Source organism: Podarcis filfolensis (assembly GCF_964270895.1).
Source record: "Podarcis filfolensis genome assembly, chromosome: 8".
NCBI lineage: Eukaryota > Metazoa > Chordata > Lepidosauria > Squamata > Lacertidae > Podarcis > Podarcis filfolensis.
This window is the reverse complement of record NC_139611.1, coordinates 8,864,869-9,007,755: the sequence shown is the minus strand read 5'-3', so window position 1 is coordinate 9,007,755 and position 142,887 is coordinate 8,864,869. Positions and strand designations below refer to the sequence as shown.

Sequence of the window (142,887 nt, the reverse complement as noted above, 5' to 3'; positions counted from 1 at the left end):
GAGGGCGGGATATAAATAAAATTTATTATTATTATTATTATTATTATTATTATTATTATTATTATTATTTGCACTTAAAGACAAACCTATCTAATTTTCTCTTTCCAAAACCAGGTGCCAACAAAAGCAAAGGCATCCTTGCAATTCGTCCGCCTCTGAATTTTGCAATGCCACTCCAGCCAAGTCATGGGGCGCGAAAATGCACATGCTAGGGCAAATCATGGATTAAATTGCATATAATAAAGTATGCTAATGTGTGGCATTGGGAAAACTGCTTTGCAAAAGGGTGGGTTTTAGAGAAAATTGCACGCGAAAATGTGCATACTGGTAGCCCACATCTTTTTTTGGGGTTACATTCCAGGGATAGCATGTAAATAATAATAATAATATATTTTTTTAATTGTTTGTACCTTGCCCATCTGACTGGGTTGCCCCAGCCACTCTGGGCGGCTTCCAGCATATTCAAAAACACAATGAAACATTAAACGTTAAAAATTTCCTGATACCGGGCTGCCTTCAGAGGTCTTCTAAAGGTTGTCTAGTTACTTATCTCCTTGACATCTGATTGTGGGGGCGCGTTCCACAGGGAGGACATCACTACCAAGAAGGCGCTCAGCCAAAATAGTATATAGCCAAAACAACCATTTAAAAACAGGGGAAATAGCTCACAAGAAACACAGTTCAGCAATTAACCAGTCCAGCGAGCAAGGCGGAGGACTTAAAAGCTCTTTTCGTGTTGCGAAAACGTACCTCAAAACGAGCTTTTAAGCTACTCCCCTTTAGCACGTTTAATAACCACGTAAAGTTGAAACCACACATGTTCAATACACGAAAGCGGAGGTCTACCTACATTGGGGGAAGCTGGCACTAAAAGGCGGAAGAGATTTTAAAAACAAACAAACCACAATGGAAATGGGAAGGACTGGGCTTAAGATTGGAGAGGTTTAGAAGATCGGAGAGGAGTGGAAGTTGATTCAGATCTGCCCATCTCACTCGTTGCCTGAGCATGTTTGTCACTGAAGAGGGAGAAACCTCCTTTCAGTCGCCCCTGCAGGGACCAGGTAGACTGAGCAAAGATTTGTCCCCCTTTCACCTGCAGACAGAAGGAAGATCCAAGCTTGGCTGCTGCTCCCTTGTGGAATTAAACGCTTGCTGCCAAAGCAAAGGATTTGCAGAGATGCTGGCATCAAACTTTGCTGAAAGAGAGAGCTGTTGTTCTTGTTGTTGATGCTGCTGTTGTGTGTGTTTTATAAATCAGAGTCCCTGTTGATTGGTTTTCTTGTTGTCCTTTGGCATAACTTTTTTAAAAATTTGAAATAAAATTATTTTTGAACAGCTGGAGAACTGAGTGTTTTGAAGGAAACAGGGACGACATCACACAGGTGTTCCAGAACCACAGACCTGACTTTGGGAACATAGTTGCTCAGAAAGTGACTGAGAGATGCTGTGTCCTTTTCTTGTGAGAACCCACGGCCCCCGCTTCATCAAGCCAGCACAACGGCTGACCAGATTATTACTATAATTACAGTATTATATTATATATTTCTAATATCCTTCCTGCTACCTTGATGGGGACTCAGAGACGTACAGATAAAATGGGAACAGCTAAAAATGGGGGGGGGGTTCCCATTTAAAACGATTTAACATTAATGAATTGAAACTATCACCTAACTAGCTACCTATAAGATTTATTAAAAACGTACCAGATAATTACAATAAAAGCAGCACAGTGCCAGCCCTTTTATTAAAAACAGTCAGTTCCCAAAAGCCTATTGGAAGAAGAAAACCTCCACCTTTTAAAAAAAATAATAATTTTTTATTGGTTTTTACACATATTTCCCAGCATATCATCCTTTTAAACATCATTTCAAAATCTTTGGCTATCACAGCCTAAGACTTCCTTCAACCTCAACTGATGGTTTTCTAAAATCCTTTCTAATTATGCATTTTGTTACTACAGTTATTGCTATAAATTCAAATCTTAATACCTATTCTTAATTCTTTTCACAATAATTTATATATTACTCCTTACAAAACTTATTTCAACCCTACAAGCGATGTCAATTGGTTACAGTTGCTTTCCAAATACGTCGAAAGCTTCTTCCATTCCTTTAGCAAAGTCTGGTGCTGCTGGTTCCGAATTTTCCCAGTTAATCTCCCCATCTCAGCATAGTTCATCAGTTTCTCTTGCCACTCTCTCACATTTCATCTTGCTTCCATCTTTGGGCTAACAATATCCTTGCTGCAGTTATCGCATATAAAAACAATTTTTTATCATTCCTATAAATTTCTGTACACACAATACCCAACAGAAGGGCTTCTGGTTTTTTAACAAATGTACCGGTATATTTCAACATTTTTTTCAATTCATTATAAATCATTTCCCAGAAGTCCTTCACTTTCTTACATTCCCACCACATATGGTAAAAAGTACCCTCCTTTTCTTTACATTTCCAACATTTGTTATCTGTTTTGTACATTTTAGCTAACTTCACTGGTGTTATATACTATCCTGCACATCATTTCGTCATTTCTTTCAATGCATTGCAAGCAGTAAAATTTATTCCTTCTTTCCATAATTTTTCCCAGTCTTCTATTTGTATATTATTACCAATATTGGTGGAAAGGACAGCAAGGAAGGAGCCAGTTATAGAATTGCAGATTTGTAGAGTTGGAAAGGGACCCCAAGACTCATCTAGTCCAACCCTCTGCAATGTGCAAATCTCAGCTGAAGCATCCATGACAGATAGCCATCCAACCTCTGCTTAAAAACCTCCAAGGAAGGAGAGTCCACCACCTCCTGAGGGAGAGTCTGGCTCCTCTAGGCAGGGAGTTCCAAAGATGCCTTCTTCTTCTTTGGCAATCACTTGTAGCCGAGTAAGATTGTCTTCCATAAACACGGTTTTAACAGCGAGTCCTTAAGTGACTGTGGAGGCCAATTCTGGATCCACACGTCCTTCCACAGTGGGGACATAGGTTTCCGGGCGGGAGTTGATCACGGCGAGAGTTTGCCAAGCGCACCTTCCTCTTCGCACATTTCTCCCTTTCGTCCTGAGTTTGAGCGTCTTCAAAGCCCACAACACCTTTGGTAAAGGCTGTTCTCCAATTGGAGCGCTTGCAGGCCAGTGTTCCCCAGTTGTCGGTGTCTATCCTACATTTTTAAAGATTTGCCTTGAGGGAGTCTTTAAACCTCTTTTGTTGACCACCAGCATTACGCTTTCCATTTTTAAGTTTGGAATAGAGCAGTTGCTTTGGAAGACGATCATCAGGCATCTGCACAACATGGCCAGTCCAACAAAGTTGAAGAATCATTGCAATGATTCCAAAGCAATGATTCCAAAGATGTATGGGAGAAGCCACTGAGAAGGCTCTCTCCCATGTCCCCACCAAGTGCTCCTGTGGAGCAGGGAGACCAAAGATCTCAGAGCTCATGAAGCCCTCGGCCCTCGGGCCATTTCCAGCAATTGGCATTCAGAAGCATTTCTGTCTCTGACTGTAGAGGCAGATCACAGCCACAATGGCTGGTAGCCCCTTGAAAGCCACTTCCACAAAATTGCCTAATCCTCTTTTAAAGGTAAAGGTAAAGGAACCCCTGACCATTAGGTCCAGCCATGACCGACTCTGAGGTTGTGGCGCTCATCTCGCTTTATTGGCCGAGGGAGCCAGTGTACAGCTTCCGGGTCATGTGGCCAGCATGACTAAGCCGCTTCTGGCGAACCAGAGCAGCGCACGGAAACGCCGTTTACCTTCCCGCCGGAGCGGTACCTATTTATCTACTTGCACTTTGACGTGCTTTCGAACTGCTAGGTTGGCAGGAGCAGGGACCGAGCAACGGGAGCTCACCCCGTCACGGGGATTTGAACCGCCAACCTTCTGATCGGCAAGTCCTAGGTTCTGTGGTTTAACCCACAGCGCCACCCGCGTCCCTATAATCCTCTTTTAAAGCCACCCAATTTGGTGGCCGTCACTGTCTCCTGTGGGAGGGAGTTCCATAGATTAACAACATGCCAATTAAAGAAGCCCTTCCTTTTGAGCCTTCTGAATCTTCCAGCATTCAGAAGAGGGACTCTTGCAACGGAAAGCTGTAAGAGAAACGCACAAAGTCCGGTTCCCTCGAAAGAGCACGCAGCTGTTCTAGGTCATTTCATCCAGAGTTCATCCTTCAGGCTTAAGCGCTTTGATTTTTAATTAGGAGACTGGGAAATAAATGTACCAGCAAATTGCTGAAGGGTTTTCAGATGTTCTTGCCTGTCTCTTCAACTGCTGATCCCCGCCCCCCCCCCCGGCCCACATTTCCCCAGGAGTAGCAGCTTCAGACATTTTGCCTGCTCACCATGTGAGTCTATTAATTTTGTGCCAGTCAATATAATCAATCTGGCCCATCAGCCGGGCGCCTTAGGGAGAGGGGGGTGGGACAGGAAGCAAACGTGTCTGGTGGCACATCACAGCGCCTGCTACTCAAATCAATCTCCTCCTTTGGCTGGAGAAAGCCTGATTGATTGAGACGAAGCCTCTGCGGTACGCCAGCGGCAGAGACGGCGTCCGTATCCGTCCACGCATGAGCTGCAGCAAAGCATACAAAAATGTTTGCCAGGTATTCTGGGAGCTCTGTGGCACGCAGGCTGAATCGGTGGCAGCAGAATGCTTATGCCTCGGGTCTACTGGGAGGTCAAGAGCAGAGATCATTCAAGTTTGTAACTCAAGGGTTAAGTCAGCTGGACAAGATGGGGGCGGGCAGGGGGAGGGGTTGCTTAGCAACCAGCCAGAGTGGCATGAGAGGGTAACACTGTGCCCTGGATGGCTGTTCAGTTCTGAGGGAGTTTTCTTCTGCATATTTGGCTGGGGGCCTCCCTGCTATGTACAAGGCCTGAATTTTTTTTTATTTATGTTTTAAAGCTGAAACCTCTCTGTTCCTGTCATCCCAGTTTAAGGGGGGGGGCTTTTCTCTCTGGGCTGGATTTGCTAACAAGGTCATGACTTCAAGATCTGTGGTGGGCTCGACTCTGGGAGCGGTGGGCAGTGTTCCTTCACTTATACAGGGGAGGGGGCCAACTCTCTGGAGCAGAGCGTGTGCTTTGCATTTAGAAAGAGTATTTTCCCGGGTCAGCCCCAGATTTACAGAAGCCCTCCCGGTTTCTGATTTGCTCCCAGAATGCCCCGCTTTTCCTTAGGACGTCCCTGTTTTCATCAGAGAAATGTTGATGTTATTATTGCCAGTTTCTTATCCAGCCTTCACCCTAAGATCGCAGGGCAGGTTGGCACCAACTGATACGCAACACTACGCAGTATTTAAAAACCATTTAAAGTGACTTTTAAAACTACAAAAATATGGTGGGTCCTATTCAGTGCTTTTTTCTGGGGGGGGGGGGTGCAGGGGTATGCATACCCCTAAACATTTTAGAAATAATAATAATTTAAAATAATAATAATTGTCCAGTAGCACCTTAGAGACCAAATAAGTTTGTTCTGGGTACAGTGGTACCTCGGGTTACATACGCTTCAGGTTACATACACTTCAGGTTACAGACTCTGCTAGCCCAGAAATAGTACCTCGGGTTAAGAACTTTGCTTCAGGATAAGAACAGAAATTGTGCTGCGGGAGGCCCCATTAGCTAAAGGGGAGCTTCAGGTTAAGAACAGTTTCAGGTTCGAATTATGTTCTTAACCTGAGGTACCACTGTATAAGCTTTTGTGTGCACGCACACTTCTTCAGAACATGCACATGAAAGCTTATACCCAGAACAAACTTTGTTGGTCTCTAAGGTGCTACTGGACAATTTTTTAATTTTTTTTATTTATTTCAACTGCGTCAGACCAACACAACTACCTACCTGGCCCTAAACATTTCGTGGATCTAAGTTTGGCCTCATTGGAGGGGGCAGTATTTCAATATGAGTAGGAAAACGAGAGTACCCTTAAACGTTTTTTAAGAGGGAAAAAAGCACTGGTTCTATTAATGTTGGAGGGTATGTGGTTCCTTTCATGTTCCCTTTAATACATCTGGAGGTACAAAGGGAGTTACCGTAATTTAAAACAGCAACCGCAACAGCAGAACTGCACGAGGTCCAGTTGTTAAAGTCCGTCCCTTCCTTTCCTGCTTCCTCGGTTTCAGAAATGACTTCCACAGATCTCTCCGGTGAGCCAGCCCTGTGCAGCTAGGAAGCAAGTCTCTGGGGACACCTTCTCCTCCTCCTGGCCAGCTTGCTGTCGACTCCAGCGGCCCATTACCCAGAGGCCCCCCCTTCTCTCCGCCATGCCACAGGCCACCCTGAACGACGGGTCTTCCCGGCGGCTGAGCTATCTTTGAAACAGCCTGGCCTACTGGAATGTCTTGTGGCTCTTGCGGTTTCCCAGCGAGGGTTCCAGCCCGGCCGGGCAGGCAGCAGGACATGAAGCGGCTTTCTGTTTGGGGGGAGTGGCAGAGAGAGTGGAGGGGGGGACACGATACTAGGAATACATTGAGAATAAACATGGGAAGCCACAGAGGAGAACGCCAAGCACCTAGGGAGCCAGAGGCGGCCGGCGGCCAGCAGGAGCCTTCAGCCCTCGCTTTATTTATGCAGCCCGGCTTTTAAAAATACCGAACTCTACTGACATGAACTCACTTGAAGTATCTTCTCAGCAAACATCCTGCCATATTTAGCCCAAAGCTCGGAGTCACAGTCTCTCTCTCCCCCCCCCCAGTTTCTTTAAGGTAAAGGTAAAGGGACCCCTGACCATTAGGTCCAGTCGTGGCCGACTCTGGGGTTGCGGCGCTCATCTCGCTTTACTGGCTGAGGGAGCCGGCGTGCAGCTTCTGGGTCATGTGGCCAGCAGGACTAAGCCGCTTCTGGCGAACCAGAGCAGCACACGGAAACGCTGTTTACCTTCCCGCCAGAACGGTACCTATTTATCTACTTGCACTTTTGTGCTTTCGAACTGCTGCGTTGGCAGGAGCAGGGACCGAGCAACGGGAGCTCACCCCGTTGCAGGGATTCAAACCGCCGACCTTCTGATCGGCAAGTCCTAGGCTCTGTGGTTTAACCCACAGCGCCACTCGCATCCCCTAGTTTCTTTAGCAGGGCATAAAATTTCAGCTTGGGGTCCCCGTTAGTAGGGTTAAGCTTCTGTATGGCATTGAGAGCTGCAATGGAGCAGTCAATTGCTTGGGGATGTCAGCCACCCTCTCAGGTGGCCGGCATTCATCACCAAGGTGAAAGGGACCCTTTCCACAAACACCCTCCTCTCTTTAAGAACCTAGGAATAGCCTGGTGGATCAGCCCGATGGGATTTCTAGTCCAGCATCCTCGACTCAAAGTGGCTGAACAACTTCACACTGGGCCTCTTTATGTTCTCTGTGTAGTGGTTGCTTTTACAATATGTGGCGGGGGGTGGAATAAAGGGAGAATTGGAATAAATAATTAGAGATCTCAATTCCGCCCACACAGTGGAAAACTGTTTTAACTGCTATAACAAGGGTGTCTCTGGACCTTAAATTGAGGCTCATACATAAAAAAATAATACAGTGGTACCTTGGGTTACATACGCTTCAGGTTACAGACTCCGCTAACCCAGAAATAGTACCTCGGGTTAAGAACTTTGCTTCAGATGAGAACAGAAATCGTGCGGCGGCAGCGGGAGGCCCCATTAGCTAAAGTGGTACCTCAGGTTAAGAACAGTTTCAGGTTAAGAACGGACCTCCAGAATGAATTAAGTTCTTAACCCGAGGTACCACTGTACTTAGAATATACTGGACCCCATTATGTTTGTTTAAAAAAGGGCTATCTAAGGCAAGGGTCAGCAAGGTTTATCTTGTCTGGGCCAGATCGGTTCTGTGGAGATCGTGCGCCTGTGATTTTCAGTGTCTGCGTCTGCGCAGATGTGATTTTTGGCACTGCAGAAGCGAGTCCCCGTGCTGCGCCAGTTTAGCACAATGGGCGAGCGGGTGGCTCAGTTCGGGAGCAGCTTGTGGGCCAGTCAAACGACCGTCGTGGGTCGCTTCTGTCCCATGGGCCTTAGGTTGCGGACCCCTGATCTAAGGTATCTAACTATTGGAGATGCAATAGGGATAATGCTTCTCTAAAACATTTCTTTTCATTGTCCTATATTGGAAGATTTTTGGCGGAAGGTAACTGAAACTATCAACAGAACTGTACGGAACAACCTTACATTTACAGAGCAAAATATCCTCTTGAATTATATAGCCAGCACATGGAACCTTACAAAAGGACAATATGAATGGATTCTCTGTGCCCTTACCCATAGCTGTCAAGTGTCCCTTATTTGAAGGGACAGTCCCTTATTCCAGTGCCATGTCCCGTTGCTGTCCCTTATGGATGGATGTCCCTTAAATGTCCCTTAAATGATGTCCCTTAAATTTCAAAGGAAGCAGCTCCTCTCCCTCCCTCCCTGCCGGCCAGGGCGGAGGGAGGCTCCAACTGTGTTGCTTGGCTGTGTTGCTCACCCAATAAGAAGTCTAAGAACGACTGAGGGGTGGAGCTTGCATGCCTTGTGTGTGGCTAGTTAATGCAAGCTGAGGGGGTTTTTGAATGCTGGACACCATTTTGTTGCACGTGCTGCTGCAAACTTTGCAGTGCAAAGCCAGGCCGGGGAGCCATCTTAAGTTGAGGCTGCATAGGCCTTGTGGTGCATGTGATTCAGATTCTATTCAGTTGAGCCTCTGGTTACAAAGTTGGTTGGACAGTGTTCTCGAAGCTACCAGCATGAGTTTGACCAGACTGCAGGAGGACAGGAAGACTGGAGTGCCTGGAACAGGTGAGGCTGCAGGTCCCTTATTTTGGCTGCTGGTCCCTTATTTTCAAGGCTGCTGGTCCCTTATTTTCAAATCTGTAAGTTGACAGCTATGCCCTTACCACAGCAAAAAGACTGATTCTGATGAATTGGAAAAATAAAAATATGTCTCCCTTCTATGGTTGGACTGAAGACTTATATAAACTCGCAACATATGAACAACTTGCATATAAGCGCAGACTTCCATGGAGAAATTCAGTGATATTTAGAATCTGTTCTTACAAATACTGTAATAGGTTAAGATCTGGTGAAGTACAATAACAACCTTGTAAAGTATACAGTTTGGGGTCCCTCCCCTTAATTTTCCCTTTTACACGTGTTCTGTTTCTCTTTTTCTTCTCTGTCTCTTTTATTTACATCTCACCATGTTTAGCGCACATATAATTATGTTAATTTGAACTTTCAATAAATATGTTTATAAAAAAATCAAAACAAAACCAATATGTGGCGGGGGGCTGCGTACACCAGCAGTTCCCAATTTTTTGGGGGGGACACACACTGCCCAGTGCCCCCTAGCCTACAAAAAGCATAATTCAGAATAGTGGCTTGCATGACCTACTAACGAAGATAATAACACCACCAAACAGTAATGATTAATTGTGCATTTGTTCAAAATCCAGTTAAAGCTATGTAGTTTAATGAATCCGGCAAAACGAATGAACTTGATCCAGCTTTTCAAAGTCTGATTATACCTCCAGTACTCACTTGGGGAACCAGCGGGTTCCACGCTACGCATTCAAAGCACATTTTTAAAAAAGCAAAGTTTCTCACAAAGAGTTCTGGGAGCTGTAGTTTACTCCCCATGGAGATACTGTCCCCAGCACCCTTAGCAAACTACAGTACCCAGGATTCTTTGGGGGAGGCTATGTGCTTTAAACGTGTGGCTTGTACACAGCCGGTAACAGCTGAGTATTTGAGGGGGACAATTCTCCAAACTTGTGTGTACATTAGCGAGCAGGGGAGGGCAGAGAAAAAAGCAAGATTAGGCATATAAGCCCAGATCTATCATCATCACTGTCTGTTATGTACTGAGTTGAATGGGATCCAAAAGGCAGCAGTCTGGTCCTAGAACAATAGGATTCAGAATGCGGCAGTCTGATTGGTTCACAGGAGCCACCCAATCCAGCTCCAGGTGGAAGGGAATCCGCAACCTGATTGGCCTACAGGTGAATCCCAGAATTAGCCAATCACGTGGGGCCCATTGTGTAAATAATGTATATAAAGCAGACATTCTGGGGAACTTCCATTCCTCTTCACCACTATGAGCTGAATAAAGAGCATGAAATCCACCCTCGATTCCGAGTATATTTCACTGTCCAAGTTCTGTTCTTTTTGCATGTGGAAGTCCCAGGCAGTGGCATAGTGGGGGGTGGGGCAACACAGGGGTAGTTCCCCTGGGTGCAAAATTCTTATGGGCACAATGCAACCTCACCAGACAACAGAACAACTCTTCTTTTCTTATCTCTGCAGCTGTGATCTCCTGGATGACATGGATACCATTAGGGAGTTGAATGTGCATGCGTACTCCACCTGTTTGCGCTAGCAACCCACGCTACGCCACGGGTCCCAGGTTCAATCCCTGGTCCCGCCCTTCCCTAAAAACTTCTAAAAACCTGCAGGTGGAAGCTGGGATAAAGGTCTCTATGTACAAGGCTTGTTGGAAGAAGGTCTTCAGGAGGTGCCCAAAAGGCAACAGAAGTGGGGCCTGTCTGGTATTTAACAGGAGAGAATTCCAAGGCGTCGGTGCCACCACACTGAAGGCCCTGTCCCTGCAATGTGTGGAATGAACCTCCTGGCAAGGTGGCATCTGCAGGAGGCCCTCACCTGTCGAGTGCAGTGATTGATTTGGTACATAAATGGCGGACCTCGAGGTCTCAAATTTCAGCAGTGTGATGCCAAAATTCGGTGTGCCGAATTTTTGCACTTTATGCACCACAACCAGCACTTTGAGCTTAGCCTGGTAACTAATTGGCAGCCAGTGCAAATTTTCTTTTTCTCCCCCACCCCTTTTTATTATTATTTTGCAGCACAAACACACATAACACTAATAAAAAGAAAGAAAAAGAAAAAAGAAATGAAAACTTCAAAAGAAAATACAAAAACCAATACGAAACAAATAATGAACAATGAACATGTAACCATATTTCAGTTCTTCTTTTCTTCTAGTTGACTTCCTTCGTCCTCAGTGCGGTTCTGTTTTCATATTTTGTAAACTGTTTCCTTCTCACTACGTTCTCCCCCTTTTCTTTCTATTTTTAGCTTTTACACCATAATTTGTTTTGCAAAAGCCCCCCCCCCCCAATTTTTTAAATTCATTTTATAACACAAAAGACAAACAATGCAAACAAATTCTTGTCTTATCCTTATTTTTTCTAAACATTGTTGGGTGAGCTTCCCCAAGTCCCCCCTATCTGATTTTCATTTTAACTCATCTTTAGCAGATTACGTATATCATAATTTTAAACCATTTTTTTATCAGACTTAAAAATCTTTACATTTTATCTCTTACAAATAATACTGTTTTAAAATACATTATCTTCTACTTCTAACCCTACAGCCTATATCCACTTCCAAAGCTATTCTAAGATTTAACTATTATTGTTTTGCAAAAGTTAATCAAAGCAAGTCCAGGTATTAATTTGAGGGCACTGCTTTTTAAGGTAATCTCTGTATTTCCCCCCATTCTTTTTGAAATTTTTATTTAGACCTACCCCTAATTGCATCTAGCCAATTCAATATCATCAAATAATTTTTCTTGCCATTTTTTTTCTGTTGGTGTTGTCAGTGCAAATTTTCTTCTAGCAGCAGGTAATGCGGGGGCAATATCCTGTCCCATAGCGAGCAATTGAGCCGCCACTTTTTTGCAGTAGCTTACAGACAAACTTCGAGGGCGGCCTCATATATAGAGCACATTGCAGCAGTTCAATTTAGAGGTTAAACAGACGGATTTGGATTAACATTTCTTTGCAGAGGAGCATGTGCGATAGTTGTGGTTTGTTGAAAGCCAACAGAGATGAGAGAGGGGTAGAGAAACAGGAATTTTTTGGTGGTGACTCGGTTGAGAGTTCCTGTGATTTGTAAGTCTCCTTATGCATCGTAAACGCAGGGTGATGAAATGTGCGGAGCAGACTAAGGAAATATAGCCACACCTCGTTGCTCTGCATAATTTCGTCAAGCTGGTAGAATCCAGTGTTTCTTGATCAAAGGACACATGCGTTTTAAAACGGACAACGCTGAGAAAAGCTGTGTAGCTATTAGGTGGTGATAAGGGTAAGGGAGAGATCTGGCCCGGTTTGAATTTAAAGGCGAACTTAACTTGCGATTCCTCAAACAATAGGAGAACCAAAAACACAGCCACACTTCTCCAAATGTTGCAGTTCTCCAGCCAAGTATTGCACGCACACGCGCACACACACACACACACACACACGGTTTACATAAGAATGCATGCATTGGTGAAGATAACACACAAAAATACAATATGTTGTTGTTGTTTAGTCATTTAGTCATGTCTGACTCTTCGTGACCCCATGGACCAGAGCATGCCAGGCACTCCTGTCTTCCACTGCCTCCCGCAGTTTGGTCAAACTCATGCTGGTAGCTTCAAGAACACTGTCCAACCATCTCGTCCTCTGTCGTCCCCTTCTCCTTGTGCCCTCCATCTTTCCCAACATCAGGGTCTTTTCTAGGGAGTCTTCTCTTCTCATGAGGTGGCCAAAGTACTGGAGCCTCAGCTTCAGGATCTGTCCTTCCAGGGAGCACTCAGGGCTGATTTCCTTCAGAATGGATAGGTTTGATCTTCTTGCAATCTGTCTTATTTATTTTATAGTGCAGTACATGGATTATTGCTTTCATTTTATGGGTCAATGGTCTCGTTAGATAGTAAAATCCATGTTAAAAGAGGTTGTTTTTAAAAGTCTGGAATGGATTAATCCGTTTTGCATTACTTTCTCTGGGAAAGCGCACCTTGGTTTTGGAACGCTTTGGTTTTGGAATGGACTTCCGGAATGGATTAAGTTTGAGAACCAAGGTACCACTGTATTGTTATCTAGCCAGTGGACCAGAGCCAGAGGGGAAAACTGCTGCTTCTTCCAAAAAAAGAGATCTGTATAGAGAGGGGTTTGTATGCAGCACCTTTTCCTCTCTGCTTTGGAGTTTTGGCAGGAGCCTGTCCACAGGAAGGATCTGTGAGGTGGACGTCTTCTCTTCCCTCAGCGACTGTCCTGAGGCAGCTCTGTGTGCTAAGAATAGCAACCCGAGGCAGGAGATGGGAAAGATTTTACAAAACACTTCAGTTCCTTCTCTGCACTCCTCTGAGCCAAATGTGAGCCCTGTCTTAATTCTTGCTCTGGTGTGTGGAGCACACACAGTCGTGAGCACCAGGGCTCAGCTGGGTGGTTTTTTATTCCCCTTCCCCCTTTCCTTCTTGGTCTTTTTTCCACCCCTGGCAGCACAGCAAGACGTATTGATCTCACTTCGGGTGACCTAACCTTGTCCGAGGATGCAAAAAAACAGAGAGCAGGCTTGTTTTCTTTCATCCCATAATAACCGAGCAAACAGCTAAAAAAACCACAACGCACACCACTTGCTAGATCGTGGTCCGGTAGCAAATTAAAGTCTCTCCTTTAACATGGTGGAGAACGGGATGGGAGGGAGCAACAGGGCGGCCCATTGGGCGGGGAGGCGTTAAGGATTTAATGGAGCTTATATCCCTTTATTTAGTGGGAATGAGTTTCAAGTTGGAGAGCCTTGTGCGAAACCTTGATACCTCCAAGGTACCATGCTTTTCCCGTCTTCTTTGGTAATGACTCACAAACTTGGAGCAGGGCAGAAGGAATTTCCCAGAAGTGCCATTATCCCGAAAGAAAAGAAAACAGAATTTGGCTGTATTAAAACCAGAATTTCCAACCAGCACTCCCAGAGGATTGAGAAATCAGTCCTCCCTAAGGCCAAGTCAGGATGGCCTCTTTGCCAGTGGAAAGAGATGTGGTGCTCATTAATGCAGACAATATCCAAAATATGTAAGAAGAGCCTGCTGGTCCAGGCCAGTGGTCCATCTGGTCCAACATCCTGTTCTCACAGTGGCTAAACAGATGTTTGTGGGAAACCTTCCTGTGTTTTTCAGCCACTGGATTCAGGATTTTAAAATAAGATTCAATAAATTCATGGAGGAGAGGTCTGTGTTAAGTATAATTGATATAATTGACACTGAAAGGAAAATGCCTGTGTATTGATGGAGGTTTAAAATGGAAAATCGCTAAATGTGTATCACTAACACTGGTGTGTGTGTGTGTTTCCACAGCAGTTTTCTAAGTGGACTCTGAGCTCTTGCTGAGTTGATAATTAACTCATTGTTGTTTTTGGCTAGCTAACATGAGTGAGTGTTGTAACCTTAGATCAGGTGACAAAGGTATTGAGTTACAAATTCGCCATCTCGAAAGGGTGGTGGCTGTTAGTCTTTCTCTGAATGAGACAGAGAACAAAAGCATGTGGTCATGGCTCTCTGAGAACTGCAGGCAGGCTGGCTGGGATGGGGGCGAGAGGGACACATTTTTGGAGTTATCTTTTATTTCTAAGATGCTGAGCCTTGCTGGACAGCACAAGCCATTGTATTGATGTTTTGGATGTATCTTTGATGTTTTAATTCTGTTTTTGAAGAGTTCTGCAAGTAAAAGTTTGAAGAATATTTTCATGGGTCTGGGCGATGATTTCTTCCCAAAAGGAGTCAGTTCTTATGCTTCTAGTCGCTTGCTGTACACTTTACACCAACCAGAAAAAAAAAGAATTAACTCAAAAACATTCAGATTAAGTTTCAAAGTGCTTAGCCAGACAGAGCAGGACCAAGGCAAGGCGATGATGCTGTGAGCCACTCACCATTGAACCAGAAAATTGACATTCTAAAAGCAGGTCTCTGGCTGGGGAACAGCAACTTTGGGTGGTCCCTGGCTGTCGTTCTCCAGACGTCACCCACCACAGATCGGTCACAAAATTCAAGTCAGCAAAAAAGATAATGATAGTAATAATAATTCTAGGAATCAAAACAAGGCCTCTCCATATCTTGGAGGGCTAGAGAAGTCCCTCCCAGTTCTGTGGATAACTAAGACAGCCACAATATTTACTGGAAACATTTGTAATCCACTCTTCATTCAAAGGTCTCAGGATGGAATTAATGCACGGTCTGAACCAAAATTAACAATAAAATTAACTCAGCGCAAAAGGCAGACATCCCATTACAAATAAAGCCAGCAGCAGCAGAAATTCAAAAACCTCAGCACTCCTCCCCAAAAGCATTTCCCCACCAGATATAATCCCACCAGATGAATTTTCTCTTTGCAGCCTGAGAGTCGAAGGCTGTTCTGCATCCATGCATCCCTCTCTGCCGCCTGAGATTGTTTTGACTGACTTCGGATGGATCAAGTTTGCAACTAATGGGTACTTTGGCTGCAGATTATCAAAGCATGTGGACATGTAATTCACCAGGAGACACAACAGCTGCCACCGCAGAAACCCTTTTGTTTCCTTAAGCGCTGTCCTCTTCCTTCACATCCTCTCTTCCGCCTGCCCCTTATCTGATAATAACAGACTTGGGGTGGGAAAAGGATTGGATAACTCCTCTGTCAGAAGCTGTGGAACAACATGCCTGTTTATCCCCAGCCCTGCGGCAGCTTTTAAACCAACGCCACCCCCCCCTCCAAAGTCTGATCGCCCTGCCACACTGAGTTGCCCTGTGGTTCCCAAGGCAGGGATGCAGATAGCCTCTTTTCATCCAACCTTCTGAGGACCATATGTTGGGCCAGAGGCAAATGTCGGCCAATTTTACCTTTATACAACAGGCTGGTTTCTTTTCTTTTTTAAAAAATCTTTTTTATTTTACATTTTACATTTCAAATTTAAATTCAAACAATAAACATCATCATCATCATCATCATTCCCTGAATCCTTTTACTCCCCTCCACCCTTCCATGGTTACCATTTTCAATCCTTTTCCACTGCTTCACTTATTTTCTCTATTTTTCTTATATAATCCAATTTTACCTTAGTTTTCAGTACATTACAAATGTTACTCGAATCCTGCCAAAGTTTTTAGTTGTTCGCAGTGTTCTCTTAAGTACAATGTAAGTTTTCCCCATTCCTTCTTAAAGTTCTTCTCTTCCTGGTTTCTGATTTTCCCGGTCAATTTCGCCATTTTGGCATAGTCTATCATCTTCATCAGCCATTCATCTCTGGTCGGGGCTTTATCTTCTGGGCCAGTAGTATCCACCACTGCTGTCGTCGCGTACATAAATAATAGTCTCTGCTCCTTTGGTATCTCCACACCTAAAATTCCTAGTAAAAAAGCCTCTGTTTTTTTCACAAACGTTGTTTTAAATGTTTTTTTTCAACTCATTATGTATCATCTCCCAGAATGCTTTTGTTATCTTGCACGTCCACCACATGTGACAGAATGTGCCTTCCTTCTCCTTACATTTCCAACATACATTTGAAGCAGTTCTTATACATCTTAGCTAATTTTGTAGGTGTTAAATACCACTGATACAGTGGTACCTCAGGTTAAGTACTTAATTCGTTTCGGAGGTCTGTTCTTAACCTGAAGCTGTTCTTAACCTGAAGCACCACTTTAGCTAATGGGGCCTCCTGCTGCCGCCATGCCGCCGGAGCACGATTTCTGTTCTCATCCTGAAGCAAAGTTCTTAACCCGAGGTACTATTTCTGGGTTAGCGGAGTCTGTAACCTGAAGCATATGTAACCCGAGGTACCACTGTAGTTATCCTTCAGCACGCGGCATGCCGTAAACAGCAGGCTGATTTCTACATCCCCTCTCACACCCTCTCTCTGATTCTTCATCCAGGGAAGTGTGAATTGCAAAAACATAGAATTGTAGAGTTCTTGCCCACAGCACTGAGGGCCAAGCGAGGAATGACGCTTGGGGAGAGTCCCAAGGGCCAGATAGAGAGACTTGGAGGGCCGCATTCAGCATCCATGGTACAGGTTCTCCAGCCCTGTTCAAAAGCCTTCTCAAATCTTAAAATAATAATCAACAGTCCTATCACAGTCAGATCTGGGCATTTCCCGTGTCCGGATCTTCCTTCTGACCTCGATTAGGAACATTGCTTGTTACTGGGAGTTGAGTGAGCAGAGAGAGGCATGAGGCTAGCCTCTCTTTACCCCGCAAAGGAAACACAAGAGACATCTTAAGGACACCGAGATTCGGGCCTAGAGCAAGGTCGTGCCAGGGGCTCTGCCAGCCCTTCCTCCTGCCAGATCATCCTCTAAAAACGAATGAACAAGAAACCCTCTTTTCCTCTCTTCACACTCCCCACCGCTTCTTCGCTCCTTTTCAGCTGCTCTGGTAACAAAGTTGATGTCACATTTCAGAGACCTAGGTGGGAGCTGAATAGTTCCTAGCCGTTTTTTGGCTGACGGGCTCAGCAGTTGTTGAATCTGGATGATGCACAAAACCAGCTATTATTGTTGTTGTTATTTGTCCAGGCGATCTTTTTGCCCAAACCGGTTAAGTGTCTGCCCCTGTTCGAGCCAATTCTGAATAGCTGCAAGTGAGTAAATAAAACCCCACGGTGGAGTTTCACCCACCCAGTTGCAGATTTGGGAGCAGCTGAACAGGAGTCCTCTGCAGCCGAGAGGTGGAATGGAGAACAGATGCGGCGAGGAAGTGGACTTTTCTTGTTGTTGCTGCTGGTTTGGAACCGCAACTCAGATAGAAAAAAGTAAAATAAATGTTAGAACTGGAAGGGGGTTATTGTCTCAGGAAGAAAAGGAACTCCAGCCTGTGCAGCCCAAACAAAGGTTACCAGATTTTTTTCAAAGAATCCGGGGACACTTTTTTTTTTTGAAAAGAGAAAAAAAGTTATTAAAAAAGTTAAAAATAATAATAAAGACATAGTATCTTCTCTTCTAAGGGACGCGGGTGGCGCTGTGGGTTAAACCACAGAGCCTAGGACTTGCCGATCAGAAGGTCGGTGGTTCGAATCCCAGCAACGGGGTGAGCTGCTGTTGCTCGGTCCCTGCTCCTGCCAACCTAGCAGTTCGAAAGCATGTCAGAGTGCAAGTAGATAAATGGGTACTGCTCCAGCGGGAAGGTAAACAGCGTTTCTGTGTGCTGCTCTGGTTCGCCAGAAGTGGCTTAGTCATGCTGGCCACATGACCCGGAAACTTACAGAATATGCAGAAATGGTGAAACTTACTGGAAGAATAAGAAATCACAGTAACATTTTTAAAATAAAAGAATGGAAATGTTTTATTGAATATTTACAGATAAATTATAAACAGATAAAAACATTGGCAGGATTATTGTAACAACCTGCAGTTTTTATAAGAGTATATATTTAAAGGAGATGGATAAATGAGCAAATTAAGTTAATTTGAATATGCAGAAGATACTAAAAACAAATTCAAGGAATCGCAGAAAGAGAGGGAACGAAGTCAAGTTTTGAAATGTCAAAATGATTGTCGAATTAGTGAAATGTATAAAATGAGTGAAATGTATAAACTTGAAAAGTACAAAATAAAAATACATGAAAACCGACAAAAAATAGAGAGAGAGAATGTGCTATTCATGTAGCAGAAACACCACGTTTCCCGTTTTTCTTCCTAGCATCCCATACAACAAAATGAGCAAAACAACTGCCACTGGGCAAATAAATCATCCGGAAAAGGGTGCAGGAGGAGGATTAAGCTGGATTGAAGGGTTATTGGTGCTCAATGGCTAGGCTATCATTGGGTACCAACCATCGTGGCTCTGCTCCACCTCCATGGTTGGAGATGGTGATGCCATTGAAGACCACGGCTGGAGACCTCAGGCGGGGAGAGAGCTCTTTTGCTCAAGTCCCACTCGTGGGCTCCCTGCAGGCATCTGATTGGCTGCTGTGAGGACTGCTGCATGAGATGGGCCTTTGGCCTGCCCCAGCAACCTCTTCTTAGGTTCTCTGGGGTGGATAGCAAGAAGAACGCTGAGCATCGATTCCAAAAGTTGTTTTCAACTCTCCCGAGTCTATTTTATCCATTTGCACACAGAACTTGCAAATAGTGGGCAAAGCTGAGGTATCTCCCCCCCCCCACTTCAAAGCGCAGGAGCAAAGCTCTTTATGTGCTTCAGAAGCCACAGATCAACCACAATGGGCTTGGTCTATAAACCACTTGCCTGTCCCAAGCTGACCTATGAAGTCACCCTGAGCGAGAAGGCCCAGCCTCCCAAGCCAGCTGCTTTCTATTTAATATTTGTTTTTTTTTTAAAAAACAAAACCTACTTTATCCCAATAAATATATGGTTCTCGGACAGTGCAATATGCCTGGGATTTGCCAAAAGCAATTGGGTTCTTCTTCCACACTAAAACTGAAATGTGCTTTCTCGCTGCTCTCCTACACCAGGGAAAGAGAATGTTCTGCACACGCCCCGATAATAAAACGACAGAAAATAAGGAGATCAGTTTCTCCATAGAGGACGCAAACTGTTCCAAAGCCGCATTTAAAATGTGCTTGCACGAAAACTTTCTTTGTTTTTCATTAAGGAGAAAAAAGCAGAGATGAATTTATGGCTTCCCTGAATGTTTTCCAAAACGGAGTGGGATTTAAACCCTGTACGTGTTTTGTGCGTATTGGTGGGTGTTTGCAAGGTGTAAGAGTGGAACTGGATGACTGGTGTTGAATGAGTAGTACTAAGTATTGTATGATTTGTGTACATGCAATGGAAAAAATTGGGTGTGATGTTTATGTGTTTGTGGCGGTGAGTCAGGATATCCCTTGGCAAGAGGGAAGCTGGTTCATCTTTTGGAATTTTCTCGCTTTCTTGCATTGCAGTCCAGCTTTGCTTTAATATGCAGTTTCTTAGTTTCATTGTATGTTACGGATCTGTATTGTATTTGTTATTTTGCAAACGGCTTAGAAACTCTCTCTAAGTACTGAGCTGTATATCCATGTATACAAAAAATCATAAGCAGAGCAGGATTTAGGTCTGATGAGGCCGTAGGCTATTGAAGGTAATGGGGCCCTTTATATGTCCAGCTGTCCTTGGTCAACAACCAATTGTCGCTGTTTTTTGTGTTGAATATATACTATATGGTAATTGATGGACCTAATAGGTATCTAAAGCCATTTGCACATGCTGAATGTAGGCACCCTATATATAGAAATGAGCAAACCAGTGATATTTTAGGGAGCAGGTTAGCAGGCAGGGCCCTTCCATCATAAGAGCCTACAGAACAACAAAACACTGTTGCCATATGTAGGTTTTATTTTAGTTCTTTTTTATCTTATACAGTGGTACCTCGGGTTAAGTACTTAATTCGTTCCGGAGGTCCATTCTTAACCTGAAACTGTTCTTAAACTGAAGCACCACTTTAGCTAATGGGGCCTCCTGCTGCCACCGGAGCACGATTTCTGTTCTCATCCTGAAGCAAAGTTCTTAACCTGAAGCACTATTTCTGGGTTAGCAGAGTCTGTAACCTGAAGCGTATGTAAGCTGAAACATATGTAACCCGAGATACCACTGTATTTTGGAAGTGTACATCCAGTTTTTTTCCCTTTTTTGGGGGGCCCCCAGGAGAGTGGGGCGCTAAGCTATAGCTTGTTTAGTTTATACGTAAATAGGGCACTGATCATAATAAATAAACGGCAGCGGCAACAATACACAGGCACCTAAAAGCAATGAGACCAAAGAAGCAAGCAGCTGCAAAAGTCTACAGTCCAGAACTCTGTCACAGCACAGAGCCCAACACTTTTCTGCTCCCCAGTTTACAGGGATTTTAGATTAATGCATGGCTGAATCAAGGTCCACTCTCTGCTCTCTCACACAGAATGAACCACCACCAGCTCTCCATTTCAGATTTATAAATTGTTTCAGCAGCATGGTCTTGTCCCCAACATTTGCCCAAACTCAGGATGATAGTGATGCAGGTGGCGCTGTGGTCTAAACCACTGAGCCTCTTGGGCTTGCTGATCAGAAGGTTGGCGGTTTGAATCCCCGCGATGGGGTGAGCTCCCGTTGCTCTGCCCCAGCTCCTGCCAACCTAGCAGTTCAAAAGCACGTCAAAAAGTGCAAGTAGATAAATAGGTACCACTCCTTTGGGAAGGTAAACGGAGTTTCCGTGCGCTGCTCTGGTTCGCCAGAAGCGGCTTAGTCATGCTGGCCACATGACCCGGAAGCTGTATGCTGGCTCCCTCGGCCAATAAAGCGAGATGAGCGCCGCAACCCCAGAGTCGGCCACGACTGGACCTAATGGTCAGGGGTCCCTTTACCTTTTTTTATTCCATCATCATCATTTTACTAGTTATACCCCACCTATCCGACTGGGTTGTCCCAGTCACTCTGGGCAGCTTCCAAAATATACAAAAACACAATAAAACATTAAACATTTTAAAAAAACTTCCCTATACAGTGGTACCTCGGGTTACATACACTTCAGGTTACATACGCTTCAGGTTACAGACTCCGCTAACCCAGAAATAGTGCTTCAGGTTAAGAACTTTGCTTCAGGATGAGAACAGAAATCATGCTCCGGCGGTGCGGCGGCAGCTGGAAACCCCATTAGCTAAAGTGGTGCTTCAGGTTAAGTACTTAACCTGAGGTACCACTGTACAGGGCTGCCTTCAGATGGCTCAGGGGTTGGATAACTCCATACTCTCCAACATTTCTCTGATGAAAATAGGGGAAAGCGGGACATTCCGGGATCAAATCAGAAACTGGGTCAGCTTCTGTAAATCCGGGACTGTCCCTGGAAATGAGGGACATCTGGAGGGTCTGGTGGTGTAGTGGTTAGAGTGTCAGACTAGGACCTGGGAGACGCGGGTTCAAAATGCTATTTTGCTGCAAGGCTTAGTTGGGTGGCCTGAGGCACCAATCACATTTTAAAACAGCATTAAAATGCAGTTTGCCCTGACAGCAATCCCATGGCCAGCATTTTCCGCACCTTAGTTTTCAGAGGCCTGGCAGTGCGGTGTAGTGGTTAGAGAGTTAGACTAGCACCTAGGAGACCAGGGTTGCGCCAGTCACTGCCTCTCCTTCTGTTGTTGAGAGAATTAACTGAGGATGGGGAAGAACCACATAATGACACTTCGAGCTCCTGGGAGAAAAAGGTGAGATATAGATGCAACAAAATAAATAAGAAATAAACGGTGCACAGCGTTATGATGGCAGGTTAAATTGCCTCATCAAATACTCAGATTGTGGTGGAGAAAGGAGGGGCAAAAGCAAATCCAGTGCTCCCTCAGCTGCTATCCGACATCGCCCCATGCAGTGTTACAGATTTTAATTTTAAAGTCCCTGTATCAGGATTGCAAAACGCCCACATCATCATGTCAAGGTGATAACGCAGCTTTTCGTTTCCTGCCCTCCCAACTGTGTCTTGTGAAAGAAGAATTGCAATTCATTTGTCATGAGAGAGTCGAGTGTTATCTATGTGGAATGGCCTTGGAAGCGTGGACATTGTGTTGGAGCCAAAAAGAGAGATTAAGAGATGCTTTGGCCAGCTTCACAGCAACATCTATGAACCTCCAGCTGCACTGAATGATCAGAGGGCATAAGGCTAGGAATTTTGAGCTTCCAAGCATACGTTCCATTTGCATGAATAATATATTCAGAAAATCTAAAAGCCCCGAAGGATGGAAGGTGGAAAAGGAAACATATAGAATATCAAAGCCACAGTCCCTGAGGAAGTCACAGATCCCTTTTGGTTTATGATTCTGCCTGCGCAGTGCGCTTGGAATGCATGTTTTCACTGATCATTAGTAAAAAGGATGGGGGGGGGAATCTGCACCAGAATTTAGACCGTTGCCAATGCACTTTGGAACTCTAGGATATAAACTCTGTAAAAATAAAATATCATCTGGAGCTGTAGAGTTGATGTTCTGGAAAAACTGACAAAACTCTTCTAAAACATTCAGTACATTTTAAGGTTCTAGAATAAAGGCCCCTGACAACTCAATGATGGTAGCCTCATTCGAACGGATGTGAGACAGCTTTGAAGATTTGGTGGAAAGAAAACTCTTTGGTTTTCCCCGTGGCCGGTGGGCTTAATCAGAACATGAGCAAAATAACTAGATTAAAGGAAGGAAAATCTTGGAGCGGTGGGTGGGCAGGAAGAGCCTTCAAGAGATGGGATAACACTCTCTCTCTCTCTCTCTCTCTCTCTCTCTCTCTCTCTCTCGCTCTCTCTCTCGCTCTCTCTCTCTCTCCTGGATTCGGCTCCTTTGGAATTTTTTGCTTCAGGGAATTAGCAATTGTGGTTAGGAGAAAATGCTGCTTCCACATTTTCTCCAGTCCATGTGCCCGGAAAAGGCTGCTTTCTGCCCAGTGTGTTTTGCTCATGTAGCTGGGAGGAATTTCCACAAGACAATTGATGAATCTGGAAGTCAGAGGGCAAGGAGCCCTGCGCTTCAGAGAGACTTAAACCTTGGGAAGAGATTAAATGTAACATTAAAAAAAAATTCTTCTTCAGTTCAGCTTGCAGCTGTTGCTGATTCTGGCCAGGAATCTAGAAACCTTGTTCAATTTCTATGCTGTTCCAGTTAAATCTTAAGACTTGCAGCCAACCCCCGTGAAGCGCACATGAGACAAGAGTATATAGAATCTCAGGGGCTCCCCATCCCCGTTGGTTACTGTCAGGGGCTCGGGAGCAGGAGCACAGGGGAGAGAGGAAATGGAGAGCGAAGGGGAAGAATCCGAGGGCAGCGTAGGGGAGTATGACAGTGACCCGAGAGATTCCATGAGCTTCTCCAGCGAATCAGAAGATTCCCAGAAGGGGGCGCCGATGGTCAGGGCAAGGGGGGTCCCAGGGGGGACGCACCAGAAACAAGGAGCCAGCGGGGAACCCCAAAGCAGCAGCGGGGGATCAGGACCAGTTTCCCCACCAGAGCGTAGTGGGGGGGAAGAGTCACATGTGTCAGGACCAGTGTCTCCTCCAGCGGGGAGAAAAGATGAGTCAGGGCTGACCACGCCTCCATCGGAGAGTGGGGGAACGGAGGGGAGGTCAGTTGCAGCTAGCCTCCCCGAAGGGGGAAGCAGTGACAGCAGCAGTGAAACGGTCAGGAGGAAAGTTGCTGGCTGGGCGCGCGCGCCAAGTTCAAATGTACAGGCGCGGGGAACAGCAGGAGACCCGGATTGGGAACCAGCTCCTAAAGCCCGCCGGAGGGAGGGGGAAGGCTCAGGGGATTCAGCGTCAGAAGAGTCTAGAAAGGGCGAGACCCCGACGGACAGGCGGAACCAGAGGCGGAAAGAACAGAGGAAGAGGTGGAGCAAGGCTAGAGTCTTAAACTGGTGTCTGGGGGGAGGAGATTCAGACGGAGCATCAGCGATCTAGAGTTTGAGACGTAGAGCTGCACGCTGCGGCTCTGGAAGTGGAACTGAACTTCAATAAAGACTTTCGTACTTAACAACGAAGCGGCGTTGATCCTTTGTGAGCTGGGACCTCGGGCAGCTCTGACAGTTACCCTCTTTTCTGGGGAAAGATTACAATTCTGTCAGAAAGCCACTTATCTCACAGAAAAGCATCCCAAGCCTAATGCTGAGCACCAATACAGTGGTATCTTGGTTCTCAAACGCCTTGGTACTCAAACAACCTAGAACCTAAACGCTGAACACCCAAAAGTGTGTGTTCCGGTTTGCAAACTTTTTTTCGGAAGCCGAACATGCTATGTTTTGTGTGTTACACTTCTGTTTTGAGTACCACACTTCTGTTTAAAGTGTTACGCTGAGGTCTGCCTGTTTTTGCTAGTTATTTTGTGTTTTTGTTTTTGCGGCTGATATAAGTAAAAAAATTTCTTATAACATGGCTTTTTTGTTTTGTTTCTGTGACAGTGTGGAACCCAGTTTAGCTACTGATTGATTGACTGTGTGACTGCAGTACATTGATTGTTGCTTTCATTTTATGGATCAATGGTCTCATTAGATAGTAAAATTCATGTTAAATGGCTATTTTAGGGGTGGTTTTTAAAAGTCTGGAACGGATGAATCCATTTTGCATTACTTTCTATGGGAGAGCACGCGTAGGTTTGGTTTTGGAATGGACTTCCGGAATGCATTAAGTTTGAGAACCAAGGTACCACTGTACTGAAGTGACTGATGCAGACCATCGGTCTATCTAGCTCAGATGACAGGAATTGAACTTGGGACCTTTCACATGCAAAGTGGATGCTCTGACTCAGAGTTACCGCCTTCCACTAAAAATAAAGGAAGATTCGAGGCCTCATGGCACTGAGAAAGCGCTGCTTTGAATAGGAGGAAAGCAAGCTGCCTTGTATTGGTCCAGCTAGCTCAGTAGTGTCTGCACTGACTGGAAGCAGTTTCTCCAGTGTTTCAGTCAAGAAGTCTTTTCCGAGCCCTACCTGGAGATGTTGCTGGGGATTAAACCTGAGGCCTTCTGCATGCCAAGCAGGTGTTCCAGCACTAAACCACGTGTCTTCCCAAAATCCCCGTCTTTTCTTTATTGTCACTGATTTGCCTGGCAAATACCATAGAAGACAGACTTTATTCGTGATTTATTTGTAGAGTTCAGAGTTCAGAGAGAGAGAGAAAAACTTTCTCATGTCTTCCAGCCCATTCCCTGCAACTTTTACTTGCATTTTGAAAACTGAGCAAAAGGTTGTTTCAGCCTGTCCTCTACAACATCTCAAACCCACACTTTATCAGCCTCTTTTCACTCCCCTCAGGCTAAGCTGGGATGGAGTTGAAAGTCTGAGGAGAAATCATTACCAGAGCTTCTACGCTTTAGTCAGGAAAGTTTTCCCCCTCAAGCATATTTATTTATTTTCTGAATTTATAGTCCACACCTTTCAGGATTCCAAACCCGCCCCCCGCAAGCTGGCTCCCAATATGTCAAAAACAATCTATAACATTACTTCTGGATGAAAATATATTCTCAGAACAAGGTTTAAGTGCTAAAAATGCATAAAATTTGAATAGTGAGAGAGCCTCATTACCACATGCCGAAAACTAGTCCCAGCTGTGTCCAAAACCACGGCGTTGCTTGTGTGTCAAACAGCAAATTTTGTGTGCCCAAAATGTGTGTGTGTGGACTTTTATTTATTTTGGTATTTTTTATGCTGCCTTTTTGAGAATGCCTCAAAGCAACTCACATAAAGTATGTGTGTGAGAGAAACAGCAAGTATGAATTTTGTGTGCCCAAAATCCAAAGTATTTATTCATTTCAGTATTTTTACCTCACATTTTTGGAGCAGGGAAAGAGCCCTCTCAAGGTAGCTCACAAAATAATGTGCCACTGTGCCCATGGAAATAAATAAAACTAAAAGAGCAGCATAATGTATTTTAAATAGTCGTGTCACCTACACTGGGACTTTATGGCAAAAGGCAAGTATTAAGTATTGTTATTTTCTCAAACCCAGTCCAGCAACGCCCAGAAAACCTAGAATAAAACAATAAGTAATAACGGTTTAAAAATCATGCCCTGTTTAGATATAGATATAGCAATAGATAGATAATAATTCTACTAGTTTAATTTTTTAAAAATTGCTTTTTTAAAAATAGGGGTTAGCTGTTTCTGTTTGGTCCCAACACCTTTATAAACAAATGGGATGAAGGAATTGAGGGGATGCTTATCAAATTTGCAGATGAGACAAAACTGGGATGTTTTGGGGAACAAATGCTACAGAAGCCCCTAGATCCTGAGGTGGAGGGAGACTACAGACGACAGAAAAACGCCTATACAGTGGTACCTCTGGTTACATATGCTTCAGGTTACATACGCTTCAGGTTACAGACTCTGCTAACCCAGAAATAGTGCTTCAGGTTAAGAACTTTGCTTCAGGATGAGAACAGAAATCGTGCAGCGGCGGCGCAGCGGCGGCAGCAGGAGGCCCTATTAGCTAAAGTGGTGCTTCAGGTTAAGAACAGTTTCAGGTTAAGAATGGACCTCCGGAACGAATTAAGTACTTAACCCGAGGTACCACTGTACGGGAATTATAGCTTCACTGGTGCACAGGAAACGGCCGCAGGGTTGTGCCCTGGGCCTGTTGTTGTTCAACCTCTTTATCAATAAGTCAGATGAAGGAATTGAGGGGATGCTCATCAAATTTGCAGATGCCACTAGGGCTGGGCAATATATTTTTTTAGCATTGTGATATTATCAGGAGCTAAATACCGTGACTCACTGATATATGTAAAGGTAAAGGTAAAGGACCCCTGACAGTTAAGTCCAGTCATGACTGGACTGCCAGAGGGGGGCTTTCTTAAACCACTCAGCTGAGGGACAGGAAGCCTCACACAAGCCAGGAGAGTGGGAGGAAGATGGAGGCAGCCATGCGGGCAGCCTTTCGTAATTCCAGGACAGTCCCTGGCAAATAGGGGCACTTGGAGGGTATGTATAATGTTAGTGCTTTTAAAAAACAAAAACCTTGCACACTATAGCTTTAATAGGGTAGTCAAATACAGTGGTACCTCGCAAGACGAATGCCTCGTAAGATGCAAAAACTCGCAAGACGAAAGAGTTTTTCGTTTTTTGAGTTGCTTCGCAAGACGAATTTCCCTATGGGCTTGCTTCGCAAGATGAAAATGTCTTGCGAGTTTGTTTCCTTTTTCTTAAAACCGTTAATACCCAGGGAATCCGTGCTTCGCAAGACAAAAAATTCGCAAGACGGAAAAAACTCGCAGAACGAATTAATTTCGTCTTGCGAGGCACCACTGTACTTTACAGAGGACAGTCCTGTTTGAGAGAATGTCAGAGGAGAGTCTTATTTGATGCATCTTCCATTTGAAGGCACCTGCCCAGGGTAAGTCCCTAAGAGAGAGACCAGTCACGAGAGAGACCAACCAACCACCAGACATTAGCACCTGGATCACAAATCACTCAACAGACATTTAGCTCACCTGGTAGATTTGTTCCCTGCTTGGAGGGGGGGGGGGAGATATGTACGTGCTTTTATTTAAACGGCAGCAATAATTATAAATTTGAATTACACAGAGATTAGCACTTGCAAATGTTATGGAAATCCATGCCCCACCCCTCTTTCGAAACAACGCCTAAAAGGCCCCCCAAATTCCCAGTACCAGCTCTGGAAAGGTTTGCAAGGAAGAGCTTTCTTTCTACAGCTGATGATGGGGCAGTCTTGGTTTGCAGATCAGTTTGCTACATTAAAAGAAAACACCACGACTGCCTCTTATTTACATCCAGTGCTAGGTTTCTTGACTAACTGAAGAGCCAGTCAACCAACTTATTACTGTATTTTTCTGTGTATAAGATGAGCTTTTTTTATCCCAAAATGAGGTTCAAAATTTAGGCTCGTCTTATACACGGGTAGTGCTGAGGGGGGGATGCTCAAATGGTTTTTTGGCGTGAGCCCAAGATTGTAAGAGGCCCCCAAAATAGGGGGCGTCTTATAGATGGAAAAATATGGGTATTAAATGTTTCTACCAGTAACATATGATTCCAGCATTGCAGGGAGTGGGACGGTGACTTTTGGGGCTCCTTCCAATTCTACAGTTCTGTGATCCGATTAATCGGGGCTTTTTCCCCCTTTCTCCCAGCTGGAGCTCACCAGAGCTCACCTCCGGCACCTCTCAGGTGGATGCCATTGCCATTCTAAGAGAACAAGGGAGAAGTTTGCAGTGAGCCTGTCCGGGACGTCCTTTTCTAGAAAAATAGCACTGCTATTATTTTATGCACGCCAAAGTTTTTGCCAAGTGCTCTGTGCACCCACTCCCAGGGAGAATCTTGTGCCAAAATGTTTAACCTGGAAAATAGCAGAGGAAGAACAGGGGCAGAAGTCATCAGAGGAAAGAACACCACGTCCCACCGCCCTATCTATGTTTCTTCCTCTTTCTATTGTTTACTGTTATCATAAATTGTTAAGAATTTCCAGAGCAGCAGAAGTGTTGCCTCCTGCAGCAAAAACCACAAAACTCCCAATGCCAGCATTTAGTTTAGGGGTCAGCAAACTTTTTCAGCAGGGGGCTGGTCTACTGTCCCTCAGACCATGTGGGGGGCCAGACTATATATATATATATATATATGGGGGGAATGAATGAATTCTATCTATCTATATCTATATCTATATCTAATCTATATCATCTATATCTATATAGATATATATAGATATATAGATATAGATCTATATCATATATATATATATATATATATATATATATATATATATATGGGGGGAATGAATGAATTCCTATGCCCCACAAATAACCCAGAGATGCATTTTAAATAAAAGGACACTTTCTACTCATGCAAAAACACTGATTCCTTGACTGTCCGTGGGCCGGATTGAGAAGGTGATTGGGCCGCATCCGGCCCCCGGGCCTTAGTTTGCCTACCCGTGATTTAGTTCATCTGATCACAAAAGCTTCCCACGCCCACGATTTCGCCGCAACAGGTTAAACACACATTTAACTTCTTGGAAATGGTCACATGATCCTTTTGCGATCTTATGAAACGGCAAGCCCCTGGAGGTCCGGCCTGACTTCATCTTGGTTACAGAAGCTCAGGGGCTCCTGTGCATGTCTGAGTAAAGGCAGTGGGAGTGGAGGGTGGCTGAAATTCCAGCTGAAATTTATTTATTCATGAGTTCATAAAAGTTATACTGCAGGAAAAAAACCTCAAAGCTGTTTACGAAAGAGATAAAAGAATAAAATCACCGCTAAGGGGAAAAAAACGCAACAGTAGTTTAAAAGGTACAAAAAGTTGAAATACTAAACAAGTTAAAATTCATTTAAAAATTTTAAATGAACTTTTAAAAATTACTATGATTCTACAATTTTTTAAAAAAATTACTGACTTTTAAAAATTACTATGATTCTACAAAACTCACATCAACTCTCTAAGCATCTAGGGAGGCTCGTCTAACCAAGAATTTTTACAGCATCCACAGAAGGCGCTTGCTTAATCTTAATATTCATGGAGTTCCAAAGTTGAGGAGGGGACCCTAAGGTGTTGGGGGTAAAGGGTCAAATGCACTCCCCAAGCCCAGGCCTTTGGGGACTTTCCATATGCCTCCCTAGTCATAGCCTCAAGTATTTATTATTTATCTTATTTATTAAGGGCTGAATTCAACTAAATAGTTGCATTATCAGGAGCCAGCAATTCCAATAGTCCAGCAGGGCTCCCTCCGCAACCAACAGAGGGTAATCTCTGTGTTGACAGACTGATCCCCTTAACTTTGAATTCAACTCCGAATTTACATCCCACCCAAGGGAGCCCAAGCACAGGAAACGACAAGAGGGAAAACCATTCAAAATCATCTATAAAGCAACTCGTTTAGAATGAGTTTCAGGGTTTCAAACCATCGCAAGAGCTGTTGGAATTTAGGGAGGTTGGATAGTTACAATGGAATGGAATGGTCTTCGGGGGCAGGGTGCACATTTTTTATTTTTGTTTATTTGTGATTATTACTTTGTCAAAATAAAAATAATTAAAAGGAAAAAGGGGAAAAAACTGAGCACCTTCAGTTCTGTGCAGAATTCATAAATCAGTACTGATGGAATGTTTTGAAAATAAACTAAAATTCAAATAAAATAAAATGATTTTTGCCTGAGCGAGGCATGTCCCTGAACTCTGATCATGCCCCTTCCTTGGAGGTTAGAGAGGGATGGATGTCTGTATAAACTAGCCTGTTTTGCACAGGTAAAATCTCACTCACTTTTGCCTAGCTCCACCGCTGGGCTCATTGCTTACCTGAGTGACGCCTTTCGATTGCTTGCTTCGTTGTCAAGGTTTAAAAGTTTCGGCAGGCTCCTTCTGCTTTTTTGCACCTTGGCTGGTTGAGATTCAGTCCTGGGGGTGGCCAAAGGTGTCTGTCCCCACCTCCTGCTGCCTTGAGGCTAACTGGTCTCTCCCAAACCAGCCTTTGCCATCCAGATGTTTGGGGACTACAATTTGCACCTTCAGCCCAGATGAATACAACCGCCCCAGCTAGGGCTGGCAGTATCATGGAAGGGACACAAAGGACCATTGGAACCCCTGATGGTGCATACTGTAATGTCTTACCTATGAATGCGTAATAAATACATAAATATATACTAAAGATGTGTGTGGTTATCAAATGCAGTGGAAAGTTGCACACTTCATAAGCTCAGAGGCACTCTTTCTACCTGCCCGCAGACTGTCTCGCCAGAGTGCGGCATGCTTTAGTTATCTCCCGCTTGGACTACTGCAATGCGCTCTATGTGGGGCTACCTTCGAAGGAGACCCGGAAACTGCAACTAATCCAGAATGCAGCAGCTAGACTGGTAACTGGGAGTGGCCGCCGGGACCACATAACAGCGGTCTTGAAAGACCTACATTGGCTCCCAGTATGTTTCCAAGCACAATACAAAGTGTTGGCGCTGACCTTTAAAGCCCTAAATTGCCTCAGCCCAGTATACCTGAAGGAGCGTCTCCACTCCCATCGTCCAGCCCGGACACTGTGGTCAAGCTCCGAGGGCCTTCTGGCAGTTCCCTCCCTGTGAGAAAAAAAGTGACGTTACAGGGAACCAGGCAGAGGGCCTTCTCGGTAGTGGCGCCTGCCCTGTGGAATGCCCTCCCATCAGATGTCAAGGAAATAAACAACTATCTGACTTTTAGAAGACATCTGAAGGCAGCCCTGGTTAGGGAAGTTTTTAATGTTTGGTGTTTTATTCTGTTTTTAATATTCTGTTGGGAGCCGCCTAGAGTGGGGTATTAATCATCATCAACCCCAAAAGCTAAACCACGGGGGATGGTGATCACCCCCCCAGCTTCCCCCTTGGACTTCTAGAGGTGGCTGCTTGCCTAAGCGGGGCTTTTGGTTTGTAGCGACAAAGCTCTCTTTGTGGCAACCCAGCAAAACCCTTTGGAAGTCAGAACAAGCACTGTTAACAGTTGCCATGAAATGCCCATTCTGCCTTGGTAAGGAACCAAACTTTTAGCATGGCAGCAGCCTCACTTTGGAACTCCCCGCCTATTGACATTAGGCAAGTGCCTTCACTGTGATTTTAGGGTCGGCTAAAAACAATTTTGCTTAGGCAAACACACTGTAGAATGTTGGCATGTGTTTTAATATTTTTCTTAGCTTATCGGTGATTTCAATTCTACTTTTAAATCCTTGTCTTTAACTGATAATTTCATAGTTTTTATTCTTTTTTTGTTAACCACTTTGAGGACTTTAAAAAAAATTTTTTACTAACAAGCGGCACATTATTTTTTTGTGTGGAATAAAATAAATAAGTAGGTTTCCCTCCCCACACCTGCCCTCTCCCCACAAACACACACTAAGCACAAGGCCCCACCAGCTCTGTCAGCGATTGAAATGCATGGATTTCTTGTTTTATTTTACAGCCTGTATATCTTAAAAAGCATTTTACAAATAGAGTCTTCTTACAATAGCGATAAATAGATTTCTCATTTTTGTCTTTTTTTTTTATACATATGTCACTGGAAACACCAACACAACCTCGGAGCTTAAAAATTAAGAGAGAGAGAGAGAAGGAAATCTTAGTTCCTGAACATTAATTCATGGATTTTTGTGCATCTTTAAAAAATAAAGTAACAAAAACAGAGGACGGCAGGATGGGAGGGAGGGGGACACACACACACACACACACACACACACGTGACACAGATGGCAAATGGGCCCAGACGTTCACAGGATTTATCTAGTCACAAGAAGGCGGGTTGAAATTAAGTACTTTGGGATCTGGGCAGATGTTCTTCTCTGGTCCTGCACATTGGCAGATTCAGGAGAAGAGAGCCAGGAAAGGGGGTTGCAAGGGAACGATGCATCCCCACTCCCACCCCGAAAAACTGTACAGCATGGATGCAGACTGGCTGTAGTTTGGAGGGAACAATAAACTCCCGTTAGGGAATATGGCGATGCAACCCCTATCCCGTATCCCGACTTCCCCCCCTTTCTTTAGGGCAATCTCTGTCTGGCTCTATCTGGTTTTTCTTGATGAAGAGACCACACGCAGCATGCAAAGAGGAGGGTGTTATTGTGGAACGGGCTGCTGCTCCCCCACCAAAAAGAGAGATAAATGGGACAGAAGCAGTTCACTGGCTGTTCTTCTAAGTGTCTTGGACGTCAGCTGTCCCACGGCAACAAAAAATAAATAAAGAGTCAATTGTCAATTATTCTTTGGGATAAACTTCGAGAAAAAACGAGAGAGAAAGAGAGAGAGTCACGCGTTGCCTGGGAGGTTGAGGGTTCCCCCAAACCCTAATCCACCCCGTCTTGGGGGTTCGTATATTTGGGAACCCTTCTGCAAAGTTACCCAGAAGCCGCCTCCGATTCTGCCCTGGCTCCCGTTATTGCCAGATGTGCCACTAGGAAAGAAAGGATTTCGGACTGTGTGGATGAGCACAGCAGCAAGGCTCAGCTGTAGGGGGGGGGGGGCGGGATTCACAGTGCCACTTCTGATGGAGAGCAGCTGATGGGCTTGGCAGCTGATGGCAGGATATATACACAGGAACAGGGAGCATGGCTGTTATACAAACGGAGAAAGGAGTGGTTGATCTGTCCCAGCCTCTAGCGAACCACAAAACGGCTTAGACTCCACAGCCGCACCGCTTCCGGGACAGGGTCTCCGGTTCCGCTCCCCCGGTGTGCAGAAATGCTGGAGAATCTTCCCAAGGTTTCGTTTTTCTCTCCAAGCTCCCGATCTGGAGCTCTCCCCTCTCTCAGGTGCCCTCGAAGCACCCAGACTGCTGAGCTCTTGGTTCGTTTTCTACGCTGGGTTCCCTCTCCCAAGGTAGTCTGATGGCGATGCGAGAGCCGCAGAGCCACCTTGCTTCTAGAGACAAGGGAAACAGACATCTCCGCCGCAGAAAAGGGCCGGGGAGATCTGGATGTGGTTGGGTGATTGTCCATGTTTTGATTCAAAGGGCGCCATGTCCTCATCTTGGCTTCACAGTTGGGCCTGGCAGTCATCACTGCTGGCTGCGAGACGTCGTCCACAGAGGGCCAGAGCTAATAATGGGGTGAGACAGGGGGGTGTTGAGCACAGCTCATGGAGTGGACGGGGATTAGGCAGGGACCTCGAGAGCCTCTTCTCAAGGCCTGGCCAGTCCCAGCATGCCTTGCTGCCCTGCCAAAAGAGACCGGAAGGAGAGATGGGGGAGGCAGCTGCTTGCTTAAGACGGTGGCTTGGGCAGGTCAGCTGTGCTGGCCGGGCAGTAGTCTTGTGCCGTGACGAAGATGGGGGCCTTCCGCAATTCCCTCAGCTTATGCTTCTTCGCCGTGTGCTGTAGGGGAAGGGCGGATGAGGAAGAGGAGGAAGTCAGTTTGGGAAAGATGGGAAATGCAGTACAGTCATACCTCGGGTTACAGCCGCTTCAGGTTGCCTTTTTTTTGGGTTGCGGATGCACCGAAACCTGGAAGTACCGGAACGGGTTACTTCCGGGTTTCGGTAGTCGTGCATGCACAGAAGTGCTAAATCGCACTTTGCGCATGCGCAGAAGCGCCAAATCGCAACCTGCGCGTGCTCAGACACGGGTTGCGAACGCTGCGGGTTGCGAATGTGCATCCCACACAGATCATGTTCGCAACCCAAGCGTCCACTGTACTTGTCCCCCTAAAGGCATCCTCACCCTTTCAGGATGGGGAACGGGATTGGAAGATTGGGGGTTAATCGTGGAGAAGGGAGCGGAGGGGTGGAGACCACAAGGAATAGGGTAATAGAATCCCTGGGCTGTAGAACTGGAAGAGGCTCCAAGGGACATCTAGTCTGACCCCCCGCCATGCAGTGATCACAGCTAAAAATCCCTGGCAGGTGGCCGTCCGACCTCTGCTTAAAAACCAATGAGCTATTTGGAGTTATTTTGGGGGGTGGGGTGGGGGGCAGGAAACATGAAGGAGGAAAAGGGTTAAGTTCGAGAACATGCCTTACGTGCGCATGGTCATCACAAGAGGGTGGCACAAAGGAAGGGCCTGGGTGTTTATGGGGTGCCCCTGGGGAGGGGCAGGGTTCTTTGGGGCAGGAAATGCCAGCCCCACCAAGGCAAGAAGTGGAAGGGAGGAAGCAGCCCTCCTTCCCCTTTGACGACTTGGAGCAATATAGGTCTTGCTCTGAGAGGGGCCGGGAAGACATGCCCAAAGCCTGCTGGCTTGCTCAATGCACTGGGAGCCAGGGTGAACCCCGAGACGCAAAAGAGGGTCTGACCTTGTGGGGAGGCATCCATGGAGGCTGGGCAGGGAGGGCTAGCAGCTCTGCGGGGGACACACAGAAAGGAAGAGAACATTAAGGCCGCGTGCAAGGGGAGTCGAGGGAAACCACAGAACGGATCAGCTCGTGCAAGGGGGAAACCTCGGTGGCAGAGCCCCACGACCTCCTCCCAGACTGCCCTGATCCTCGTGCCTTCTGCCCAATGACACACTTTTCCATGGGTACAAGCGGCTGTATCAATTCTTGCTTAAGAACATATGAACTGTCCTGCTGGATCAGGCCAACGGTCCATTTGGTCCGGCATCCTGTTGCCACAGTGGCCAAATACCCCTAAGAAGCTAGAAATCTAGACAGACTGCCTCTGAACCCGGAGGTTCCATAAGGACGTAGAAAAGCCCGGCTGCTGTATCAGGCTAATAGTCCAACTAGTCCAGCATCCTGTTCCTACAGTGGTTGAACATTTGCCCGTTATGCAATACCAGCAAGCGGGGTTCAGGTGCAAGAGCAACACTCTCCCCTCCTGTGGTTTTCAGCAACCAGGATCCAGAAGCACTGCTGCCGCCGACAGTGGAGGCAGAGCCATTGCGGCTGGTAGCCATCGATAGCTCTTGAATTTGTCTGACCCTGTTTTAAAGCTATCCAGGTTGGTGGCCAGCACTGCATGCAGTGGGAGAGAGTTCCGTAGTTTAACTTTGTGTTGGTTGATTGTATGTGTCAGCCACCGCTTTCATCTGCAAGATCAGCCCCTGTCCCACAGACACCAGAAGGGTGTCCTTTTCCTAATGCACCCACAGGAAAATAATCCGCATCCCCACCTTATGCCACTGCCTCCTATTCGCCTTCTCCCATATCCCAGCTTCAGACACTCGCAGGCCTCTGCCCTGCAACTGGAAGACTGGGTTTGTGGAATACCCGGCCCTCTCACACACTCACCAGGTGGGGAGGTTGCCGCTCGGACTGTTCCAGCTGGATTTTTATTTCTGGACAAGAGGGGTCCGTAGATTTCCTGGGGTCTGGCTGCGGAGAGCGAGAAGGGCCTGGAAAGATGGAGAATGGGACAGGGGAGGAAATAACAACTTAAGTATAGCCTTTACCAGGAAGAGACTAAATGGGGACCCACCATGCTCTCACAGTGGCCAACTGGATTCCCCTACGGCAGTGATTTTTAACCAGTGTGCCATGTTGCTTGCCTTGAATGATGGTCAGGGATACCATGGGCAACACTGGCCTCTGTCCCTCTTTCCTTCCCTCCCTCCCCATGCCTTCTTGCATCTCTGCCTCCCAAAGGCTTTCACGGCTGCTTGTTGCAGCAGCCTCGGCTTCAAGCTCCGCAGGCAAATGGTCCCTCTGGGGCTGGCCAGGGGTCGAAGCAATAATTCTTCAGCATCAACTTCGTTGGACTGGTCATGTTGTGTGGATGCCTGATTATCGTCTTCCAAAGCAACTGCTCTATTCCGAACTTAAAAATGGAAAGCGTAATGCTGGTGGTCAACAAAAGAGGTTTAAAGATTCTCCCAAGAAGAATCTTTTAAAAATGTAGGATAAACACCGACAACTGGGAAACACTGGCCTGTGAGCGCTTCAATTGGAAAACAGCCTTTACCAAAGGTGTCATGGGCTTTGAAAACCAGTGGCGTAGCGTGGGGGTGCAGGGGGGGCCGGCCGCACCGGGTGCAACATCTGGGGGAGGGCGCTCGCACTCACAGCTCTCTGCCCCTACTAAAATCCATGGGTTAGGGGGCGCAAATTACTTGCCTTGCCCCGGGTGCTGACAACCCACGCTACGCCACTGTTGAAAACGCTTGAACTCAGGATGAAAGGGAGAAACGTGCTAAGAGGAAGGCACACTTGGCAAACCCTCGCCGTGATCAACTCCCGCCTGGAAACCCATGTCCCCACTGTGGAAGGACGTGTGGATCCAGAACTGGCCTCCAAAGTCACTTACGCACTCACTGTTAAAACAGTGTTTATGGAAGACAATCTTACTCGACTACGAGGGATCGCCAAAGAGAGAGAAGAGCTGGCTGGCAGGAGCTGAGGTGGCTCAGAGACCTGGGGTGGCTGCGGCTGCCGCCTGGAGGACTCCCAAGGAGAGGGGAGAGGAGAGGAGGCCTAGGGAACACTCCACAAGGGAAGGTGTTTGAAAAAAGGGCAAGAGGCTGGCAGCTCGGGAGGCAAGGTGTGACCTAACTGGGCTCCTGAGCCCCACTGGGGTGCCACAGAAAGGATGTAGTTGGTCAAGGGAGCTGTGGACTAAAAAAGGTTGAAGACTTCTGTCCTACCGGAAGTCCGCACAGAGGACCCGAGTGCAAGAGCAACTCTCTCCTCCTGCGGTTTCCAGCTATAGGTATTCAGAAGCATCGCTGCCTTAAAGTGTTACAGCAGAACAAAACCAGCATGGTCAGTTGATATTGATCCTCCAGAATAAGATATGGTGACCAGATGTCCCTGTTTCCCGGGAACAGTCCCCGGATTTACAAATCTGTCCCCGGACAAAATCCGTCCCCGGATTTCATTTAATGTCCCCGGATTTATATTTTAAGTGTTGCAGATTTATTAGTAGGGAATGAATGTTGTGTGATTGGTTCAACGGCGCAAGACACATCATATGGGGACTTCCAGCGAGGCAAAATGGCGGGCACCACGGCAGCGGGCAGCTCCTGAAGCCAGCCAGAGCCAACCGCGCTACCAGGCTGGCTCCAGGCTGCTGAGACTGCCACTGCCGCTACCAATGAGGAACCGGGGACATCTGGTGCGTCAACTGGGGGAACCGCTGACCCCCTCCCGCAACCCAAATCGAGCTGGGAGCGAGAGTGCCTGGCCACCTGCCCAGCGGTGCTCCAGGGCCACTAAAACCCCTGGAACTGATGCAGGGAGAAGAAGGAGAGGAGGAGGAGGAGAAGAAAGAGAGAGAAAGAGGAAGGAGGAAAAAGAGGGGAGCCCTGACATTGCCGCACTGCTGCCGCTGAGAAGGAGAGGCAGTAGAGCACCAGGAGGGCAAGGACACGTGGCTGAGCCCAGGCCCAACCAGAGCCTACTCCATGACGGCTAGAGCTTCAAGAGAACAGGCTGAGGCCCAGAGGAAGTCCATGCGACAGAGGAGACCACAGAAGAGAAGATAATACTTATTTTTTTAAATGTTTTTTTAAAAAATATTTTCCCCCCTCTTTTTTTTAAAAAAAAAAGTGTCCCTGGATTCTTTGAAAAAAATCTGGCAACCTTAGAATAAGAGGCAAAGAGGAGAGCAAGAGGCAGGCAAAAGATGCTTTGATTCGTGAGCAGAACATCTTCCCCCATCCCTGGGAAAGGAAGCACAATGAAGCAGGCCAATGAGCTCCGTGCCTTAGGGGAGAGGAAGAACAGATGGGAAGAAGGGAGAGGCAAGCACAGCAGCATCAGGACCTGCTAACATCTGGTTGTAACATATGACACACAGAGAGACCTGTAGGCTTCCTTTTCGTTAGCCTTGATTAATTAAACCCGGATGGGAGCAGTGGAGAAATTCGGTCTGGTTTTCATTTTAAGAACGGGCCTACCTAATTCAGCAATGCGTGAAAGTAAAACACAGCTATTCTCTGGGTTTGGCTCTTCTCCAAATTCAGCTCTCCAGCCAGACGATGTGTCTAAAGAGCCAGAGTAATGAAGGACCTGGGAGACCAGGGTTCAAATTGTCCACACAGCCATGAAGCTCACTCAGTGACCTTGGGGGCCAGCCACGGCCTCTCAGCCTAACCTACAGGGTCATTGTAGGGATTAAATAAAGAGCTCCTTTGTCGGGGGGTGGGGGGAGGGAAAGGTGAGACTTGAATGCAAAGAATAAATCAAGATATATTGGGGGAAATGGGCATCAATATACAGACATTAATGAATGTATCATATGGAAGTTCATTCAAATTAAGTCCTACTCGGTGCAGACACCCTGAAATTAATGAATCAAAGTCAGCCACATCCATCACTTTCAGTGGGTCTCCTTTGAGTACGACTAGCATCGAACGTAAATTTCATTTATTTGCTTTATTTATCCCACCTTGGAGAAAAAGCTCAGTTAATCCGCACAGTAATCCTGTGAGGTAGGCTAGGCTGAGAGGAAGGGTTGGGCCAAAAATTTAGCTTGCCAAAAATGTGTATATTAGGAGATATGAGCACTAAGGACTTCCGGGGAGGCAACATGGCTGGTTAGTCGTCTCTGTCGAGACTCTGTCGACAGAGATAATTAAGTGGTGATTAACGCTGATTGACACATGCAAAATGGGGGTCGGATGGCCCACCTCGCAGGGGTGTTGCAGTGGACAAGGCAAGGACTGCACAGGGCAGAACGGAGAGGGGTGTTAAAGTGGAATCAGGTACCTGGTGAGCTGCCCCCGCTGGTGTTGCTGAGGCTGTCATCCAGCCAGGTACTGTAGATAAAGGAGTCCCGCTTGTGGGGGGTGCCTGATGAGGACTGGCTCTCCTGGGGGGGGGGGTGGACACAAAAAGGAAGACAGTGTTGGTGGGTGGGGGAGAAGGGGTCGGGTAGCTAATGTCGGCCTTTTCCTTGGCACGTGAGAGACAGAGGGAAGCATTGTCAAACTGATCATTTTATCACCTGTAATCAATGGCATTTATTCTGCAAACATCCTTGACGTAACAGAACTCTCACTACTTGTGTGTTCTCCAGTCCATTTCCCTGCGATCTCAGTTCTTACTTTTTTATTCATTTATTACGAACGTTTAAAACAATTACCCATCGCAAAGTGTTGTCTTCCAGGACCAATGTATGAACAGATGTTAAGCCTTGTCTGCGGTTATCCACATGGCAGCAAAACAGACTTGAAAAATGTTATTAATTTCCCATCCACAGGGTATACCTCACTCTAGAGTGTTAAGATAATTTCTTCATAGTGGCTGCTTTGACTGGAGACAGAAGGGAAATTACTGCACTATTCTTAATAAACAATATACCGTATTGGTCCAAATATAAGCCGCACTCGCAAATAAGCCGCACCTTTAGAATTCAAGGGTGGGGGGAGACAATACCCGAATATAAGCCTCTCCCTTAAAATTGGGTTACAGGCTGAAAATTGCTGCAGTTGGTAGAATTGTACCTCCGAGTCAATTTAAGCCTTTGATCTCACAAGGCCGCAAAAGTTACCCTACAATCGCTAAAATCGCAAATCGCTATTCAGGTGCTACAATTCCACAGGCACTCACACCCGTAAATGGCAAATGAACAGTCTCAAGCTCACAAATCGGCAATAAAACAATTTTTTTTGTTCCGTTTTACCGCTTGTCTGTTTCAGAAGCGATATCATAAAAGCCAATTTTCGTAAGGTCGCGGATTTAAGCCGCCCTTTTGTAATGGTTCTAGGGGTTGCTCGTGCGTAAACCAACGCCACACCTGGCTGGGTTGCCTGAGTGAACCTTTTCTGTCCGGACAGCCACTCGCCCGTGGCTGTCTCAATCGCTGGCAGAATCCGTCAGTGGGCGTTTCTTGAACTTCTTCCAGCAAAGAAGCTCTTTGACGCCTAGTCTCCGCCTACTCTCCCTGCGCGGAAGCCTTCTGCGCAAGGAGGGTGTGGGCAGCGGAGGATCCGTGCTCTCCCCACTGGTCTCCAGCGAGGAGTCATGGAGCCACCTCGCCGATTCCCCCATCTGCCCCCCTTCTCCACTGGTGCTACGCTGATTCCCTTCCCCAGAAGATGGGCTGCCTCTTCCCATCCCGGGGCGCTCTCTGGAGTCCCTCTGGAGTCCGCTCTCTCCCTCCGGCCCTGATGGCAGTTCCCTGACACCTTTTAACTTTTCACGGTTGGAATTTGGAAAAAAAGAGTGGCTTGTATTCTGACAAATACAGTAAATCAAGTGCTTACTGACAACCTTACAAACACACAGAACTTAAAACCAAGCAACTCTGCATTTATGCATTATGCAATGGTGTGCATCTGGTGCCGGGAACCCAGAAGTGGAACCTGGAGCTGGGGAGCCCCCTGGAGAGTCCTAGTGGCTTGCGAGGAGACCCACCCCAGAATCTGAAGAGGACATCCTCTTCGGGCTCCAAGGAGGGTCTCCTCGTGAGCCGGAGGGGCAGCGGGGCTTTGTTGAGCCTTAACAGCTGGGAGCGCCATCGCAGCTTCCCCGCATGTACTGAGCTCTGGCCTGTCGAGACCCTCTTACCATGCCAGTGTCTTCGTCGTGGCCCCCCTCCTGCTCTTCTGCCACACTGCCGAAGCTGCTAGCGCTGGAGGAGGAACGCGAGAAATCGCGCAGGGCATCTGGTTTGGGGGCTACAGGATCTGGTCTGCAAGGAGAGAGAGAAAGAAGGCCCATCGAGAACTAAGACAGTGATCTGTCATGATCTGCCAAGGCAATCTGGTTCAGGAGTTGACTGTGCAAAATCCCCCCCCCCCCAGTGGTACCACTGCATTACTATGAGGTTGTCCACAGACAGCTTTCCGGGTCATGTGGCCAGCAGGACTAAACCGCTTCAGAAACGCACAGAAACGCCGTTTACCTTCCCGCCACAGTGGTACCAATTTACCGTATTTTTCGCTCTATAAGACGAACCAGACCATAAGAAGCACCTAGTTTTTGGAAGAGGAAAACAAGGGGGGGGGGATTCTGAATCCCATAAGCCAGGACAGCAAGCGGGATCGCTGCGCAGCGATCCCGCTTGCTGTCCTGGCTTATGGGATAGCTGCGTGTAGCCTCTTCCGGGGGGCGCCTTCATCCCGCTGCCTGGGAGAGGCTGCACGCGGCTAAGGCTCCCCCAAGAGCCGTGCTCCCTTTAAAGAGAGTGCAGAGTGTGTGTGCGGCTCTTGGGGGCTCTTCCCCGAGGGAGAAGGGCAGCCCTTCTCCCTCCTTGGGGAAAAGCCCCCAAGAGCCGCACACATGCTCCACGCGGCTCTTTAAAGGGAGCACTGAGCAGAGCCTCCCGCCTGCATTCGCTCCATAAGACGCACACACATTTCCCCTTACTTTTTAGGAGGGGAAAAGTGCATCTTATAGAGTGAAAAATACGGTATCTCCTTGCACTAGCGTGCTTTTGAACTGCTAGGTTGGCAGGAGCTGGGATAGAGCAATGGGAGCTCACCCCGTCACGGGGATTCGAACCGCCAACCTTCCGATTGGCAAGTCCAAGAGGCTCAGTGGTTTAGACCACAGAACCACCTGCATCCCGCTGCATGAAGAACCTAAGAACAGCAGAAGAGCCTTCTGTCTGGACCAGGCCAATGGCCCACCTAGTCCAGCATCCTGTTCTCGCAGTAGCCAACCAGATGCCCCGACTAGAAGCCCGCAAGCAAGACCCAAGCACAGGAGAAACGCTCCCCTTCCTGTCGCCAACAAGCCAACCTTATGCCAAGAGACATGTGCCAACCTGTTCTTGGTGGTGGGCATCTCTGGAGAGCTCTGATTGGATGAGTTCTCAGACTTGGGTTCCTGAGATACATGGCCGCTGTCCAGAGTCTTCTGGGTCCCGGTGGGGCTTTCCCTGTGGGGCACATACAGCTGGCTTTGCTGGTCAAGTCAAAAGAATTTGGGAGTGGGGAGGAGGGCTTGGTTGCCACGATCATGTGAGGCTGGGGAGGGGGGCACTGGTGGGAGCATGGCTGGAGTTAGCAGTAGGCAAACAAAAAAATTTTTTCCCTTCCAGTAGCACCTTAAAGACCAACTAAGTTAGTTCTTGGTATGAGCTTTCGTGTGCATGCACACTTCTTCAGATACACTGAAACAGAAGTTGCCAGATCCTTCTATATAGTGAGAAGGTGGGGAGGGGTATTACTCAGAAGGGTGGTGGGAATGGGTGATTGGCAGATAGCTGTGATGAGCCTGTTGACGACTCTTAACGACTGCAATAGGTCTTACAGGAAAAAGCAAGGGGTGAGAAGGTGACCAACACGGCTATCTATCTGTAGACCAACACAGCTACCTATCTGTAGTAGGCAAACAGTCACTGTCAATTTTGGGACCCCTCCTCGATTTCTCATTTTTTTCACTCTTAAACTCAGTTCTCCACATTTGGGAATTTTTATTATTTCGAAAAGTTGTGGGGTTTTAAAAAATAAAAAAATATTTATATACAACTACGTCATTAAAAAGCATCGTAGCAAATTACAGCAGTAAATCGCAAAACTGTGCAATAAAAAAAGTATTAAAAAGGTTTAAATTTAAATATTGCGGAAGGATGTACAGTGGAACCTCGGTTTTCAGGAGTCTTGGAAGCTGAATATTTCAGAAGCTGGAAAACCCAGAAATAATTGCTTCCATTTTCGAACGCGCCTCGGAAGTCGAACAGCATCCGCTGCGTGTTTTTCCATTTTTTTCTATTGAATTTGCAGACTTCCCTTTGTGCCTCGGTTTTCAAACATTTCGGAACTAACTCAGAACAGTCTTCTGGAATGGATTACGTTCGAAAACCGAGGTTCCACGGTATTCTTAATTGCCTGTATACAATAGGAAAGCTTTCACCGGGCATTTAAAAGTTGGCACAGCAGTTAGTGTGAATTTCTCCTAAAATACACACATTTGTACACAATTGTGCCCAATATACACATTTTTGCAAAGGGAAGTCTCCTAACGCAATGATATGCAGAATATATATGTACACATTACGTGGCTGGAGAACTGCCCTGCGAAATGTGGAATAGATTTGCAGAGCTGGAAGGGACTTGGAGGGTCATCTAGTCCAACCCCCTTCAATGCAGGAATCTCAACTAAATTTTAAAAGTTGGTTTTGTGTTGCGGTTCTCGTATTGCTTCGGAAAGTGCAACCTGGATGAACTTTAGGACAAAAAAATAAATAAATCTCAAGGTTTAGATTGAAAAACAGTTAAGAAAATGACAAGACGAGAAGAACCTGTTAGTAAAATAGAAGCAGCAGCAAAACTGCCCACCTCCATCCCTTCCACCTCACTTGGCCCCCCCCCGCGCCCCACCTTTTCTCCTGCACCTCCTGGATGTTCTCAATCCCGATGGCGCTGCTCCGCCGGGAGCTGAAGGGCCCCGATTTCTTCCGCGTCGGGCTCTTTCCAGGGACTATCAGGGACTGGAAGAGAGGCAAACCCATCAGGCAGACAGAAAGAGAAACTTGGCAATGCGCTCGTAAAAGGAGGGAAGCAGGGCGCTGGCAGAGAAGGGTGCAAAAAGGGCAAGCGACTGGGACCGAGTTGGCCACCACAAAATGGCTGCCGTAGAAACGAAGGTACGGTAGGAGCTTGTGGGCAAGAGGGTGCCACCATCACAGGCCTTTGCAGGTGTTTCTACGCTAGAGTCATAGGTAGGGATAACTACCACCATGTTTTCCAGCAGGGATCCCAAAATGGTATTCTCCCAGAACTACAGTTCCCATGGCTCCCTGGCGTGGGAGCCACGGGAACTACAGTGGTACCTTGGTTCTCAAACACCGAAAACCTGGAAGTAAGTGTTCCGGTTTTTGAACATTTTTCGGAAGCCGAATGTCTGACGCGGCTGTCAGCTATTGTTTCCGGGGTGCCTGCACCAATCAGAAGCTGCGCCTTGGTTTTCAAACATTTCGGAAGTCAAACGGACTTCCGGAACGGATTAAGTTTGGCGCTTTTGTTCTTGCTATTTTTTTTTATAAGATATTTATTAAGATTTTTTAAAGTATTACAATAAAATGAAAAAAAATAACAATAACAAAAATACAAAATAAAAATAATTAAAAACACACAAATTTTCCATTGCTTATTTTCCTTTAGCCTGTTTCCCAGACCTCCTCATACCTCCCTTTTTTGTATTCCACCTCAAATTGTTGGTTCAGCAAATCCTTACCATTATGTTTTTACCTATTTATAACCCTTTTTTCATATTCTCTTAAAGCATTACAGCTGGAAACCACTTAATTTTTATCCAACATCATTCTAACATTCGTTAATTTTACAATATTTCTGTAGATAATCTTTAAATTTCTTCCAATCTTCTTCCACCGACTCTTCTCCCTGGTCTCGGAGTCTGCCAGTCATTTCTGCCAATCCCATATAGTCCATCACCTTCATCTGCCATTCTTCCAAAGTGGGTAAATCTTGTTGTTCTTGCTATTTATTTTGTATTTTCGTTTCTGAGGCTTTTTCGGTTCATTTGTTTTTGTGACTGTGTGGAACCCAGTTCAGCTACTGATCGATTGATTGTGTGACTGTGGAAATGGATAAAAGCCCCCCATCCAAACAATGACTATCATCAGTGCAGGTAAAAAAAAAAATTTAATTTTTTTTAATCATCTACAATACTGTCTTATTTATTTTATAGTACAGTACAGTGGTACCTCGGATTAAGAACTTAATTTGTTCTGGAGGTCCGTTCTTAACCTGAAACTGTTCTTAACCTGAGGTACAACTTTAGCTAATGGGGCCTCCTGCTGCTGCCGCACTGCCACCGTGCGATTTATGTTCTCATCCTGAAGCAAAGTTCTTAACCCGAAGTACTATTTCTTACTATTTCTGGGTTAGCAGAGTCTGTAACCTGAAGCGTCTGTAACCTGAGGTACCACTGTACATTGATTAGTGCTTTCATTTTATGGATCAATGGTCTCGTTAGATAGTAAAATTCATGTTAAATGGCTGCTTTAGGGATTGTTTTTAAAAGTCTGGAATGGATTAACCCATTTTGCATTACTTTCTATGGGAAAGCGTGCCTTGGTTTTGGAACGCTTTGGTTTTGGAACGGACTTCCGGGACGGATGAAGTTTGAGAACCAAGGTAATTTTAGCCTGTTTAAGGCTGCAATGTAGATGGCTGTCTATGTCTGCTTCAGCCAGTCCGGGGCCAATGAAGGTTAGTCCCTGCAACCCAACAGCCTTGAGTAAAGGCATATGGGTAAAGCTTGGCGCAGAATATACAGAGAAGGATCTGCAAAGGCACCTACAAATTTTTTAGCACCCTCCGTGACACTTTTGAGGTGGGGAAACAGGGAGTCATGCAAGACGGATCTAGACTTTGACGGTGTGCAGCGGAGTGCCTCCATTTACAACGGGGAACTCCCTAGTTGCGGGAAAAAGGAAGGGTCAGGGTCAGGCAGGATGTGGCTCGAGTGAATGGAAAAGCATGGCAAGGTGGGCACAAATGTGCTCTGTGGGGCTGGCATCCTCCTCATGCCACCATCAGCTCACACAATCCTTTTATTCAGTTATTTATTTTTAACAAGAAAAACTTGGGAGACTGGGTTCCTACACAGCAGGCGGGGAGAACCTTTGGTCCACCCTGATGTTGCTGAACTACAGCTCCCTTCATTGCTAGCAGAGGGTGGGCAATCCCTATGGGAACTGTAGTTCAGCAACAACCAATAATAATAATAATAATAATAATAATAATAATAATAATAATATTTTTATACCACTCTGGGTGACCTACAGCACATAAAAAATGGCAAAACATTAAAAATTTCCCGATACAGGGTTGCCTACAGATGTCTTCTAAAAGTCTGATAGCTGTTTATTTCCTTGACATCTGGTGGGAGGGCGTTCCACAGGGCGGGTGCCACTACCGAGAAGGCCCTCCTGAGAAGGTTCCCCTTATCTGATTCAATAACAATAACAATACAACCTTAGTACTGTCATCCTGTTTTGAGAAATTGTCGTTAATTACTCCCCCCCAAAAAAGCTGATTAAAACATAAGTAAACTCAAAACAGCAGCAGTAGCACTGCTCCTTTATTAGGACCGACTGAAATGCTACCCAGTAGTGAGCAAGCTTTCGATTTCACCAAAATACTTTTGCAGGAGGGAGCGAGAATTATTAACCTGGGTGTTCCCTCCTGCACCCTAGCCCCCCACCGGAGGTCTAGAGGGACGATGCGGAGGACCAGGGGTGGGGTGTGCCCCTCCAACATGCAGGGGGGGTAGGGGGCAGCCACAGGGCAAGAGGCAGTGAGAGAGACACCAAGAGAGAGAGAGAGAAAAAAACTAGCCACCTCTTCTATGGTTCCTATGCCTATGGCGCTGCCTCGTCGTCCGTACCTAGTTGGCGTTTTTCCGGGGACAAGCAATGACTGTGGTAAGCGGGCAGAGAGAGCGCAGAAAAAAAAGGACAGGGAGAGGAAAGGGAGGGGGAACAAAGGAATGAGAGAGAAAGAGAAAGAAAGAAAGAGAGAGGTCATGCAAAACAAAATGGTGCCAGGTCATCATAACAATGGCTAAAGCTAAAAGGCGGGCCGGGGCCCATAGCTGTCAACTTTCCCCTTTTTTTTAAGGGAAATTCCCTTATTCCGAATAGGATTCCTCGCATGAAAAGGGAAAAGTTGACAGCTATGCCGGGGTCCCCGGATGGAGGGGGTGGGCATGGAATCGGCCATGGCATGGGTAGAAAGCAGGGAGCAAAATGCTGCAATTTGGGGGGACCCCGTGTTGGGTCACAGCAGGTCAGTTTGGGGTATGAATAGCAATTTGGGGGGGTTGCGTTGGCTGGATTTTGCCCGCGGTCTGCAATGGGGAGCAGCTGCGGGTATTGTCTGGAATAGGGCAGCAGGGACTCCTTTTCTCCGCCCCATACGCCAAGCTCCTCGTCCTGATCTGTGCCCAGCCAGCCTTCCGCCTGATCCTAGCGCCCTTGCTCGTGGTGCCTCCGTGGGACTCCGGTTCGCTGGTAAGCTGGGCTACCTACCCACCCCAACCACTAGGAAAAAATGGCCGGGAATCTCAGGCCCCCCAGAGGCTGCTGAACTACCGGTACCGTATTTTTCGCTCTATAGGACGCACCGGACCATAGGAGAGGGAGAACAGGGGAAAAAAATTATCCTCCTCTCTGCTCAGCGCCCCTTCAGTGAAGTGGCAGGAGAAACGGAGAGGGAAAACTGTGCAGCGCCTCTCCAGCGAAGCGAAGCCTGGAGAGCAAGAGTGATTGGTGTGCACCGGCCCCTCTCGCTCTCCAGGCTTCAGGAGGCTAGCTGCAAGCCTTCGGAGCGCAGCGGGAACTCCTGCTGCGCTCCCAAGGCTTGCGTATAGCTGCCTGAAGCCCCCGGAGCGCCGCAGGAACTCCTGCAGTGCTCCGGGGGCTTCAGCGAAAGCAACGCGAAGCCTCCGGAGCGCGGGGGGAGCTCTCCTTCTGCGCTTCAGAGTCTTCGCGTTGCTATCGCTGAAGCCAAGGAGCCTGCATTCGCTCCATAATACACACACACATTTCCCCTTAATTTTTGAAGGGGGAAAAGTGCGTCTTATAGAGTGAAAAATACGGTACATCTCGCATCAGCCCCTGCCACCAGCTGGGGAGTCAAAGCTCAGCTGAAAAGCCAGAGATTCTCCATCTCTACATTAGAGGAAGGCAGAGCTGTGATGGAAATTGGTCTGGGCAGTGAAGGCAAGTAACAGTCTAGTCGACGGATGGGGAAAATTTGGCCCTCCAGGTTGGACTCCCAACTCCCATGAGCTCCAATCAACATGGCCCCTGGCCAGAGGTCATAAATCATAAGATTGTAGAGTTGAGGTGTTTAAAGACTCTCTCAAGGCAAATCTAAAAAACATGTAGTATAAACACTGACAACTGGGAAAACACTGGCCTGCGAGCGCTCCAATGAGAGAGCAGCCTTTACCAAAGGTGTCATGGGCTTTGAAGACACTCGAACTCAGGACGCAAAGGAGAAACGTGCTAAGAGAAAGGCACGCTTGGCAAACCCTCACCGTGATCAACTCCTGCCCGGAAACCTATGTTCGCACTGTGGAAGGACGTGTGGATCCAGAATTGGCCTCCACAGTCACTTATGGACTCGTTGTTAAAACCGTTTTATAGAAGACAATCTTACCCAGCTATGAGGGATCGCCAAAGAAGAATAAGAATAAGAGTCCAGGTAAAGGTAAAGGGACCCCTGACCATTAAGTTCAGTGACGGACGACTCTGGGGTTGCATCACTCATCTCGCTTTATTGGCCGAGGAAGCCGGCTTACAGCTTCTGGGTCATGTGGCCAGCATGACTAAGCCGCTTCTGGCGAACCAGAGCTGCGCACGGAAATGCTGTTTACCTTCCCACCGGAGCGGTACCTATTTATCTACTTGCACTTTGACGTGCTTTCGAACTGCTAGGTTGGCAGGAGCAGCGACCGAGCAATGGAAGCTCACCCCATTGTGGGGATTCGAACCACCGACCTTCTGATCGGCAAGCCCTAGGCTCTGTGGTTTAGACCACAGCGCCACCCGCTGCAATGTGACGGAGCCACTGTAAGACCCACACTTTACTAAAAGAGGAGCCATCGCAAGGGATGATGGGAGTTGGAGCTCTGTAGCATCTGGAGGGTCAAAGCTCCCCCCCCTTCTGTTCCTAACCAAGGCACTGTAGGATGACAGTGCCAAGCGTCTTCCCCCTGTACCCATCTCTTCTGCTGCTAGGGCAGGAAAGTGGCGGTGACCACATTGCTCCAGGCCCACCCCCCACTCCGCAGCTTGCCATACTTGCAGCCCAGACGGGAGGTGGAATAATTGGACTTTTGCACCCTTTCGGAGGTACACGCACTTGAGTTAGCGATTGCAAGTACATGAAAGGGAGGCGGGGGGCGCGTGTGACTAAGGTTATCTTGTGCCGATCGGCTCAGAGCAACGGAACGTGCAAGCCTTAGGTCTCTGGATCTAAAATAAGAACCAAACAGGCCGCCCCCACCTGCTCATTTTTATTTTATTTTTGTTGGTGGTGGGGCGCATGGAAATACCATGGTCTTGCTTGGAGACTCCCAGCTGTTTTCATTTCTTAACTTTGCCCCAGCTCTGGAGTGCGGGTGCCACCTACTGGCCACTCGCAAGCACTGCACCCAAAGTGTGCCTGCTCTTGGCCATGACTTTGCCGCCAGCCACAATGAGAACCGGCTGCTTGGGAGGGCCAAATGGATTTATGGAAATCTCACTGCAAGGGTGGCTTGGAGGAAAAGCACATTTAATCTGCTCCTTCCCCTTCCCCTTCCTTCTTAATGGCTGCTCTTTGCGTAGGAAACTGCCTTGTACTAAGCCAGGCTTTTGGGGTCCACCTCGCTCAGTACTGTCTGCTCTGACTGGCAGCAGCTTTCTAGGGTTTGAGATTCCCAGCCCTACCTGAAGATGCTTGCAGGGGATTGAACCTGGGGGCCTTCTGCACACAAAGCAGGTAGCTCAGTTGGCAGAGCACAAGGCTCTTAATCTGGGGTCATGGGTTCGAGTCCCACGCTGGGCAAAAAAATCCTGCATTGCAGGGGGTTGAACTAGATGACCCTCATGGTCCTGTCCAACTCTACATTCTATGATTCTATGACTCCGGGATAGCATTACTACCGAGCCAAGGCCATTACAGAAGTCCATAATGGTCAAATAAGGGTGTAAAGGGTAAAGGGACCCCTGACCGTTAGGTCCAGTCACGGACGACTCTGGGGTTGCGGCGCCCATCTTGCTTTACTGGCTGAGGGAGCTGGCATACAGCTTCTGGGTCATGTGGCCAGCATGACTAAGCCGCTTCTGGCGAACCAGAGCAGCACACGGAAACGCCGTTTACCTTCCCGCCAGAGCGGTACCTATTTATCTACTTGCACTTTGACGTGCTTTCGAACTGCTAGGTTGGCAGGAGCAGGGACCGAGCAACGGGAGCTCACCCCGTCGCGGGGATTCGAACCGCCGACCTTCTGATGGGCAAGTCCTAGGCTCTGTGGTTTAACCACAGCGCCACCCGCGTCCCCAAATAAGGGTGTACACATGTGAAATTGACTGGACCACATCATAAGCAACTCCTCCCTGCCCTCCCGCTTCAAGAATGAAATTGACTGGACCGGGTAACCAGGTGTTCCTGGTCCAGTCAATTTCACTTCCGGGTGGGGAGAAAACCCTGTTTGCAATCTGGTCCAGTCAATTTCACTCCCCCAAGTGGTGACGCATTGCTGAATGAGTGAGAGGAGCTGGCAAACTTTGCCGGTTATTCATGAACTCGTTTCGAGGGAGCTCAGCGCAGGAAGCAAGGGGACGGAAAGGTCAGCCCGGGAAATGACTTTTAATTGGGGGGGGCGCAGATAAGGAGGGGGAGGAATGAGGCGTTCAGAGCGGCTAGGTCAAGAAGGGGCAGGAGTTACTAGGGAGGAGATGTGGCGGGAGGGGGGAATGGTGGGGAATACAGGGACATGGGAGGAAACCAGGGGATTTGGGGAGGGGGTTACTCACTATGCCTGCGGCTTTGGCGATGTCGGGGTTGTTGTGGCCGAAACTCCCGCTGTGGCTGGTGGAGACGGTGTTCTGCCTCTTGCCGCTGAGCCCCATGGCATCCATCGACTGGCTGCGGCTGCGGATCACCCGCTGCAAAGGGGGGAGACGGATGTCGTGTCACCGGAGCCCTCCCTCTTTACCTTCGCAGCCAGGCTCCCGGCCCTACAGCCCTTGGGCAATGGGGCAGGGAATTGAGAGGGGTCAGACTGGGGGAGTGGGAGGCCTTTGCCCAGACGCGGATATTCCCGCCCACCCGCCAAAACTTCGTAATTCTTTAGCTGCAATGCTATGATCCTATGATAAAATTCAATGCGACGCAGGTAGGCTGCTTTATAGGGAGAGCCCATGTAGCTCAGCGATTGTCTACACTGATCAGCAGCAACGGATAATAATAATAATAATCTGGCTGGGCTTCCCCCACTCTGGGCAGCTTCCAAAAAAATATTAAAATACTTTGATACATCAAACATTAAAAACTTCCCTAAACAGGGCTGCCTTCAGATGTCTTCTAAAAGTCTGGTAGTTGTTGTTCTCTTTGACATCTGGTGGGAGGGCGTTCCACAGGGCGGGTGCCACTACCGAGAAGGCCCTCTGCCTGGTTCACTGTAACTTAGCTTCTCGCAATGAGGGAACCGCCAGAAGGCCCTCGGCGCTGGACCTCAGTGTCCGGGCAGAACGATGGGGGTGGAGACGCTCCTTCAGGTATACTGGACCGAGGCCGTTTAGGGCTTTAAAGGTCAGCACCAACACTTTGCATTGTGCTCGGAAATGTACTGGGAGCCAATGTAGGCCTTTCAAGACCGGTGTTATGTGGTCTCGGCGGCCGCTCCCAGTTTTTAGAGGCAACCCTACTTGGAGATGCTACCTTTGAGGATTGTTAACCTGGGGCCTTCTGCATGCAAAGCAGGTGCTCTGACACTGAGCTGCGGCCCTTCCCCCCTCCCCCTACAAAAAAGGCGACAAGTTCCTAGTCCTCATGGTTGTGAACAAAAAAGGCAGCTATAAAGAGGACGCTGCCTCGTATGGTGCCAACCTCCTTGGATCTACCTAGTTCAGGATTATAAGGACTCCCCGCCAGAGTTTCAGGTAGGGGACATCCCTGGCTTTAACTAAAGATTCTGTTACGGATTCAGAGGGTTGAGAAGACTGGTAACAGCTATTGATTTTATTGCAAAGTAGTTGCCATACATCTGTGGCAGGGGAAAGCTTCTACAGCTTATTTAGAAATAATTTCATGCCATGAATTTCTCTCGCCCTTTTGTTTGGGTTAACTAGAACACGGAAAAATAATTCTTGTGCAATATCTAGTATGACAGGAACCACGTGATCGGTTGCATTGAATTAATAAAATCAAATAGTTGGATTAGGAATACACATGCAATCACCCATCACTGTACAGTCGTACCTCGGAAGTTGAGCAGAATCTGTTCCGGAAGGCCGTTCGATTTCCGAAACATTCGACTTCCAAAACACGGTTTCTGATTGGCTGCAGGAAGCTCCGGCAGCCAATCGGAAGGCCCATCGGACGTCTGGCTTCCGAAAGAACGTTCGAAAACCGGGAGCCGAAATGTTTGACTCCCAAGGCGTTCGGGAGCCGAGGTATGACTGTATTGGATTTTATCGTGATGCTTCTGATGGGGTAGAAGGTTATAGGGATGTACTTATGGAACCAAGGGGGCAGTGGGGCTCCAAAAAAGTTTGGGAACCGCTGACCAAAGCCAGCGACCATGTGCATAAATCCCCGTGCCCCAAACGAGGCATTGGGGGGATTCCTCTCAACCCTGGGTGACGTCCCCTGCTCCCCACACCTCTCTCGCACAGGTGGGGGTGACGCATCCTCTCTCACAGCTTGGGGCAACATGGTAAAGTGCTGCTCTGTGCGCACGCCATGCACACACCCCTTGCTGCCTCCACTGAGCTTCATTTAGCTGCGGCTTGCGGCAAGATCTCTCTAGAGGAGAGACCTCTGTGGCATCTTGCCAGACATAGATTCTTCTCTGGGGTTTTTTTGGGGGGTGGGGTGGGGCGCAGAGAGCCACCCCTTGGATTCCACCACCTGAGGCATCTACCTCAGGGACGGCCCCTGCTCACACGCACCCACCTTGAAGGACTCGAAGAAGCCCCCGCTGCTCCCGCTGCCGTTCTCCATCTTGTCCTCATCTCCCCCAAGGCCCATCATGGACTGGCTGTTGAGGTGTAGCTCCTCATAGAGGGTCTCCAACAGAGCTGTTCGCGTGCGCTCCTGCAGCCAGGAGGGAACCGGGGTGGGGTTTAGGGCTGGTCGGAGAGAGGCACGGGGAAAGCTTGGAAGAGAGGTGGGCGGGGAGGTCTAGACTAGCCCAATACCCCGCCCCACCCGGAAGTTGGCAGGAAGCAATGGAACCCCTGTCAGCTGAGCAGCTCCTCACCTCCAGTTTGGCAAACTTCTCCGCCTTGTAGCAGGCGTACTCGGCGTTGATCAGCTTCGTCAAGAGGAATTCTTGGAAGTCGGGGCCCTGAGCAAGGAAAACGGGAAGATGGGAAACGGAACGCAGCTCCCGCTATCCCTGACTGAACCCATAGACCAGGGGTCAGCAAAATTTTTCAGCGGGGGGCCGGTCCACCATCCCTCAGACCTTGTGGGGGGCCGGACTATATTTTGAAGGGAAAAAAATGAACGAATTCCTATGCCCCACTAATAATAATAATAATAATAATAATAATAATAATAATAATAATACTTTATTATTTATACCCCGCCCATCTGGCTGGGTTTCCCCAGCCACTCTGGGCGGCTTTCAACAGAGTATTAAAATACAGTAGTCTGTTAAACATTAAAAGCTTCCCTAGAAGTTCCCTAGATTCGAGGAACTTCAGTAATAGTTGCTAGGTAGATAGAAGAAATTAGATTTATTGAGAATAAGTTTAATTATGAAAAAAATGTGTATTGGCAATAAGTAATATGAATTTGAAATATGGAATAGACGGGAAGTTGGGTCTTTAGTGTTAAGACCAATAGATGTTTTATTGTTTGCCAAGAAAATTATGTGTCTATGGTTATTTTTGTAATTTGTGTGTAATTTGGTATTTGTGGTTTTTTGTGTCTTTTTTTTCTTGTTGTATAAATAAATATTAAAAAAAAAATTAAAATAATTTCATGTAGGAAGGCAATTGTCCATCCAGGCTTAGCACAAAAACACGCTGATTCCCAGAACATCCATGGGCCGGATTGAGAAGGTGATTGGGCTGGATCCAGCCCCCGGGCCTTAGTTTGCCTACCCATGCCACAGACCTTCTGCAAAGTTAAAGAAAGTACTCCTGCAACCAAGCCGTAGCCCCTTCCCTGACGACAGGTAAAGGCAAATGATGACCCACTGCTGATGATGGTGATGATTTATTAAATGTGTATGCCACCCTACACCTGCAGGTCTCAGGGCGATTACAACATAAAATCACAATATAAAAACATAAAATACATAATAAAAACAAAAACAACCCAATAATCTCTCCCCCCCCCCCAAATAGGGCTTTCCCTCCCTCTTTTCTCACTGTGTACCCCATAAACCTGCACTGGAAATTCTCCCAGTGCTCCAGAGCAGATTTAGGGCTTCTGGACACACAGAAAGGCAGGAGAGAATCTTGTTCCATGAAGAATAAAACTCATTTGAATCCTGCCCAGAGCCAACCTAAATTAATCCCCTAGATAGAAAACACCAAACTGGAAAACACAGTGCGGAAAAACACTCTGGCCTGATTCAGACATAACACCTCTCTCTCTCTCTCTCTCTCTCTCTGCCTAGGTTTTAAGTTGCAAGCAACTCCTGTTAACCCTGGATAAAATTAACCTGGGTCATTTTGCACGTGGTAATTACATTACAATCTCAGACTGAAGAGGGTATTGTCATGAATGCACCATGCTCAGTACATTAGCAGTGGCTGCATAGGATTCCTCTTCCTAGGCTTGATTGGCCAGTGGTGGTGGGAGATCTGGAGACCCAGCTGTGCCTCATGCACAGGCAGTGGCAGCTGATGCTCACAGAGGGTACAGGGAGGTACCCCCAATTTCCTTCACTTTCCTTGACACCGGGGGAGCCTAGAGGTGAAGGAGGAAGGAGCGCTGAAGCCCAGCTGGTCGGCTGTAGGAAAACTCACCTTTCGGAAAACGGCCGGGTTGGGCAACGGAGGTCCGAAGAAAGGCACGTCGTCCCGGGCAGTGACAGAGACCTGGAGAGAAAGAGGTGGGTGGGAGAGAGATGCAACCAGGAAACTCCAGAAGCTGCCTGGAAGTTATCCAGAGATGGAAAGAAGACAAAGTCCCTACCCGAGAAGAATGGCAGATGAAGTTGATGGATTATGCTAAAATGGCTAAAATGACCGGAAGAGTCAGAAATCAGGGATACCAAAATTTTAACAAGGAATGAGGAAAATTTGTAGCTTATCTTAAAGACCGTTATAAACAGCTAAAACGGTTAGTAGGATTGGAATATCACTTGCCGTTTAAGGGCGAATTTTGGATACAATGGAGATGTAAAAGAGTTGGATCATCATAAAAGATGCAGGAGGAAATGATTAATAATAGGACCCACAAAGAGGAGGAGGGAAGTCCAAAAGATGCCTTGGAATCCTATTTTTACGATTTATGTTTGATATATCTCTGTAAAACTTTAATCTGAAAAACCAAACAAATAAATTTATTTAAAAAATAAATTTATTTTTAAAATGCCTTCGGCCCTAGTCTGCACCACTCCTTTTTGAGAGCTGAGCAGAGAACTCAGGTGGATTAAGATGGTGGAAAAAGGAGATTCCGATGTAATAGTCATAAGAACTTTCCAGCCATAAGAGCTGTACGACAGTGGGACGGACTCCTTTGCAAGGGGTGTGTGTGTGTGTCCCTCTTTCGTTGGGAGATTTTAAAGCAGAGGTTGAACCTGTCAGGGGTTCTTTAGTTGCACTGCAGAGGGGGTTGGACTAGATGAGCCCTGGGGGACTCCTTCCAACTCAATAATTCTATAATTCTGTGCTTAACAGCGACACTGAGTGCCTGGTAGCTCTTCTTTATGGACCCTCCAGGGTGTGAAGTATCAGCAGAGCGGGGTCCCCCTTTGTCGCTCCACCTCCCTCTGAAGTTTGGGTGGTGGCGGCCTGAGAGAGCCTTCTCTAAGCCAGCACCCCCAAAGTTGTGCAACTCCCACCCCAGAGAGGTCCGCCGGACACCTTCACTGTACAACACACCCTTTTCCCCTGGCCTCTGACAGCCCTGGGTGTTTATAGGGCCCACCCTTTTTCTGCGACTGTAGCCTGCTTTAACTGTTTTCAGTTTTTAATTGCTGTCAATTACCGTATTTTTCGCTCTGTGAGACGCACTTTCCCCCTCCTAAAAAGTCAGGGGAAATGTTTGTGCATCTTATGGAGTGAATGCAAGCTGCGTGGCTATCCCAGAAGACAGAACAGCGAGAGGGAGTGCTGCACAGCGTTCCCTCTCGTTGTTCTAGCTTCTGGCTTAGCCGTGCGAAGCCTCCGCAGGGCAGTGGGGAGGCTTCATCCGGCTGCCTGGGAGAGACTTTGTGCGGCTATCCCAAAAGCCAGAACAGCAAGAGGCTATCCCAGAAGCCAGATCCCTCTTGCTGTTCTGGCTTCTGGGATTCAGAATATTTTTTTTCTTGTTTTCCTCCTCCAAAAACTAGGTGCGTCTTATGATCTGCTGCATCTTATAGAGCGGAAAATACGGTACCTGCTGGTGAAAGGTGGGTAATCAATTGAATCAATAATGCTAATGGTAATAATAGTAAGGTCCCCCCAACCACCCATCGCCATTCCAGGTTCCGGCACCCGGAGATAACTGACTCCACCAATAAAAGCCCAGCCACCTTGTAGAGTGTGTTCTCCGTACAGGGATTCTCAGCCTGAACTACAATGTAGGCGTGCAGGAAGTTGGAGGCAATCATGTCCGGGACGAAGGGCGTGTTCTCGTCCTGGAAGATGATGGCCACGATGTCGTTCCCGATGTGCCGTTTCCTCTGCAGCTATGAGCAGGAGGAGAGAGAGGAGAGGAGAGGGTCATTGTTTCAGTCCCACTCGCTTTTGCTCACCCAGGAGGTGGGGGGAGAGGAAAAACACACACACACAAAGGGGGTTTCAGGCCAGGAGGCAACCAAGTCCAGGCAAGCTGTGAGCTCCAGCAGCTCGTAAGGCGGTGCTTCCACCGGTGCACTGCCAGCTACGCCTTTCCTCTGCCCTCCTGGCTGCGCTTTCCTCTGCTATCGAAGCCACGTCCCTACCTGCTGAGTATCCCCCTCCGTGTAGGGCAGCTTGGTGGACACATGGAACATGATCTCCTTGTTTCGGAAGTTGTAGTAGACCGACTCTGTCCCTGTCTGCCCGTGGGTCACGTCGAGGCCCCCCCGAAACCTGCACCCCACAGAAAGACACAGGCCTGAGACCAGTTCGAGGGCTGTGCTGCCAACAGCTTTGAGTGTTTTCAGGAGCAAAAAACAACAACTGTGCCCCTCCTCCCTGGCATGCAGCTGGGTCTTGGGGGGGGGCAGACGTAAAGGAGCCCCTTGTTCTCCCTCTGTCCCGACTCTACTCACCCCTTGAAGTCCTGCAACTTGACTTTCTGGCCCAAGAATTCAAGGAATTCGACGAATGCTGGGCTCTCCTCCGTGGTGCTGAAGAGCTCCTCTTCTGAAGTCTGCAGAGAAGAGGCAGAGTCATGTGTGTTGATGCTCAAAGAGAGGGCTTGGCTTACAGCCATGGGGTGGGGGGGAGGTCTCTGTGCATCCCTAACCCAGACCACCTTGAAGGGGAAAGGACTGGCCAGACATAAGAGCTTACAGCCCTCTCCCATTAGCATCCCAGTTAATTTAAGAAGACTCCTGCACTAGTTGGGTTCAGCCAATGGGCGCTCCAGCATCCTGTCCTCAGGTGGTCAAGCAGCTACTGAAATGGTACCCAGGAACAAGAGATCTCTCCCCTCCTGTAGTTTCCAGGAACTGGGATTCGAAAGCATTGCAGCAATTGCCCTCTCCCTTCCGTGAATTTGACCATTCGTCTTCTAAAGCCATCCATATTGGGGAAAGGGACCATTTTTGCTTTTAGGGAGAAGGATGCGCTTCAGTTTTAGTTTAGTTTAGTTTTTAGTTTAGAGAGAGAGATGATATAGACCATGGGAAGGCAAATAAAGGCCTGGGGGCCGGATCTGGCCCAATCACCTTCTAAATCTGGCCCACGGAGGGTCCAGGAATCAGCATGTTTTTACATGAGTAGAATGTGTCCTTTTACTTTAAAATGCACCTCTGGCTTATTTGCGGGGCCTGCCTGGTGTTTTTACATGAGTAGAATGTGTGCTTTTATTTAAAATGCATCTCTGGATTATTTGTGGGGCATAGGAATTCATTCATTCCCCCCCCCAAGGTCTGAGGGACGGTGGACTGGCCCCCTGCTGAAAAAAATTGCTGACCCCTGATTATAGACATAGATTAATATATGAGAAAAGTATCAGGCTGCAATCGCTAAGTCCAAATTCAGGAGTGGGCAGAAAGTAGATCAGAATCAACTGGTAGATCTTGCGGGATCTGCAGGAGGCCTATTCTCACAGGCTCCCAACTGGGTCGCAACAGCAACACAAATCTCCTTCTCCACCCCCACCATGCATACAGGTTTCAAGCCGGGGTGCTGAGATGAAGAATGCAGCCTGCAAGTGTGAAGAAAGAACGGCCAGTTCAAGTTCTGCTCTGGAATGGGAAACAAAAAACCCATGCCCAGATTCTACAGGACACTCTGTCATTTCATTTCATTTTCAGGTTGGTAGGTCTCACAGTTGCAGGGAAACCCCCACAAATCTGAAGTCATGCTGGTTGTAATTCATTTGGTTTAAATCTGTGGGTGCTGCACCCTTTTGAGGGGGGCTGAGAGGTCGAATAATCTACAGTGGTACCTCGGGTTACATACGCTTCAGGTTACATACGCTTCAGGTTACAGACTCCGCTAACCCAGAAATATTACCTCGGGTTAAGAACTTTGCTTCAGGATGAGAACAGAAATCATGCTCTGGCGGCGCGGCAGCAGGAGGCCCCATTAGCTAAAGCGGTGCTTCAGGTTAAGAACAGTTCCAGGTTAAGAACAGACTCCTGGAACGAATTAAGTACTTAACCCGAGGTACCACTGTATAGACCAAGCAGGGGCAGTTTACGCTCTGAAAAAATAATGCCAAACTCAGCTATCCTTCGAAGCTCGCACTTCTCTAAATTTTGCAGCGCAGCTCTCCAAGATGGGGGCGGGGGGGATAAAATTGTTGGGTGTGAAAATATAGGTTATTAGGAGAAAGTGGACATAAAATGCATGTACCCGTGAAAAAAATAACAAGCAAAAACGCATCTGGGGGGAAATGTCTTGCAAAAACGTGTGTCTATATCAGGGGAAACGGCTTCAGTCTGTTAATTTCAAGAGGTCTCGATCCCAACCTGGGCCGCTAGATGGAGCTCACGGCACCTGGCAAAATCATACCTTTTAACAGGCTTAAAATGCAAACATTTGAAATAGAGAAGCTGGTGGGTGGCTTTGTGAAAGCTGGATCATGGTGTCTCTCCCCCTCCCTCCCCACTTTCCCTTTTCATCCCCTGAGAATCACTTGTCAATTGACTGCGCCTTTTTACCCCACCCCAAAGGATCAGAGCTTTGTCATGACTTCCTCAAGATAAAAGCTGCGCAGGAGGCACGGGAGCACTCAATTTAGCTCAGCTTTTTAAGAAGAGGCCCTCCTGCATGCTCTGGAGGGGGAGGCAGCTGAGTACTGCCTGGGGGGGGGTACACCTCTCCTTCTCTCTCCTTCTCCGAGTTGATTTCTCAGGTGTGAAGGAGCCAGAGGTGGTGGTGGGGAGGTGAATGGGGAGGAATCCAGCATCCCTGAAGCAGCGCAGAGGTATTGCCGTTTGTTCAGGGGGAGAAGAAGGGGGGGTCTCCAATGCTGGTGCAGAGCGGCTCCCTCCAGCCAGCAGACAAACCCAAGGGGCAGGGCAGTCCACAGGGAACTACTAATACAGTGGAACCTCAGTTCTTGAACCGCTCGGTTCCCGAACGTCGAAAACCCAGAAGTAAGTGTTCCGTATCACAATAGTGATAACCTATGTTGGAAATGTAAAGAAAAAGAAGGTACCTTTTATCATATGTGGTGGACCTGCCCCAAGGTGAAAGACTTCTGGGAGAAGATTTATAATGAATTGAAAAAAAAAATGTTGAAATATACATTTATTAAGAAACCAGAGGCCTTTCTTCTTGGAATAACAGGTTTGGAATTGCCCAAGAAAGATGTTAGACTGTTTCTGTATGCCGCAACTACAGCTAGAATTTTGTTGGCCAAGAATTGGAAAACACAAGAAGTGCCAAAAGTGGAGGAATGGCAGATGAAGATGATGGACTTTTTGGAGCTAGCCGACCTGACCGGAAGAGTCCGCGACCAGAAGGAGGAGGAGTACCAGGAGGAATGGAGGAAATTTAAAGACTATTTAGTTAAATATGCTAAGATAATTTAAATAGAAATACTTGCAAACACTAGATAGGCTTAGGATTTAAATATATGATGTTACAAAATAACATGTTTAAATTTAATATGAAAAGAAAGAAAGACGTTAATTGATTAAGTAAATTTTATGAGAAATTTGTTTTGGAAAACTGTTACAATGATATATACTGAAATTCAGCCAGGGGGGTTCGAGGGAGTCACGTAACAATGTTATTAAGAGTGGAATAATTACAGTTAGGATTTATGTTTGTTTGTTTGTTTATAAATTTTGGAAAATCAGTAAAATTTTTGGAAAAAGAAGAAGGAGTAAGTGTTCCGGTTTTCAAACGTTCCTCAAAACCCAAACGTCCGACACGGCTTCCGATCTGCAAAAAAAGCCTAGCTGTCAGCCAATCGGAAGCCGTGCCTCGGGATTGGAACGTTTTGGAAGTTGAACGTCCTGAAAACGAGTAAAAAAAAAGGCACTTTATAAAAAAAGAGAGGGAGAGAAGGGACCCCAAGGAGCCATCTAGTCTGACCCCATGCAAAGCAGGAATCGAAGGACCAAACCTGAGACCTTCCGCAGGCAGGACGGATGCTCTGCCACTAAGCTATAGGGACTTCCAAACAAAAGAAAGTAAAATTCCAGCCTTCAAGTTTCCGAGTAAAGGACTATGCTCTGCAGTGATGCTTCTGAATGCTAGTTGCTGGAAGCCACAGAAGGAGAGAGGGCTGCTGCACTTGGGTCATCCTGAAAGGTGAACCTGAAGGAGCGTCTCCACCCCCATCGTTCTGCCCGGACGCTGAGGTCCAGCGCCGAGGGCCTTCTGGCGGTTCCCTCACTACGAGAAGCCAAGTTACAGGGAACCAGGCAGAGGGCCTTCTCAGTGGTGGCACCCGCCCTGTGGAATGCCCTCCCACGAGATGTCAAAGAGAGAAACAACTACCAGGCTTTTAGAAGACATCTGAAGGCAGCCCTGCTTAGGGAAGCTTTTAATGTTTGGTGCATTACTGTATTTTAATATTTGGTTGGAAGCCGCCCAGAGTGGCTGGGGGCGGGGCCAGCCAGATGGGTGGGGTACAAATAATAAATTATTATTATTATTATTATTATTATTATTATTATGGGATACCCTTTGCGGCCGGCCACCGCGAAGGAAGGATGCTAGACTATATGGGTCCCCTTTGGGATGATTCAGCTGCAGACCTGTTCTGCCACTACTTCCTCCTCAAAGAAGGTGCCTTCCTCTGGTCCAGGACCTCCTGGGTATTTCTCTCCCCCCCCCCCAGCCCCCCCCCCCAGATCTCACCTGCCTCCCTGGTAAGAAGCCAGGGTACTCACCTGGCCCAGCTTCTGGTAGATGACACCGAACTTGAAGTTATTGCTGATGACGTGTTCATCAAAGGTCACGATGAGTCGAGAGGCCTGGAGGTGGGGCGGGGAGAAAATCTGGTGAGTTCAGCGAGCGGAGCCTCAGACATCAACCACATCTACCTGGTGCAAACATTCCCTGGGAGCTAGGGATTCCCCCAGATCCTGCAGCACACATGGAGGGGAGCCTGAGGCATGGGGGGCCACCGGAAACCCCATTTCCTCTGGCTCCCGACACATCTCACCCCCACCAGAAGTTCCTTTCTTGGCTTTTAAATTTGCCTTCTCCTCTCTCTTTCCTGCTCTGCAGCTTCAGAAAAGCTGGCTGAAGTATTTTATTAGGTAAGAATAAGATGCTTTTTATAGAAAACACTCCACCCAGCTTCTCTGTAGAGCAGGAAGGAGATAGGAGATGGAAAATTTAAAATTCTGGTTTTCAATTTCAATAATTTTACAGTCATTTTAACGTTTTGAAACTTGACTTCCTTCCTCCTCTTCCTGCGGTTCCTCAAATTTATTTTTAATACTTTCTGCATATATATATAGGATGGAAAGACTGGGAGGCATGGACCTCCTGAGGAAATATAAAACACAAAATACGCAATAAAAACAAAAACAAGAGAACCCATTAACTCCCCCCCCCTTCCAAAACACATTTTAAAAGGGCACTAGATGCCAGCCAGCCAAAGGCCTGGTTAAAGAGCAACGGTTTTGCCTGGCGCCTAAATATATGCAATGAAGGTGCCCAGTGAGACTCCCTGGAGAGAGCATTCCACAAAGGGGGAGCCACCGCAGAAAAGGCCCCGTTCTTCTCCTGCCACCCTCTGGACCTCTTGCTCTCAGGGTCTGAGTAGGTTCATATGGAGAGAGGTGGTCCCTGAGGTATTGCAGTCCTGAGACATTTGTTATAAATTAACTCTGAGGCAGCCACAGAGCTTTTATATCAGATCAGTTAATTCCGAATACAACAAAATGCTTGATATAGCCTTCCCTTACGACAGCATCCAGGTTGTTGAGCACTACCTCAAGACTGATTTTCAGGAGAAGGCGTCCAAGAAACCGAATAAATACCCATATTTCAGCGAGTTTCCTCCTCGCTCCTACCTTTGGGTACAGCACGGGGTAAAAGCGATCGACGTTGACGTCTTCGCACACCAACTGCGGCAAGAGAGACAGACAGACACTAAGACATCGATTCTAGGATTCCAGGATCACAAAAGGAACTGGTTCCTGCCACGCTAATCTTCTCTGTATTGTTCCAATTTTAGTATATGTGCTGCCATCCAGGCCACTGCCGCCGCCGTTCTGCTAACAGAACAGCCATTTTCCTTTCTGGGGCAGAGAAGAAGTCCAACAGGTGCAGCTTCTGCCATCGTGGTGCCGCAATAACTGAGGGGTGTGTGAGAGATTGCAGTTCCCCACTGTCGCCCCCACTGAATTGCACTTTCTGTCGGGCTGAATCCATGAATGGTCCAGACACAACCCCTGTCCCCTGGGGGGCAGTCTCTGCCTTGACCGACAGGTCACAGCACGGGACCGCCAACTTTTTCAGCAGGGGGCCGGTCCGCTGTCCCTCAGATCTCGTGGGGGGCCAGACTATATTTTTTGAGGGGGGGGAGAGATGCAAGAGCACTATGAGCCCCGGTGGCTGCTTAGCTGTGTCTTGCGAGTGGCAGGGACTGGTGGCGGCGGCGGGACAATGAGCGGCGCTCGAAAGGGCTCCGGAGAGGGGCTGCTTTAAATGGCGGCCGCTCGAGCGCTGCTGCTTCTGGCACCAACAAGGCCCAGCCCCCTTCCTCCTCTAGGCAGGGCAGGGAGAAGCCAGGAGGAGGGAGGGAGGTGGCACCACCGCCGTGGGAGGGAGAGGCAAAGAAAGTGCATGCTTGCGATCCACGCAGCAATTTCTGGACCACCCGCGGGCCACATAGAGAAGGCAATTGGGCCTGATCCAGTCCGCGGACCTTGGTTTGCTTACCCATGGGTCACGCCACCAGTGCTTTTGCAAGGCAAGGGTCCGAAGGCATCTCCCTCCCTCCCATCGCACCCTTTTCACCCCCACCCCCAATACTTGCCTTTGCCATCTGGACAACGTTGGGGAACTCGGTCAGGCAGGAGATGGGGATGACGTCGTGGTAAGTCCGACATTTCGTCCTGCGGGGGAAGAGGGCAGAGGAGATGGGCGGAAGCCAGGCAGAAGATCCCACCTCCCGAGAAAAGATCGAGGGAAGAGAGGGGGAATTCCCCCTTCTTCCTCGCCCCAGCATTAGTGGGAAGTCCCATAGCAGCTGGAGACCCAAGTTTGAGAAACACTGATCTACTGCAGTACAGCGCTGTCTTCACGTACTGGGAACAGTTCTCTAGGGCTTAGCAACAGGGGTCGGCAAGGCTTACTGGGCATGGGCCGGATCCATAGCTGTCAACGTTTCCCTTTTTTAAAGAGAAATTCCCTTACAGTCATACCTCGGGTTGAATGTGCTTCAGGATGAGCACGTTTGAGTTGCGCTCCGCAGCAACCCGGAAGTAACGGAGTGCGTTACTTCCAGGTTTTGCCGCTTGCGCATGTGCAGATGCTCAAAATGACGTCACGCGCACGCGCAGATGCGCGGACACAGGTTACGTTTGCTTCTAGATGAGAACGGGGCTCTGGAACGGATCCCATTCGCATCTAGAGGTACCACTGTATTCCGAATAGGATTCCTCATAAGAAAAGGGAAATGTTGACAGCTATGGCCAGATCACTCCCGCAGAGATCCTCCATGGGCCGGGCCAGCACAACATGATGCTGGAAATCGTGTCTGTGCATGTCCGGGGCGCCGGAAATCGCTTCTGCGCATGCCCAGACGCCAAAAATTGCTTCTGCACAGACACAATTTTTGGCATCTGGGCATGCGCAGAAACAATTTCCGGCGCCCCGGACATGCACAGACACGATTTCTGGTATCTGGGCATGTGCAGAAACAATTTCTGGAGCCGGGGAAGAGAGTCCCCACATCGTGCTGCACTGATCTAGCGTAGCGCGCAGGGACTCACCAAGCATGCGGCTTGGTTCAGGGGCGGCTCGGGGGCCGGTTAAACGGCCTCCATGGGCTGCTTCCGGCCCATGGGCCTTAGGTTGCCGACCCCTGGCTTAGGAACATCCAGTCCAGCCTCCTGTTCTCACAGTGACCAACCAGATGCCCATTATCCGAAACCAGCAGTCAGGATTCAAACACAAGACCAGACTCTGTCATTCTGTGGTTTCCAGCAAGTGGGATTCAGAAGCCATTGTGGCTAAGAGCTGACTTATACTCCTTACTTCTATTTCTCATCTGTTATTCACTGCCATATTATAGCATATTTTGACTTTAATGTTATTTATTCTGTCCTAGGTTTTCCATCAGATTTAAAACTCCTACCGAAGTTATTCAAATGCTGCCACATACTTCAAACTGTCTTTGCTGTTTTTCAAATACACTTTAAAGACTTCCCATTTTGTGGTAAATACTTCCTGCCAATGTTCTTATCTGTTCGCAGCTTGTTGGTTAAATAAACCATTTCCGTTCTTTTATAAAAAGATTTGTTATCTAGATTTCTTATTTTCCCAGTAAGTTTCACCAGAAAGAAACAAAGAGAGAGAGAGAGGGAGGGAAAATCTAGTCCTCATGATTCCGAATGAAGTTCTGAGTTAAACAGGGAGCTGCCCTTGGTCCACTGAGCTGCCCTTGGTCCATTGAGATCAGTTCTCAGTGGCAGCAACAGTTGCCCTGGCTTTCAAGACTTGGGTTGTCCTCCCCTCGCAACTCCCCCTCTATTCCCACTCACCGCAGGAGCAAGCGCAGGTGCTCCTGATCTCCAATCACGTCGTACTTGAGTGAGAAGACGAGGTGCCCCAACGCTGCGTCCACAGAGTAGTAGTTAAAGTGCTCCTGGGTTGGTGGTGGGGAGGAAAAAGGTGAATATAAGAATGGAGGAAAACTACTACTACTGCAATGCAGGCTCCGTGGTGCCTCAGGGTTCCGTCCTCTCCCCCATGCTTTTTAATATCTCTATGAAGCCGCTGGAGAGATCATCAGGGGGTTTGGGCTGGGTGTTCATCAGTATGCAGATGATACATCTCTTTTAAATCAGAACCAGTGAAGGCAGTGAAGGTCCTGTGTGAGTGCCTGGAGGCGGTTGGAGGATGGATGGCTGCAAACAGATTGAGGTTGAATCCTGACAAGACAGAAGTACTGTTTTTGGGGGGCAGGGGGCGGGCGGGTTTGGGGGACTCCCTGGTCCTGAATGGGGTAACTGTGCCCCTGAAGGACCAGGTGCGCAGCTTGGTAGTCATTTTGGACTCACAGCTGTCCATGGAGGCGCAAGTTAATTCTGTGTCCAGGGCAGCTGTCTACCAGCTCCACCTGGTACGCAGGCTGAGACCCTACCTGCCTGCGAACTGTCTCACCAGAGTGGTGCATGCTCTAGTTATCTCCCGCTTGGACTACTGCAATGTGCTCTACGTGGGGCTACCTTTGAAGCTGACCCGGAAACTGCAATTAATCCAGAATGCGGCAGCTAGACTGGTGACTGGGAGTGGCCGCCAGGACCACATAACACAGGTCTTGAGAGATCTGCATTGGCTCCCAGTACGTTTCTAAGCACAATTCAAAGTGTTGGTGCTGACCTTTAAAGCCCTAAACGGCCTCGGTCCAGTATACCTGAAGGCACATCTCCACCCCCATCGTTCTGCCTAGACGCTGAGATCCAGCGCCGAGGGCCTTCTGGCGGTTCCCTCATTGCGAGAAGCAAAGCTACAAGGAACAGAGGGCCTTCTCGGTAGTGGTGCCCGCCCTGTGGAATGCCCTCCCATCAGATGTCAAAGAGATAAACAACTACCTGACATACAGAAGACATCTTAAAGCAGCCCTGTTCAGGGAGGTTTTTAATGTATGACATATTAGTGTATTTTTGGTCTTTGTGGAAGCAGCCCAGAGTGGCTGGGGAAACCCAGCCAGATGGGCGGGGTACAAATAATAAATTATTATTATTATTATTATTATTATTACTGTGAGGTGAGAGAGGTTGGCTGTTTTGTCCTTCCAGGTTCAAGGCAAAAGTCTTGGGGCCACCAGAAGGACTTGCAGCCCCAACACTTCCGTTGCCCAGCCCTTATCTCCCAGAACCGCGGGAATATAATTCAAAAAGATGCAGGTACTTGCAAATGTCAAGGATTTCTCTTAACGCAAGGATTTATCCCATAGTCCGTCCCCCACGACATCACCAGGGGCTGCTCCCAGGTCGCATGTCTTGACCCTGAAAACTTGGCCCTGAAAAGCCCTAAACGGCCTCGGTCCAGTATACCTGAAGGAGCGTCTCCACCCCCATCGTTCAGCCCGGACACTGAGATCAGCGCCGAGGGCCTTCTGGTGGTTCCCTCCCTGCGAGAAATGAGGTCACAGGGAACCAGGCAGAGGGCCTTCTCGGTAGTGGCACCCGCCCTGCGGAACGCCCTCCCTTCAGATGTGAAGGAAATAAGCAGCTATCTTCTCTTTAAAAGACATCTGAAGGCAGCCCTGTTTAGGGAAGTTTTTAATATTGAATGCTGTATTGTTTTTAACACTTGATTGGAAGCCGCCCAGAGTGGCTGGGGAAACTCAGCCAGATGGGCGGGGTATAAATAAATTATTATTATTATTATTAGCCAACCAGATGCTCTCTGGGAAAGCCGACAAAGCAGGAAGTCTCCCCTTGCTGTCTTTCCCATTAGCAGCTGGTAAACTGCTCATGAGCCTGGAGGCTCCATGCGCGAGAGGCAATTTTTTCTCCCTTGAATCTGTCCGCCCAGGAGTTGGCGCCTGTCCTGCGGCTCCGAGTTCCACAGTTCAAAACCAGCACAAAAAGGGGAGACCCTCTTTTGGTCTACCCAGGAACTTCCAGCTTCCAGGCTCAGTTAATGGGGCCACGGGACCCTGGTGCTTTGAGCTCCCACTTGCCCTATCCCATGTGTAACGAGAACAATCGCCGCAATTAAAATGCAATACGAAAAGCAGTTTTAAAAAAACACACGTTGCCGTCACAGAAAGAAGGTGACTCCTGAAAATACACACAATGTTATAAACACCCTTTCGTGCCCCCCCACCTTTCCCCCTAATCTTACAAGCCCCGAAAGCTGCAAACTTTCCCTCGGGGGGGGGGGTCCCCTTGATTGTTCAGTTGCCCCTTTCAGCAACTTTTCCATCTCTCCATTAACCTTTATGGACAAGGCCCCAGCCAGAAATTCAATAAATACTACTACTGCTGCTACTACTAAAGAACAGCACACAGATTTGTGTAAAGGCAAGCTGGAGGAGGGGTGCGGGGCAGGGAGGAAGGATATGTTTTTCATGAGAGGAAAAGAGAGAGCCATAGAACCCTAAAGTTGGAAGGTATCCCCAAAGCTCATCTAGTCTGACCCTCTGTGACGCAGCAACCGCAACTGAAGCATTCCTGAAAGGCGGCCCTCCAACCTCTGCTTAAAATCCTCAAAGGAAGGTTCCCATGTTGTTATTACTCTTCTCTTTCTCTCAGTATTCTGAAATATACTCGGTTGAGAGTGGATTTCATGCTCTTTATTCAGCTCATAGTGGTGAGGAGGAATGGAAGTTCCCCCAGAATGTCTGCCTTATATACATTATTTACACAATGGGCCCCACGTGATTGGCTGATTCCGGGATTCTCCTGTAGGCCAATCAGGTTGCAGATTCCCTTCCACCTGGAACTGGATTGGGGTGGCTCCTGTGGACCAATCAGATTGCTGCATTCTGGATCCTATTGTTCTAGGACCAATCAGACTGCTGCCTTTTGGAACCTATTCAACTCAGTACACAACAGCTTCTCTGAATATTTTATCTCACTTTATTTGGGTAAGAACTGCATGCAAATTAAGGTGCTGAACAGAAGGAACAGGTCCCTGTATGAGAGACAGGGAAGAGGAAATTTCTCAGGGTGAGGAGAGAGGGGTGCTCCCCCCCCCAGGCGAGAACCGGGAGGACACGCCCTTTCCTGTATGGGAGAAAAGTTAAGATATATTTGTGAGAGAGGATCCTGAATTTCCCCTCTTCTACCTTTATTCTCTTCTTTAAAATATTTTTTTTGATTTCTTGTGCAATTAGCTTGTCTTTTGTTGCACAGTGAAAAGTGTTAATAAAACTTTATTTAAAAAAAACAAGGAAGGAAGGAGAGTCCACCAGCTCCCAAGGGACCCCCATACCTTCCCCTCAAAGCACTGCCTTTACACCCCTTGCCATCTTTCCTGGGTACACAGCAAACTCAAAAGAGGATTCAGAGACTCCATTAAACCTCCCAAGAACATAAGACGAGCCTGCTGGATCGGGTGAAAGGGGGTGCAACCAAGTCCCACCATGTCCTGTTTTCAATTTGGCCAACCAGATGCCCCCAAAGAAAACCCGCCAGAGCCCCCTCCCCTCCTGTGGTTTCCAGCTTTTAATATTTGATGTATTACTGTATTTTAATATTTTGTTGGAAGCTGCCCAGAGTGGCTGGGGAAGCCCAGCCAGATGGGCGGGGTATAAATAAATTATTATTATTATTAGTAGTAGTAGTAGTAGTAGTACTAGTAGTAGTAAAGGGACCCCTGACCATTAGGTCCAGTCATGACCGACTCTGGGGTTGTGGCGCTCATCTCGCTTTATTGGCTGAGGGAACCGGTGTACAGCTTCTGGGTCATGTGGCCAGCATAACTAAGCCTCTTCTGGCGAACCAGAGCAGCGCACGGAAACGCCGTTTACCTTCCCGCTGGAGCGGTACCTATTTATCTACTTGCACTCTGATGTGCTTTCGAACTGCTAGGTTGGCAGGAGCAGGGACCGAGCAACGGGAGCTCACCCTGTCGCGGGGATTCGAACCGCCGACCTTCTGATCGGCAAGCCCTAGGCTCTGTGGTTTAACCCGCAGCGCCACCTACGTCCCTCTAGTAGTAGTAGTAGTATATTATTATTATTATTATTATTATTATTATTATTATTATTATATCCAGGAATATTTACTGCCTCTGACAGTGTGAGCATTTTCTAATCAGCCTTAAACTTTGGGACCTGTGTTTGCTGGAGGAGAGAAGGAAAAGGGGAAATTGGAGCGATAAACGCTCTGCCCTCCCAGGGTGGCACAAAGCTACCCAGGCCGTCCCTGGCACAGCCCAGAGCCCCACCCTTGGCACACACGGAGCAGTTCCCGCTTGGCGAGGACCGCAAAGAGGAAAGAAAAAAGAAGGAAAACAACAGGTTGAAATGCAAGTCAGCCTGCTCAGAGGACTTTGGCGATGCCCAGAGAAGGAGGGCAGGGTTCCCACTTGGAGGGCAACCCTCATAAGCTCACCCCCATGTCGCCACGGACCTGCTGGGCCAGGAAGATGACGCCGGCCAGCTTGCCACTGAAAGCCCTCCAAAACAATTTGTTGGCAAACAGAACATGGAAAGGGGACCGGAACAGGAATGGCGGAGGAGGAAGAGGAAGAGGACCCTCACCTCTGTTGTGATCAACTTTTGGTCCTCCAGGTGTATGGCTAACAGGGGTGATGGGGGCTGGAGTCTGGCACCATCTGAGGGTCACAGGTTGCCCTTCCGAGCATTAGGAGAAGGCAGAGTGCCGAGGAAGGTAGCCGGGGCAGTGAAGGTGTGTGATGGTCTATTTCGGGGCTGGGGAACCTGTTGCCCTCCAGACATACTCCCATCGGTCTAGGGAAGGCCAGGCAGCGGTCAGGGATGATGGGAGTTGTAGTCCAGCAACATTCAGAGGAGCAAAGCTTCCCCACACTTGCCTTAGCTGAAGGCTCCAGATGCCAAGCTGAGATGTCTCCCTCCTGCTCCCCCCAAAAAAACAACCCAGCTACTTTTGGCCCCCAAGTGGGACTCTGCACCTAATCTCCCTGCTTAACAATGGTCAATTTATGGAAATGTTTATGTCTTGCATTAACTTATTCATTCGATGCTAAAGATTCTCTGCCTTGACGCTTATCAGTCGCCTGGCTGTCAGATTGTTCACGCAGAGGTTATCAAAGAATTTATTTTATTCTGTTACTGGCTATCTTTCCTTGATATGAATTTTTAGCTCGGATTGTTTATTTTTCCCACAGATTAACCAATTGCTATGCGCTGCCTGCTTTGGGGACACACACCAGGGGGCCACGGACCACCTGGAAATTATGAAGGGTTTTGACGAACCATGTAAAAATTCGGCTGCCTGTCATAGCAACTGTAACCTGTTGAGCCAAATGTTGTAGGATTTATATTTGCGCTTTTAATACCCCCTTCGATTTCTTATATATTGCATTTAACATTTTGAACTCCAGAATTTAAGTTGCAACGCAATAAAATGCACTAAAACTAAAAGCAGCAATAAAAATACAATTAAAAATCAATATAATTTAATGCAAAGGATGCGCCGTCTCCTTGTCTTTGGACACAAATCCACAAACACGCTATGGACCACCTGACTTAAGCTTGCAAGCTGGAATCAATCTTTCAGTACGACAGCGCAAAAACTTTGGAACTCCCTGCCTGATGACACCAGGAAACCGCCTTCGCTGTGCTCTTTTTGACACCTGCTAAAAACCTTTTAGTTTAGGCAAAGTCTGTCCAGGCATGTAGAATGTTGATGTGTGTTTTAACCTGTTCCTAATATACTGCTGATTTTAATTTTTGAAAAAGTTTTAAATCTTTTTTTTAATTGTTCTTCCTGAAATTTTTAATGTTTTATTTTCTTTGTAAACTGCTTTGAATTATTATTCTTATTATTATTTTACAATCAAATGGTATTTAGGGCCCCTTTGGTTTTATAACTGCAAGTTGCTTTGAATTGTTGTTTTTTTTGTGTTTTTTTGTATTAAACCCGCCCTGGGACCTTAGGGTGAATTGTGGCAATAAACAACACGAAATAAATAAAAACCTTGGGTTCTGTAGTTCACCCCCTCAGCAGGCTACAATTACTAGCATCTTTAACAATATGATTTCCAAGCACAATTCAAAGTGTTGATGCTGATCTTGAAAGCCCTAAACGGCCTCGGTCCAGTATACCTGAAGGAGCATCTCCAACCCCCATCGTTCAGCCCGGATGGTCCAGCTCCAAGGGCCTTCTGGCGGTAACCTCCCTGTGAGAAGTGAGGTTACAGGGAACCAGGCAGATGGCCTTCTCGGTAGTGGCGCCCTCCCTGTGGAACGCCCTTCCACCAGATGTCAAGGAAATAAACAACTATCTGACTTTTAGAAGACATCTGAAGGCAGCCCTGTTTAGGGATGCTTTTGACGTTTGATGTTCTATTGTGCTTTTAATATTCTGTTGGAAGCCGCCCAGAGTGGCTGGGGAGGCCCAGCCAGATAGGCGGGTATAAGTTATTATTATTGAAATATAAGACATGAAAAGTTTGATTTGTTTTTAATTGGTTTTTTTATTTTTCACATATTTTGTATTTTTTTCTGTATTTTTGTATCTTTTTTCTTTGTCTTTTTTTTAATTTTTCTTTTCTTATATTGTAATTTTCTTTGTTTGTAAAATCTCAATAAATATCTTTAAAAAAATATTATTGTTATTGTTATTGCTGCTGCTGTTGTTGTTATTATTTGGTGGGCAGGGAGTGGGGAGTCACATGCTTCAAATGCATGGTGTGTGTGTGCAGCTTAGAACGGAATGGAAACTGGCCAATCGGAACTGCTCAGGCATTTTGTCAAGGAAGCAGGTGGGAACCATAAGGAGTTAGGGAGGGCGTCGTCACCTGCAGAGGGGGCACAGACTTGCCTTGCCCAGGAAGTGCTTCCGGTAGAGCTGGGCTGTGTGGTTGCTCTCCAACTTCACCTTGCAGGTCGGGGACTGGAGCAGCTCTGTCTCAGGGATGCTCGACAGCTCATGGTTGGTGCCTTCGATCCAGTAGCCCCCAAACTGGGGCAGCAAGATGAGGGGGAAGGGGCCCTCTCGGCCCAGAACCTGGAAGAGGGGTGAGAGAAGATTGAGGTACCTGAAGATAACCAGGAATGGTCCACTAGGGTTTGCCTCTCAAGTGCCTCTTTATTTAATTTAATTTTTTTAATTACTTTTCTGTACCACCCTTCATCTGAGGATCACAGGGCAGTTTGCAACACAACTCCCTGGGGAGAGCACTCCGCAAACGGGAGCCACCACAGAAAAGGCCCCTTTCTTGTGTTTCCACCTTCTAGCCCTGAGAAGGGCCTCAGACGATGATCGCAGGGTTTGGGTTGGTTCATATGGAGAAAGGTATTGCAGTCCGGAGCCATTCAAAGCAGTTTGAATTGGGACTAATTGGCAGATAGTGCAGTTCCCCAGGAGTGGACTTATACTGTCAAACTGTCTTGCCCTGGTGAGCCAAATGGCTGCTGATTTCTGCACCCGCTGAAGTTTCCGGCGTTCAGAGGCAGCCCCATGTCTAACACCTTGCAGCAATCTAACCTAGAAAGTTAGGCTATCCCTGTCCAGACAGGGGCACAGCTGGGCCTCCAGCCGAAGTTGATGGAAGAGTTCCTTGACCATCTCCTCTCACAAGGAGGCATTAATCACCTCATCCAACACAACAGGACTACTAGACTGTGCTCTGGACAACCCATGAGATTCATCTGCTGCAACAAGATCCCAAGTCAAGATGCCGGTGGATGCAAGCAATTTTATCCTCAAAATCCTTTGCAGACAAGTCACAGCGAGCCACCGTTGCTTCAGACCAAAGCCCCACTCATAGCTGTCAACTTACAGATTTGAAATAAGGGACCAGTAGCCTCGAAAATAAGGGATCAGCAGCCAAAATAAGGGATTTTCCAAGCACAGGTATGTTCAACTTCTGAGCCCCTCCGAGCCAAAGGCAGAAAGCCCAGCCAGCAGCCAAACAAAGCCTCAAGCGGTGGTTCCCACAGCGCAGCAACCCGGCAAAGGGGATGCAGCAAGGAAAACCACCGTCACCTCTTCACTGGAAAGCGCTGAGCAAAGGCAAGTCCCCAGGCAAAGCAGCCGATTTGATCGGCACAAGGCATGCAAGCTCCACCCCCCAATCGTTCTTAGACTACTTATTGGGTGAGCAACGCAGCCAAGCAACACAGTTGGAGCCTCCCTCCTCCCTGGCCGGCAGGGAGGGAGGGAGAGGAGCTGCTTCCTTTGAAACCCAGGAAATATAAGGGACATCATCAATAAGGGACAGCAGCGGGACACGGCACTGGGATAAGGGACTTTCTCGACAAATAAGGGACAGTTGACAGCTATGGCCCCACTTACTGGGCAGCATCCGGCACCAGTATGACTCAGAGTAGACTCCAGGGCCATCACTAATGTAGGAATGTTCCTTCAAAATCTACTCCGAGCCAAACTGAGCTGGGTAGAACACATCACTCTCCAGAAGCGGCCAACTCCAACTCGATGCTTCTGGGTACGAAGGAGACAGCTTCCACCTGCCCACTTATTTCTGCTTGCTCCAAGCAACCGCCCTTCCAGAGGTAGACTGCTCCTGCCTGTGGAAGAACCACCACAGCCCACAGAAGACAGACATCCCGCTCTCCCTGCGACACCGCCCACTCCTTACCTCGTGGACGCTGGGATAGGGGATGTAGTCCTCTTCAGTCTGCAAAACACAAAGTAGAGTCGGGTTAACCAACTTGTGGGAAAGGAGAAACAAGGGCGGGCACGTCTGTGTAAAAATTCACCGAAACGGCTCCTTGCACAATTTGAAGGAAGCCTCAAAGGCTGCCAGCCACATGGATGGGTGCTGGGCACCTTGACTTGTGCCACATGGGTTTGCCATAAGGATCGGGAGGTGAAACGAGGCAGAATGAGGTACCAGCTGGGCTCTATCTAGAGTAAAAGTCACAAGCCATGTGTGTGGGGGGGGGGTGTTGCAGAGGTGGGGAGAACAGGATGCCAGAACGGAAGCAGCAGCCTTAATGCCAAGACAGACCCTTGGGTCCATCTAGCTCAGCAATGCCAACACTGGCTGGCAGCATCTCTCCCCACAAAGTAAGATTCTAGTCCTCATGTTTCTGATTTAAATAAGGACGTGCCTTATGACCACTAGGCCATCTGGCTCAGTGTTGCCTACCTTGACCGGCAGCAGCACTCCAGGATTTCAGGCAGCCCTACCTGAAGATGTTGCCAGTGGGGGACCTTGTGCAGTGCAGGCTCTAAGCCTGAAGGCGATACAACCCAGCCCCACTCCTTGGAAGTATCCGAGGCAAGACAGATCTCTCTGGGGCACCGGGTGACAGCCCCACACAGCAGCTTGCAAACATTGCTGCATTTCCTGGTTGGAGGGACCTCCCAGAGTTGAGAGGGGAATGGGACAGAGGGGTCTCTGCCAGTCATGCAGAGCTTGGCAGAAGCACAGGCTGGAGCCCCCGAAATCCAAGCTAAAAGGAAGGCTGGCCTATTAAAGGATACCCACTGCAGAAACGCCCACCTGTTCCAGGCTGCAAGACCCCATTTCCCAGCAGATGGGGGGCAGCACTCACGAAGGCCCGGGTTGCCTGGGGCTGCCCTCTTCTCCCCAATGCCCAACGGGTACCCGAGAGGAGGAGGAAAGGAGGGACATACCTTCAGCGGAGGAGGGAAGGAGCATCTCTGTTCATCCATCCTGCTGCCCTGCAAGAGACATGGATGGGCCAGAGTCAACACCTGGCCATGCCCCCCCCCCATGCAAGCCAAGAGCACCTTTGCTTTGGAGAACAGGTGGGGGGGGCGGGGAGGACGGCGACAACACATCCTGTTTGGCACAAGGACAGGCAAGGCGGAACGGGACAATGATGTTTGCAGGACAAAGGAGTATGTTGACAGAGAGGCGGTTCTGAGAGGACGCTTCTGTATGTGGAATTAAAGCCGCTTGCCCATTTCCCTGCTTTTAAAGACAGCCAGGTCTGTGGCATTTGGGGGGTCAGGTCAAAGCTCCTCCACATTTCAGGCCTAGAAGCAACATCAAGGATCACCTCTCTCTCAGCTGGGGCAGCCCCTCTCTGAAAATCCCCTCTGAGCATACACAGAGCGTGGATCCCCCAATGCCTCAGCGACAGTTTCCAGGAAGCTGAGATTTCACAATCTTCCAACACCACCTTTTCCTGCGGATTAAATCCCTGAAAAGGTGACGGGCGGAGGAGTGGAGGCAGAGAAACGAGAGGTCTCTTTCCTTTGCAACTGTAGATTCTTTCTCTCTCACATGCACTGTTATGTACTGAGTTGAATAGGATCCAAACTGCAGCAGTCTGATTGGTCCTAGAACAATAGGATCCAAAAGGCAGCAGTCTGATTGGTCCTAGAACAATAGGATTCAGAATGCAGCAGTCTGATTGGTCCTAGAACAATGCAGCAGTATGATTGGTTGGCAGGAACCACCCAATCATGCTCCAGATAGAAGTGAATCCACAACCTGATTGGCTTACAGTAGAATTCCGGAATTAGCCAATCATGTGCAGCCCATTGTGTAAATAATGTATATAAAGCAGATACTTTGAGGGGACTTTCATTCATTCTTCCTCACCACTATGAGCTGAATAAAGAGCATGAAATCACTTTGCGACTCTGAGTATATTTCATGCACAGATCTGGGGTCCTTTCTTCTGTTTACTGAGCAATACCAAAGCCGTCTCCCATCCGGCCCCCCAGCCTGTCCTGCCCCACAACCAGCCAGGCTCCTGTGAGTCATTTGGTGCTTTGTTGTGAAAGAATTTCCCAGAGCAGCTTATGTAAGAAGAGCCTCCTGGATCAGGCTGAAGGGTGCGGCTCCTCTGGTTCGGCATCCTAATCCCACAGCGGCCAACCTGGTGCATATTATGGGAATCCTGTAAACAGGATCTGAGCATCACAACACCCTTCCTTCTGTGGTTTCCAGCAAGGAGGCAGAGCATAGCCGTCAAGCCTAGTGAATCTGTCTAATTCTCCTTTTTAAAGCCATCCAGGTTGGCAGCCATCACTCCAGTGGGAGGGAGTTCCACGGTTTAACGATGCACTGCACGAAGGAGGACTTTCATTTGTCTTGAATCTTCTATCATTCAGCTTCCACAGAAGACACTTTAGATAAATCCACCGTCTTCGTGCAATGACTAATTGTATAAATTTGCATCACGTAGCACAAAGAGATGCATTTTTTCCACACGCACATATGCGCACACCCCTGCGGTGGAACGGACTCTCTCGGGAGACAGTGGGCTCTCCTTCCTTGGAGGTTTTTAATAAATAATAATAATAATAAATTTTTATTTACACCCCTCCCTTCCCGGGTCAGAAAACCAGGCTCAGGGCGGCTAACAACAAATTTAAAACACTTAACTGACGCAACAAAACCAGCATTAAATACAGTAAAAAATGGGAATAACAATAAATTCAGAATTCAAAAATCAATTTAGGGGGGAACGCCATCCAATAAACATTAGATGATCACCAGGGCTAGCTGGCTAAATTAGGCCTATTTGGGCCAGCGAGGAGACCAGGGGAGAATTAGCTGTGGGTTCCCAGAGCGGGTAATCTTCATAAAAAGGAGAGTGGGAGGGAAGGAAGGGGAATAAAAGATCAGGCTAAGTTCAAATTGAAAGCCAGGTGGAATAGCTCTGTCTTACAGGCCCTGCGGAGGTCGGGTGGCCACCTATCAGGGATTCTTGAGCTGCGATTCCTGCACTGCATGGGGTTGGACTAGATGACCGCTAGGGGACCCTTCCGACTCTACAAGTGCAGAGTCCTGACCATTTCCTGCGCTGTCTGCTGGGGGCTGCAATCCAAAACAGACACACACAAACCCTGCCAAATTGGGGAAGGCGATTTTTGAAAGCTGCCTCTCCCTGCCCTGCCTTCCTTGCTTCTAGCCCAAAGATCTCCTTGTCCTAAAAGCACCTTTATCCCCTGGGGCAGGAAGGAGCCCCTGTCCTGCCCACATTCCCCCTAGGCTGCCCTGAGTGTCTGGTCACCCTCCGGTCTACCTCTGTCAGACCCGGGTGCAAGTCCAGGCAGGTCTTGCCAAGTAAATTTGACTCACCTGCATCTTCTCAATCATTTCAAACAGCTCTGTGTTCTGCAAGAGATTGGGGAGAAAGCAAGTAGTGGGTGATGGTTGGCTGCATGGGAGGGGTCAGAAATAGTCACCCCCCCAAAAAAAAAACCTGTCCCCCCCAAAAAAAGAGAGGCTTTAAACACAGCTTGAGAGTTGGCAAGATCCACTTTTAAACAGGCACTTGAAAACGATGCAAGAATCAGGGGTATTCAAAAGACTGTGAGCAATTTCCCACAACAACCCTCCGAGGTAGGTTAGGCTGAGAGAGGCAGTGACTGGCCCCCAAGGTCACCCAGGGAAACTTTAAGGTGGTGGGGTGTGTGTCTGAGCATCACTGGGGTCAGAGGATCTGGGCCCAGTCAACGTGCGCCAACCAGAAAAACACCCCAAGGGTTCAGACCATCCCCTAACACCAGCCCTGGCAAGGATGGTGGTTAATGGTCCTTCACAACAACCCTGCGGGGTAGGCTGGCCTGCTTCCCATTTCACAGAGGTGGCACTGAGTCTGAGAGAGGGTCTATGTAGCGAATCCACAGCAGCGGCAGAGATAGGGTTCAAGAGAAGAGCTGTACCTCCTTCACCCCTCCCCAGCTGTCAGATCTGCCCTCCCCCGCCCCCCCCCTTGCACAAAGCAGCAGCAGGTGAGAGAGCCCAGAAGCGCAGTGCACAAAGGGTTAACAGGCTCTCTCCTCACAAGGCTGGCTTAATGACTTTTCTTGGAAGGAGGTCAGCGCTTGGCAGGGGAGAAAGAGAGAGGGACCCGGCAAGACAACTCTGCTTTCTGAATTTGCAAAAAAAACAACAAAAAACCACTCCGCCTGCCCTGGATCTGGCTACTCCGAGTAGACCCGCTGAAATCAACGGCCCTACACATCCACTTGAATGAGTGAAAACAGGCTCATCTAGTCCAGCATTCTCGCCAAATACCCCTAAGAACCTAAGAATCTCGATAGACTGCTTCTGGACTTGGAAGTTCCATGGAAATGCAAGAAGAGCCGGATCACGCCCAGCACCCTGCCCTCACTGCGGCCACCCAGTGGAAAACCCTGTGGGTCTACTCTGAGTAGGATTAGCACCAGATAGAGCCCCTTGCTCGCTCTACCACCACCAAACTCCTCTACGTTTCCTGCCTCCCCCCACCAGCTCCCCCACCCACCTTGATGGCCTGCTCTCTTTGCCCCCCTAAGTCAAGGGTCATCAGGAGCAGGGACCCCCAGACCCACCCCCCCAGAGGCTGTGGCAGCCGCCACCCCCTAAAGCCAAGACACAGCTCCCCATAGAGGGGTTAACTCACGCTCCAGCCATCCTCTACGGATTCCCTCCTCCGAGCAGGGGGCAGCCCGGGGGTCCCCGGGAGGGCTTGCCACTCGGCCATCAGCCTTCCTCCTTCTCCTGCTGCTGTTTCGTGGGTCTCGGGTTCAGATCCTGCCCACACCCGGCCCGGGGCGCTGGAGGCTCTGTGCCTCTGCCTCGGGATGGGCAGCTTCCATGGCGAAAGCTCCCTTCCGCCTCCTTGCTCGCAGGAGCCCGGCGGGGAGAGGAGGGAAGCCAGCTCTGCAAGCCTTCCAGGGGTTCTCCCCTGCCCGCCTGGCGGATCTGCTGGGATCTGCTGCGCTGTGTGTACTCTTTGGGCGTGGAGCCAGGTGCTGCCGGAGGAGAGGCAGGTCCCTGCAGCCGGATGCAACCCTTCCCGGGTGTGTGTGTGTGCGCGCGTGTGTGTAAGAGAGATGGGGGGAGGGAGGCAGAGAGGGAAGCTGGCTGGCTGGGGCCTGGACCACTGGGGTCGCCATGGCAACTGGCCTACACTTGAGGGGGATGAATGGGAGGAGAGAGGGAGTCTGGAAGGTGGAGGGGAGGCGCGTCGCTGCTAGGATTCCCCTCACCTCCAAACAGGAAAAAGAGCTTCTCTCTCCAGGACTCACATCTGGAGAAGGCAAAGTTTCACAGCAGCGAAGAAGAGGATGGAGGAGGAGAAGGAAGAAAGGAGCATCTCCCATCATTTCTCAAAATTTATCATTTGGCATTAAGAAATTGTTTTATTTAAATGCTCATAGTGTGCGGGTCTTTTGTTCCATTCAGAAGTATGATGATGATGATGATGATATTTATATTTATACTTATTTGCTTTTTCAAATCAAAGTTTTACAGTCACATATCCAACATACAACATAAAAACAAGATTCTAAGGCATCTCCTGGATTTCCCTCCTCCCTTTTGTGGGTCCTATTATTAAGTCCTTCCCTCCTGCATCTTTTATAATAATCCAAACATTTTACATCTCCATTATATCCAAAACTCACCATTAATGCTACTAATGATTTTAACTGTTTGCAGTGGTTTTTAAGATAAATAATAAATTCCCCCCATTCCTTATAAAAATTTCGGTCTTCCTGATTTCTGATTATTCCGGTCATTTTAGCCATTTCTGCATAATCCATCAACTTAATCTGACATTCTTCTCTGGTAGGGACTTTATCTTCTTTCCATTAAGATAAATTCAACAATGTAAATAAGTTTTGATGGATGCAATAATGGAAAAGCAATTGGTTGGGACTTTCCATGCTTGTAAGCTGCAAATGCATAATTCTGTGTGTTTATATGTTGTTGTTGTTGTTGTTGTTGTTGTTGTTGTTGTTGTTGTTTTGTGTGTCTGTGTATAAACACACACAAACATATAAAACAAGGCAATGCTTGGGCTAAAGGCCTAAAATTACAATAAGGTTGGACCAGATAATCCATTGGGTCCCCTTTCCAACTCCACAGCTGTGTTTTAAGGAAAGGCTGCTGTGTTCTTACTGTGATTATCTGTATTTTTAAATAAGTATGATATATGTTTGTGTGCTTTGATTTTATTAGGTTTGGATTGCTTTCTAATGCGTGTCTTTCCCCCATGTTTTAAGCTGTTTCTGTTTTATCGGTAATAATGGTGCAATTCTATGATTCTTCAAGGTACAGACTTTCATTCTCTCTTAAGGAATCCAAGATCTCTCAGATACCCAGGACACACACACACACACGTGCGCACAGCCTCCAGCCATAACTCTGTGAAAGCAGAACTGAGGAAATAATATTAATCCTCTCCTTCTCTCGCCCTCCCCTCGCCCCCAACCACCTCGTCTGTATTTGCAATTAAGGCCATCAAAGCAAGTTAATTAGAGAGAATTAAGAGTGCTCTTTTAACCAGTTAATTGATCCTTTAATTGATATGGGGAAAGTGAGGACAGCAGATCCTCAATAGACTCTCAGGTCCTTGAGGCAGGGGGTGGAGGTCTCATGAGGACAGCCCAAGACCCCCCCCCCTCTCTCATTTCCCCCTCTTCTCAGAGTGGAGTTGATTCTCTCACACACCAGGGCCAGAATCTCTTTCAAATCTCGGGATTCTTAAGCCCAGCACAAATGGAGCCATGATGGGCATGGCCTTCTGAGCATGCACCGAGTGCCTCCCTCACCACCCAGCAAGCAAAGCCACCCTCCAGAGACAAACATAGGAAGGTGTTTTGTGCACAGTCGAATCTTCCAATGCAATATTGTCTTAAATACTAGGAGTCTTCCAGCTTTCTTTGAGCCCAAACAAACATGCATTTTGGGGACCCAATTCTTAAATCTTCTGTTTCACAGAGATGTTGGTGTCGTGCCAGTGCAGATTAGGCCAACGCCCAGTGGCAGGTCTTGCCCCGCACCAGCAATGGCTCTCCAGGGATTCGGGCAGGAGATGCTGCCAGCGGGGACTGAACCTGGGGCCTTCCTTCTGCAGGCCCAGCAGGGGCTCTACCATGCAGCTGCAGTCCTTCCCTTAAAAAATGAATCAAGATCCCAGTCCTCATGGTTCTGAAGGGCTGGTTTAAGCAGGACGCTGCCTTAGACTGAGACAGGAGATTGGTCCATCTAGCTCAGTGCTGCCTACACGGACCGGCAGCAAAGGCTCTCCAAGATTTCAAGTTGGGGAGTCTCTCCCAGGGGATTGAGCCTGGGGCCTTCTGCATGCCAAGCAGCTGCTCTGAGCTCTCCCCAGCTTGGAACAAAGGCAAGCTGAGTTCTAAGGAAAAACAGGTTCAAATCCTGGGGAAGGTGTATGGAGTGTTAAGGGAAAATGCCAAGTGAGGGGCAGGTGCGGCTCATCCACCGGAGAAGGTAGCCCATCTAGGAGAAGGAAAACTCTGAGCCTAAACCTCCGCTAGCCCAGAGATCGAAAGAGGACAAAGTCCTGACCAGAGAACAATGGCGGATCAAGTTGATGGATTATGCCGAAATGGCAAAAATGACCGGAAGAATCAGAAATCGGGAAGACCGAAATTTTAATAAGGAATGGGGGAAATTTATAATTTACCTAAAAAAACATTGTAAACAGTTAAAATCGTTAGCGGGATTGGAATGACACTCGTAGTTTAATAGTGAATTTTGGATATAATGGCGATGTAAAAGATTTTGATTATTATGAAAGACGCAGGAGAAAATGATTCATAACAGGACTGACAAAGGGGAGGAGGCAAGTCTGGGAGATTCTGTGAAATCTTGTTTTTATGTTGTATGTTGTGTGTTTGTGATTGTAAAATTTTAATTTGAAAAGCCAAATAAAGAAATCTATAAAAATAATAAATAATAAAATAAACCTCTGCTGCCTTATGCAATATCTCTGAGAGAAAAGAAGGCTCGGGAGTAAATCTCGCACAAATCTGGAGTGGGGTTCCTAAGGTGGTTGGATGGCGCCTTGTACACCTCCTCCCAGCGACTCCTGCTGCCAGGATGGTACCAAACATATTGCTCTGCTTTCTTTTGCAACCCATCAGCAAGTCCTGTCGTCTGGGCAGCCCAGGACCTCCAAACACACTGCCTAGGCTTGTGCCCTGGGGAAGTCACTTCGCTAAGGCAGCAGGGGCTGGGGCTGGGATTCCTCCCTGCATTTCTGCTGGTGGTTTTCACATGAGCCTATCCCCCCGCCACACTCTCCCAGAGGAGGAAGGTGGAGGGGGGCAGGAGATTCCAGGCAGGCACTTCCTTTGCCGAAGGACTCTGCTCCATTGACATTGGCAGCCGCTCTCGGAGCCCCAAACAAGGAGCCCTTTCACCTCTCTGTGTGCCTCATTTGCATCTCAGAGGCGGGAGGGAGGAAGGGAGAAGAGAAGCAAGCCTTTGGGTTTCTGCAGAGGCTGCCTCCTGCTCCTGCTCCTCTTCCTTGCAGGGATGGAGCACTGACTGAACAGCACTCTCTCCCCATTTCAAAAAGGAGGGAAACTGAGTCTAAAACAGGGGTAGGCAACCTAAGGCCTGTGGGCCAAATGCAGCCCAATCACCTTCTAAATCTGGCCTGCGGACAGTCCAGGAATCAGTGTGTTTTTAGATGAGTTGTTTAGTCGTTTAATCGTGTCCGGCTCTTCATGACCCCATGGACCAGAGCACGCCAGGCACTCCTGTCTTCCACTGCCTCCCACAGTTTGGTCAAACTCATGCTGGTAGCTTCGAGAACACTGTCCAACCATCTCGTCCTCTGTCGTCCCCTTCGCCTTGTGCCCTCAATCTTTCCCAACATCAGGGTCTTTTCCAGGGAGTCTTTCCAGGGAGTCGCCTGGAGATTAAATGACACGGGGAGGGGAGAACCATCTACTCCACGTTGAGTTCCTTGGAGAAAAATGGTGAGGTATCAGAGCAGTCACGAAATTAAAAGACGCCTGCTTCTTGGGAGGAAAGCAATGACAAACCTAGACAGCATCTTAAAAAGCAGAGACATCACCTTGCCAACAAAGGTCCGTGTAGTTAAAGCCATGGTTTTTCCAGTAGTGATGTATGGAAGTGAGAGCTGGACCATAAAGAAGGCTGATCGCCGAAGAATTGATGCTTTTGAATTATGGTGCTGGAGGAGACTCTTGAGAGTCCCATGGACTGCAAGAAGATCAAACCTCTCCATTCTGAAGGAAATCAGCCCTGAGTGCTCACTGGAAGGACAGATCCTGAAGCTGAGGCTCCAATACTTTGGCCACCTCATGAGAAGAGAAGACTCCCTGGAAAAGACCCTGATGTTGGGAAAGATGGAGGGCACAAGGAGAAGGGGACGGCAGAGGACAAGATGGTTGGATAGTGTTCTCGAAGCTACCAGCATGAGTAGGATGTGGTTTTTATTTAAAATGCATATCTTGGGTCACTCCATGCACCGTGTCCATGGACAACCTCGGAGGACGGGGCTGAAAGGGTGGAGTGGGAGAGATGGCCTCTTCCATGGTCAGAGCCACCGTTCAGCTGGCCATGAGCAAGAGGAAGATTCAGGCCACTAGAGCCGCCCTTACACTGACCCCATCTGCTGTGCAGAAAATAAAACAACTGCTTAAAGACAAACCTGACCATGCAGGCGTTAAAGTTGGTGTCCGTACAAGAGGCTGTAATGGGCTTTCTTATACACTAGAATACACAAAATCAAAGGGGGACTCTGATGAGGAAGTAGTACAGGATGGTGTTAGGAGTGTTTATCAAAAAGAAAGCGCAACTCACACTTCTAGGAACTGAAATGGACTATATAGAAGACAAACTGTCCAGTGAAGTTGTCTTCAATAACCCAAACATCAAAGGAACGTGTGGTTGTGGATAAAGCTTTAACATTTATAACGTCAGGACTGTCACTTTTAAGACCACAAAACTGCTTTCTGAAGTAATCACTCAGTGTGTGTGTTTTCACATCTTTAGGCTTTGTAATATACAGCTGCCTTTCCAGGAGAATAAAAGTACTGTGTTTTTAAAAATAAAAAATGCATCTCTGGGTTATTTGTGGAGCCTGCCTGGTGTTTTTACATGAGTAGAATGTGTGCTTTTATTTAAAATGCATCTCAGGGTTATTTGTGGGGTGTAGGAATTCGTTCATCCCCCCCCCCAATAGTCTGGCCAACCACATGGTCTGAGGGACAGTGGACCAGCCCTCTGCTGAAAAGGGTTGCTGACCCCTGGTCTAAAACAAGGATTTGGAGATGGGCGTCAGAAGCAACAGCCTCTGCAGGCAGGCAGGCCCTGCAGTGGTACACCCTCTGACACACACACACACTCCGGTTTTTAAAATTATAATTTGGGTTTATCAAAAAGAAGACATGCCACACGAATCTCATTTCTTTTTTTGATGGAGTTACAAGCTTGGTGGATCAGGGGAATGCAGCGGACATAGTGTATATTGATTTCAGTAAGGCATTTGACAAAGTCCCCCATGGTATTATTGCAGAGAAGCTGGTAAAATATGGACCGGGTGAGATAACTATTAGGTGGGTTTGTAGCTGGTTGACTGACCAAACACAAAGAGTACTCATTAATGGTTCCTCGTCATCCTGGAAAAAAAGTTAGCAGGCTTCTGTCCTGGGCCTGTTGTTGTTCAACCTCTTTAGAAATGACTTGGATGAAGAAATTGAGGGGATGCTCATCAAATTTTCAGATGACACCAAACGGGGAGGGGTAGCCAATGCATCTGAAGACAGAATTGGGATTATTCAAAATGAAATTCAAAATGAATTTCAATAGGGCCAAATTTAAGGTTTCTGCTTTTCAGCAAGAAGAACCAGACGCACAAATGTAAGATGGGGGACACTTACTAGTAGTACATGTGAAAAAGATTTAGGGGTTTTAGTGGACCACAAGCTTGACATGAGGCAACAGTGTGATGCAGCAGCAAAAAAGGTGAATGCTATTCTAGGCTGCATCAACAAAAGTCTAGTGTCCAGATCAAGGGAAGTAATAGTACCACTCTTTTCTGCCTTGGTCAGATCACACCTAGAATACTGTGCCCAGTTCTGGGCGCCTTAATTTAAGAAGGATGTTGACAAGCTGGAACGTGTGCAGAGGAGGGCAACTAGGATGATCAAGGGTCTAGAAGCCAAGCCTTATGAGGAACGGCTGAAGGAGCTAGGTATGTTTAGCCTGGAAAAGAGGTGGATGAGAGGAGATATGATAGCCATCTTCAAATATCTAAAGGGTTGTCAAATGGAAGATGGAGCAAGCTTGTTTTCTCCTGCTCTGGAGGGTAGGATTCGAACCCATGGCTTCTAGTCACCTTTATCAAGATCACTGGAGGAGGTCAGTGATTCTTTTGAGCAGGGCTGGTTGGAGGGTTTCCTGCTCTGGAGGTTGGGACTCGAACCCATGGCTTCAAGTTACAAGAAAGGAGATCCCGACAAAGCATCAGGAGGAACTTTCTGACAGTCAGAGCCGTTCGACAGTGGAACAGTCTCCCTTGGGAGGTAATGGACTATCCTTCCTTGGAGATTTTTAAGCAGAGGTCGGATGGCCATCTGCCATGGCTGCTTTAGTTGAGATTCCTGCATTGCAGGGGGTTGGACTAGATGACCCTTGGGGTCCCTTCCAACTATATGATTCTATGAATTTCCTGCTCTGCAATCCCCACCACCCTTGCAGGATAAATGCCAAGCGCATGGAAGAAAAGATGCTAAGAACATCAGAGGAACCTGCTGGATCAGGCCAACGGCCCATCTGGTCCAGCTTCATGTTTCACAGCGGCCAAAGCCTGCGAATTGCCCAAACCCGCAAGCAGGACCTTGAGGGCAACAGCAACAGTCATTCCTTCTGCAGTTCCCAGCAAGTTTTGTTCAGAAGCATCAGTACCTCCCAGTAGCCACTGACAGCCTTACGTGGGTTTGGGCAATTCTCTGGGACGCCGGTGGCGCTGTGGTCTAAAGCACAGAGCCTAGAGCTTGTCGATCAGAAGGTTGGCGGTTCGAATCCCCGCAACGGGGTGAGCTCCCGTTGCTCGGTCCCTGCTCCTGCCCACCTAGCAGTTCAAAAGCACGTCAAAGTGCAAGTAGATAAATAGGTACCGCTCCAGCGGGAAGGTAAACGGCGTTTCCGTGCACTGCTCTGGTTTGCCAGAAGCGGCTTTGTCATGCTGGCCACATGACCCAGAAGCTGTATGCCGGCTCCCTCGGCCTATAGAGCGAGATGAGCACTGCAACCCCAGAGTCGTCCACAACTGGACCTAATGGTCAGGGGTACCTTTACTGGGTTTGGCAGCCATCCAGTCTGTGCTGTGTGCAGAAACCCCTTTCTTTCTCAATCCCAAACAGTTTCACGGGATGCCCACCAGCTCATCTACCTCGAACAACGGAGGAGAGACGGTGCCCATCGCTGCCAGGCAGCAAGGCGGCCAAGCAGGGATCCTGCCCCAAACGCCAAAGTGGCCCCTTGCTGGGCCAAGGGCACGGCCTCCTCCTCCTCCTCCTCAGGAGCCCTAATGATTCAGGCTCTCCTCACCCCAGAGACCTGCGGGGGCGCCTCCGTTGCCATGGGGACCACCCACAAGCTGGAGCTATGCATCACACACACGGGCAGGCGGGCGGGGGGGGGGAGTTGCGCATGGAGGACGACTCAAAGCATTGCAAGCCTCATGAAGCAGCAAGCCCCTTCCCCCACCCGCCTGGTAACAAGACCCCCAACTTGGGGAGTGAGCTGGAGGTGATGGGCATGGAGGAGGAAGGAAGGAAGAGGGCAGAACTGCAGGTCCCGGGCCACAGGGAGGTTAGGCTGGCCTCAACCAGAGCCAGGGCTTTTTCGGCCGTGGCCCCCATCTGGTGGAACGCTCTGTCACAAGAGACTAGGGCCCTGCGGGGCTTGACATCTTTCCGCAGGGCCTTCAAGACAGAGCTGTTCCGCATGGCCTTTGGTTTGGACTCAGTCTGACCCCCTCCTTTGGTAATCCTCACAGAATTCTAGCCCAATGGTTGCCATTAATTTGATTTGAACTGATTTTATAACGAACTGATTGAGGTTGAATCCTGACAAGGCAGAAGAACTATTTTGGGGGGACAGGGGGCAGGCGGGTGTGGGGGATTCCCTGGTCCTGAATGGGGTAACTGTGCCCCTGAAGGACCAGGTGCGCAGCCTGGGAGTCATTCTGGACTCACAACTGTCCATGGAGGCGCAGGTCAATTCTGTGTCCAGGGCAGCTGTTTATCAGCTCCACCTGGTACGCAGGCTGAGACCCTACCTGCCCACGGACTGTCTCACCAGAGTGGTGCATGCTTTAGTTATCTCCCGCTTGGACTACTGCAATGCGCTCTATGTGGGGCTACCTTTGAAGGTGACCCGGAAACTGCATTTAATCCAGAATGTGGCAGCTAGACTGGTGACTGGGAGTGGCTGCCGGGACCACATAACACCGGACCTGGGAGATCTGCATTGGCTCCCAGTACGTTTCCGAGCACAATTCAAAGTGTTAGTGCTGACCTTTAAAGCCCTAAACGACCTCGGTCCAGTATAGCTGAAGGAGCGTCTCCACCCCAATTGTTGAGCACGGACACTGAGATCCAGCGCCAAGGGCCTTCTGGCGGTTCCCTCATTGTGAGAAGTGAGGTTGCAGGAAACCGGGCAGAGGGCCTTCTCGGTAGTGGCGCCCGCCCTGTGGAACACCCTCCCTTCAGATGTGAAGGAAATAAGCAGCTATCCTATCTTTAAAAAACATCTGAAGGCAGCCCTGTTTAGGGAAGTTTTTAATATTTAATGTTGTGCTGTTTTTAACACTTGATTGGGAGCCGCCCAGAGTGGCTGGGGAAACTCAACCAGATGGGTGGGGTATAAATAAATTATTATTATTATTATTATTATTATTATTATTATTATTATTATTATCATCATCATCATCATCATTAGAATGCTGTATTATTTTACTGTTGTTAGCCGCTCTGAGCCCGGCTTTGGCTGGGGAGGGTGGGATATAAATAAAATTATTAATTATGATGATGATGATGATGATGCAACCAGAGGCAGGTAGAGTTGGCAGGCTCCTTCTCCAGGTTGCCTTGCTGGGTGAGACACACAGGTTTGGTCTCCCTTGACATTACTCACCTTTGTGGAGAAGGGAGCTTGCTTTGGGTTGCTTCGTAACCAGAAGCCGCTCGGTGCCCACCTACAGCACTCCCGGTCTTCTGCCCACAAAATAATGCAAGATTCTAGTCCTCATGGATTTGAGTCAAGGGCTGATCGTCATACTTAGGGGCCTGATACAGAGTCAGACCACCTAGCTCTGTATTGCCTACACGGACTGGCAGCAGAAAGACTGGAGATTTTGCCAGGGAATGGCACCTGGGGCCTTCTGTGCTGGCAAGTGAAGCAGCAGGGGGTTGGGCTAGATGTCCCGCTGGAACCACTGCAGAACCAGCCATCTTCCTGACCCACAGTTTGAGGGCAGGGCAGGGCAGGGCCTTTAAATAAAGCCGATCTGCTCCTTGCAGTTCGTTGCCTAAGCGGCAGGTTGGTGGCAGAGAACAAGACCCACTGGCAGCCTTGCAGGGGTGTTGTGTCGCAGCTGGGCAGCGAAGGGGCTGCGAGAGGCTACTCTTGGGCACTTTTGCTGAGCCAGTGAAATAAATAAATAAATATAAATAAATAAATAATTTATTTATACCCTGCCCATCTGGCTGCGTTTCCCCAGCCACTCTGGGCGGCTTCCAACAGAACACTAAAATACAATAACCTATTAAACATTAAAAGCTTCCCTAAAGAGGACTGCCTTCAGATGTCTTCTAAAAGTTTGACAGTTGTTTTTCTCTTTGACATCTGATGGGAGGGCGTTCCACAGGGCGGGTGCCACTACTGAGAAGGCCCTCTGCCTGGTTCCCTGAAACTTCGCTTCTCACAGTGAGGGAACTGCCAGAAGGCCCTCGGCGCTGGACCTCAGTGTCCGGGCAGAACGATGGAGGTGGAGACGCTCCTTCAGGTATACTAGACCGAGGCCGTTGGCTCCGTTGGCAGAGCACAAGACTCTTAATCTCTGGGTCGTGGGTTCAAGCACCATATTGGGCAAAGAGATTCCTGCATTACAGGGGGTTGGACTAGATGAACCTCAGGGGTCCCTCCCAACTCTACAATTCCCCCCGAAAATGAAAAGTGATGGGGACTCTTACCTTGGGGTGGCGGAGAGCAGCGTGAGGGAGGTTGGCGCCAAGAGAAGGCAGTTCTAAGGGGCCGCTGAAGGAGAAGCTGGCTGGCCCATCTCTGTGTTTGCTGGGGAAAGAGAGAAAGTCCTGTTAGAAGAGGGGACAGAGTCCAGGAGCCCAAGGGTTGCGGGTTCGAGTTCAGCAGAGATGGAAAACGTCCAGGCCGTCTGGAGCGGATCTGAATGTGGAGGCGACCCTTTCACCCAGCTAGACTATTGGTTCCTCTAGCCCAGTATTGCCCGCAATGACTGGCAGCAGCTGCAGACAAGGAGTCTCTTCCCCAGAGATTGAACCTGGAACCTTCTAGAAGCAAAGGCACACGAGCTTCCATCCTCTAAAAATAAAATAAGATCCCAGTCCTCATGGTTCTGAATCAAGGGCTGATTTGAATAGAAACCTAGGAAGCTGCCATCTATCCAGTCAAACCATTGGGCCCATCCAGCCCAGTACTGTCTGCACTGACTGGCAGCAGCAGCTCTCCAGAGTCTCAGGTAGGGAGCCCTACCTGGAGATGCTGCCGGCAGGGATTGAACCCGGAACCTTCTGCATGCCAAGCAGGGGCTCTTCCACTGAGCGAGGGCCCTTCCCTTAAAACACAGGAAGGTGCCTTCTACCAAGACATTGGCTTCATCTGCCTCAATACTGTCTACACTGGCTGGCAGCCGCTCGCCAGGGTTTAAACCTTTAATAATAATAATAATAAATTTTATTTATACCCTGCCCTCCCCAGCCAAGACCGGGCTTAGGGCGGCTAACAACCAATAATAAAAACAAATTGATTAAAATGCAATTTAAAAAACAAGATTAAAATACAACATTAAAACATTAGGATGCAGCCTCTTCACAGGAGGAGAAAGGGAAAAGAAAGAGGGGGAGGGAATCAAACTGATTCTAAGCCAAAGGCCAAGTGGAACAACTCTGTCTTACAGGCCCTGCGGAAAGAAATCAGATCCTGCAGGGCCCTGGTCTCATGAGACAGAGCGTTACACCAGGTCGGAGCCAGTGTTGAAAAAGCCCTGGCTCTGGTTGAGGCTAATCTGACTTCCTTAGGGCCTGGGACCTCAAGGGTGCTGCTATATATGGACCTTAAGGTCCTCCGTGGGGCATACCAGGAGAGGCGATCCCGTAGGTACGAGGGTCCTAGGCCGTGAAGGGCTTTAAAGGTCAAAAGCAGCACCTTCAATCTGACCCTGTACTCCACCGGGAGCCAGTGCAGCTGGAAAAGCACTGGGTGAATATGCTCCCATGGCAGGGACCCCGTGAGGAGCCTCGCTGCAGCATTCTGCACCTGCTGGAGTTTCTGGTTCAGCTTCAAGGGCAGCCCCACGTAGAGCGAATTACAGTAGTCAAGCCTGGAGATGACCGTTGCATGGATCACTGTGGCCAGGTCGGGGCGGGAAAGGTAAGGGACCAACTGCTTGATGCGGTGAAGGTGGAAAAATGTTGCCTCGGCTGTTGCTGTAACCTGCGCCTCCATGGAAAGGGAGGCGTCAAGGATTACACCCAAGCTCTTTGAAGCTTTCTGGCTCCTAAAAGCATCTCAAGGAGGAAGGAAGTGGGGACCGTACAGTGGTACCTCAGGTTAAGTACTTAATTCCTTCCAGAGGTCTGTTCTTAACCTGAAACTGTTCTTAACCTGAAGCACCACTTTAGCTAATGGGGCCTCCCACTGCTGCTGTGCCGCCGGAGCACGATTTCTGTTCTCATCCTGAAGCAAAGTTCTTAACCCGAGGTACTATTTCTGGGTTAGCGGAGTCTGTAACCTGAAGCATACGTAACCTGAAGCGTATGTAACCCGAGGTACCACTGTAATCATAGAATTGCGACAGTCATAGTTGAAAGGATCCCAAGGGTCATTCAGCCCAACCCTTTGCAATTCAATCGTCCCAATTGGTGAATCATCTTTCCCCTTCACTGAGACATTGGCCTTTGTTTTTTCTATTTTTCTTTTTTTAAAAAAGTAATATTTATTAAAGTTTTAAAGGTTACAAAAAGAAAAAAGAGAAACCACCAAATTAAGCAAAAACAAGACAACACATCACAATAAGGAAAAAGAAAAAAAAAGAAAAAGAAAGAAAAAACAGAAAAATAGAAACAATTAAAAAACACAACAAACCTTCCCATAACTTATCTTTCATTTGCTTGTTTCCTTGACCTCCTCACACCTCCCTTTTTTGTATTCTAGTTCGGTTAGCTATTTCAGCAAATCCTTTCCATCTTTCCCAGTTTTTGTCCAATAATTTATCTTAATATAATGTAACTTTACTTTCCCTCCTTTTACCAATTAACAGTCTATTTTTACTTAATCCTTTATAACATTTCTGCTAAAACCACATAACTTCATTCCAACATCCTTCTAACATGCCTTAATTTTACAATGTTTCTGTAAATAAACTTTAAATTTCTTCCAATCTTCTTCCACCGACTCTTCTCCCTGGTCTCAGATTCTGCCAGTCATTTCCGCCAGTTCCATGTAGTCCATCACCTTCATCTGCCATTCTTCCTGGGTGGGTAGATCTTGTGTCTTCCAGTACTTTGCAATAAGTATTCTTGCTGCTGTTGTAGCATACATAAAGAAAGTACTATCCTTCTTTGGCACCAATTGGCCGACCATGCCCAGGAGAAAGGCCTCTGGTTTCTTCAAAAAAGGTATATTTAAATACCTTTTTCATTTCATTATAGATCATCTCCCAGAAAGTCTTAATCCTTGGGCATGTCCACCAAAGGTGAAAGAATGTACCTTCAGTCTCTTTACATTTCCAACATTTATTATCGGGCAAATGATTAATTTTTGCGAGCTTGACTGGTGTCATGTACCACCTGTAGATCATTTTCATTATATTCTCTCTTAAGGCATTACATGCCGTGAACTTCATACCTGTGGTCCATAACCGTTCCCAGTCAGCCATCATAATGTTTTTTCTATTTTTCTCATCCTGGCTATAAAGCTGAATCAGGAGCTTTGTGGGCCACCTAGGGCGGCTTCCAATATTCGGAAACGGAAGAGGGGAGAAGGAACCATGCAACGAACCCCACCTCACTGACCGTTGGGCAAACAGGTTATTCCCAGAATCCTTTGCTGCTGCTGCAGCTGCTGCTCTGGAGCCTGCCTGCAGCTGGGGCAAAGGATTATGGGAAGAGATGGGAAGAGTGAAGGAGGGTTCACAGGGGTTTGGCAGAAGGCCCTCTGCATGTGCTCGGCCAGTGCTGCCATTGCCAGGTCAGACATTCCCGGCTTCGAAACATGAAACAGCCTCTTGATGTGGAGTTTGACAAGGTCTTAGATCAGTGCTGGGGCGGGGGTCAGATGTTGGAGGACAGCAGCCATCCTAGCCAATGGTTAGGGACATCCAGGGCATCCAGCAACATCTGGAGGGACACAGATGTGACCCCAACCAAGGTTTAACTCTTTGCGAGGTCCAAACCAAAGAAGAACGGCAACTTAAGTTGACAGAGTACCGTATTTTTCGCTCTATAAGACGCACCAGACCACAAGATGCACCTAGTTTTTGGAGGAGGAAAACAAGAAAAAAAAATATTCTGAATCTCAGAAGCCAGAACAGCAAGAGTGATCGCTGCGCAGTGAAAGCAGCAATCCCTCTTGCTATTCTGGCTTCTGTGATAGCTGCACAGCCTGCATTTGCTCCATAAGACGCACACACATTTCCCCTTACTTTTTAGGAGGGAAAAAGTGAGTCTTCTAGAGCAAAAAACACGGTATGCACAACTTGCAAACTTAACATACACAACAAGAGAACGAGAAGAGCATACGTTAAAAGAAGATTGGAAAACTTTTATGGGATATATGGGAAATAATGGTATACAGCTGAAAACGCTGGCGACATTAAGATAAATTCTTTTTTTAAAAAATAAATATTTATTTGGTTTTTCAGATTAAAGTTTTACAATCACATACCCAACATGCAACATAGAAACAAAATGCCAAAGATTCTCCTGAACTTCCCTCCTCCTCTTTGTGGGTCCTATATTTCCTCTTCATCTTTTATGATCATCCAAATCTTTTACCTCTCCACTGTGTCCAAAATTCACCATTAAACTGCAAGTGTTATTCCAGTCCTTCTAATGGTTTCAGCTGCCTACAATGGTTTTTTAGATTATAAATTTTCATTCCTTATTAAAATTTTGATCTTCCTGATTTCTGATTCTTCCAGTCATTTTAGCCATTTCAGCATAATCCATCAACTTAATCTGCCATTCATCTCTGGGAGGGACTTTATCTTCTTTCCATTAAGATAAATTCGACAGTGTAAATAAGTTTTGATGGATGCAATAATGGAAAAGCGATTGGTATAGTTTTTGTAAAATATGCACGGATTTAAGACATGTAAAATGAACCATGGAAAGAGAAGGGAAGTCACTGATAATTTAAGGATGTAAAATGAGTATTTGAAATTGTAAAACAGAAAATTTAATAAAAATCATAATAGGTAAAGGTAAAGGGACCCCTGACCATTAGGTCCAGTCGTGACCGACTCTGGGGTTGCGGCGCTCATCTCGCTTTATTGGCCGAGGGAGCCGGCGTACAGCTTCCGGGTCATGTGGCCAGCATGACTAAGCTGCTTCTGGCGAACCAGAGCAGTGCACGGAAACACCATTTACCTTCCTGCTGGAGCGGTGCCTATTTATCTACTTGCACTTCGACGTGCTTTTGAACTGCTAGGTTGGCAGGAGCAGGGACCGAGCAACGGGAGCTCACCCTGTTGCAGGGATTCGAACCGCCGACCTTCTGATCGGCAAGTCCTAGGCTCTGTGGTTTAACCCACAGCGCCACCCGCGTCCCCCCAAAAAATCATAATAGTAAAAAAATCTACGATTTTGTGACATATGTAAGAAGCACTTGCAGTTCTAAAAAACACACATCTCACCTCAACTGGTTTTCTGTTAATTGGATTTTCATCAGAGATTCCTAACTGGGAAAGGGACGCCACCCAGTGGCACCATTAAACATCAAGCAACAGTGAAATTCAAAGTTCAGGCTGCATGCCATAGAACAGGGGTCAGCAAACTTTTTCAGCAGGGGGCCGGTCCACTGTCCCTCAGACCTTGTGGGGGGCCAGACTATATTTTGGGGGGCAAAATGAATGAATTCCTATGCCCCACAAATAACCCAGAGATGCATTTTAAATAAAAGGACACATTCTACTCATGTAAAAACACACTGATTTCCAGACCATCCGCGGGCTGGATTTAGAAGGCGATTGGGCCGGATTCCACCCCTGGGCCTTAGGTTGCCTACCCGTGCCATAGATGGGTACAAAATGTACAAAACTACTAGTTCAAATATATGTTGGAAGTGTAAGGAAAAGGAGGAGACATTTTATCATATGTGGTGGGATTGTAATGTAATTAATTTTGGGGGGGAATTGATATACAACGAACTGAAGAAAATGTTCCATTTAACATTTGTTAAAAAACCTGATGCATTTTTGTTAGGGATTGTAGGGAAAGATCTGCCAAAAAAGCTGAAAAACATCTTCATGTATGCGACAACGGCTGCGAGAGTTCTAATAGCACAAGGATGTAAGACTGAAGAAACCCCAACTAAAGAATCATGGCAAGAAAAATTGACGGACTACGCAGAACGGACAAAACTGACATATACACTACGGGACAAGGATATCTGTGACTTTAAAGATGAATGGGAACCCTTTACAAAGTATCTGGAGATGCAACAAAGCGAACTGGACTCCTTGGCTGGTTTTGAATAAACATTCACAAACTTTTTATTGATAATAATCAGCTAAATAGTTTGAGGATCTATACAACTTTGTAACATGCAGAAAACAGCATTCTCAGAGAAACCAAAGACTGGAACTGAGGGAAGCCGGGGGGTGGGGGGGTTGTGGGGGGGGAGAGAAAAAATGGGGGGGGAATAAGGGGGAATATGTTTTTGGATAATATGTTTTGTCTTAATTTTGAATTTAAAAAATTTAAAAAAACATTTTCTCTCTCTTCCTCCCTCCCTCCCTCCCTCCCTCTGAAGCTCAGGATTCTACCTCGGTGCCCACATGGCCAGGGGTGGGCCGGCTGAAGCTTGAGAGGCCCCTGGCACCGCAGCAGCAGCAGCAGCAACCATGGCCTACGTGGCAGAGAAAGGCAGAAGAGAGACACAAGACGCTACTTCAAGAGTTTCCATGGCAACGGGATGCTGGGGAGAGAGGGACAAGGAGGCGGCGGCTCAAGTAATTGATTGGCAATTACCATCGGGTAATCGGGTAATTATGGTGACAAATCGTGCTCCGAACTCCAGCCTCCCGCACAGAGGAGGGAGGAGGCGAATATGAATCCTCTCTCCTGGCAACCCAGGCTCTCCTTGTGCCCACCAGAGGGAGCCCTCGAACCGCCGCTCCCTCCAAAGGCTCTGGGTGCCTGCTGCTCCTGTCGCCCACCACCAGGGCCGGCCCTACCCTGAGGCAGAGGCCTCGGGCGTCAGAGACCAAGGGGCAGGCAGTAGGCACCGTTGCATAAGCCAACCTGCAGGTCTCGGGTGTCGCCAGCATCTGACACATCCCAAACCCTATGCTGGCACAGAAGCAGCCACCATTGTCCTGTCCCAGTTATGTGAGATCAGAGTTTTGTCCAAATAATAATAATAATAATAATAATAATAATAATAATAATAATAATATCATCCAAGGCATCACTGTCCTCACAGTGGCCAACCAGCTGTCCATTCTGGGAAGCTCCCAAGCAAGAGCCGTCTCTCATTCTCTTTTTTTTATATATAAATTTTTATTAATTTTCCAACATATATCAAAACACAACACAACTGACAATACACAAACAAACAAACATACAAACACGTATAATTTCCTAGCCTCTTTTTCTTAAACCTTATTTCAACGATTTCCCCATGCCTCCCTTTTCTGCATCCCTGTTTTAAACTTTTCCAGCAACTCCTAATTTCAATTACTTATAAATCACTTTCTTTAATCCTTTTTCTCTTACCCAATTATTTGTCACTGCAATTCTGTTTTACATTACCCATAACATTTTAACACTCATTAATTTTACAACAGTTCTTAAGATAAATTTTAAATTTCTTCCAATCTTCTTCCACCGTCTCTTTCCCTTGGTCGCGGATTCTGCCAGTCATCTCAGCCAGTCCCATATAGTCTATCACCTTCGTCTGCCATTCTTCCAGCATGGGTAGTTCTTGTGTCTTCCAATACTTTGCTAAAAGAACTCTTGCTGCTGTTGTAGCATACATAAAGAACGTCCTATCTTTCCTTGACACCAATTGGCCTACCATGCCCAGGAGAAAGGCCTCTGGTTTCTTATGAAAAGTACACTTAAGTACTTTCTTGATTTCATTATAGATCATTTCCCAGAAGGCCTTGATCCTTGGGCACGTCCACCAAAGGTGGTAGAAAGTACCTTCAGTTTCCTTACATTTCCAGCATTTATTATTGGGCGTGATAGATTTTTGCAAGCTTGACTGGGGTCATGTACCACCTGTACATCATTTTCATAATGTTCTCTCTTAAGGCATTACATGCCGTGAATTTTATACCGGTAGTCCATAACTGTTCCCAGTCAGCAAACATAATGTCATGACCAATATCTTGTGCCCATTTAATCATAGCTGATTTAACCATCTCATCCTGTGTATTCCATTTCAATAGCAAGTTATACATTCTTGACAAATTCTTAGTATTGGGTTCCAACAATTCAGTTTCTAATTTTGATCTCTCCACCTGAAAGCCGATTTTCCTGTCGAGCCATCTCTCATTCTCAATCACCATTCTAAGGTAGACTGACTCTGTCCATGGAGGCTCCATTTAGGAATCAAAAGGAAACTAAGATCCTGCTGGATCAGTCCACTGGCCCATCTTGCCTGGCCTTCTGTTCTCACAATGCCCCAAAGGGAAGGAGCCCACAAGCGGCGCTGAACGCAGCGGTCACGCTCCCAGCTTCTGATTTCCAGCGACATTCACTGCCTCTGGCAACGGAGGGAGAGCACAGCCATTCTGACTCGCAGCCACCGATAGCTTCCTCCTGCACGAATTTGACTGTTATTGATTTAGAGGCCTGTTATTATTATTATTGCGATCTTTTGTTAAAATCATTTGAGCAAATGCAGAAATTTATTTGTGTGCGGCTCCAGCCAGGCTGCCTGCCTCTTTTGCTCCCGGGAGGCCTGCCTCAGCCCAGCTGGGCTTCTCCCCTCCTCCTGGGGGCTGCTGACTCCCCCCAGCATCAAATCCCCGCTCTTGTTTTTGCAAAACAGGAGAGCTGCCTGCCCTGCATATGCAGGAGATGCAGATGAGCTTGACAGGGGAGCCTTGTTTGTTTGCGCACGCTGTCAGGGTGGCAGAGTGACAACCAGAGCAAAGGGGTGTCCTTGGGAAAAACAACAACAATTTTTCTTTTTTAAACTGCCTCCTGGGTTTCTGCCTTCATGTCCATCATGGGGCCGTCTTCTCCCAAAGAATCATCCACCGCAGAGGGGGAGGCGGTCAAGCCTCTTTCCCTTTTCTCCTTTCACTCAGGCACTCAGCACCCTCAAATCAAAACAAATCCTGGCGCACTGGGTTGCTGCCCCTGTTGCTTTAATTCCTGAAAATGGCTGAGCAATTGCAGAGGTGACCTTCTGGGTCCCTTCCAAGCATGTGGCTTCCCACAAAGGATGCTGGGAACTGTAGTTTATCATACCCCCCCAAGAGATGCAGCGTCCGGTTTCCTCAGCAAGCTACAGTTCCCAAGAGTCTTCTGAGAGCGAAAGTCTTGGGCTTTCAATGTACACACGGCCCCAGTCTGTGTGAGCTTGTCAGCCAGTCCCAGATCAACAGAACCAAAGAATCATGGAATCAGAAGGGAACCCATCTAAGTCCAGGGGTTCCCAAACTGTTTTTGGACTATGATTCCCACCATCCCTGCCCACTAGGGATGATGGGAGTTGTAGTCCAAAAACAGCCAGAGACCCAAGTATGGGGAACCCTGATCTCGTCCAACCCCATGCAATGCAGGAATCACAGCTTAAAGGCTCGACTGCAAGCGAAAGGTTATCTGCATGTGCTCAGGGACCCTCTGCTATGACATCATGTGATTTAAGCCTCATGGTGACACACACACACACTGAAGATTCAGTCCCCGAGGAGAGGAAGAGGCCGTTTTGCCTCGCCTTGAGCCAGGCTCCTGCCCCATAACCTTGCTTCCCCACTCCAGGACTCATTCAAGCCCAGTGCAACTCCTTCCCAAGGCTATAAAAAGTTTCTGCATAGCAAAGGCACCTTTTGAACCCACAGCCTCTCTTATCTTGGGGGGGGGGAGTGTACGTTCATTGGGAGAACACCTTCAGAGTTAAACCTGCTGGCCAGGTGACCCCCAACTCCGACAATGCCTGCATCTCTGGGCAGCAAGAGTGTTGAGCTGGGAAGGTTATTAATTTTGCCCATCGCCTCCCACAGTCGATGGAGGCTTCAGTTCAATTTGCATTAGCAAGGAAATAAAATTTAATCGGGTCATAATCCAAACAATACAACATAGAACAAATATATACATGCTGCTGTGTTCATCCAAAAAACTACATTGACAGTGGGTTGTGTTAATTGCACTCAGAGTAGACCCACTGAAATTAATGAACATGATTTTCTTTAGGTCCATTCACTTCAAGGGGTCTAGCCCAAGCGTTTAGCCGGAGACAACCCTGTGTTTTAATTTGTTTTTTGACTATTGGGTCCATCTACTCACAGTTGCCAACCAGGTGCCCCCAAGGAAAAACCCACAAGCAGGATTTGAACACAAGGCCACTCTCCCCTGCTGGGGTTCCCAGCAACCGTGAAGGCAGAGAACAGCTATCGTGTCTAGTAGCCATCAATAGCTCTCTCCTCCATGAATTGCTCTAATCCTCTTTTTAAAAAAATCCCTTTTCCACTGTGATGAACAGATTATGCTAGTAGGTTTGCAAGAAGTTTTGTAAGGTGAATTATTTGAAATATTGCAAGAAAGATAATGAGGAGAATTATTAGCTAAGGACAATTAAAGGTAATATGAAATTAAGAATTGCATAATAAGAATTGCATAATAAAGATAAAGAAAATCATCAGAGGTGTTAACAGAAGTCTAAAAATATTGTATAAGAGGAGAAGTTATGTTGTATAACTGTTGGAATTGCTATGTTAAAAAAATAATAAAAATGTATATAATAAATAAACAAACAAACCCTATTTCTGCATTGTATCCCTTACAACAATTCCATGATTCTATATTAATAAAACTGAAGGTGAAATGAGTTCTTAAATGGTGGTGGAGATTTGAAGAAGAAGAAGAAATCCAATGGGGCAGAAAATGAACTTAGGAGTGGGAAATGTGTTTAGAAACCATCACGAAGTCTCCCCTCCCCTGGAAAGACCAACAAGTAAAAGGCCTGATGGAGCCACAGCAAATTTCAATTTGCATTAAATAAAACTCACTCAAATTTCATGCAAATTTGGAGCTAATTCTGCAAAGGCCGTGAACAGCTGTGGCTAGAACCTCTTGACCAGGCATGCTCCCTGGAAGACATGAGAGAGAGAGAGAGAGAGAGAGAGAGAGAGATATCCTGGAGGGGGAATTATAATTTGCAAGGAAGATGTTGGATGCAGAGAAGCAGAGAGATGGATGCATTTAGTTACAGCTGGTGACAGGAGTGAAAGAGAAGCAGCAAGACACAGCCCTTCAAGGAAGCTGGGACGGTTTATATTTATCCCTTCTCTCCCTGTCTCTCTCTCTCACTCTGAACCAGAGCATTCCATCTGTAGGCGCACAGAGCCTTTGGTGCACAGAGGCTGGGGCGAATCAGGTTCCTGCTCACAGTGGCCAACGAGAGGACTATGGGAAGCCTGCAAGCAGGATTCGAACTCAAAAGCAACTCTCCCCTTCCTGCAGTTTCCAGCAACTGATAATCAGAAGCCTTGCTGCCTCCCTCTGACTGTGGCGACAAAGCCGAGTTGGCAGCGGGTTGAAAGGCCTGCACTCCAGAGCCGCTTGTGTCGGCGGAGGATGTTGTTGTTTAGTCGTTTGGTCGTGTCCGACTCTTCGTGACCCCATGGACCAGAGCACACCAGGCACTCCTGTCTTCCACTGCCTCCCGCAGTTTGGTCAAACTCATGCTGGTAGCTTCAAGAACACTGTCCAACCATCTCGTCCTCTGTCGTCCCCTTCTCCTTGTGCCCTCCATCTTTCCCAACATCAGGGTCTTCTTCAGGAAGTCTTGTCTTCTCTTGAGGTGGCCAAAGTCTTGGAGCCTCAGCTTCAGGATCTGTCCTTCCAGTGAGCACTCAGGGCTGATTTCCTTCAGAATGGATAGGTTTGATCTTCTTGCAGCCCATGGGACTCTCAAGAGTCTCCTCCAGCACCATAATTCATGAGCATCAATTCTTTGGCGTTCAGCCTTCTTTATGGTCCAGCTCTCACTTCCATACATCACTACTGGGAAAAGCATAGCTTTAAATATACGGACCTTTGTCTCTGCTTTTTTTTTAAGATGCTGAGGATAAACACCGGACCTTTGTCGGCAAAGTGATGTCTCTGCTTTTTAAGAAGCTGAGGATAAACACCAGCAACTCCACAAAAGCTTTGGCGGCTGCAAAATCTCTTCCGGCTCCTGAAAAACACTACCTGCAGTAACCACAAGAGGCCACCAGGTGGCGTCCCTCCACCCCAAACCTGAAGGTTGGGGAAAATAATTCTAAAATGTCAACAGCAATTGCTCAGCCAAAAGCAAAACAAAACCAGGACCCTCTGGCATTAACAGCCAGGCTGCTCTGCCTCTCATGCTCCGGGTTGATGCTTCTCCCAAGGTGCAGTTATCATGGTTGGAACCAAGCCACTGGCTCTGAGAAACACAGCAGCCTTTTGGCCAGCCTGCAACGCACTGGACTGCAGCTCCGAGCAGCCAACATTGGCCGTGTGCTCCCAGGCTCCCTGCCTTCGCCTTACCCAGGGACAGGGGAGTGGAGAGGGACCAATCCACCCCCCCACAGGATTGCAGGATGTGTGTTGTAGTGCACAGCTCCCTTTGGAGAAGGCCCTTCCCTCTCGGAGAGAACCTCTATCATGACCAGCTGGAAAGCAAACCTTTTGGAAAAGCAAGACGGTTAACAGCTTATTTATTAATCAATCAACAGCCCTCCCCCCTCATTTAATGCATTTATATTGAATTGAAATTGAAATACTTTATTGTCACTTGTACAACTTGTATACAGTGAGATTACACGAGCATCCCCCACTCAGCTCTCTTAGTCTTAATTCCCCTCGTTTACTGTATTATATCACACGTTCCTTCCTCCAAGGGATGCGGGTGGCGCTGTGGGTTAAACCACAGAGCCTAGGACTTGCTGATCAGAAGGTCGGCGGTTCGAATCCCGATGGGGAGGTTGCTCGGTCCCTGTTCCTGCCCACCTAGAAGTTCAAAAGCACGTCAAAGTACAAGTAGATAAATAGATACTGCTCTGGCAAGAAGGTAAACGGCGTTTCCGTGCGCTGCTCCGGTTCACCAGAAGCGGCTTAGTCATGCTGGCCACATGACCCGGAAGCTGTACGCCGGCTCCCTCGGCCAATAAAGTGAGATGAGCACCACAGCCCCAGAGTCGGCCACGACTGGACCTAATGGTCAGGGGTCCCTTTACCTTTTACTCCTTCCTCCAAGGAGCTCAAGACAGTGTTCATGGTTCTCCTCCTCATTCCCACAACAACCCTGTGAGGTGAGTTCGGCTGAGAGGCAGTGCCTGGGCTGAGAGGCATGGCTGAGCAGGGATTTGAACCCTGGTCTCTCTCAGGTCATCATCCAACACTCTAGGTCAAAGGTAAAGGTAAAGGACTCCTGGATGGTTAAGTCCAGTCAAAGGCAAGTATGGGGTAGCGGTGCTCATCTTGCTATCAGGCCAAGGGAGCCGGCGTTTGTCCACAGACAGCTTTCTGGGTCATGTGGCCAGCAGGACTAAACCACTTCTGGCGCAACCGGACACCGTGACAGAAACCAGAACACCATTTACCTTCCCGCCGCAGAGGTACCTATTTATCTACTTGCACTATGACGTGCTTTCGAACTGCTAGGTTGGCAGGAGCTGGGACAGAGCAACGGGAGCTCACCCCGTCGCGGGGATTCGAACCGCCGACCTTCTAATCGGCAAGCCCAAGAGGCTCGGTGGTTTAGACCACAACGCCACCCGCGTCCCTCCAACACTCTAACCACTATGCCACACTGACTCTCCTTAAAGGCTCACCGCTGGGGTTGACAGGTCAGGAGCACCCCAGACCCTGGGATTTCAGGGCTGAGACCTGGGGCAGCCCCTGGTGCTGCCATGGGGCGGGGGAGAGGCTGTGGGAGGTGGTTAATTGGGAGAGAGGAAGGGAAGAGGGCAGTGATGTCACAGGCCCCAAGGAGGTCAACGCCCCCTGGAGATGGAGGTTAATTAGGGGGAGAGGGAAAGCAAGCCCCATTTCTGTTCCTCTTCAAGTCTGGGATCCTGAAATTTGAATTCTGGAAATTTGGTCATATCTCCACCACCATACAACCGCTGGAGCTTGACCATTTGTTCACACAAGCCTTTTTCATATTCCGGACCGACATCAACAGGGCCACCAGTTTTCTGGCTCTTTGTGTTATATTCTCTGATCTTGTCCGAAGAGGGCTTCTTGCACAGGACTAAGTTCCTTTGACTTATTAAAAGCAATGGCCGAAAAGCCGACATTTCTATGCAAGTGGAAGGAGATTGTGGAACGGAAAACAAGAAGAAAATCTGGAGAGCTGTTGGAGAGCCATGATGTATTTGTAGAAATTTCAGCTCCTTGCTTCTTGTCCTTGCTCCTCCACCAGAACAGAGGGAGAATAGGAGAATTCATTTTGAGATGAAGTGAGCTAGCCAAACTGCCCATGAGTCGTGCCCTCCTGCAGCAATTTATGCAAAAACCACCTTCGGCATATGGGCCGCCTTCATTTCAGAGTTGGTGATAAACACACACACATACACACACACACACACACACACACACACACACCCCACATCTCAAGACACAGACATGGAAGATGTTCTGGGGACTAGAAACATACCCTCCAGGAGTTACCTAAAAGGATTTTGGAAGTGCAGTGGATGGGAAACAGTGGTGCTTAATGGGCTCCGTCAGAACATCTCAAATCCAGGCCTGGAGCCTTCTTGCACAATTCCTACTTTCTTCAGAAAATCATGCTTTGTGTGTTTGTGTTTGTGTGTGTGTGTGTATGTGGGGGTGGGGGTGGGGACGGGAAATGACTACAGATCTTGTATAATTACCATCATCATTTGCCCACAGGGGAAGGGTGGGGGGGAAACAGTTCTTGGCAAACGTTAACCAGAAACGAGGGTAAAGTCCATTCTTCTCTTTGAGGCAGATAGATAGATATATCTGCTTAATGCCAGGAGCAGATTTCTCCCTTACTGAAGAGCAAAGGGGCACTGCGTTGACACTGCTAGCATATGGGGAGGTAGCGCTGTATAGTGGGAAGAGAGGGTTGGGCTGGGACATGGGAGACACCCCGGTTCAAATCCCCTGCTAGGCTGTGAGGGCGCGGTGGGTGACCTGGGGCCTGCCAGAGTCACTCAGCCTAACCTTCCTCGCAAGGTTGTTGTGAGATTAAAGCGGGGAAATGGGCTGGGAAATGATATATAATGAGTTGAAAAAGATGTTTAAATACACATTTGCAAAGAAACCAGAAGCCTTTTTGTTAGGGCTAACAGGAAGAGAGATCAACAGAAGGGACTATAAACTTTTTCAATATGCAGTAACAGCGGCAAGAATATTAATGGCCCAAAAATGGAAACAACAAGAACTACCGACACTTGAAGAGTGGAGAATGAAACTTATGGATTACGCAGAACTGGACAAAATGACTGGGAAAATTAGATATCAAAAGGACCACAAATTCATCGAGGACTGGGGAAAGTTTACGGACTATCTGAAAAATATATGTGATGTACAGACAACGTTAGTGGGTTTTAAAGAAGCTTTGTGAATGTTAAAGACGTATTGTAAAAGAAAAAATAACCTGATAAGTGAGTACCAATCGGCAGTATGAGAAATGGAAAATGTGTAATGAATAGATAATATGGATGATTGGTGGAGGAGCTGGTGGAAGTAAAAAAAATGTGAAACATGAGATTAGGATGTGCTGAATAATTTGTAAAAGAAAATTTAATAAAAATTTATATATATAAAAAAAATAAAGCGGGGAAATGGGGAGGAGAGAATCATGCGTGGGAGAAAAAGTTAATGGAATGATAAAGAAGTAACTTCTCCAGAAGAACAGACCACAGCTTGGGCCCCCCTCTGAAGGGGTGTCTCCTGTCGTGTGTTCTTAAGAGAGGCAGCGGTGGTGTATTGGTTAGAGCAGGAGTCAGCAAACTTTTTCAGCAGGGGGCCGGTCCACTGTCCCTCAGACCCTGTGGGGGGCCGGACTATATTTTGAAGGGGAAAAAATTGTGAACGAATTCCTATGCCCCACAAATAACCCAGATATGCATTTTCAATAAAAGGAAAAAAAAAATTTCCTTCCAGTAGCACCTTAAAGACCAACTAAGTTAGTTCTTGGTGTGAGCTTTCGTGTGCATGCACACTTCTTCAGATACACCGAAACAGAAGTTGCCAGATCCTTCTATATAGTGAGAAGGTGGGGAGGGGTATTACTCAGAAGGGTGGTGGGAATGGGTGATTGGCAGATAGCTGTGATGAGCCTGTTGACGACTCTTAACGACTGCAATAGGTCTTACAGGAAAAAGCAAGGGGTGAGAAGGTGAAAAATGGCTTTGTCATGTATAATGAGATAAGAATCCAATGTCTTTGTTCAGACCAGGTCTCTCCATGGTTTTAAGTTTGGTAATGAGTTGCAATTCAGCAGCTTCTCTGTATCTGAAGAAGTGTGCATGCACACGAAAGCTCATACCAAGAACTAACTTAGTTGGTCTTTAAGGTGCTACTGGAAGGAAAAAAATTTTTTTGTTTTGACTATGGCAGACCAACACGGCTACCTATCTGTCAATAAAAGGACACATTCTACTCATGTAAAAACACGCTGATTCCCGGACCGTCCGCAGGCCGAATTGAGAAGGTGATTGGGCCAGATCCGGGCCCAGGGCCTTAGTTTGCCTACCCATGGGTTAGAGTGTTGGACTAAGGCATGGGAGAGATCAGGGTTCGAATCCCCATCCAGCCACACAGCTGGGTGTGTCCTTGGGAGCCAGTCACTCAGCCTAACCTGCCTCGCAGGGTTGTCGTGTAAATAAGTAGGGAGGAAGGTAAGCATGCCTTGAGCTCCTCAGAGGAAAGGCGGGATAAAAAATACAACAAATAAGGCTTTATCCTGAGGTTCAAAATCCCCAGATCCTTATTGCCCAGTTAGTGTTACTCCCATATTATTCCCAAGTTAGTGCTTTTATGCTGGGAAAGAGGTTGAGAGCATCTCGTGGCTGGATGCATTTGCAACATGTGTGCCTGCATGATTTGTGGTTGGGGTAAAAATGTATTATCAGCTGCAGAGCCAGGCCCTGCACTGAGGAAGGGCCATGCCCCAGCGGCAGAACACCTGCTTGGCATGCAGAAGGCCCCAAGTTCAATCCCCAATAGCAGCAGCTCCAGGAAAGGGCTGGGAAGAGACTCCACATCGGAAACCCCCAAGAGCTGCTGCTGCTGCTGCTGCTGCTGCTGCCAGCCAGTGTTTCAACTCAATCCCTATCAGCCAGGGATGATGATGGCAGTTCTGAGTCCAGCAGCAACTGGAAAGTGCCAGGTTCCACGTCTCTACCTTAAAAGAAGGCAGAGTTGTGATGGAGAGAGAGAGGGCCACTAAAGGCAAGTGATGGTCAAGTTCAGCACAGGGAAACCTGCTGGTCTCCAGATGGTGTTGGACTCTTTTAACTCCCATCAGCCTCAGCGGCCAGGCATGACAGATTTGGAGCCCAACATCATTTTCCCTCCCACTATTGCTGCAGGCTACCAGTGTCGAAGCAATGATTCTTCAACATCAACTTTGTTGGACTAGTCATTTTTAGGGAAGCTTTAAAAGTTAAAAAGCATTAAAAGTTTAGAGAAGCTTTTAATGTTTAATCGGTTATTGTATTTTAGTGTTTTGTTGGAAGCCGCCCGAAGTGGCTGGCGAAACCCAGCCAGATGGGCGGGGTATAAATATTATTATTATTATTATTATTATTATTATTATTATTATTATTATTATCTTGTGAGGATGCCTGATTATCGTCTTTCAAAGCAACTACTCTATTCCCAATTTAAACATGGAAAGTGTAATGCTGGTGGTCAACAAAAGAGGTTTAAAGACTCTCTCAAGGCAAATTTTTAAAAAGTAGGATAGACACCGACAACTGGGGAACACTGGCCTGCAAGCGCTCCAATTGGAGAACAGCCTTTACCAAAGGTGTCGTGGGCTTTGAAGACGCTTGAACTCAGGACGAAAGGGAGAAACGTGCTAAGAGGAAGGCACGCTTGGCAAATCCTCACTGTGATCAACTCCTACCTGGAATCTTATGCAGAAGAATGTGTGGATCCAGAATTGGCCTCCACAGTCACTTATGGACTCACTGTTAAAACCGAGCTTATGGAAGACAATCTTACTCGGCTACGAGGGATTGAAGAAGAAGAAGAAGAAGAAGAAGACCTCAGTCCCATCTTGCAACAGAGCAAGTCCACCCCACAAAAACTTAGTCCCAAGAGGTTTTTGTTTTTTAAGTGTGTGCATGAACACACAGCGCCTTTCAAACATTTGTGAAGCCAAGAGTAAGTCAAAACACAGCTTCTCCACCCCTTGCTATCATTACTGCTGCCAACTCATCCGTATGCTGCCTAAATATTATAGCATCTTAGGAGCAGCGCCTAATGCCTAATGAAGAGATCCATTTCCCCCGATTAAAGAACTGATAGAGATTTCCTCGCTTGGGTGGAAATCGCTTCTCAGGAGCCAGGAGCCTGGAGAGAGGCAGTGAGGAGGGGGTCGCTGTCCCCTCCATCAGCAGCCCAGAACTGCCCCCCACCCCACCCCCGAGGACACCCAAATGATCCATTTATGGTCAACAAAAACATCTTTTAAATTTATCAGATGCTATCACCATCTTCACTCTCACAACCCCAGACAAAAAGAACTGAGAGCCTAAAAACGTATCTGCCCAGTTGATGAAAATGGTAATAATTAATAATAATAATAATAATAGTAATAATAATAATAATAATAATAATAATAATAATAATTTGTTTTGCTGCTGCTGCTGCAGTTATGCAGGCTGCCCAATAACCTCCATTCTCTGGAAACCTCACGATAAAAAGTGAGGAAGAGTAACAAGCCACATTAAGGAGCGAGACCAAAGCAATCAGCATAAAAAACTTTGTTGTGACCAGCAGATGGAAAGCTGCTACACTTCCAAAACTAAGTGGGGGGCCACTAGGTGGCGCATCGGAAGATGGCTGACAATAACATCTCTCCGACCCACACGAGGTAATTTGGAGGCTATGATGGGGGTAATTAGCCTTCTTAACCCCCCCCGGGATTATGGGGGGGGGACGGCCCTTGCCTGCTGTGCCCTATACCACCCTCGAATTTGTGGGGGTGGGGGCACTAAGCACAAAGCCCTCCTGTGGGATTCCGGCACTCCTGGACGCCGTCCCTGATTCGCGCCGCTAGTTGCAAGCATCTTCAAAAGAAACAATTTGGACGAGATAAATTGCACATGCTTCAAGGAAAAAGGGGAGTAAAGACTGCTGACAGAAGAGATCTCTGATAACAGGACAAGAATAAAATATGAGAAGATACGTCAAGATACGGTATGACTGAGGGGGGAGGGGGGAAAAAACCTGCCTTCCTTTTTCTTATGTGATTTAACAAGAATCCCCTCCCCTAATGAGTCAGAAACTAAGGACTTAAGCTGTGGATTTAAGGCTGTGCGGAGATAAACTTTCGAACCAAAGCAATGTTTCAAGATGAAGCTGGAAAGCTAAGAGTTTTGGAATGACGCCGTTAAAAATGCCGTCGCCATTTTGGGAGGCATTGTTGGAGCTCTTGGGTCTGGGAGGAGAAAGAGAGAAATAGAGTTGTTTACATATCGTGGATCAACTTCTCGGTGGGACTTAAGAGCGACAAATGCCAAATTTATGATGGAAAGAGCGATGTTATCTACGAAGGAGATATATGGAAACCATCTGGACTTAGTGGAGGAACGGGAAATCCACACAGGATTATTATTTTGCTTATCGGCTTAAGGAGACTAACAGAAGAGATCGTAAAGGAAAAATAGAAATTATATGAACAAGATATGATGTGGAAACACCAAGATAAGACTGGATAGAATTATGAATTTTGTTTGGACTGATTGGGACTGATTTGGACATTAACGCAGTAATAAGAAGATGATCTGAATCCCCCTTTGGATCTTGAAGTATGGGTTCCCCCAACAAAATTTAAAAATTTGGCTTTGTATTTTGGAATTTATGTGATGTGATTTAATGATGTGCTTTTTCTGCAAGGAACTAGAGGCGGTGTACGTGGCTGTACTCATTGCCATTTTATCCTCACAGCAACCCTGAGAGGGAGGTCAGGCTGAGATACAGTGACTGGCCTCACCACCACCAATAATAATAATAATAATAATAATAATAATAATAATAAATTTTTATTTATACCCCGCCCTCCCCAGCCAAGACCGGGCTCAGGGTGGCTAACAACCAATAATAAAAACAAGTTGATCAAAATACAATTTAAAAGATTAAGATACAACATTAAAACAATTAGGGAGAAATCTCATTATAGGAGGAGAAAGGAAAAAGAAAAGGGGGGAGGGAATCAAACTGATTCTGAGCAAAAGGCCAGGTGGAACAACTCTGTCTTACAGGCCCTGCGGAAAGAGATCAGATCCTGCAGGGCCATGGTCTCAAGAGACAGAGCGTTCCACCAGGCCGGAGCCACTGTTGAAAAGGCCCTGGCTCTGGTTGAGGCTAATCTAACTTCCTGAGGGCCCGGGACCTCTAGGGTGTTGCTATATATGGACCTTAAGGTCCTCCGTGGGGCATACCGGGAGAGGCAATCCTGTAGGTACGAGGGTCCTAGGCCGTGAAGGGCTTTAAAAGTCAAAAGCAGCACCTTAAATCCGACCCTGTACTCCACCGGGAGCCAGTGCAGCTGGAAAAGCACTGAGTGAATATGCTCCCTTTGGCAGAGACGCCGTGAGGAGCCTCGCTGCAGCATTCTGCACCCGCTGGAGTTTGTGGGACAGTTTCAAGGGCAGCCCTGCATAGAGCGAATTACAGTAGTCAAGCCTGGAGGTGACCGTCGCATGGATCACTGTGGCCAGGTCGGGGCGGGAAAGGTAAGGGACCAATTGCTTCATGCGGCGAAGGTGGAAAAAGGTGGCGCCCCAGGCCACAAGTTTTCAGGGCCCAGACATGCGACCTAGGAGCGGCCCCTGGTGATGTCATGGGGGACGGACTACGGGATAAATCCTTGTATTAAGAGAAAACCTTGGCATTTGCAAGTATCTGCATCTTTTCGAATTATATTCCTGCAGTTCTGGGAGATAAGGGCTGGGCAACGGAAGTGTTGGGGCTGCAAGTCCTTCTGGCGGCCCCAAGACTTTTGCCTTGAACCTGGAAGGACAAAACAGCCAACCTCTCTCACCCCATAGATGCTGCCCTTCCTACGTCTGAGCCCATTTCTTACAGATGGCCATTTATTTTGAACGCCTATCCGGACCTTTCACTTGGCAATACGTATCGATTTATATGTTTGCTCTGAGATGGATGTATTGATTGTCGCTGTATTATTAATGTGAGGTGATGTTTTCTTTAATGTCCTGCTTTTTCCTCTATTTTCTTTCTTTAAACCCACCACTTGCTATATAAATCAGTAAGAATATCCTTCCTGGGTAATTGACACCAGTCTCATATACGTAATGGTTACCTGTAGATTGCTAAGCCAGAAAAGGTCATGGTCAAAGGTCAAAGTAGAGTTGGAAGGGACCCCAAGGATCATCTAGTCCAACCCCCTGGATTGCAGGAACCTCAGCTAAAGCATCCCTGACAGATGGCCACCCAATCTCTGCGTAAAAACCTCCAAGGAAGGAGAGTCTACCACTTCCCGAGGGAGACCATTCTGCAGTTGAGCAGCTCTGACTGACAGAAAGTTCTTCCTGATGTTTAGCCGGAATCTCCTTTCTTGAAACTTGAAGCCATGGATTCGAGTCCTACCCTCCAGAGCAGGAAACCCTCCAACCAGCTCTGCTCAAAAGAATCACTGACCTCCTCCAGTGATCTTGATAAAGGTGACCTTTGGTCTTCACAAGGCGTCTGCAAAATGCAGCACCCAGGTCTTTAGACCAACAACTAATATATATTATACTAATACAGTCGTACCTCGGAAGTCGAACGCCTTGCGAGACAAACGGTTTCCCGAACGCCTGGAAGTGAGTGTTCCAGTTTGTGAACGTTCTTTGGAACCTGAACATCTGACGTGGGTTCCATAGCTTCTGATTGGCTGCAGGTTTTAACTATGTGCTGCGTGAATCTTCCGATTTCATGACCTGTGGGGCTTCACCCCAACGCTTACCGCTCAGCTTGGACAGGGGGTCAGGAGAGACTGCTCCCGGGGTGTCCTCTCCCAGCCAAGGAGGCCTCTTTGAACCAATTAAGTTCACATCATTCAGTGCTCCCTGACCTCTATGCCAGCTTTGCCCAGGGCGAAGGCACCCACTCTCCACACTTCTGAACTCACCCTCGGGTGCCAAAGATCTGGGCCTCAGAGCTCCTCGCAGTCGAGGAACCAGCCAAGGCGAGGCAGCAAATTGCAAAATTAAACAAACCGAGTGACTCATGTAGCCGTCCATTATTTATGCCAGCATTGAATAATTCATCGGGGAGCCTCGGTTTCCTAAGCGCAGCCGCCGCCAATTTTTCCACTCTGTCGCACGAGCCCAGGGCCCCGGCCACAAGGCTGCCACTGGGGCATCAACAGAGTCCCCTCTCTGCTTCTCCCTGCGTGCGCACAGGAGCGGAAGTGACAGCAAAAGGGCACCTGCGCATTGCCAAACCGGGCTGGCCCGTGTACACGAGTTCCAGTGCGCCTGAGTGCGCCAGCGACGCAAAACAGCACGAGAGGGCAGCCAATTTTGTCGCACGGCAGCCGCGGCAGTGAGATTTGGACGGCCAATTGCCCGTGTCGGCAAGAGCGAGAAGGCAGAGTGTCACAATGCAAGTTGGCATCCAAGAACCCACTGAGCCGATCTGAAAACGATCCCAACCGCTCCTCATGCGTAAAGGGCACAACTTGCCATACAGCTGGTTTACAGTTTAACTCTGCACTGTGCGAAGGAGGACTTCCTTTCATCATTGCCCTGAATCTTCTAACATTCAGCTTTGTCACCTGTCGACGAGTTCCAGTGTTATGAGACGAAGGAAACTTTCCTCTATTCACTTTCTCCACAATGTGCATAATTCTACAGGCGTTTTCCTTGCCTATTCCCAAACACTGCCACCTTTCTTTCATAGAGGAGTTGCGCCTGCAGCATGGAGATAAATACCACTGGCCTACATTGCAGGGTTGGTTTTCAGGACTGTGGAGGTAACACATGCAAAAGGGTGCCGAATACTTCAAACCACCAGCACGGTGTAGTGGTTAGAGTGTCAGACTAAGACCCAGGAGGCCAGGGTTCGAATCCTGACTCTGCCACAAAGCTCACTGTTTGACCTTGGGCCAGCCACTCTTATCTCTCGGCTTAGCCTACCTCACAGGGCTGTTGTGGAGATTAAATGAGGAGGGAAAGAACCATGTATGCCACCTTGGTCTCCTTGGAGAAAGAGGTGGAACAGAAACGCAATAAATTTTATATATTTATATATATGCTGTTTGCATGAGCTGTACAGGCGACTGTTGAGAGAGGAGCTGTCCTTGGTTCTGAAGACAGCATTTGACACCCCACCCACGCCTCCCTGCCCAGGCCATTTCCTTTGCACCTGCCCAAGGTGGGGCAGGAAGTGGAGAAGCTTTGGGCAAGAGTCCATTCAGTAGATACAAGCACCAGCTGGGCATGTAGAAGGTCTCAGGCTGGCAGCATCTCCAAGTAAGACTCTCTCTCTGAGACCCACTGGATGGCTGGATGGTCTGACGCTTTGAGTTGCTAGAAGGCCTGTTTAAATCAGCCCCTTACTCAGAACTATGAGGACTAGCAACTTATTTTATTTCTAGAGGGGCGAAGCTCAGTGGCAGAAGGTCCCAGGCTCAACTTGCAGCAGTATCTCCAGGTGTGACCCACTCTGTCTCAGGCCCTGGGCAGCCACTGGCTGCCGGTCAGTGTAGACATTATTGAGCTCGGTGGGCCAGTGACCTGCCTCGATATATACAGCAGCTTTCTAGGTTCCTTCCCGGGAGAGGAAGCTGGTTTTGGAGCCACCTGGCAAGTGGGTTTGATTGCTGTGTAGCTGAGATAGCCAACCTCACACACAGACACACAGAGATGTTTCAGGTTATAATTGCCACCGGTGCTTTGATCAAAAAGGCAGGAAGCATAAGCCAGGAAGGCAACTAGCAAAAAGGCCTTGACCCGGCACATCAAGCATTGTGCATTTTTGCAAATGGGGGGGGGGAGCCCAAACCAGCCCCTATTGTATTGTATTGTATTGATCTTTATTACGGCCATTGGCCCATCACACGACAGTTTCCCATACCAACATAATGTACTTAAACCTCCAAATTTAAAACCGCCAAAACTTACAAACAACAGACAAGAACCAAAGCAAAACAAAAACAAAGGACCAACATCATACATTACAATAAATTTGTAACATGAACATCGCCCTCTGCTTATAAATTAGTAGAAGACATCCATGGTGATGTCACCTAATTACAACCTAAAACATAGATCATAGTTTAAAGGGATTATCCAAGCCGCACAGGAGTCCGTTTCTCTTCTTTAGGGATAGGACGCTGATCAAGAATCTGGCAACCATGAGTGATCTTAGGGGGTCATCATCATTTAATAGATATCTCAGTTTGGCTTCATTCGTATCATTGGCAATTCCCTTTAGATATTGAGCAAGAAACTTGCTCCTGGCCGATGAGTGAAAAGCACAGTCAAGAATTATGTGATGCAACGATTCCGGTGCCCCACAATTACAATCACATAAGAGCGATATATGTCCATTGGAGAATCTATTTCTCAGCACGTTCGATGGGAAGGTGTTGAATCTTGCCTTTACAAAGGCATATCTATGAGCCGAAGAAGTCAAGGAATTCAAATAGTTTGGGAGCCTTAAGAGGGGTAATAAACCAAGGTTTAGAGGTGAGCAGGTACCATTGCCCAAACCAGCCCCTATTTCAGGCCATGCAATGATCACCTTTTAATATAAGAATAGGCTGCTGGATCAGACCAGTGACCCATCTAATCCAGCATCATGTTCCCACAATGGCCGACCAGCAGGGCTGGGCAATATATCGATACACCTCCCCAAACCGGTTTGAAGTCCATATCGTGATACCGGTTTCATAATTTTTGACCTGGCAACATATCATGAATCATTGTGTGTGTTTGTGTGCTATCACAATGGGGGGGGGGGGACCGTGAAGCCAGCCAATGCTTCTCTTGATTCCTGCAGCCCCCGTCGGCTCAGCTCCCCCCGGCCTCATGCAGGGAGCAGCAAATCACAAAAGCAAGCGTTGGCATAAAAATAAAAAGTAGAGCCAGCCACTGTCTCTACACAGCTCCATCCTTATTTCAGACATCATAATACATCAGAATACAGCTGTTTAGCTGGTGATATATCACACTGTTGAAAACCAGATGTTGCCCAGCCCTACCGACCAGATGCCTGGGAGAAACCATCAAGTGCAACTCTCCCCTCATGTGATTTCCAGCAACTGGTATTCAAAAGCATTCCTGCCTCTGATTCCGGGCGCAGGGAATAGCCACTGTGGCTTGCAGCCGTCAATAGCCGTCCTCCCCCATGAATTGGCCTAAACCTCATTTTAAACCAAGGGTCCGCAAACGTTTTCAGCAGGGGGCAGGTCCACTGTCCCTCAGACCTTGCGGGGGGCAGGACTATATTTCGAAAGGAAAAAAAAGAACGAAATAACCCAGAGATGCATTTTAAATAAAAGCACACATTCTACTCAGGTAAAAACACCAGGCAGGCCCCACAAATAACCCAGAGGTGCATTTTAAATAAAAGGACACATTCTGCTCATGTAGAAACACGCTGATTCCTGGACCGTTCGTGGGCCGGATTTAGAAGGCGATTGGGCCAGATCCGGCCCCCGGGCCTTAGTTTGCCTACCCATGTTTTAAACCATCCAAGTTAGTCGGCATCCCTGCCACCTGCGTGAACAAGTTCCATAATTTGACTATGTTCCCTGTGTAGAAGGAGGTCTTTTTATCTGTCCTGAATCTTCCAACACTCAGCTTCATTGCATGCCCACAAGCATTAGAAGAGAGGGAGAAAAACTCTTCTCCATTTTTCCCATTCCACAATTTGATAAACTTCTGTATTGCCTCCTCCGAGTCACTTTTCCTCTAAGCTAAGAAGCCCCAAATGCTGCAACCTTCCTTCACTGGGGAGTCCCTCCACCCCCCTTGATATTTCCATTGCCCTTTTGGAACCTTTTACAGTTCCATAATCTCTTTTTGAGGCGAGGCATCCAGAAGACATCACCTTGCCAACAAAGGTCCGTATAGTTAAAGCTATGGTTTTCCCAGTAGTGATGTATGAAAGTGAGAGCTGGACCATAAAGAAGGCTGATCGCCAAAGAATTGACGCTTTTGAATTCTGGTGCTGGAGGAGACTCTTGAGAGTCCCATGGACTGCAAGAAGATCAAACCTCTCCATTCTTAAGGAGATCAGCCCTGAGTGCTCACTGGAAGGACAGATCCTGAAGCTGAGGTTCCAGTACTTTGGCCACCTCATGAGAAGAGAAGACTCCCTGGAAAAGACCCTGATGTTGGGAAAGATGGAGGGCACAAGGAGAAGGGGACAGCAGAGGACGAGATGGTTGGATAGTGTTCTCAAAGCTACCAGCATGAGTTTGACCAAACTGCAGGAGGCAATGGAAGACAGGAGTGCCTGGCATGCTCTGGTCCAGGGGGTCACAAAGAGTCGGACACGACTAAACGACTAAACGACAACAACGACAATCCAGAACTGCACTCAGCATTATTCCGAGTGAGGTATGGCATTATGACACTGGCAGTTTTATTTTCAATTCCCTTCTTAATGATCCCTCGCATGGATTTTGCCTTTTTCACTCTCCCTTCCCCAACCTGAAAGGAGGGCAATGACTGTGCCAGAAGACACCCCCCCCCCGTAAGAGCCCCCGGGCAGAAGCTCAGCCCCAGGGCATCATGCTTTGCAAAGGCAGGATTCTTATCCCAAGAGGCTCTTGCTCACAGCAGCCAGCCTCCGGGCATCAGAGCTGGGTCCCTGTCCTCTGCCCTCCCTCTCCTGTCTCCAACAACCCACCATGTGCCTCTTCAAAGGCTCAGCTCACTTTCGGGCCACTGGTTGGAAGGCACAGAGGGGAGACTCAATAGGTTTGTGGGCTCCAGAGCTCAGAGGTCTGGGTGCTCCATTTCTAAATGAGGGTTCAGACCTGCGTCAAATCCAAGCAATCTGAGCCAGGGGCCTGATTCTTTAGTTTGCAACATGTTGTAGGGACTGATCTCGGTGCCGGAATAAGGTTCCCGAACAGCGGTGGGCTACATCTCTGTGTGTGTGCCTGAGGCCTGTTGGCAGTCAAACAGGAGGCAGTGCTTGGTCATAAGAGTCATGGGATTCTAGAGCTGGAACAGACCCCCAGGGGTCATCTAGTCCAACCCCCTGTAATGCAGGAATCTCAACTGAAGCATCCATGGCAGATGCCCATCCAACCTCTGCTGAAAAACTTCCAAGGAAGGAGAGTCCACAGCCTCCCAAGGGAGACCATTCTGCAGTTGAGCAGCTCTGACTGACAGAAAGTTCTTCCTGATGTTTAGCCGGAATCTCCTTTCTTGTAACTTGAAGCCATGGGTTCGAGTCCTCCCCTCCAGAGCAGAAGAAAACAAGTGTTTGCTCCATTCAGTTTTGTCTAACGCTCTTTTAAAGCTGGACAAGTTGGTGGCCATCAATGGATCTGGTGGGAAGGAGTTCCATAGTTTAACTACGTGCTGCATGAAGAAGTCAAGAAGTTGCTCTCGGTGAGAGCAGTGTTGCAGCCTCATAAGAATATACCAAGCTGCTTTGGATCAATTCTAAGCCCTGGTCTTGCCATCCCAGTGTTGCTCCTTTTCCAGAGTTCCAGGCAAGGGAGCCTTTCCCAGACGTACCTGGAAATGCCAGGGCTGGAACCAAGGGCTTTTTGAATACTAAAGATGAGTAATGCTCTTTCCTTTTAAAAATAAACCAAGATTCTAGTCCACATGTTTCTGAACAAAGAGCTGATTTAAAGAGGAACAGGGAAGGTGTGTTAAATTGGGGTCACACGTCTGGCCCACCTAACACAGGGTTGTCTACTGTGATTGGCAGTAGGTTTCAGGCGCAGGGGCCATTTCCAGCCCAGCCGGTGGAGGTGCTCCCAGGGACTGAGCCTGCAGCCTTCTGCATGCAAAGCACGTATCCTGCCACCAAGTCACAGTGGCACTTTCTTAAAACGCAGCACAAGCACCTCAGTCAGATGTTTGAAAAACTCCAGTGAAGGGAGTCTGAGAGAACCCCTTTCCACTGCAGAACGACTCAATATAAGGCAGTTTCCTACCTGGGCATCAAACTACCCAGTTGGCCCAGGTGCCCTCTCTGCCTTTGAGGAACATGGGAGGCTGCCTTCGACTGAGGGTCCTCCTAGTTCAGTGTTGTCTGCACTGACTGGCAGCATCTCTCCAGGGTTTTGAGCACAGGGGACGTTCCCTGCCCTACCGGGAGATTCTTCTGGGGACTGATCCTGAGATGTTTCTCATGCAAAGCAGGTGCTTGGCCACTGAGCTGCACTCTCACACAGCGGACTAATTTAGCCAGCTAGCCCTGGTGATCATCTAACATTTATTGGATTGATTTCCCCCCCCCCAAATTGATTTTTGAATTCTGAATTTATTGTTATTCACGTTTTATACTGTATTTTATGCTGTTATTTGTTGCATCAGTTAAGTGTTTTGAATTTGTTGTTAGCTGCCCTGACATCTTTGTTGAAAGTCTGAAAAGTACATAACGATATGTGCACCAGACATGGTGAGAGGCAAACAAAAAAAGAGAAAGAGAGAAACAGAACCTGTGCAGAAGGGGAAACAAAAGGCGGTGGGGGAAAACCCAAAACTGTGTATTTCACAAGGTTGTTATTGTACTTGACCTTGAATTACGGTATGTACCTTGCACATGGAACCTTACCAAAGGAAACTATGAGTGGACTCTCTGTGCCCTTACCACAGCACAAAGACTGAAAAATAAAAATGCGGCTCCCTTCTATGATTGGAGAGAAGACTTATACAAACTCGCAACATAGGAACAACTTCCATATAAATGCAGACTTGCCATGGACAAATTCAATGATACTTGGAATCCATTCTTACAAATACAGCGGTACCTCTGGTTGTGAACGGGATCCGTTCTGGAGGCCTGTTCACAACATGAAAAGAATGCAACCCGCAGCGGCATGTCTGCGCACATGCGGGTTACGATTCGCCACTTCTGCGCATGCACATGATGTCATTTTGCGCGTTTGCGCATAAGCGAGCGGCAAAACCCAGAAGTAACCCTTTCCGGTACTTCCGGGTCGCCGCAGGACGCAACCTGAAAAAACGTAACATGAAGCAAACGTAACATGAGGTATGACTGTACTGTAATAGGTTAAGATCTGGTGAAGTAAAGGTAAAGGTAAAGGGACCCCTGACCATTAGGTCCAGTCATGGCCGACTGGGGTTGCGGCGCTCATCTCGCTTTACTGGCCGAGGGAGCCGGCGTACAGCTTCCAGGTCATGTGGCCAGCATGACTAAGCCGCTTCTGGCGAACCAGAGCAGCGCACGGAAATGCCGTTTACCTTCCCGCTGGAGTGGTACCTATTTATCTACTTGCACTTTGACATGCTTTCAAACTGCTAGGTTGGCAGGAGCAGAAGTATGACTCCACAATTCTATGATAGGTGATCAGGAAGGAACTGTCTCTCTGCCCCTGGAAGCTTCCCCATTTCCCCTTCCCTGAGTACGTGGCTTGGCTTGCTCACCCAGGAGCTCATTGGCTTTGCGGGGGCCTCTCGCAGCAGCATTCTGGACTGTGCCGCCCAAAATTAAATCTGTGGAGGAGGATTGCTGCCTTGCTATTTACACGGGGCAGTGTTTGGGGTGGGAGAGCCCTTGAGGGAAGGGCAGGGAGCCCTCCAGACACAAGGGCCCTGCGTGCCAACAAATGCTCCTTTCAGACCAGGACTGGCAAGCACGCCAGGCGGAGGCAAGCAAAGCGGGCACCGTGCCAGCAGGGACTCTGAGTGGCTCCTATTGTTTTGCAGCCGGGTGCCCGGGAGTCACGGGTCATGTGCCAAGGAGGGGGGCAGAGTCCTCAGTTTCAGAGACCAGCCTGGAACACATAGGAACATAGGAACATAGGAAATCTGCTATATACAGAGCCGGACCTTCGTGGTTCACCCAGCTCACTATTGCCAGCACTGACTGGCAACAACGGCTCTCCAGGATTTCAGGCAGGGGCCATTCAAAAGGCTGGTGGACATCTGCTAAGGATGCTTTTGTTCTGATTCCTGCATTTCAGGGGGTTCGGAGTAGAGGAGCCTTGGGGGTCCTTCCCAACTCTACAATTCTTTGATTCTATTCTGGGAGATGCTGCTGCCAGGGACTGAACCTGGGACCTTCTACATGCCAGACAGGTGCTCTGCTGCTGATCTGCGACACCTTCATCAAAGCTTAAGATTCTAGTCCTCATGTTTAACCAGAAACATAATGAGTCTGACCACTGGTTCAACTATATGGGGTAAGGACGGATAGAGGGGTCTCTCCCAGCCCTACCTGGAGGTGCTAGGCGGAGGGGACTAAGCCCGATACCTTCTGCATGCCAAGCAGGTGCCCTGCCACTAAGCTGCAGCCTTTAAGATGTTGGTAGCTGGCTTGGAGGGACGCAGGTGGCGCTGTGGGTTAAACCACAGAGCCTAGGACTTGCCGATCAGAAGGCCGGCGGTTCGAATCCCTGCAACGGGGTGAGCTCCCGTTGCTCGGTCCCTGCTCCTGCCCACCTAGCAGTTCGAAAGCACATCAAAGTGCAAGTAGATAAATAGGTACCACTCCAGCGGGAAGGTAAACGGCATTTCCGTGCGCTGCTCTGGTTCGCCAGAAGCGGCTTAGTCATGCTGGCCACATGACCCAGAAGCTGTACGCCAGCTCCCTCGGCCAATAAAGCAAGATGAGTGCTGCAACCCCAGTCAGCCACGACTGGACCTAATGGTCAGGGGTCCCTTTACTTTTACCTTAGCTGCCTTAGACTGAGTTAGACCATGCAGTTCTGCATTGTCTGGCTGGCAGTGACTTTCCACCGGCAAGCTCCCCACCCGGCAAAAGGCAAAATTTGCACTCACCGCAGGCTCCGGTGATAGACGGTTGTCTTGTCCACCCTGGAGACAGACAGAGAGAGAGAGGAGAAAGGGGAAACAGAAAAGACATGGGCAGATTAGTAACCAGGCAGGCATATCTCACCTTGTCACCAACAGTTAAAGACAGTTTTGCCTCTGTCAGAGCTTTCGGGGAAGGGTGACAAGGGTGGGTGGCCACATGATTCCTGCCTGCTGTCTTTCTGAAAGTGTGCGTGTTTATGCATGTGTGTATATAATTTCATGAACTGGATACGCCACTAGAATGCAAAAAAAAAGGACTCAAAAAGAAAAATCAAGAAACAATCACAACCGTACTTTAAAATGTACAAAGAGTCAAAACACTAAAAAGCAGATTAAAAACCACCTCAGAGTTTCTAAGCATCGAGACGGGCTTGCCTAAGTAATAATAATTATTTTTAAACAGGAACCCCAAAAAAGCACAGTGAAGGCTGTGATGTCAATGGGCAGGGAGTTCCAAAGTTCCAAACAGTTGAGTTCTTACAATAATGATGATGATGATGATGATGATAATAATAATAATAATAATAATAATAATAATAATAATAATAATAATAATTTATTATTTGTACCCCGCTCATCTGGCTGGGTTTCCTCAGCCACTCTGGGCGGCTTCCAGAAAGACCAAAAATACACTGATATGTCATACATTAAAAACTTCCCTGAACAGGGCTGCCTTAAGATGTCAGGTAGTTGTTTATCTGATGGGAGGGCGTTCCACAGGGCGGGCGCCACTACCAAGAAGGCCCTCTGCCTGGTTCCCTGTAGCTTTGCTTCTCACAATGAGGGAACCGCCAGAAGGCCCTCGGTGCTGGACCTCAGTGTCCAGGCAGAACGATGGGGGTGGAGACGCTCCTTCAGGTATACTGGGCCGAGGCCGTTTAGGGCTTTAAAGGTCAACACCAACACTTTGAATTGTGCTCGGAAACGTACTGGGAGCCAGTGTAGGTCTTTCAAGACCGGTGTTATGTGGTCTCAGCGGCCACTCCTAGTCACCAGTCTAGCTGCTGCATTCCGGATTAGTTGTAGTTTCCGGGTCACCTTCAAAGGTATCCCCACATAGAGCGCATTGCAGTAGTCCAAGCGGGAGATACAAATGTGGAGCGGGTATTTTGTGGCACCTGGAACAGGGCCAGTTCCACCGATTGAAGCAATCGAGCAGACGAAAACGAGGTACCTGCAATTTCATAGGTAAACAGGTCCCAAGTTGTACGGGGCTATATGACTGCCCCCAGTTATTCTCCCCATCTGCACGCAGTCCTGGGTTTTCATTGGGAGGAAATGCAGTGTGTGAACAGGTGAGAATACAAGAGCTCAGCTGGATCAGGCCAAAAGCAGCCCATCTTAGTCCAGCATGAGCACCAAGTGCCTGGTCCACACAGGACCACCTGGAGAGACAGTGTGGCATAGTGGTTAGAGCGTCAGATTAGGACCCTGGAGAGACCAGGGGTTCAAATCCTTGCACTCGGCCAGGAAGCTTCCACTGGGTGATCTTGGGGGCCAGTCACTGCCTCTCAGTCTCAGCTACACCTACCTCACAGGGTTGTTGTGGGGTTCAAATGAGGGGGGGAGGGGGGAACCACTCTTGAACTCCTTGTGGTTCAAGGTGGGAGATAAATGCAGCAAATAAAATGAATGAATGGATAGCAATACTCTCCCCTCTTGTGTCCCCCCCTGCAACTGTGGCTAGTTGCCCTTCATAACCGAGAGCCTTATCCCCCCCCCTCACGAATTTGCCTGATCCTCTTTTGAAGCCATCCAAGTCGGTGGCCATCAATGCCTCCTGCAGAGGGAGAGCTCAGTTGGTTAGAGCACGATGCTGATAACGCTAAGGTTGCAGGTTCGAGCCCCGCATGGGACAGCTGGATATTCCTCCATTGCATGGGGCTGGACTAGATGATGCTCAGGGTCTCTTCCAACTCTAGATAGACCTGAACAGTCTTATCAGAAAGGAGGTGAAATATACTCAGAGTCGAGAGTGGATTTCATGCTCTTTATTCAGCTCATAGTGGTGAGGAGGAATGGAAGTTCCCCCAGAATGTCTGCTTTATATACATTATTTACACAATGGGCCCCACGTGATTGGCTAATTCCGGGATTCTCCTGTAGGCCAATCAGGTTGCGGATTCCCTTCCACCTGGAGCTGGATTTGGTGGCTCCTGCGGACCAGTCAGACTGCTGCATTCTGGATCCTATTGTTCTAGGACCAATCAGACTGCTGCCTTTTGAATCCTATTCAACTCGGTACATAACAGGGGGAGAGTCCCACTGTTTAACTGCGCTGAGCGAAGAAGGACTTTCTCTTATCTGTCCTGAATTTAGACCTGCAGTAGAGCTTTCCAAACTTTTAATATTGGTGACACGCTTTTTAGCATAGCTGTCAACGTTTCCCTTTTTTTAAGGGAAGTTCCCTTATTCTGAATAGGATTCCTCGCAAGAAAAGGGGAAAGTTGACAGCTATGCTTTTTTAGACATGCACCATTTCGCGACGCGGCGATTCACTTTTACTAGCAAACCGGAGGTTAAATGTGCCCCTTTCCAGCCCTGGGAGGAGCACGGATACACGTTTTGGAAAGCTCTGGCCTACTGTTTACAAATTCTGCTCCTCCCTGGCCTCTCCCCGCCTCCAACTCCCCCCTCCCCACCACCAAAAACAGCCACAACCCCAAAGTGGGCCAAATGTGAGCAGCAGCAACTGAAAAACAAGGCTTGTTTTGGGATTCTCCCTGCGCCGTCCCAAACCTGTCTGTCTGGCCGGGGAACCGGTTGCTGTGTTTGGGGTTGACACAAGGCTTGTGCAGCAGGTCACTTCGTCACCAGAGAGAGAGGTCAAGCCAGCATCGCCCACAGCTCCTCTAGGCCCTCCAGGGGACAAAAGAAGCCCCTATCCCCTATGCCCTCATGCAGCCATTTCTAGGGGCCAGCAGCCCCTAGTCTGCAGTGAACAGGAGGATGGGCGATGGTGGCCCTCAGGCGGCCTCTCAGTCATTGGGAGAGGGAGGGCTGCCAGTTTGCGAGCTTCCCTGAATGAGATGGCTGGCTTGCAGCATTTTTTTGCCTGATTCATCAGGTTTCTATGGAAAGGGACACATTTGTGGAACCTATGCTAGTGAGATGGAAGCTCCATGTGCAGAGGCAGTCTACCTCCGATACCAAGGACACAACAACAACAAAACAGTCCTCTCTCCCCCCCCCCAACCTTGTGCTCTGCTTGGTGGCTTCCACATGGCTGATCACTGTTGGAACCAGGAAGCTAGGCTGGGGAGGCCTTTGGGAAGGGCCTTCTCGGTAGTGGCGCCCGCCCTGTGGAAGGCCCTCCCAACCAGATGTCAAAGAGAAAAATAACTACCAAACTTTTAGAAGACGTCTGAAGGCAGCCCTGTTTAGGGAAGCTTTTGATGTTTAATAGGTTATTGTATTTTAGTGTTTTGTTGGAAGCCGCCCAGAGTGGCTGGGGAAACCCAGCCAGATGGGTGGGGTATAAATAATAAATTATTATTATTATTATCCATCAGAGACGCCTGGGTTAGCCATGATGCTTCCAAATAGAGCCTCACTTTATGGTTGCAGTCTACCTCCGAACGCCAGCCGCTAAGGGACAGGGAGGGAAAAACAGGAGAGGGCTGTTGCCTTCACACCCCACTGGCTGTCCACTCCTGGAAACAGGAGACTGGGGCTAAATGGACGCTCTTTAGCTTGACTGACAATGGCTTGTTCCATGTTCTTAAGCGCAATTGCTTGGGGGACCTTTTTGCGTCCAGACCGGCTGATTCCAGCTTTGAAGTCAGTTTCAGGAGCCAAAGTCTGGAGTAGGTCAGCAATAAAAGACCTGGAGTCAGTGAAGTTAACTCCTTATTCAAAGGAAGCAAAACAGTGCAGGCCTAGTGAGCACAGTAGATCTTGCCCCAATGAGGCAGTTTCCCACAGCTCTCCAAGACTACTACTCCCTTGGGCACTTCCCAAGCAATCTCAGGCTCCTTCATCTTGCATCTCCTCGCTCTGCCCTCTTCGTTTCTCTATGCATTCCGAGAGACCAGTGGGAAACGGAACTGGTCGCAGCAGGGGTGGGATACCCCCTGGCTTCTTCAGCAGCCTGCCTCATGGTCCCCCTCCTCTCCAGCCTCTGCTACTGCCTCTGTCTCCGGACTGCTCTCTGCCACAACTTCTTACTGCTCACTAAACCCTGTTACCTCTGCAGTTTCTGACACCTCCTCCTCCCAGTATTCTCCCTGTGACTACTCATCATCGCCCCATCACCAATCCCCCTGCTCTGAGCCTTCTTTCCTTGGGGGTTCCCCACCTGATGCATCCAGCCGGCCCATGACAGCCAGCAAATCCAAAAAGGACAAAAAATCAACGATTTGGCAAACGCAGAATAAATTCGATATTTACAAAACCCTTAAGCGCACAAACACAGAGCAAATTCAGTTTCAGGCATGGGTTTCCCTGCACTTAGAGGAGCCCGGCTTAACATCACACAGCTGTCACGCAGGCCAGATGAGGTCCAGCTGGCTCCTACATCTTTACTCGAGAGGAAGATGGCTGCAGCAAAAGGCAAATGTCAGGGAGGGCAATGATGGCCAGTCTCATAGTTTAACCACTTGCTAGTGTTGAAGAAGAAGGGGAGAAGGTGGAGAGAGACGGAGGAGGGATGCGGAGAGGAGAGGAAGACTCAACCATCAGAGCATGCCAAGGGAGTCTTTGCTGGGAAGCTGATGAGCTGGGGCTGCTCTGAAGCTGGCTCCCCCACCTCCTCCTCCCCAGGCTCTCTCCACAGCCTGGTGCCAGGCACGTACTGCCCAGCCCCTAATTGAATTATTCCATCTAAACAAACAGCCTCGCAGAGGGAAGGAGGAGCGGCCATGGAAGCCCAGAAGGAGCCCAGCTCTCCCCCATACACACACACACACACACACACACACACACATACTCAATGGGATCGTGTCCAACTCTACATTCTGTGACTCTCTGTTTCCCACCTGCTGCAGTTTTAGCGATTAGAGCCAAGCGCGATGGCAGGGTGGCAAGATGCCGCCTGGCTTCAGATACTCGACGCAGATTGAGAAAGTCAAGGATTCAGTGGTGATGATGCATCTCCAAGATGGATCTTCTAGTGCAGCAGCACCCAATCTTGGGAACTCCCTGCCTATTGACCATAGCTGTCAACTTTCCCCCTTTTTAAAGGGAAATTGCCTTATTCCGAATAGGATTCCTCGCAAGAAAAGGAAAACGTTGACAGCTATGCTATTGACACCTTTGCTGCACTCTTTCCGGCCCCTGCTAAAAAAACAACAAACCCCTCTTCCCCATGCAATTCTCTGCAAATGAAATCTAAAATGCAGAGCAGGCAATGAGAACCACATGTCATAGGTGTGCAAGCAGGAGGAAGATCCAACTCTGATCTGATGGTGCTGTGGTTAGAGCGTCGGATTAGGACCTGTGAAATATACTCAGAGTCGCAAAGTGATTTCATGCTCTTTATTCAGCTCATAGTGGTGAGGAGGAATGAATGAAAGTCCCCTCAAAGCATCTGCTTTATATACATTCTTTACACAATGGGCTGCACATGATTGGCTAATTCCGGAATTCTACTGTAAACCAATCAGGTTGTGGATTCACTTCTATCTGGAGCATGATTGGGTGGTTCCTGCCAACCAATCATACTGCTGCATTGTTCTAGGACCAATCAGACTGCTGCATTCTGAATCCTATTGTTCTAGGACCAATCAGACTGCTGCCTTTTGGATCCTATTGTTCTAGGACCAATCAGACTGCTGCAGTTTGGATCCTATTCAACTCAGTACATAGCAACCTGGGAGAGACCAGGCTTCAAATCCTCACTGGGTCATGAGGCTGCCACTCATCCTCTTCTGCCTCACTTTGTAAAATCACAGAACCCTGGAAGGCATCGTCCAACCCCCTGCAGCACAGGAGTCTCATTGTTGTTGTGGGGTTTAAATGAGGAAGGGGAGAATTGTGCGCACAGCAGCTTGACTCCTTGTAGCACGGGGGTGGTGGTGGTGGTGATGTGGGATATAAATGCAACCAAGAAATATAAAAAATTGACAGAAGAAGACTTTGGCTGCAGGTCTAAGTTACAGAGAGACAAAGTGAGGTTGCGAGGCAATGAAAGCGAGGATTGAAACATCCATGGGGACAGGTGGGGGTCTACATGCGCGGAGTGCAGAATTAATCCAAGCTGTGCCTCCTTTCTGCAAAACAATGCCGATGATAACTGACGAGATCTCCGGGATCTCCTCTCGCTCTGTACTTCTTCAGAAACCAGGGAATTATTTCCTGGACGGCAGCCGATATATCACTCCCATTTCATGGTTGCCTTTTGTCTTTGTTGCTGCTGCTGCTTATATATGCGGACCCTGCCTTCCTCCTGTGCTCTTTTGCTACAACACCACAACTCTGCAGAGTTGTAGAGCTGGAAGGGACCCCAAAGGTACTCCAACCCCATGATGCAGGAATTTTTGCTGCAGAAGCGCCGACATCATTAGAAGGTTCTCCTGGCCCCTTCCCAGGACACGGCCACATCCACGGTTCCCGGGCGGTGGGGGCTTTCCTTCCCGGCTCTGCTGCAGCGGCATGGAGGTCACAACCTCCTCCCACAAGGGAAATACCTAAGCTGGGAGCCTAAAGGCCAGGGGGACAGAAGCAGCCTTGTCCCTGCCCTGGAGGGGCAACTGCAGCCACAGGAGGGAGGCAGTGCCCATGGGCACAGAGGAGGAGCTGAGTGTAACCCACACTCAGTGGGCAGAAGGATCAAGGCAGCCGTGGAGACAGGGGAATGTTTCCATGATGTAGTTGAGCAGAGGTGGGAGATTTGTAGGGTGGGCAGAATGGAGAATAATGCAGACTTTCAGCTTGCAAAATGCATATATCTCTGTGTGCAATTTTAAAAGGCTTGTGGGAGGGGTATTTAGAAAGATGTTTAGTCAAGTCGATGTGAGTTTTAGTCTATTGCTACTTAAACTTTTTATACAGCTTATTGCTATTTTTTTCTTTGTATTTATTTCATCACTTTCTTCTTCTTCTTTAGAAACCACTCTGAATTTTCTTTTTGACAATCAAGTACCGTAGTTTATAAATTCTATTTTTAAAAAGGGGGGGTGTTGCATTCAGATGCTCCTGCTCAACCCAGCAATAACACATAAGTTCGTTGGTTGGCTGCCAGTAAAGAATTAATAGCCCCTCTGCCCTAAAAAAGGAGGAAGGGTCTTGGCTTGGCATGCAGAAGGCTCCAGGTTCAATTCCCAATGGCATCTCCAGGAAGGAACGTTCTCTTCCTGGAATCCTGGAAAGTCCCTGCTGTGAGTCAGGGTAGATAGGACTGCGCTACATAAACCAAGATGGACTGATTCGGTATAAAGCTGGTTTCTAAGACATGGTCAAGGCTGAAGGCAACAGAACAAAACATAACCACCTCGATGAAGCTGTGAGCTGAGAGTCTATTTTACTGATGGAGGCAAGAGAGCAGACCTCACTTAAAGCCCCACAAGAAGACCATTGAAGAGGTGGGATTTGAACCCAGGACCCCACCCCAATCCAAGTCCCTGAGCTCTGACTCTCATCAGCAAATCCAAAGCCAACATATTTCATAGAATCAACCCCTCCTGCAGTGTAGGAATCTCTGCCTTCTTTTAATGAAGGGGCGGAGAAAAAGAAACTGTGACTCTCCACAACTGCCACCATCCCTGACGACTGGCCGCAGTGGCTGCAGGGAGTTGGAGTTCAGCATATTCAATTATTCTGCATTGCTAGGGTCAGACTAGATGACCACTGGGGACCCCTTACAACTCCACAATTCCATGATCCTAACACCTGGGGTGGGGGGCTACAGGTTCCCTTCCACTGGACCAAAGCAACGGACTCAGTGCAAGACAGCCTTCATTCGTTCACACGTCCAAGCCTGCATTTCACCCAAAACAGAGGGCAGTTGGAAAGAGGAACAGGCAGATGGGCACTACTCTGTGGAGGTCATGACTCGCACTCAGTCCCCAGCACAGCCGCACCTGAGCACACACCTGCCCCCGTTCATAGCACCTGCTGCATCCTGCAAAAAAAGTGGTCAGTCTCCACACGGACATGTTGTCCAGTGTTCTTTCTAGTCCAGCAACCTGGAACAATTTTGCACTCCAGGCTGACAAAGGAAGGAGTATGTTTGACAGTGGAACAGAAGAGGGTGGGCTCTCCTTCACTGGAGGGTTTCAAACAGAGGTTAGGGGGCCACCTGTCAGGAATTACTGAGCTGTCATTCCTGCATTGTAGGGGTTGGGCTGGATGACCATCAGAGTCCCCTCCAACTCTATGATTCTATCACTAGAGACTGAGATAGCAAGGGGGCAGCTGGTGGCAAAGCACAGCCATTGCAAGTAGTGGCCATCAAAGGCCTTCTCCTACTCTGCGAATTTGCCCCATCCTCTTTGAAAGCCACCCTGGCCTCCTGAGGCAGAGAGTTCCACAGTTTAACTCTGGGCTGCAATAATAAGTATATCCTGAACCTCCCACGGTTTCAGCTTTGCGGGAGGTTCTGGTATTAAAAGAGAGGGAGAAAGAAACCTTTCCTCTATCCACTGTGCATCATTTTACAAGTTTCCATCATGTCACACTGAGATGCACTTTTTAAAAAAATTATTTATGATTTTCAGGTTTATACGTTTCAATAATTTTATCATTTCAAAACTTGACTTCCTCCCCACTCTTTCTGCGGTTCCTTAAATTTATTTTCAATATCTTCTGCATATCCAAATGAACTTAATTTGCTCATTTATTCATCTACTTTAAATATATACTATTAGGAAACTGCAGGTTACACTGAGATGCACTTTTGCACTGTGTTGCTCCAATCCTCTCCCAGTTACAGCACTGGCCCCCAGCCGCCCCCCAGCTCCCTCCCATTGGCCTTCAGAGCTGCCCCCCCCCAGCCACTCACTCACCCTCCATAGGCCCCAAAGGTGAAGCTCCTCTTCCTGGAACCCATGGCAGCAACAGAGGGCAGGGGAAGTCAGAAGAGGCGCCTGCGGATCAGGCCAGCCATGGAGCAGAAACACAGATGCCTGGCTGGAGCAAAAGCATGCAGAATCTGGCTGGGGAGAAAAGGAGGGAGGAAAAGAGGGAGGGGCCCTGCATTTTCCCCGCCTCCTCCCCACCAAACCTGTCCAACCAGCACAGGCTGGAGCAAAACTCCTCCAGCAAGGCCCCAGAGGGCACTTGGGTAGCTCCCAGCAACCGAGTGGGTCTTGCAGGGGCACAAGCTGGCACGGGCAGCTCAGGAAATTGACTGCCAGGCAGCCTGCCTTATCATCTGCAGCAGGGCAGTGCAAGGAGCAGCACTCAGTGCTGGTGCCAGCGCCCGCCTCAGGGACAGGTTAGTTAGTGCCACAGTGCCAGACTGCAAGTGCGTGCCAACAGGTGCCAGGCAGGTGGGCACAGCGAGGCAGAGTCTCTTCACTGAGATGTTCCAAAATGTCGCTTTTGCAGACCAAAGGCCTGCCTCTTTTCTACGCCCCGGAAAAGCAATCTGTGCAGAGCAAAGGAGGCGTGTGGATCCAACTAAGTTCTAGGTAAAGGTAAAGAGACCCCTGACCATTAGGTCCAGTCATGGCCGACTCTGGGGTTGCGGCGCTCATCTCACTTTACTGGCCGAGGGAGCCAGTGTACAGCTTCCGGGTCATGTGGCCAGCAGGACTAAGCCGCTTCTGGCGAACCAGAGCAGGCACGGAAACGCCGTTTACCTTCCCGCCGGAGTGGTACCTATTTATCTACTTGCACTTTGACATGCTTTAGAACTGCTAGGTTGGCAGGAGCAGGGACCGAGCAACGGGAGCTCACCCCGTGACGGGGATCCAAACCGCCAACCTTCTGATCGGCAAGTCGTAGGCTCTGTGGTTTAACCCACAGCGCCACCCGCGTCCCAACTAAGTTCTACTCGGAGTATATTCATTGCAATTAGGACAGGCATGTCCAAAGTCCGTTTCAGGGGCCTAATCCGGACCGCTGGTCAATTTACTCCAGCCCCCGTGGCAGTATTTGTCCTGGGGTAAAACCCTTTAAAAAGTTTGGGCACCCCTGGATTAGGAGGAGCCAGTGGCGGTGTAGTGGGTTAGAGTGCTGAACTCAGAGCTGGGAGAGACCTGGGTTCAAATCTTGCCACTCAGCCTTGGGCTAGTCACTCAGCCTCCCAGCCTAATCTGCCTCCCAGGGTTGTTGGGAGGATAAAACAGGGAGGAGGGAAACTATTAAAAAAAAAAAATTAAGGTAGTTGTGTTTATTATTAACTCCCAGTAGGACACAATGTGGCATAGTGGTTAGAGAGTGTGGGGCTAGGACGTGGGAGAGACCAGGGTTCAAATCCCGCACTTGGCCCTGAAGCTCACTGGTTGCATGGAGCCAGTCGCTCACTCTTGGCCAAACCTACCTCACAGGGTTGTTGTTCGGATTAAATGAGGAGGGAGAGAACCATGTATACCGCCTGGAGCTCCTTTGGGGCAAAAGGTGGGATACAAATGTTAAAGCTTACTGGGAGATGATATATAATGAATTGAAAAGGCAGTCAAACTGTACAGAAACTGTACAGAAACTTATTCATGTATGCTACTACAGCAGCAAGAATGCTACTTGCCCCAAAATGGAAAGAAGCAGAAGTCCCAGCAAATGAAGAATGGATACAAGAACTTATGAAATATACAGAAATGGCAAAACTTACTGGAAAAAATAAGAAATCAAGATAACAACCTTTTTTAATAAAAGAATGGAAATGGTTTATTGAATATTTACAGACAAATTGTAAACAGATAAGAACATTGGCAGGATTATTGTATTAACCTGCCGTTTCATAAGAGTATATATTTAAAGAAGAATAAATGAGCAAATTGTGTTAATTTGGATATGCAGAAGATATTAAAAATAAATTTAAGGAACTGCAGAAAGAGGGGGAAGGTAGTCAAGTTTTTAAATGTTAAAATACTGTAAAATGATTGAAATGCATAAACCTGGAAATTATATTTTTTTAAAAAAATTTAAGTGGGATACAAATGCAATAAACAAATAAGTAAAATAAGATTAAAGGTAAAGGGACCCCTGACCATTAGGTCCAGTCGTGGCCGACTCTGGGATTGCGGCACTCATCTCGCTTTATTGGCCGAGGGAGTCGGCGTACAGCTTCCGGGTCATGTGGCCAGCATGACTAAGCCGCTTCTGGCGAACCAGAGCAGCGCACGGAAATGCCGTTTACCTTCCCGCTGGAGCGGTACCTATTTATCTACTTGCACTTTGATGTGCTTTCGAACTGCTAGGTTGGCAGGAGCAGGGACCAAGCAACGGAAGCTCACCCCGTCGCGGGGATTCAAACCGCTGACCTTCTGATTGGCAAGTCCTAGGCTCTGTGGTTTAGAGCCACCCGCGTCCCCAAAACAACATTACACAGGGCCTAATTGGAGTCAGAGGAGACCAGGATTTTGCTCAAACAGCTCATGTTTACTACTAGGATTCAATCGAGGCATATGAAAGATCGCAGAAGTGTTTTCTGAGAATGCACAAAGTGTGTTTCCTCTGTCATTGAATGGCTACCAGCAACAACTGTGATTCCTCCAACGCAGCAGGTTGGACTAGATGACCCTCGGGTGTCCCATCCAACTCTACAATTCTATGATTCTATAGCTCCCTTCGTGTGCTGGCTGAAACTGACGGCAGCTCCAGTCCAAAGTATATATAGAGCACCCAGTGTTGGCAAAGGTGCATCTAGACCAGGCATAGGCAAACTCGGCCCTCCAGATGTTTTGGGACTACAACTCCCACCATCCCTGACCACTGGTCCTGTTAGCTAGGGATGATGGGAGCTGTAGTCCCAAAACATCTGGAGGGCCGAGTTTGCCTATGCCTGATCTAGATGATGGCAGGCGGCATGTCTTCTAAGCAGCCTATAGCCCCTGTGCCACTTACTGCAGGAAATCAGGACCTGCCACCAACTTTGAACATCACCCAAAAGATGAGATAATAACAGGTGCCCTGATTCAAGCCTGCAGCTAAACTGAGCAACCAAGAATTTCAGCCAAACCTAACAGGAGATGCCGCTCTGAACTGCCACCAGCTTCCTTGGGATTGAGCTCGTTGTGGACTGGCAGAGATATCTCCAAGCCTTGAAAACAGCCAAGAACATCTGCCATCACGCACCAATGGTGGTCCAATTTGGCCCCAAAACACACATGAGCACCTGGAGATGCCTGGTTGATTACCAAAGTAGCTTTGCCCAATGGATTGGTTGCTCATTTACAGGGAGGGTGAGAGAGCTCTGTCAGGAGAGGATGGGTGGTTGAGCCATGGTCAGAAAGCGCCCCCTGCGGACAGCATTCACCAGGAACCTCGCCAGGGCAAGAGGCAGTAGGAATCATTCAGCACCCTGGACAGCGATCCTGGGAGTTCCCCTTTTAGGGTTGCAAAACACACACGTTATCCTATCCCCAGCGGGTGTCACAAGAATGACAGAACTGTAAAAAGGTAAAGGTAAACCACAGAGCCTAGGACTTGCCGATCAGAAGGTTGGCGGTTCGAATCCCCGTGACGGGATGAGCTCCAGTTGCTCAGTCCCTGCTCCTGCCAACCTAGCAGTTCGAAAGCACGTCAAAGTGCAAGTAGATAAATAGGTATCGCTCCAGCGGGAAGGTAAACGGTGTTTTCGTGCGCTGCTCTGGTTCGCCAGAAGCGGCTTAGTCATGCTGGCCACATGACCAGGAAGCTGTACGCCGGCTCCCTCGGCCAATAAAGCGAGATGAGTGCCGCAACCCCACAGTCGGCCACGACTGGACCTAATGGTCAGGGGTCCCTTTACCTTTACCTTAAAGGACCCTTGGGCGGTTAAGTCCAGTCAAATGCGACTATGGGATTGCCACACTCATCTCACTTTCAGGCTGAGGGAGCCGGCGTTTGCTCACAGACAGCTTTTCTGGATCATGCTAAACCGCTTCTGGCGCAACAGAACACCATGACGAAAAGCAGAGTGCACAGAAATTCCCTCCACAGCGGTACCGCTTTATCTACTTGTGCTGGTGTGCTTTCGAACTGCTAGGTTGGCAGGAGCTGCAGCAGAGCAAGGGGAGCTCGCTCTGTCGCGGGGATTCGAACCGCTGACCTTCCAATCATCAAGCCCAAGAGAGGATCAGTGGTTTAGACTACAGTGCCACCTGTGTCCCAGTTTAGGATTGGAAAATACACACACATCCTATGCCCACTGTGGGTGGCGAAGGGGTCACAAGAACATAGCTGTCAACGTTTCCCTTTTTTAAAGGGAAATTCCCTTATTCCGAATAGGATTCCTCACAAGAAAAGGGAAAAGTTGACAGCTATGCACAAGAATGATAGAACTGTAGAGCTGGAAGGGACCCCAAATGTCTTCTCGTCTAACACTCTGCAATAGATGAGTCAAAGCTTAAAAAAAATCCATGACAGGTGACATCCAACCTTTTTTGGAATTAAAAAAAAAAACTCCAACGAAGGAGAGTCCATCACCTTCTGAGGGCATCTGTTCCACTGTCAAATGGCTTTCATACTCAGAAAAGCTATTCCTACCAATAATTCAAATTCCCAATTATATAATTTAGATAAGGAGGCCCCTATTCTAGCACTTGGGGGGGCACCTTATCTAAATTATATAATTCAGTATGTGAACTATTGGTATTAATAATTGTATAATAAATTGGTATTTTTATAATGAGGCTATTATTGGATTGTAATTGAAAACTAAGGGGAGAGACTTCGTCAGGCAAGGCCTCCTTCCACCTGCCTTGCCCCACTCTCCAGTCTCTGCTTCTCAATTTGCACTGTATTATTTTATGTCGCTGTTTTATTGATTATAGTTTAGAAATTATTTATTGTAACTGTTGAGTGGATTTCTGTTTAACTTATATATGTTATCATTATTATTTAATACTATTCTAATGATTGTTGAATGTTACCTTTTTGACGTAGGTTGCCTATTTTAAAGTTATGTTTCATTGTCACATTTTTGTATTGCATTAGATTGTTCTAAGATGTACATTTTTTGTTTCTTCAGCTTGTAAACCGCATTGAGCGCTGTAAGATAGAAAGACGGTGTACAGTGGTACTTAATTCGTTCCGGAGGTCCGTTCTTAACCTGAAACTGTTCTTAACCTGAAGTACCACTTTAGCTAGTGGGGCCTCCTGCTGCCACCGCACGATTTCTGTTCTCATACTGAAGCAAAGTTCTTAACCTGAAGTACTATTTCTGGGTTAGCAGAGTCTGTAACCTGAAGCGTATGTAATCCGAGGTACCACTGTACAAATTAAAAATGATGATGATAATAAAAATTATTATCAGAAAAGCTATTCCTAATGTTTCATTGGAATCTCCTTCCTTGCCACTTGAATCCTTCAGGGGAGAGTATTGTGGTTGCACCCATGTCCTGCTTGGGGATCTTCCTAATGGGGCATCTGAGAAAAAGTGATCGGGATGGGGCAACCCAGTCAGATGGCTGGGGTACATCATACATACACACAGCCTGCTCCTCCTAGAATAAATCACAAGACAATGACACACACAACCCAACAGAACCACACACACAAACCCCAACACACAGCCATCCTCTCAGATTCTGTGGGCTCCATGAGTGATGCTGCAACTCTGGGCATTTCTCAGAGACTGGAGGGGGAGAGAGAGAGACGAAAAAAGAACAGGCAAGCAAAATGCAACCATCTGCTCAACTGCCAATATTGGAAGGTCAAGTTGCATCCGCGTTGACTAGGAAACCAAGCAAGCCGCTTTTTTTAATGGGGAGGGGGCTGCATGGGTCCCATTCTCAGCACTTCCAGATAAAAAGGATTTCAGGTAGGAGGAGAGGGAGAAGGGCTCTCTCTGCTGGGCAGCTGCTGCCACTCAAAGCAGGCAGCGCCAGGCTAGATGGGCAAATGCTATGCGCCACGGGGAGGTGAATTCTCAGTAAGGGAGGGTCGAGTGCTGGAGCATCTGTTTTTGCAGGCAGAAGGTCTCAGGTTCAATCCTGGCTTCAACTCCGGGTAGGGCTGGCCACACCTGAAACCCTGAAGTTCCACTGCTGCCAGTCAGTGTAGACCATATTGGGCTAGATGGACAAGACATCTGGCTCGGAATCTTCAAGAGAAGGATCCTTCTTGTATTGCAAAAAGTCCCAGGTTCAATCCCCAATGCAGTTTCTCCAGGGAGGGCTGGGAAGAGAGGCCCTGCCTGAGACAATGGAAAGTGGCAGCTGCTGCCAGTCAGTGCCAACAACACAGAGCCGAATGGACTCAAAGGTTTAACGCAGCAGAGCGTATGAGTGTTCTTAGCAGATGCACAGATGCTTTGCATGCTGGAGGTCCAAGCATCTACATCTCTGGGAAAAAGACAAGGAAAGATGATTGCCTAAACAGTTGTACAGCCGCTGATAGATGCCTCCAAGTGTTATGGACCGCAGTTCTCACACTTTCCAGTCACACAGGCTGGGGCTGACGGTAGGTGTAGTCCAAAATATCTGGAGAGCACCAGCAAACAGCTGTGACGGAGGACCTTGCATAGAAAAATGGGTAGTATTCCATGGAGGGCTAATTAGTCAAAAAGCATCTAAAGCTGGGCTGGAGGCAGTGTTAGAAACTCAGATATATAATCTAGGCGCCAAATGGCTCCTTAAGCCAAGGTTACAGTTGCCAAAACAGAATGTCTAGTTGCTATTTTGGGGCAAGATGGCTCTAAAGACTTATTTTCAAATGATGGATTAACTGTGATTGATTCTGTTAAACATCTGGGCTAGTTCAGATGACTGCCTTGAGATAGGTTAAGAGTTTTGAGAACTTAAAGAAGAAAAGTCACTTGATCCAGGGACAGTCCACATATCTATTGGCCTGTTCTGACCACTTTTTCCTAATGGTGATTGCTCCTGCTCAGCTTGCACAGAAAAAAAGCATTTTGGTTCCAGAAATTCATTCCGATAAAATACAACTGATAGAATTCTACAGGATGGAATATTAGCATGTGAAAACGGTCCAGATCCAGTGATCCCCAGATGGTGGAGATATCAGGCGCCATCCTGGTACCCGGGCATCTTCACGCGGTCGAAAGCCAGGTGAAAAATGCGCCTAGCGCCTGGCTAATTTCCAACCACTGGCTGTAGGGAACCACACTGTGAAAAACAAGGCAGCATCCTATGCATATTGTGCAAGTTAAGAGAGCATGTGCGTTGTATGGGAAACATCAAGAGGCAACTCAGCTCTCTTGAAAGAGGGTCTGATCCAAGACCACAGGCCAAGGCATCATACTCTATATCCATTGCCAGATGGAAAGGGAGGACCAGGGGCAGAGGCTGGCATACTAAGGGCATTGCATACTCTAACAAGGCTTGCTGTCAACCCAACCCTTCCTGGCTCTTGGTGGCCTTGCTTATTGCTGTCTGCTTGGTCCCCCTACTTTTTATATATATTTGTGCTTGCACAGCCTATCTGGGACTGATAGCAAGCTGTTTCTCTGGTCAGGCGGTATTTATTTATTTATTTCCCGCCCTCCCCAGCCGAAGCCAGGCTCAGAGCGGCTAACAACAATAAAAGTAACACAGCATTCTAAATCAATTCATTCTAAAATCAATTCAAAATCAAATTAATAGCAACCATTGGGCTAGAGTTCTATGAGGATTACAGAAGGAGGGGGTCAGACTGTGCCTTGGCCAAAGGCCTGGTGGAACAGCTCTGTCTTGCAGGCCCTGCGGAAAGATGTCAAGTCCCGCAGGGCCCTGATCTCTTGTGACAGAGCGTTCCACCAGATCGGGGCCACAGCTGAAAAAGCCCTGGCTCTGGTTGAGGCCAGCCTAATCTCCCTGTGGCCCGGGACCTTCAGGATGTTTTTGTTTGAAGACCGTAAGGTCCTCCGTGGGACATACCAGGAGAGGCAGTCCCATAGGTACGAGGGTCCTATTGCGGTATAGGGCTTTAAAGGTTAAAACCAGCACCTTAAACCTGAGAGCAGTTTCACCCTACTTCCCTTGCTAACCTCCTCAAACACAGCAGAATCTCCCCTGGTCTGCATGGATCCCCAAGCGAACGCCAAAGCGATGCAAGACCCGCATCGCCGCTCTCTCCAGCTACTCCGGCGTGACGCTTCCACACGTTTACAGCAGCGATGCAAAGGAGGCTAGCATCGCCGCTCCCATATCACGGATGAGAATAACCGAGGTGCGGAGAGAGATGCCGCTCATTCTCTGTTCGCGCAGAGCAGAGCCACTGTGCCGCCTCAATTCCTTTTGCACAGATATTTCAGCTTCTCCGAAAAAGAAAACCTGCCAACGAGATCTTGCCATGCTCAGGATGGTGGGTGGGAGGTGCAAAGGCACTAAGGCGGGCGCCAGATTCTGGAATCTGGCAGAGTTGGGAGCTAGAGAGAGATCCAGCCATTAATTACAGCATCAGCTGTTGCAATGTGCAGTTCAGAGGGGGAGAAAAACCTAACTCCCGAGCGCTGAAATAAACAAACAGACAGCGGAGAGGCAGGGGAGATGGACTGCCAGGATGAAGTCATGCTGTAGAGTGGCCAACCCTCCAGCAGAAGCCATTTGCAATGAACGAGCCATCCAGTCACACGACAAGGGAAAAGGCAGCCACCACGCCTGAGCCACGGGCCTTGCGACATCAGTCATTTCCAAGAGCCAGGGACAACACAGGTAGACTTGCCACACACTTACAAATTTGGCAACAATGCCAAAACGTTTTGGGAAAGTGCCACTGTGACTTGGTGGCAGGACACGTGCTTTGCATGCAGAAGGCTGCAGGCTCAGTCCCTGGGAGCACCTCCACCGGCTGGGCTGGAAATGGCCCCTGCGCCTGAAACCTACTGCCAATCACAGTAGACAACCCTGTGTTAGGTGGGCCAGACGTGTGACCCCAATTTAACACACCTTCCCTGTTCCTCTTTAAATCAGCTCTTTGTTCAGAAACATGTGGACTAGAATCTTGGTTTATTTTTAAAAGGAAAGAGCATTACTCATCTTTAGTATTCAAAAAGCCCTTGGTTCCAGCCCTGGCATTTCCAGGTACGTCTGGGAAAGGCTCCCTTGCCTGGAACTCTGGAAAAGGAGCAACACTGAGATGGCAAGAACAGGGCTTAGAATTGATCCAAAGCAGCTTGGTATATTCTTATGAGGCTGCAACACTGCTCTCACCGAGAGCAACTTCTTGACTTCTTCACGCAGCACGTAGTTAAACTATGGAACTCCTTCCCACCGGATCCATTGATGGCCACCAACTTGTCCAGCTTTAAAAGAGCGTTAGACAAAACTGAATGGAGCAAACACTTGTTTTCTTCTGCTCTGGAGGGGAGGACTCGAACCCATGGCTTCAAGTTACAAGAAAGGAGATTCCGGCTAAACATCAGGAAGAACTTTATGTCAGTCAGAGCTGCTCAACTGCAGAATGGTCTCCCTTGGGAGGCTGTGGACTCTCCTTCCTTGGAAGTTTTTAAGCAGAGGTCGGATGGCCATCTGCCATGGATGCTTCAGTTGAGATTCCTGCATTGCAGGGGGTTGGACTAGATGACCCCTGGGGGTCTGTTCCAGCTCTAGAATCCTGTGTCTCTTATGACCAAGCACTGCCTCCTGTTTGACTGCCAACGGGCCTCAGGCACACACACACAGATGTAGCCAACCGCTGTTCAGGAACCTTATTCTGGCACCGAGATCAGTCCCTACAACATATCCTAGTAAACAACAGCAGGGCTTCTGTGCATGTGCAGAATGCATTCCCCCTTGATGCTGAAAAAATTCCTCCTCCTCCCAAGGTGTTGCAAACTAAAGAATCAGGCCCCTGGCTCAGATTGCCTGGATTTGACGCAGGTCTGAACCCTTATTTAGAAATGGAGCACTGTGCCTCTGCCCAGACCTTTGTCTGAGCTCTGGAGCCTCCAAACCTATTGAGCCTCTCTTCTGTGCCTTCCAACCAGTGGCCTGAAAGCGAGCTGAGCCCTTGGAGAGGTACATGATAGGTTGTTGGAGACAGGGGACTTGAAAATCGTGGCACAAGGCAGGGCAAACCCAGACATAGAGGGACACACACACACACATAGAAAGACACAGTTCTCTTTCACATGAGCCATCTCTCCCGCATCTGCAGCCATCGGCTGGAACAAACGCCACGCCGCCCGCTCCCTGAGTCTCCCACTCCTGCCCACGTCGTAGACATGAGTCACTGGGGACTCTTGCCATTCCCAGGCCAAACAATGCAGCCAAATATAGGCTGTACGTGCTTTGATGCCCGTGGCGTGTGCTTGCCCGCATGCAATGGAGACACACAAACACGTGTAGCAAAGCCCTTTACCTGCCTGATACGAGAGGCATATACTGCTCCCAGCCTAACCTGTATGGAAACGGCTCTCTTTGGGGAACCGTGGCAGCAGAAAGCATACAGTCCTGACCTTGGCCAAAGGTGTGGGGTGAACAGGGCCAGCAGCATCTCCCCCAGGTAGGGCTGGGGTAAAAACCCCTCCCCAAACCCAGAAAGACATTGCAGATTGTTGCTGACGATGCTAAGCTATCGGTACAACTTCCAGCTTTCTAATAAAATCAGCCCTTTGTGCAGAACCTTGAGGACTAGATCCTTGTTTTAACTTTAACGGGCTGCTTAGAAGGGGAGGAAAGGAAGCTGCCTCCTATTGGTCCACCAAGCTCAATATTGTCGGCACTGACTGGAAGCGATGACTCGCCAAGGGTTTCATGCAGGAGCCCTGCATGGCGATGCTGTCATTGGGGATAACCTGGGTCATTCTGTATGCACAGGTTCCCTTGGTGCCCTAGGGAGTCTCACCCATGCAGCCAATGCAACGAACGATGATGAGAATGAATTGATTGTGCTGCCCAGTCACGGCACTAAGAATCAGCTGCGAAAGACCCGCTGGTACAGCTGGCCCTGCTTGTCCTCTCTGCCACCTCGGCCCGCACAGGCTCACGAGACCCGGGGCGCCAGCAGCTACCACCAGAAACCACACGTGGCTTTGATGAGCCAGCAAGAATCCCGCATGCCACTCCCGCCGCTTCCACAACCCAAAAGCCTCCTTCCAGAGCCACCAGAAGCTGGAAGAGCTCCAGCAGCTGGAAGAGCAAAAGGGAAGGATGGCATAGTGGTTAGAGTGCCAGACAAACACCTGGGAGAGAGCAGGATTTATGTCCCCCACTATCACAAAGCTCACTGGGTGTGTGACCTTGGGCCAGAGGCTGCCTCTCTTGACCTAACCTCCCTCGCAGGGTGGTTGTGTAAATTTGAACAAGGAGGGAGAGAACAGCATACGCTGCCTTAGAGAAAAAGATGGGGTAGAAATGTGATACATTTTTTTAAAAACTAGCAAGAGGGTCCTTTGCAGAACGAGCAGAATAGAGAAGTTGTCCCTAACCATGTAAGATTGTCACCTAGAGACCACTGAACTAAAGTCCTCCTGCTTCTGTTGACATTTGCCCCATCATCACCACAACACAGGAAGCTACCGTATACAGAGTCAGGCCACTGGGTCCTTCCAGTGCTGCTTACACTGACTGGCAGCATCTCTCTGGGTTTCCAGGAGGGAGTCTCTCCCTGGGATTAAAACTGTATGCAAGACAGGTGCGTCCACCCCAAAACAAATATTCTTCTCTGGTCACAGACCCCATTTGGTCCACCAGCTGCCCGCCCCCCACAAAAGGGAGGTCATGCTGGGGGGGGGCCTTTCCTGTCCAAGAAGGAGACGTCTCCCCCTGAGCATCGACCCCCCACTGCAAGCAAAAGACGTCTGGAAAAGCACGGCAGGTCGGTACGCAAATCAAGGTCAGGCAAAGTACCCCCCCAAGGACCCCCCATAGGGGATGGAGAAGTGCTTGCCATCCTGCCAGCTTCTCACTACCCCCCCCCCCAACGCATCCCTCGCAGCTCTCTCCATCCTTCCCTGCAGCAAGGAGACTGCAGCTTAGAAGGAGCTGGGCTGGGGGGGGAAGAAGCTTTCCTTCTTAAGGCCTCCCCTCAGCCTTAACGAGATTTGACAGACTTTGAGGACCACTTGAAGGTGGGGGGGGGAGGAGGGGGGAAACGAGGAAGGATGGGGCGGGGGGGGGCATAAAATAGAAACATTCCCTCCAAGCAACCCCTCCATTGTCACAGCCAGCCATTTGATTCATTTGGCGCATTTCCAGCTTCGGAAAGACCTTTCCGCACGCAAGACATTGTCTGAAGCTGGTTTTCGGCAATTTTGTAAATGGGAAAGCGGCCAAGAGCTCATCGCTAGCAGGGGCGGGGGGTGCGAGGCCCCGGGTGGCACCCGACGCCTGCCCTACTCAGAGTAGACCTATTGGAGTGAATGAGCCTCCACTCGGAGGGGGATGCAACCCCTTGCCAGTCTTGGCCTCGAGGACAGAGACACCCCCAGTCCTCTCTCTTCCCAACCGCGGCGCTTGGCACAAGCTCAGGAACCCTCTCGCCCAACTCCCCCTCCGACCCCATCCTGGACCCACGAGCCCCGTGATGCAGAGTGGATGCCTCCCCTGCTCAAAGGCAGCGGGGAAGTGGGGGGAGGCCGGCGGGCCTGTCTCCTTGACCTGACCCGCGAGCCCGCGCGTTCCGACGTGACGCTGGCAAAGGCCAGGAGAGGCGTGCAGGGAAGCATCCCAGATGAGAGAGGGAGGGGCGCCCCTTGCAAGTCCCCGCTCGTCCTAGAAAGCACGAGACTACGGGACGCGCTCGCCACTGCACGTGTGAACGCTGACAGCCACGGAGCTAGCTAGACCCGGGTCAGGGGTGTCTCCCGTTCGTCCGCAAGGTCGGCCCCAGCCCACCTGTGCGCAGCGAGCCAGGGGCCCAAGCCGCCGCCTCGACCGCAGGACCCAGGCGTCCGAGCCTCCCCCGCGCTCCGAGATGCGCTTACCGGAGCGGCGCCTCTCCGCCTCCCTGCCGCTCGCCTCCGCCGCACTGGCGAGCCGAGTGAGCGCCGGGCGAGGCGAGGCGTCACGTGGCCCACCAGCCCGTGCGCCGCTCCCATTGGCCGCCCGCGGAAGGAGGGCGGCGCAGCAAGGCGGGGAGGCAAATCCCCAGATCGCGGGCGGCAATCAGGAGATGCGCGCACTTTCCAGCAACAGCGGCCGCGCACGTTTGTTGCATTGGATTGCACTGATTTTGTGTTGCTGTTGTTTAGTCGTGTCCGCCTCTTCGTGACCCCATGGACCAGAGCACGCCAGGCACTCCTGTCTTCCACTGCCTCCCGCAGTTTGGTCAAACTCATGGTGGTAGCTTCGATTACACTGTCCAACCATCTCGTCCTCTGTCGTCCCCTTCTCCTTGTGCCCTCCATCTTTCCCAACATCAGGGTCTTTTCCAGGGAGTCTTCTCTTCTCATGAGGTGGCCAAAGTATTGGAGCCTCAACTTCACGATCTGTCCTTCCAGTGAGCACTCAGGGCTGATTTCCTTAAGAATGGATAGGTTTGATCTTCTTGCAGTCCATGGGACTCTCAAGAGTCTCTTCCAGCACCATAATTCATGAGCATCAATTCTTCGGTGTATACACACACACACACACACACACACACAGTCGTTTATTC

At 48.1% G+C, this 142,887-nt stretch overlaps 2 protein-coding genes, 1 long non-coding RNA gene and 1 pseudogene across 9 annotated transcripts in view; 3 read left to right on the top strand and 1 right to left on the bottom strand.

Annotated features, from left to right (window-relative positions):
• Positions 1 to 36, top strand: part of FAM131C (family with sequence similarity 131 member C) — a 569,848-nt gene extending 569,812 nt beyond the window's left edge. The window contains exon 8 of the mRNA XM_083629673.1: positions 1 to 36. This exon is cut by the window's left edge and continues 361 nt beyond it. The gene's annotated coding sequence lies outside the window, so the exon portion shown is untranslated.
• A 31,970-nt stretch (positions 37 to 32,006) lies between these two features.
• RAP1GAP (RAP1 GTPase activating protein) lies at positions 32,007 to 142,256 on the bottom strand. Of its 6 annotated transcripts, none has more exons than XR_014551804.1 (26): positions 142,217 to 142,256; positions 120,289 to 120,324; positions 89,699 to 89,798; positions 77,805 to 77,840; positions 75,380 to 75,427; positions 74,376 to 74,414; positions 72,596 to 72,781; positions 65,651 to 65,754; positions 63,922 to 64,000; positions 62,954 to 63,007; positions 61,820 to 61,903; positions 57,569 to 57,669; positions 57,257 to 57,386; positions 56,846 to 57,001; positions 55,131 to 55,202; positions 53,408 to 53,494; positions 53,101 to 53,241; positions 50,958 to 51,089; positions 43,783 to 43,892; positions 42,225 to 42,338; positions 41,024 to 41,147; positions 39,221 to 39,323; positions 35,807 to 35,910; positions 34,871 to 34,917; positions 33,409 to 33,953; positions 32,007 to 33,371 (listed from the first exon to the last, which is right to left on the bottom strand). XR_014551804.1 is itself a non-coding variant. In XM_083629396.1 (26 exons), the coding sequence occupies exons 1-25, from the start codon at positions 129,308 to 129,310 to the stop codon at positions 34,909 to 34,911; spliced, it is 2,271 nt and encodes a 756-aa protein (XP_083485522.1). In that variant the 5' UTR covers positions 129,311 to 129,403; the 3' UTR covers positions 32,007 to 33,953; positions 34,871 to 34,908. The 6 variants fall into 6 exon arrangements, 4 of the variants coding, with proteins under 4 accessions (XP_083485522.1, XP_083485523.1, XP_083485525.1 ...); XM_083629396.1 differs by lacking the exon at positions 142,217 to 142,256 and adding exons at positions 46,771 to 46,848; positions 129,267 to 129,403 and having other exon boundaries at positions 32,007 to 33,953; XM_083629397.1 differs by lacking the exon at positions 142,217 to 142,256 and adding an exon at positions 129,267 to 129,403 and having other exon boundaries at positions 32,007 to 33,953.
• LOC310769960 lies at positions 69,435 to 71,888 on the top strand. Its single transcript, XR_014551893.1, has 3 exons — positions 69,435 to 70,477; positions 70,938 to 71,717; positions 71,777 to 71,888. It is a non-coding gene; the product is annotated as an uncharacterized lncRNA (long non-coding RNA).
• Positions 83,958 to 87,031, top strand: LOC310768089 (iron-sulfur cluster assembly 1 homolog, mitochondrial-like; annotated as a pseudogene). Its single transcript has 2 exons — positions 83,958 to 84,414; positions 86,864 to 87,031. The product of its transcript is annotated as an iron-sulfur cluster assembly 1 homolog, mitochondrial-like (transcript).
• Positions 142,257 to 142,887: the final 631 nt, after the last annotated feature.

Bases quoted from the DNA above. Each gene is read 5' to 3' on its own strand.
- RAP1GAP (XM_083629399.1), bottom strand. From the start codon at position 129,310: ATGGGTTCCAGGAAGAGGAGCTTCACCTTTGGGGCCTATGGAGG. The intron at 61,904-62,953 runs GTAGGAGCGAGG...CCCCACCTCCAG, and splicing joins ACCCCGTGCTGTACCCAAAG to GCCTCTCGACTCATCGTGAC. The intron at 53,495-55,130 runs GTGAGTTTTCCT...TTCCTTGCTCAG, and splicing joins ACCCGGCCGTTTTCCGAAAG to GGCCCCGACTTCCAAGAATT.